Source organism: Acomys russatus, chromosome 24 (genome assembly GCF_903995435.1).
Source record: "Acomys russatus chromosome 24, mAcoRus1.1, whole genome shotgun sequence".
In the NCBI taxonomy this organism is placed as follows: domain Eukaryota; kingdom Metazoa; phylum Chordata; class Mammalia; order Rodentia; family Muridae; genus Acomys; species Acomys russatus.
Genome location: NC_067160.1, coordinates 1,762,347 through 1,906,525, shown reverse-complemented (window position 1 = coordinate 1,906,525; position 144,179 = coordinate 1,762,347). Strand labels below are relative to the sequence as shown.

The 144,179-nt window shown below is 37.4% G+C and overlaps 11 protein-coding genes and 1 non-coding gene across 12 annotated transcripts; 7 read left to right on the top strand and 5 right to left on the bottom strand.

The window, feature by feature from the left end:
• The first annotated feature begins 1,609 nt into the window (after positions 1–1,609).
• LOC127207819 (small nucleolar RNA SNORA42/SNORA80 family) lies at positions 1,610–1,745 on the top strand. The gene has a single exon (XR_007833018.1). It is a non-coding gene; the product is annotated as a small nucleolar RNA SNORA42/SNORA80 family (small nucleolar RNA).
• Positions 1,746–16,209: 14,464 nt separating this feature from the next.
• Positions 16,210–17,145, top strand: LOC127207437 (olfactory receptor 1013-like). The gene has a single exon (XM_051166860.1). The coding sequence runs from the start codon at positions 16,210–16,212 to the stop codon at positions 17,143–17,145; it is 936 nt and encodes a 311-aa protein (XP_051022817.1).
• A 16,241-nt stretch (positions 17,146–33,386) lies between these two features.
• On the bottom strand, positions 33,387–34,322 carry LOC127207407 (olfactory receptor 1013-like). Its single transcript, XM_051166798.1, has one exon. The coding sequence runs from the start codon at positions 34,320–34,322 to the stop codon at positions 33,387–33,389; it is 936 nt and encodes a 311-aa protein (XP_051022755.1).
• An 11,507-nt stretch (positions 34,323–45,829) lies between these two features.
• LOC127207411 (olfactory receptor 1013) lies at positions 45,830–46,735 on the top strand (the record flags this gene model as incomplete). Its single annotated transcript, XM_051166809.1, has 1 exon — positions 45,830–46,735. A coding segment is annotated over one exon (906 nt), but the record flags the coding sequence as incomplete, so codon positions are not given.
• Positions 46,736–51,733: 4,998 nt separating this feature from the next.
• Positions 51,734–52,672, bottom strand: LOC127207514 (olfactory receptor 9G4-like). Its single transcript, XM_051166954.1, has one exon. It carries the CDS (start codon positions 52,670–52,672, stop codon positions 51,734–51,736), a length of 939 nt encoding a protein of 312 aa, XP_051022911.1.
• A 6,739-nt stretch (positions 52,673–59,411) lies between these two features.
• On the bottom strand, positions 59,412–60,329 carry LOC127207421 (olfactory receptor 1013-like). The gene has a single exon (XM_051166831.1). It carries the CDS (start codon positions 60,327–60,329, stop codon positions 59,412–59,414), a length of 918 nt encoding a protein of 305 aa, XP_051022788.1.
• A 14,480-nt stretch (positions 60,330–74,809) lies between these two features.
• On the bottom strand, positions 74,810–75,691 carry LOC127207469 (olfactory receptor 1013-like). The gene has a single exon (XM_051166894.1). It carries the CDS (start codon positions 75,689–75,691, stop codon positions 74,810–74,812), a length of 882 nt encoding a protein of 293 aa, XP_051022851.1.
• Positions 75,692–101,250: 25,559 nt separating this feature from the next.
• On the top strand, positions 101,251–102,186 carry LOC127207262 (putative olfactory receptor 2B8). The gene has a single exon (XM_051166641.1). It carries the CDS (start codon positions 101,251–101,253, stop codon positions 102,184–102,186), a length of 936 nt encoding a protein of 311 aa, XP_051022598.1.
• A 7,327-nt stretch (positions 102,187–109,513) lies between these two features.
• Positions 109,514–110,446, bottom strand: LOC127207508 (olfactory receptor 1019). Its single transcript, XM_051166949.1, has one exon. It carries the CDS (start codon positions 110,444–110,446, stop codon positions 109,514–109,516), a length of 933 nt encoding a protein of 310 aa, XP_051022906.1.
• An 11,391-nt stretch (positions 110,447–121,837) lies between these two features.
• On the top strand, positions 121,838–122,791 carry LOC127207622 (olfactory receptor 1020). The gene has a single exon (XM_051167052.1). It carries the CDS (start codon positions 121,838–121,840, stop codon positions 122,789–122,791), a length of 954 nt encoding a protein of 317 aa, XP_051023009.1.
• Positions 122,792–130,502: 7,711 nt separating this feature from the next.
• LOC127207620 (olfactory receptor 1020-like) lies at positions 130,503–131,456 on the top strand. The gene has a single exon (XM_051167051.1). The coding sequence runs from the start codon at positions 130,503–130,505 to the stop codon at positions 131,454–131,456; it is 954 nt and encodes a 317-aa protein (XP_051023008.1).
• Positions 131,457–136,548: 5,092 nt separating this feature from the next.
• LOC127207278 (olfactory receptor 5M10-like) lies at positions 136,549–137,496 on the top strand. Its single transcript, XM_051166656.1, has one exon. The coding sequence runs from the start codon at positions 136,549–136,551 to the stop codon at positions 137,494–137,496; it is 948 nt and encodes a 315-aa protein (XP_051022613.1).
• Positions 137,497–144,179: the final 6,683 nt, after the last annotated feature.

The window sequence follows — 144,179 nt, the reverse complement described above, 5'->3', positions numbered from 1 at the left end:
AGAGCCTAAGGTAGAAGGAGGAGGCTATCAAATTGGTTAGTTATACAGTTTGCAAATATTTTATTCTATTCTATAGCTTATCTCTATTAGTTTGGCATATCCTTTGGTTCAATTTTGGTGTTGTAACCCATCATACCTTGCCCATGTCAGCCAGTGTGTACTTTTCTAAATTTTGTAGTTTCATGGTTTGATTCTTAAAGTTATATTTTGTTCCAGCCTGTCGGGTCTTCAATGGGTACCTGTGGAGGGGGCAAATAAGTGGGGGGACAGGAGACACAAAGAAATAAGGGCAAGTCTGGATTCTGATCAAACCCCGTTTATTGAGAAATTTCACAAAGTTTTTATAAGGCAGGGGGCAGGGAAGCAACCCAGCTGCAGGCTATCTCAAGATGCAAAGAATTCCCAGCAGGTCACAACGTCCTGCCACATCGAATATTTTGCTATCTTTATCTAATCTAACTGCTAAACCAGAACAGGGTGGCTCCTTCTGAATCTTATCTTTAGTCTAATTGCTGAACCACGACAGCGTCAGCTGGTTTCTGCTAAATGGCAGACTGCTGGAGAAATAAGAACCTAGGCTCTGACAAGATGGCTGAACATTGGCCATATAGCCCGTCCCCTACAATATTTTTAATCCCCTGAGAGTTGAATGTTGTATTAGGTAAAGAATATTACATAACTTTATTTATTTCTACGAGAATACTTAGTGTTCCCTTCACTATTTATTAAAAAGAACTAATTTTTACAGTGTATGGTCATGGCACATTTGTTGACTCATAGGCGGTATCTAGTTCTTGACTGTATGAATTAATCTGTTTGTTCATGTGTTTTAATCCTAGTTTTTTACCTCCTGTTTACTACAGCCTGATAATTCAGTTTGGGTCAAGACTCTTCTGACTCTGACGTCGTATGTGATCTCACATACATTTTAGGTAATTTTCTGTTTCAGTGAGGTGTGACAGTGGTGTTTTCACAGGGATGGCATTGAATCCAATTACTGCTTGGGTAGCATGAACATTTAAATAATATTAACCATTTACAGCATTATCAGCAGAAAATATCTTTAAATGTGTTTGTATCTCGATCTCTTCCACCAACATTTCAAACTTTAATTGCAAATACCTTATCTCAATGATTAAGTGTTCTTATAGGTAGCTTTTGAGAGCTACTATTAAGTGGGGATGATTTCTTTGCTTTCAAATGGCTGACCATTCAGTGTACAGAGATATCGCTGATTTTGCATAATGATTTTGTATTCTTCTCAGAAAGTGTTAAATATCTTTTAACATGGTTTGGTGGATGACTTAGGATGCTTTCTATTTCAGATCATGTTGCCTGCAAATAGAAGGAACCTGGCCTCTAACTTGCCAATTATCATACATTTTGGTTTTATTTATTAATGTAATTGTTTTGGCTATGTTTTACAGTGCTGTATGGAGTAGATCTTGTGAAGGTCAGTGTCCTTGGACAAGAAAATTGATTCAATACAAACCAAATCAAGCAAGAGAACAATTAAAACCAAATAAGTAGGTAAATGACCTTAATACATATTTCTCAAAACAAGCCACAGAGATGGCCAACAAATATATGAAAAATGCTCAATCTACATGAATGGATTTGGATTTATAGCAGCCTTGTCACCCTGGGCCTCTCATAGTGTCCCATGCTAGAAGAAAGTGTGGCTCCTAACCACTGCCTGGCCTCTGTGCCTGTAGGCTGTGGGCACTGAAGTTGGTCACACAGTAGAAAAAATGCTGAACATATGAGTATAGCATGATATTAATAGGAATTAATCAATTATCTAACTCATTAATTTTAATTAATTAGTTACTTTTGCCTGTCATCGGAGATGCAAATGGGACTGGATGCAGAGATCTATAGCCAGACATTATGAGGGGAGGGAGACTGTAGGAGTCAGAAGGGATTGAGGACACCAGTAGAACATGGCCTACTAAACCACCTAAGCAGAGCTCATATGGATTCACAGAGCCTGAAGCAGCAAACATGAGGCTGCATGGGTCTGCACCAGGTCCTCTGCATGTATGTCATGGCTGTTAGCTTGGTGGATTGTGGGACTCCTAACAGTGGGAGAAGGTATGTCTCTGACTCTTTTGCCTGATCTTGAGACTCTTTTCCTCCTGTTGGGTTGGGCTTTGTCTTGTCATACTGTATCTAGTTTTGTCCAGTTTGGTTGTCTTCTTTTAGAGGCCTGCTCTTTTCTGAAGAGAAAAGAGAGAGGGAGAGGATCTCAGATAGAGAAGAAATGGGGCAGGTTTGAGAGGAGTGGAGGGAGGGGAGACCATGGCTAGTATTTACTGTGTGAAAGAAGAATCTATTTTCAATTTTAAAAAAAGAAATAAAAAAGCTCAGGATCATAAAAATTCAGGGAAATTCAATTTGAAGCTGCAAAGACATCAGTAAAGTGGTTACTTTGGAAAAACAGAACAAAAGAAAACAATGATCTTTAGTAATTCAAGCTCCGGGGTACCCAGTGCCCTCTCCTGGGCTCTATGGGCACTGCACTCACATCCTCAAAGCCACACTCAGACATATAAACTGGCACATAATTTTAAAAACTGAAAATGGGAGATCTTTCTGTCTTCTGATATCTTCCCCAATTTCTTTCTTTAGAGACTTGAAGTTGTTGGTTTTTTTTTTCGTACAAGTCTTTCACTTTCCGAGGACCTCTAGTGTAGGCTCTCTCCTGTTCCTTCTCTTCAACAACCTCAGGTCTCTATTTTACTTGCCCTTCTGAATGAGAATTAAGCATTCTAATGTTATGCTGAGATTACCCAGATTGCGAGACCCCCCAAAAAGACCACCAGGACTCGATACCAATGCAGTATACACAGGGTCCTGTATTATGGGCTCAGAGCTTCAGATCACAATCCTTCCTGATGGAGCAGGCTAGCAGAATGATACCGGAGCTTCAAGGGTAATGGGTTTATAAGAAAAAACTGTAATTAGGGGTGAAGGTCACAGGGAAGTGAGGGAACAACCATAAGCAGGTGGTCGTGAGTCTCAGGAATGTGGACCTTCAGGCACGTTGGGTCCCGGAGGCCGAATCTCCAAGGAAGCTGTTTTATCTCAGAGGATCATTGGGAGTTAATTGTATCTGATTGTTCCAGTGCAGTTTCTGGAGAGTGCTGGCAGGTCTAGTTTATGGCAGTGTGTGGTCTTTCCCTGAACCAGGAAGTAGTGGAAACACCTGGAGGACAACTTTCCACAGACCATGGCATCAATTGTAGAATATATATTACATATAAAATATGGCATTAATTTTGCCATGACACTACCTAGGGTTCTTCTTGTTATTTATCTTCTTTAGGTCTGGGATTGTACTGTGGTTATCTTGCATTATGTGGCTATTATCTGCTTATAAGTGAGTATATACAATGCATGTCTTTCTGGGTCTTTGTTACCTCACTCAGGATGATCTTTTCTGGTCTCCACACTCTAGATCAAAACAAAACCATGTTTACATCCACTACATAGTTCCATCCATTTGCCTGCAAATTTCAAGACTTCCTTGTTTTTAATAGCTGAGTAATATTTCATTGTGTAAATATACCATACTATATTTATCCAGTCTCAGGTTGAGGGACATCTAGGTTGTTTCCAGATTCTGGCTATTATAAAGAATAAAGCTGCTAAAAACATAGCTGAGCAAATGTCCTTATTGTATGGTGGAGCATCTTTTGGGCATATGCCCAGGAGTGGTATAACTGCGTTGGCTCTGGTTCCTTAACAATTAGATTTTATTATGATTTTATTAAACAAAGGTATCTTCTTTACAACCCGACTACTCTAAGCAAGAGGGAAAGGAGGTTAAAGAGAGCAAGTATAAGCCTTATGGGTATCAGTTCCATGGGATGAATCTCTAGGCATCTTGGGTCCTGCTAGGAGATCCTCTCCCCATAAAAGCAATCCACACCCCTGTGGTCCAATCCTGCAGTGTCTCTCTCAGCTCTCTGCCTGCCTTCTTCCAGTCCATCAGCAATCCTTGGTCTCCTCTCCAGTTCCCTACTCCCACTGAAGGTCAGTTTGCAATATAATAGCCCAGCTAGAGTCTCCAGTCCTTTTCCTTAATTCAGGATGACTCCTCTTGTCCAGCAAAATGTTTATCTCAGTGGGGTATCCATGGTGTCTCAAAGGGGCAAACCCCACCAAGACTGCTTTCACCTTGGGCCAAGTCACATTCCTTCCACATAGCTGGATCTTGAGCCAGAAATATTCCAGAATTCTGAGAAAGCCCCAGAATTATTTCCAAAGTGGTTGTACAACTTTGCACTCCCATCAGGAATGGAAGAGTGTTCCCCTTTCCCCACATCCTTGCCAGCATGTGCTGTCAGTTGAGTTTTTGATCTTAGACATTCTGATGGGCTTGAGATGGAATCTCAAAGTCATTTTTATTTGCATTTCCTTGATGACTAGGGACATTGCTCATTTCTTTAAATATTTTTTAGCCATTCAGTACTTTTTTGCTGTGAATTCTCTGTTTAGTTCTGTACTCCATTTTTAAAATTGGATTATTTTGTTTGGTGGTGTTTAATTTTTGAATTACTTATATAATTTGGATATTAACCCCCGGTCAGATGTAGGGTTGGTGATAATCCTTTCCCAGTCTGTAGGCTGTTGTTTTGTTTTGTTGACAGTCTTTCATTTGCCTGCTTAGAGTTACACTGAGATACTTTATATTATTTGTGGCTATTGTGAAGGTTGTAGTTTCCCTAATTTCATTCTCAGCCCTGTTTGTTATTTGCATACAGGAAGGCTACTGAATTTTTGAAAATTAATCTTGTATCCAGCCACTTTGCTGAAGGTGTTTGTCAGCTGTAGACATTCTCTGTTGGAATTTTTGGGGTCACTATCCTATCATCTGCAAATAGTGAAGCTTTGGCTTCTTCGTTTCTAATTTGTATTCTCTTGATCTCCTTCAGCTGTCTTACTGCTCTAGGTGGAACTTTAAGTACTATAATGTGAAAAGATACGGAGAGTGGGGAGCCTTGTTTAGTCTCTGATTTTAGTGGAATTTCTTTGAGTTTCTCTCCATTTAGAATTTGAAATTATCATCGTGAGTGAGGTAAACCAAACCCAGAAAGACATGCATGGTATATACTCACTTATAAATGGATATTAGCCCAACATAGATGTCCCTTGAGAGACTCCATCCAGCTGGGCATCGGGATAGATGCTGGGACTTTCTACTGGACTCTAGGTGGAGCAGTGAGAGTGATGTGGAAAAATGTGAGGGCTCAGGAACCCCACAAGGAGACCCTCAAAGCAGGCGGATATGGACTCAAGGGTCCTTTACAAACTGTTGTACCAAAAGAGGGCAATGCTTGCAGTAACTTAGACCTCCTTTTCAGATCCAGACAATGGACAGCTAATTCTCCATGCTTGTAGGGAGAGAATGGACTGCTTTTGACATGAACTCTGGTGCCTCCAATTTGATCACTTCCCCTTGGTGGGGAAGCCCATCAGGCACACAGAGGAAAGGGATGTAGGCTGTCCAGATGAAGCCTGATAGGCTGTGGCCATATGGTGGTGAAGAGGATTTCCTTCTGTCAGAAGTCTATGAGAGGTGAATAGGTCAGAAGAGGGAGAGAGGGTGGCGATAGGAAGATACAAGCAAGGAGATAACAATTGGGATATTAATCTGAATAAATTATAATAAATTAAAATAAAATAAAACTGAAAATAAAATCTGTAAAACAGTATAGCCTGGAGAGTCATACAGCGCTTGCTCAACGTCTGTAAGATGGCACCCACATGCTGAGCCATCTTAGTGTCCATGTGTTATGAGAGTACACATTATGTAGTACACATGAGGAAAGTATAAAGGGACCATACACTGGGGATTCCTTAGAAGGGGGATAATAGCAGGGTATAAGTTACATAAATTGGGAGATGGGATAATAGGGAGGAGTCTCTAACTGGGGAAGGAACAATGCTCTTTTTCATCAAATAGCACATGCATAATTATAAAACGTTTTAAAAATAAAAGTTATTTATCACATAAAAATAAAGTATAAAAATTAAAACGTGATGATTGCAATTTAAAAAAAGCCCTGGGGAAAATTTCTCTTCTCCAATTCATTTAATACAAAAAATAAAAAATACAATATATATACATATATATGTGTGCACACACACATACACACATACACACACACACACACACACACACACACACACACACACACACGGAAGCAGCCATGAGGAGCAATCAGTAAGCAGCAGCCTTCACCGGCTTCAGCATCAGCTTCTACTTCCTCTTCTGTTTGAGTTCCTGTCTTGACACAAAAACTGTAGACAAAGCTTCCTTGGACCTTATGGTTCTGTGGTCATACAGGGAAAGTTCCAGTCAAAACACGTGTAGATTCTACAACATAGAAAGCGGGAAGATGCTTGGTTGTGGAGATTTTGGTGTGTATGACTTCTCTAAAAGTGTTTAGAACAACGTGGCTGATGTCCTGGAAGAGGCAACTCCTTGTCTGTCGTGAGGATGAGCACGCTGATCACAGACACTGCTGCCCATCACCACAAGATGGCAAGAATTCTCCAGAAGGTCACTTTGCCTACTGAGCTAAAGCTGGGATATGTTTAGTGGTCTATAATAAGACAATGTCATCCAAGATAGCTTTTAAAAATAATATTGACAAAGCTAAATTTTAATTTTAACTGCATGGGGAAATATATTATTCTGTTACTCTCACTAAAAGTTCCAAATTCCGCTGAAATACATAGAAGGAAAAAGATACATATCCTACTTCAAACATTTACTTCATGTTTACCCTTTCTCAAATTCAACTCTAGTCTTTTATTTTTTATAAGGCATTTAAAATTTGAGATTATAGTAATTATTAACACTTCTCCCTTCCCTTTCCACCCTCCAAAACCTCCCACATACCCCCTCCACCTCTCTTTTAAATTCATGTCCCCATTCTAAACTAGTTTTTATTGCCTGCATATATAATATCTATCTATCTATCTATCTATCTATCTATCTATCTATCTATCTAATCTACCTATCTATGAATGTATATGTGTACATATTCCTAAATATAACTTGTTAATTCCACATAATGCTACCAGCTTGGGGTTTCCCAGTGGGCCTTCCTCTGCTGAAGGTCCTTGCTGACAGGGCAGCCTACAGAGGAGATAAGGAGTAACTGGGAGAAGGAGTGAGTCAGGCATGATGGTCAGGGGATCTCACAGCTTTTGACTGACTAGCAATCTGTCCATTTCAGTGGTACTGACTCACTAGCAATCAGGGCTTTTTTTATTTATACAGGTTTCACAAAACAAAGATGGACTAATAATTATCCAAATGATATTTTTCATTATATGTCCAAGGCTACAAGTTCAGTTACAATTAGAAAATAAAAACAGAACAGATATAATAATTAATAGTAATTAATAATAATAATAATAATAATAATAATAATAATAATAATAATAATAAATAGCTATAACTCCAATTTAAAGAATCTAAATCTGAAGAATCCAATTTAAAGAATCTCTGGTGCCTCACATTTGACCATGTCCCCTGGAGGGGGAGACCTGGTGGCACTCAGAGGAAGGACAGCAAGTAGCCAAGAAGAGACTTGATACCCTATGAGAATATATAGGGGGACGTAATCCCCCTCAGGAACAGTCATAGGGGAGGGGAATAATGGGAAAATGGGGGGGGGGGAGGAATGGGAGGATACAAGGGATGGGATAAACATTGAGATGTAACAAGAATAAATTAATAAAAAAAATAAATTTGAAAATAGAAAAAAAAATAATAAAGAATCTATATTATATTCTCTATAATATTTAACTTAAACTAAAGAAGCAAAGCAAACCACTTGCCTATTAGTTTTTCCCTGTTTTAGTGCAGCTAACTGTACTTATGTCTTATGATTCATTAGAGTTTTCTTGTACAGCCATATTCACTGGAAGTGGTTAAAGTCTTGACACAGTTCCAGCAAAGCTGAGCAGATTGTTCTTTTATGTCTAACTTTAGGGTTTTGGTCTCTGTGTGTTGCATTATTTGGGACTTTCCATATTGTGATGCAATTTATGTCTTCATGAGAAAAAATATGTCTGAGTCATTTTAGGAAAATCCTAAAATTAACTTTATCTGATTACTATTTGTAAATCTTCCTTATGCCCTGAAGGTTATTAAGCATAGATAAGTACAGAGCTAGACAAGGCCATTACTTCAGGAATCTTCTTGTGGTATCTTCCCCTGAGCCAACTCAAACACTGCATTGGTGCAGGATAAACAGACAATTGACAAACCCTGACTTGCCAAGAAAACAGGTTACAGATTCAAGGCTCCTGTTTATTACAGACTAAGAATTTAGTAAATAAGATAGATTGAATAAAATAGACTTTTCCTACTTTATATTGTAGGTGATAATACAGACAGTAAAAGTTTTAAGTATTAGTATTTGCTATTCATAAAAATACCAGTATAGATATTTTCTGTTTGTCTAGTGTGTTCTCATACCACAAACCTTGTTAGCCTGAAAGCAGGGTGTCATATATTGAATGTGTTTACTCTGGAGAAGACATTCTTTAGATTCTTTAAATTAGAGTATAGGGCATCATCGTCATCATCATCATCATCATCGTCGTCATCGTCGTCGTCATCATCATCATCATCTTGTATTCTGTAATTGTAGCTGAACTTGTAACCCTGGACATGTAATGAAAAATAAAACACATACTGTGTGCCAATAGGATAGTCATTAGTCTGTCTTTGTTCGATGAAGCTTGTAATAAAAAAGCACCTGATTGCTAATTAGTCAGAGCCACAGAAGTGGCCCGATTGCTAGACAGTCAACTGTGAGATTACCCTGACCATTGTACTTGGCTCACTCCCTCTCCTCCACCCTCCTCTCTGTGCTGGGAAGCCTACCTCCTCCACCTACACCCCCTCCAACCCCTGTGAAGGGCCCCAGCATCTGGCACTCAAACAGGGACACCTGTGAACAGGGACCTGTAGAGGTGAATCTACTTGAGGTACAAATTGGAGTTCACCAAAGGGCGTCACAATCCCCCAGGTTAAAAATAGATCTGGTTGTAGATTTCTAGGACCCTCTGTATCCTTTTATTTTGCTGTTCTCCCATGCGTCTCTCATTTAGAGTCCCAATAGGATGCCTTCCCCTCTGTCCCAGTTTCCTGGTAAGTGAAGGCTTTCGTGGGACATGCCCCTTGGGCTAGTATGCAGATATAAGTGAGTATATACCATTTGATTCTTTCTGCTTCTGGGTTAACTCACTCATTATAATCATTTCTAGCTCAATCCATTTATCCACAAATTTTTGGAATTCCTTGAAATCTACAAGTAGAACAATATGATAGGCAGATTTGGGCCCAGGGGTCCCGCTCAAACTAAGGCACCAGCCAAGGACAATACAGGAGGTAAACTTTAAACCCCAGTTGAGTGGAGAGTGTGATATGATTTTCTCACGTACTATGGTGCCTCACATTTGACCATGTCCCCTGGAGGGGGAGATCTGGTGGCACTCAGAGGAAGGACAGCAGGTAGCCAAGAAGAGACTTGATACCCTATGAGAATATATAGGGGGAGGTAATCCCCCTCAGGAACAGTCATAGGGGAGGGGAATAATGGGAAAATGGGGGGAGGGAAGAATGGGAGGATACAAGGGATGGGATAAACATTGAGATGTAACAAGAATAAATTAAAAAAAAAGAAATATAAAAAAAAATAGAAATGGTAGCGAATGTTGAAAAGGCAAGAACAATAAATAAGCCATGGGGCACAAAAAGTCTTAAGAAGAAAAGACTATTTATAGATATAATACAGTATACTTTAAAGAAAGAAGGAATCAAAGTTAATACTTCCCAATCGACTGCATTCTTAAAATTTGCAGAGCAATGTAGTCCTTGGATCCCCAACCGTGGGAATCTGGATTTAGAAACCTGGGATAGACTAAGAAAGGCTATTCAAGCTTCTGTCAGAAGCATGGATTTAAGAATATGCCGGTTGAGGCTCTCTTTTATTGGAGAAATTTTAGGCAAGCTTTAGATAATGCTAAGGCTAAAGAGGCAATGTTAAGGGTAACATTCTTCTGCAGGACTATGAAGAAGATACTCTATCATTAGTTTATCAGACTAAAAATAAACCCCTCAGCTTTATTCTCTGTTTCTCATAAGGCTCTTAAGATTGCGAATAATAACAAGGAGAATAAAGATAAGCATGATCCACTCTCTTCTAGGGAGGAAACAGGTTTAGAGGAAGAGGACACAAAATACCACATTCTAGTTTGGCCTTCTTTGATACCTACAACCAAGTCCCAGCCAAACATGTCTAAAATGGATAAAATCTCTGTCTCTTCATTGGGTTTTAGAAAGGCTCTTAATAGGCTGTGGTCATATGGTGAGGGAGCAGGTCTCCTCCTGTCAGAGGTCGAAGGGAGGGGAATAGTGTGAAAGGGGGGATTGGGAAGATACAAGTGAGGGGATAACAACCAGAATGTAATCTGAATAAATAATAATAATTAAAAAGAGAACAGTGTGACAAGATACTGTTCGAATTATAAAACCAAAACCAAAACTAAAAAACAAAACAAAACTGAGCTCACCCTTTCCTTTTTACAGGGAGTAGCTAGTACAGCAGCTTTTCAGGGACAGACCACAACTCAATTTTTAAAGGGTCAGAAAAACTACACCTAAGGAGGAACAAAACATGTTTCCACTGTGGCCAACTAGGACATTTTAGGGATTGTTTAAGGAAAGCCAGGATGGAAAAGGGAGGGTTCCACTGTAAGGAAAGCCACAGGCTCTAGCAGAATGCCACAGAAAATACAACATACCCTTAAAGTAAAAAAAGCTTTCATTTGTGAGGCAGGAACTGTTGAGGACTTTCTTATCCTGCCTTGGCAGAGTTTGGCCTTAGACTCTGCCTGTATCCAAGCTTGCTCGTTTTTAGGCAGAATTGTGTCTGTGGTATAAAAGAAGACATTTTGCCCAGTGGCTTGCTTGCCACATTTGAATCCATCTCCATAAGGAGGTTCTTTGATGCTCATCATCTTCTTTGAGGCAGGCTGGGTGTTGACAGGATTTAACCTGTCTCATTGTCAGTGAATCTTTAAAATAATAAAAACATTTTAAATTCCATATTCTACATGTCACTGATGTTTTTGAAGATCTGCCTATGCTACCTTATCTTTCTACAGAATCATATCTATGTCTGTCAGATATATTGGGCTAGAAGGTGAAAGAGGATGCTCCAATGCTACAGAGTTTTGGGTTACCATTCAGGTAGCAAACTATTTCTGTCATCTTCTTGTTTAGAAAGCTACTAACCTGCACTCCTGGCATATTCAGGTAATCAAGTTTATTCCTTCTTAAGTCTCTCATGGAGTCGAAGACCAGTTAGGTTATTTATACAATGAATCTTACTTGTTTAGGGGTTAAGATGTTTTTAAATATAGATAGATGTTTTAAGTTGATAATGACAAGATGTGATGGAGCTTGATTTACATTCAGAAATTTAGATGCACTGAGATAGGAAAGATGTTTTTCTCAAGGCTGTCAAATACAAATAGCCAAAAACATTAAAAATGTAACATTTATATAATTCCTGCTTGTGTCATGGTTCTTCTTGCTATAGGTAGTGTATTGTATATATGTGTAATAATATACATTTATGTATAGAAAATAAAAATATTTAATTAACAAAAATGTAAAAAAGGGGCTTTCATTGGCAAAGAAAGAGTCCTTCCAAATATCATACGGATGAAACACTGCTCCCTCATAAAATGGCTAGCAATACTAATGAGAGTAATATGTTCCTGGTCTGCCAGCCAGGAGACTGGGTACAGAGCAAACCCCAGGCCCCTCAAATAGTGGAGATGACACAAACCCTTTTCTCAAAAATCAAAGGTTTGTTCCTAATGACATGGCATTCTGGATACAGGGAATTAAACATTCAAAACAAGGCTATTGAGGATAATATAGACAGAGATGCTGATGTTTCCTCTATTGCTGGAAAAGACTGGCCCTCCTCTTGGCAAACTCAAATTATCACATCAACTTTATTTTGATATTTTTATTCACTGATATTTTTGTACGTATATAACTTATTTTGGTCACCTATGTCACCCCCACCCTACTTTTTTGTTCCTCCTCCTAACGATGTCAACACTTATTTCCAACAGTTCCTCTTTCTACTATTATTTCTTTGGTTTTTGCTTTTGACCAACTGACTTAGACCACAGCTTCCAACTTGAGCAATTGAGAACATCTCTCCATTGGAGAATGGAGAACTCGCCAGTAGCTACACCACTGAAGACAGTGACTCTAGGTAGTTTCTTTTCACTTCAAACTCATCAATTAACTCACTGTAAAAAGCTTTTCTTTTACAATAATTAGCCCTTTTAATTACTTGATTGATCTTCGTTTCTTCACCTCATTCTGGCAACATAACTGAGCACTGTAATTGGTCACTTGGCACCAGAATAGTGCATAGAGATCTTGTCTTTAGCAACAGTCCCCAAAGGGATACACAGGCGTACGTGTTGCCCCAGAAGTGCTGTCACTGGAAAGAGAGCGTCTATGAGGAGACTGTTTTATTGTGAGGTATTACAGGAGATTCTGAGTTCCAGTTTGAATACAGATGAGGTAATAGTTTATGTCCATGCAAGTAAGTATACCATTTAATTAGCCAGAGGAAATAGCTCATAAATTATGATACAGACAAAAGATACAATGGAAGTTAATGTAAGCAATCCAGAGTAGAATTCTTCTTTATAAAACACAATGAGATTTTAAAAAAATCTGTGATCATACTTAATGGAAAGCTGAAGTCTCTACAGATAGCTCCCATTTAGGTTTCATTAAAATAAATTTTTTTCAGGGAAACTAGTAGTTTAAATATTGTTTTTATTATAGCATTTTTGTAGCCTTTGACTATTTTTCCTTCTGTGACTTGTAGAAACCAATATTGTACTTAGTTCGGATTAGTTATAAACATTATGAGTTAATATTTTCATGATTGTGGGAAAAGTTTCTTTTTTTAGTGTTAAGCAGTGTATGGACAAGTTAATTCCTCAAGAATACTCGGTCAAGGCATGACAACCAAATATAATTCACGAAAACATTTGTGTGTGATTTTCTATCTACTTACACACACACACACACACACACACACACACACACACACACTTAGGATTATGTTGTGCATTTACTGACAACAGATAACTGAAGAACTCTATAGCAAAGCCCAAAGTTATATGTCACAGTTGGTGTAATAAGCTTTGAGTGGACAGAGATTTGCAAGATTTTGAGTCTTTTACTTCTAAAAGAATTCTGATGAAAGGAACTATTCCATAAATAAGGAGAGATAAGTTTAAGGGGAAGATTTCTGATCCCATCCTGAATCTAATGTACATGTAGCCAGCTTCAGAGTGATAAAAGCATGGTAGCCAAATACAATTCAGGAAAACATTTGCGTATGTTTTTCTGTTTATTTACCTACCATCATACATTTCTATATCTGTAATGATGAATTGTGTTGCACACATCATGCATGAGCTTTAAATAATACTTATTACAAGAAACTTCAGGAGGAAAGTTTTCAAGTTTAGTGTGAAAAATGTAATCTTGTTGCCTGAATGGTTCATTGCTTTTTTTGTGTAGTGATAATTGTATGTATGAAACAGAAGAAAATTTCTAGTGAAATGCATGCTTTACATAATCCCATAGATAAGACTTGTATCCTAAACATACCCCCAAGTCTCCTTTCTAGTTTCCTATCTCAATTTTGCTTCAAGTTAAACATACTAAACAAATGATTTGAAAGCTAGGTTCTACACACAAGAAAGAACATATATTACTGGCTTTGTAGCCTTGAATGGCCTCCTTTTCCCAATATTTTACTTGAAAGTTTCATGTGTCTTTAGAGTTGCATGGTGTTCCATTTCTATGGTATATCTTTCTGTCAGCACATCTTTAATGAGCATCTAGGAGGACTTCATTTTCTGGGTACAGTGAGTTGAGTTTTTGTTTGAGATAGGCTCTCACTCGGCATGCCATGTGCCCTAGTACTCAGTTGGTAGCTTAGGTTGGCCTCAAACTTATGGTGGTCCTACTGCCTCAGGCTTGCAAGTGACTGGAATACAACCATGAGCCGTCATGCAATGCTGAACCTTCTATTATGTTCAAAGATGCAGTTAGAATAATACAATAGAAAAAAATAGTTTAAAGGCCCAAAGGCTCCCAGGCAGCTCATCCATCCATGACTGAAGAGCAATGCACAATTTAGATCATTTGCTAATTTTAATATTTACTTATTGATAAAATTGAGTTATGTTCTGGATCACTACATTGCTCATTTATTTATTCCTTGTTTTCTTCTGTTCTGAAGTTTGTCTCTTCTTCCTTTCTGTAGCCTCCTAACTGTGTAGAAGCTTCCTAGTTATGTACAGTCTCACTTGTTGGCTTTCCCTGTTTCCTGTGCTTGTAGAGATATAACTCAGAAATAACTGCCCTTTCAAAAGCCTTTAAGTGTCCCCCTGAGCTTTCGTAAATCATTCTATGGTTTTAGGGTTTTACATGTAAGTATTTTTTTTCATTAAGTGTTGATCTGTGTCAAGATTTTATACTTTACGCATGAGTATTTTGTAATACCACTAGTTAAAAAGGCTATTCTTTTTCTGGTGGATACTTTTGTACATGTGCTGTAGATTAGTGGACTGTAGAGGTGTGGATTTTTCTCTGGGACCTCGACTTTCTTTTGTTTCATTGCAGACACTATTCAACACCATTAGCAATTACAGTAATAAAAACAAAAGATGCTATTAGATATAATTTCATCCTAGTTAGAATGACTGTGGTACAATTCACTATTGCAGAGATATGGCATGGACAAATAGTGTCCACCAACGAATGAAGAAATGTAGTGCATACCCAGTGGAATTTTATTCAGCTTAAAGAGAGAGAGAGAGAAAAAAAAAGGCATCCTACCAATTTCACAGAGCAGAACCAGAAAGCATTATAGTAAGTGAAATAATACAGGAACAGATGAGAGACACTGCATGTATACAGTCACAAGTGGAAATTTAAAAACATTCACCTTAAGCCGGGCGTGGTGGCGCACGCCTTTAATCCCAGCACTCGGGAGGCAGAGGCAGGTGGATCGCTGTGAGTTCGAGGCCAGCCTGGTCTACAAAGTGAGTCCAGGATGGCCAAGGCTACACAGAGAAACCCTGTCTCGAAAAACCAAAAAAAAAAAAAAAAAAAAAAAAAAAACATTCACCTTGAATAGGAAAGAGTGACTGCTTGAGTTTATACAGTAAAGTCAGAGAGGGAACCTGGATTTGATCAGTGTACAGTATATGTGATTGTTGAAATATCATATAACATTCCATTAATATGAATGATAAACACTAATAGATCTGAAATGAAATATTAAAAAAGACCAGCTAAAGGATTAAAAATGAACCTAGGTAGTTTGATAGATAAAGAAAAGTTAGACATCGCATTCCAGAAAAATTATAGTTCTTATCAATAAATCTTATCTTAAATACATGTCTTTATTTTTACCTTGCCCTAATTCAGTCTAATAAATCAGCTTCACACCGTTGGGATAACCAAGCTTATATAATTATGCATTTCAGAGGTAACACTTAGATCTTATTACACTATATCTGCCCATACTTGGGTGTGGCTTATAGCAGGCATAAAAGCTAATAATCATCATCTAGAAATGTGAATAAATCATTCAATATGTTTTATTACTGCCCTTGAAGAGTTAAAGGTAAATATAGTAGCATCCTTTCCAGATATCACCATCAAGTATTTGAATTTCCTAAGTCATTTATGGAGTACTTTCATTTGTTTCTGAAACCTAACTATCAACATCTTATGAAATCCAGAGTAAAGAATAAAAGATTTTAAGCAAAAAGAAGATGCAAAAATTCTTAAAATTAGTGACATTGGGATGAAATGTTAGTGATTGCACTATCATATATTTAATAACTGACCTCTTTGAGACACATGTGGCTAATTTGTCATTTATAAAAATGATACCTAATTCAATACACATATGTCTCATAATAAGTAAAGGTTATAGATGAATGCTTTTACTTTCCAGTTTATAGAATGACAAATAATGGAGAAAATATTTAGTGACATTTTTTAACTTTAATTTTTTTTCACAGAAAGTGTCATAAATACCCAAAATCATGGGTGAAGAAAATGTTACTGAAGTGACAGAGTTCATCCTCTTAGGGTTCACAGGAGATGTGGTGTTACAGCAGGTACTTTTTTTCATCTTCCTCGTCATTTATGTCATCAGTCTTCTAGGAAATATCACCCTGATTTCTCTCATCTGTGCTGATCCCCGACTCCACACACCCATGTATCACTTCATTGGGAACCTGTCATTCCTGGATCTCTGGTATTCTTCTGTCTATGCCCCCAAAATCCTGATAACATGCATCTCTGAAGACAAAAGCATCTCCTTTGCTGGATGCCTGGCCCAGTTCTTCTTCTCTGCTGGGCTGGCCTACAGCGAGTGTTACCTACTGGCTGCCATGGCTTATGATCGCTATGTGGCCATCTCCAACCCCTTACTTTACTCTCAGACTATGTCCCCAAGATTATGTGCCAGTCTTGTTGCAGCTTCCTACCTTGGTGGCTTTGTAAACTCCACCATTATCACTAGTGAGACATTTACCCTAAGCTTCTGCGGAGACAACACCATTGATGACTTCTTCTGTGACCTGCCTCCTCTTGTAAAGTTGGCATGTGATGTGAAGGAGAGCTACCAGGCAGTGCTGTATTTCATACTGGCCTCTAATGTCATCACTCCCACGGCGCTTATTTTGGCCTCCTACCTCTTCATCATTGCAGCCATCTTGAAGATCCACTCCACACAGGGCCGCCTCAAAGCCTTCTCCACATGTGGTTCTCACCTGACGGCGGTCACCTTGTACTATGGTTCCATTCTCTTCATTTACTCCCGGCCAAGCACTAGTTATACCCTGGAGAGGGACAAAGTGGTGTCAGTGTTCTATACTGTAGTGATTCCAATGCTAAACCCTTTGATCTACAGTTTAAGAAACAAAGATGTCAAGGATGCCTTTAGGAAAATGTTAAATACAGTCAAGTTCTCATGAAGGAAAAAAATGGCTAAGTTATTTGAAAATATTTATCTTCACGCAACTCTCCTTAGCTTATAGTATCATAAATAAGTACACTAGGGTTATAAAACTAATCTAATAACATGCAAATAGATGTCTGTGTTTTTTATGTTAAATTGTATTTCTTGAAACAATAATATATTATTAGCTTGTTGGTAAAATGAAAAAATTCCCATTCTTTACATTATCCTATCGTTTTTTATTTTAATTTTATTTAGTTTAATAATTATACAAATTTATGGAATGAATTTTGTTCATATTTAACATTGTAATGGCAAAATATTTTCCTCTTATAATTCATGTGTATGCATATGTTGCTATATGTTAGTGTCAGTGGCATGTAAGTGCCATGGTGAGCAGATGGAGTTCAGTGTTCAAACTCTGTTTCCACTATTTTGAAATAGGCTTTCTTTGTTGTCATATATGCCAGAATGTAAGTATACAGGTATTCTATTTCCTGTCTTTTCCTCCCACCTCATCTTAGGAACATACATATTCATATACTTAAGTCAGTGTGAGATTCATGAATTCAAATTCAGGTCCATGTCCCGTCATGGTCTTTCTCGCCAACTCTTATTTAATTGTCATGCTACATATAAGGCATCATTATGGCATGTTCAAACAAAATTTGTTTTTGTTGATTATTTTTCCCCCTTTCCTCCCTATGCCTCTGCCACCTCTGGTGTTCTTTCCTGAAGACTTCTCTCCACTTTTATCCTTACTGTTTCTTTTCCTTCCTTAACACCTCTCCCTCATCTGGTTCTTTCCTTGTGATTTCAATGGTTATTCTCATATGTTTGCATGTGTGTGTGTGTGTGTGTGTGTGTGTGTGTGTGTGTGTGTGTGTGTGTGTGTGTGTATAGGTGTGCATATGGTGCATGGAAAGCTGGAATTAATGTATGAGAGAAAATTTAATATTGTTTTTTTTCTGAGGTTAAACCACCTAATTTAAAATGCTTTCCACACCAGTCCATTTTCTGCAGATTCCATTTTTTCTTACAACAGAATAGAATTTCATCACACACACACACACACACACACACACACACACACACACACACACACACACACACACACTGTTCCTTCATCAACATCTAGGATATCTAATGAAGATGAATAATTTTTGAAGTGCTGGGGCAGGTTTGTGAGTGGGGTCTTCTCATTTCTGAAGGGGAATGAGGGAGAAATAGATGTGAGGGACCGGAGGAAAAGAGGGAGGTGGCTGTGATTTATATGTAGAGTGAATCACTAATTAATAATAATAATAATAATAATAATAATAATAATAATAATAATAAATATATTTGAAATATCACACAAAAGAAAAAAGTGTTATATAAGGACTTGCAATTTATGTACTTAGCCAACGTCACCTGATATTGCCATGAGGAAGTAAATCAGTCTGGTTGGTGGAGCACAGCATAACTGTGACAGTAATAATTTTATTGAAAACAATCATATAACCAGTGTCAGTAACCTCTAAGACATCTTGAATGGCCAATTATGAAAAATTCTTTAGAAAATTGGGAATAGTTCTACTTCAAGATCCAGCCATATCACCCCTGGGCATATACCTGAAAGATGCTTCACCAAAGAAGGACATTTGCTTAACTATGTTCATAGCAGCTTTTCTTCTTCTTCTTCTTCTTCTTCTTCTTCTTCTTCTTCTTCTTCTTCTTCTTCTTCTTCTTCTTTTTCTTCTATTAGTAAATAAAATGTTTTATTGTTTCTTTTTTAACGTATACATTTATATTATTACACATGAATAAAATAAACTATATGTAACAGAAAGAACCATGAGACAATCAGGAATTATATAAATGTTACATTCATAGTGATTTGGCTATTTATATTTGGCAGATACTAAGTAATTATCTTTCCTATCTTGTTGGGTCTACATTTCTGAATGAAGATCAATATGTATCATATTTCATCTCTACTAACTTAAAACATTTATCTTGATCTAAAAACATCTTAACCTCTAACCAACTAAGCTTAATTGAAAGACTAAACTATCTGGTCTTCAACCCTATGAAAGATTTGAGTATGTGTGTGTGTGTGTGTGTGTGAGTTACCTTTCTTTTGTTTTTTTGGGTGTGGGGTTATTCATTTCCTTTGCTTCCCTGAGTAAAATTACCCTCACTGGGCTGAAGTTTTCTCTCTAGTATCTTCTGTAGATCTGGGTTTGTAATTAGGTAAAGTTTGAACTTGTTTTTGTCAGGAATATCTTGTTTTCTCCCTCTATGGTGATTGGAACTCTGCTGGGTACAGTAGTCTGGGTTAGCATCTGTGGTTTCTTAGTGTCTGCATGACTTCCATCCAGGCTCTTTTGGCTTTCATAGTCTCTGTTCAGAAGTCAGGTGAAATTCTGATAGGTTTGCCTTTATATGTGACTTGGCCTTTTTCTCTCGCAGCTTTTAATATTCTTTCTTTGCTCTGTATGTTTAGTGTTTTGACTGTTATGTGGTGGGAGGATTTTCTTTTCTGATCCAATCTATTTGGAGTTCTGTAGGTTTCTAGTATATTTATGGACATTTCATTCTTTAGGTTAGTGAAGTTTTCTTCTATGATTTTGTTGAAAATATTTTCTGGGCCTTGAAGTTGGGGGTCTTCTTTTTCTTCTATCCCTATGATTCTTAGGTTTGGTCTTTTCATAGTGTCCAAGATTTCTTGGATATTCTGTGTCAGGAGCTTTTTATAGATTTAACATTTTTTTTTGTCTGCTGTATCCATTTCTTCAGTCATATCTTCTATCTCTGATATTCTTTCTACCATCTCTTAAAATCTGTTGGTCATGCTTGTGTCTGTAGATCCTGTCCTCTTCTCTCTGGTTTTCATTTCCTGGACTCTCTCAGATTGTATTTTCTTCATAGCTTCGATCTCCTGTTTTAGGTCATGAAACTTTAATTCATTTCTCTCCCTCTCTGCTTGATAGTAGTTTCTTCAAATGATTTGCTCATTTCTTTCTTTGTGTATTCCATTTCTAGCTTGAGGAATTTATTTTCTTCCCTTAAGGGCCCTGTCATTTTCAGAACCTCAGATTTGAAATTCTTCTCTTGTGCCTTGGCTGTGATAGAATCTCCAGGGCTTGTGGTGGTGGAGGGACTGCTGATTTCTAGTGGTACCCAATGGACCTGGGAGTTGTTACTTTTGTTCTTATGCTGACCTCTTCCCATTGTGATGTCTCTGGGTGGAGCCTGTAGTTTTTGGATGCTTGGGTACTCCAAGGTTCCTAGATGGGCTGTGGTCAGAGCCACTTGTGTTCTAATTTGTGGCATCCACTCAGGGCTATGACCCACAGTCTCTGGCTTTTTTGGGAGCAAAAGATTTTTCTGCTCACTGAAAAATCAGACACTGTCTGTCAGTCTGGGGAATGTGCAGACACCCAGGAACTCTTGTTGGGGCCTGTCAGAGTCATTGGTGGGCTTTCCAGGTAGCCTGTGGTCAGATCCACTTGTGTTCTAGTCTGCAGTATCTGCTTGGGACTAGGACACACAGACCCTGACATTTTGGGGAGCAAAGGCTGTTTCTGTACCCTGGGAAATCAGACACTGACAACCAACACCTGTGCATGCATACAGGACCAGGATCTTGGTGGCTGCTTGCCCCCCAGATGTGTGGCTCTAGCCTTCGGACCAGTCTTCGGACCTGGGTCTTTAACGTGTTCCACATTGTTTGGAGCGCTCTCATCTGTGGGTTGCTAGTGTTGTTGTATGGGTCTCAGATCAGCCCTTGGGTTGCTGAATGTTCACTGCTGACCTGCTGCTCAGACAAAGTGTGTGTTAGGCACCACCATCTTGGATCCCAGCCAGCAGCTTTACTCTTAATAGCCAGAATCTGGAAACAACCTAGATGTCCCTCTACCAAAGAATGGATAAAGAATACTACTCAACTACTAAAAACAAGGAAATCTGGAAATTTGCAGGCAAACGGATGGAACTAGAAAAGATAATTCTGAGTGAGGTAACACAGACCCAGAAAGACACATGGTATATATTCACTTATAAGGAATATTAGCTATATAATACAGGCTAACCACACTATAATACACAGACCTAAAGAAACTAAATATCAAGAAGGACTTCAGTGAGAATCCTTAATTCTCATTCAGAACAACAAATAGAATAGACACTGGAAGCAGTTGAGAAGGAACATCAAGGGAGCCTACCATAGAGGCTCTCTGAAAGACTTCACCCAGCTGGGCATCCAAGGAGATGCTGAGACACACAGCCAAACTCTGGGATGAAGTACAGGGAGTCTTTTGGAAGAGTTGGAGAATAGAAGGACCAAGAGGGCTCAGGAGCTCCACAAGAAGACCGATGGAGGCAATAATTCTGGATAGAGGAATGGCTACTGCAGAGTCTGATGCACCAACCAAGGACCATGTATGGTGAGGACCTAGACCCTCTGCTCAGATGCAGTAAATAGGCAGAAAATCACCTTTTGGGTCCCATAATAGGGGGAGTCAGGACTACTTCTGACATGGACTCTGGTCTTCCATGTTGATCACTTCCCCTTGCCAGGCCACAGAAGAAGAGGATACAGTCCTGATGAGACTTGGTAGGCTGAGGTCAGATGTTAGTGTGGTGGACTCCCTTTCCTGAGGACTAAGGGAGGGAGGGAGGGGTGTGAGGGAATGAGGATGGGACCAGCAGGTGATGAAGGAGGGGGCTACAATTGGGATGTAAAGTGAACACATTTTTAAAAACCTAATAAAAAATAAATGTAAAAATGATGTTAAAAACAAATGAAGAAAAACAACAAAAACAACAACAACAACAACAACAGAGAAAACAATCAGACATTTTATAACTTTTCCAGAAATGGAATGTAATGTTGATTGTCAGGATCAATACAATTATAGTTGCCAGGATACAGTGACATTGGCAAGATATACAGGGTATGGAAGATACTAATGTCTGAGACCGGTTCTCCTGTCAAGCTTTCATGCTTCCTTGACTACTGAGGGAATGTTCAAAGAAACATAAAGTGGTCTGCATGCCTCACTGCCTGAGAGAGTGCATTTGTTCTCAGGTACTAAAAGATACAATGCATCCTAGAAGCCATGGATTCTATCCTGAAAATCCTATGATGCAAAATCTCAAGGGAGCTAGGCCCAGACAACTCCATGGTTCCCTGCAGTGTAACTTCTCAGAATTGATAGGAACTTGTAATGAGGGATAGATAATCAATCTTCTCTCCCTGCTACAGGTAGCTTGGATATCCCACTCACACCAGCAAATGGATATAGAACAGAGATAACAGACAATAATTTTATCTGTCACTGATAACAATTTAAAATTCATTCTGATCTTTGTATTGGTGCATTGTGTTTTTTAATTTCAGCAAAACCTCAATAAGACAGAACCAGTGATTTGCTTTTGACTGTGCTGTTTCTGCTACTCTGTGATGTTTAGACTAGTGGCATGAATTACTTTTATTGCCTCAAGCTCATGTTTGGGACCATATCGATACAGTCTTTTGACAGAGACTTCTTTCTCCAGTGCAAGCGTCATAGAATGGAGCTGCTGAAGAGATCATGCATTCTAATGAGCCAATCAGTTTATTAAATGATACTTTTCACTTTGTTGATAAAAATATACAAAGTATCTTTCTCGTATTCATACCCTATGCCACAACTCTTCCCAGACATAATCTCCACCTCCCTGCATACCCAACTTCCTATCCTTGGCTTCTCAAGTCCATCCAGTCCAATTTATACTGTGCAAATACTCGAAGGTTTGAATCTGTATCCTGGAGAATGGTTAACCTGTTATGGGCCAAACCCTTACAGAACACTCTCTCCCTTTCCCAGCAGCTATCAAGTCTTTGTCTGGGGTGGAACTTCGTGCCCAGTTATTGTCAGTTTCTTGTGTAAGGGTGTCTTTCAGCACTCCTTACTGCCAGTATAATTACTTGAGGAGGAGAAGCCTAGTGATTCTGACTAGTTTCAGAGATTTCTTGAAGTTTTTTTGAGCTATTTAATTACTGAGCTTCAGGAGAGCTTCCAACTGCATGGAGTATTTTCACTTTACTTTAGGAATCCTGTTGTGTTTTCTTCTTGTACTTGTTCAGTGTCTTAATGAGCTCTTATTGAGTCCTATTGGAAGGAAGGTTTTAATCTCAGAGGAAACTGTCCCACAGCAAAGGCATAGAGGTTCAACCTGACCTCTAGAGGAGGACAAAGTGGCCTTCTGTTCTTCACTTAGGGTGGCACAGTGCTCAACACTCTCATCTACAGCCTGAGAAACAAAGCTGTCAAAGATGCCTTTAGGAATGAACCAAAAGCAACACAACCATAAGCAGAAAGGTTATCCCTTTTGCTAGAGTTTTGACTATATTTTCTAAATCACCAGTTATAAATATGCTTGCACATTTATACATTTAATTTAAATTTAACTTAAATTCAAGAAATATTACTCTTAACAATGAAATGCTGAGCAATGCCTTAATCATTATCATTCCCCTGTTTTGTGATATGAACAACTTAGTGTGTACACGTTGTAGCACTTGAGTATTTGCTGCTTGTCTGTAGTATATTTTATATCTTCTTAAAAATCATTTTGTTGCCTATTTCTGAATTGATTGTGGGGGAATAACATAGTTTCAATGACTTTGATTGTGGAGAAATAAGATAGTTTCAGGGATTTTGTTTGATTTTAAATCGGTCAATCCATTGCTACTTGCTGAGGAAGATCTAGAGTGGAGCAATTATTGGACTTGTGAGCACGATTTTATAATTTTAGTAGTGTGTTCCTCTAATCACTTGATAAATCACTAATGGAGTATGTATAAGCAATTTTACAAACCACACTATTTTCTTTTCATAATTGTAATACTCAGTAAAACATTTGAGAGCTTTTCTATATTTTTGGGGAACTATGAATCATTTTGGTTATATGTTACCCTAACAAATGTGCTATATCGTAGACATGGCAGAAACTTCACAGAGTCTTCCAACAGATTACATATTAATACAACATACATCATAGAAAAATATTGACTTTAGGCAGAATGAAACATAAATCAACAACAGCAAAATTTGCTGTTAGATTCTCATGTTCCTTCTCTTTGGATTATTCTAATCCATTTGGTTATCCCTTTTTCTATAATCTTTGCCAAAAACTAATTTCTTCAGCATTATTAAACCATAAAAAATTGTTTGTGATGCTTCTAGAAATCTTGGTAGATCACATATATTACAAAACACGTAAAAACTATCTCTGGCTCTGAGCCAAATTCCTTATAACCTCATGAACTCAATACCTCAACTTGGTAGTGGCTAAAACTGGACAGAACACCTCTGCCCTGATGTGTTTTTCAAGGATCTGATGAAATCTTTTCTGTATTTAAATTTCATTCTTAAATGGAGTCTGTTAATCATCATGTTATTTAGTGATTTTTTTTTCTTGCAATCCCTGAAGATATTGTCTTAGGGTGTTGTTTGGAACTCTCTTGGGGCAGCTTCTCAGCAACACCTTTAAACAAACTGTGAATATACACTAAGATCAATGAAATACTACTACTAACTAAAAACTAGAATATTTGGACACAAAGTTTTAATTAAGAAAGAAATAACTCAATATTTAGTACATGAATGCATTAAGCATAAGCATATTCAATACCATTTTCATGAATGGAAGTGAAGAGATACAAATTAGAAGTTTCATGCTCAGAGATTAAATTGTGTATATTGTTTGAGAATTTTATACTTACATTCATTGCATTTTAAAATCAAATCTACCTCTCCTTTCTCATCTTTAATTCTTTCCCTACATACCACCCTCTAACTCACTTTTCCCTACCCTGTGCATGTCTTCTCTATTTTTTGTTTTAAAGTTACTAAATTCAAATAATCTAATTTGGACCCACAGGGTCTCACAGAGTCAGAACCACCAACCAAAGAGCTTCCTTGGACAGAACCACTATAGATATGTAGCAAATGTCCAGCTTGGTCATTATGTGGTCCCTTAAAAATAGGGGGATCTACTACATACTGCTGGGTCACTTTCTCTCAGCTGGGCTGCCTCATCACTCCCCTGTAGGAGAGGATGTGCTTACTTCTTCATTGACCTGAGATGCCTGGGTGGACCGGCTCCAATTGGGGGCGTCTTCTTCTGTGGGAAGAAGGAAGGGAATGGAAGGAGGAGGGTGCGTGGATAGGAAGGAAAGGAAGGAGGAGGCTGGGGTCAGGCTGACAAGAAAATGAATAAATAAGTATTTAAATAAATAACAAGATGGAGAAATGAACATTTAAAAAATGAAGTTACTAAAACCACCTAGGGCTACTTGCATGTGTTCGAGTGTAGGACCTTCTAGAAAAGCATGGCAGTTTTTCAGTAGCTGCATTCCTGAAGATTATTTGTTCTCTACAAGAAGCTATCAGTTGCCAACCAGCTTCTCAGCTAATGGTGAGACTTCATGATCATATCCCCTGTCTATGCTGAATTTTTTGCTGGCCTGCTCCTGTGCATACTTGTGCTCCAATTGGTAAAATAAGCATGTGTTGAGTTCATTAATATTAAAAAATATAGTAAGTATGTACAGACAGCACATTGTCTGTGTTAGTTCCAAGGCTCTCCTCCTTCCTTTTCTCCCATGTTGTCTAATAAGGACATGTTGCTCCTCTCTTTTTAAAAATTAAATTTGATGGGGGAGATCCAAGATGGCAGCGAGCAGTGTGGACTGCGTTTGGAGGCTCCAGTGAACAATTCAGGGAATTGCACAGATTTCTGAGCCAGGAACACCGAGGTCCAAACATCACGGCAGCGGGAGTGCTCCACGGTTCGGAGGGACCAGGGTGCGGAGGACCTGCATGCCCCTGCACACGGGAGGAGCGTGGTTTTTCTCTGATCGGAGCGGCAGCGGCAGAGGCAGCAGCACCAGCGGCACCAGCAGCGGCGGCTGAGGTTTGCAGCTCATAGTCTTCAGGTGGAGGCGATTGGTGTGGTGGCTGGTGGGAATTGCTGCGGGAGAGGGGACTCGGGGCAGGATTTGGGTCGCGTGGAGCCTTTGGACCCAGACTGGACTCGGCGGACAGTTCGGCCCCAGAGTCCCGAGTACTGGCCCGGCCCAGCAAGCAATTCTGTCTGAGGCACTAACTCAGCGTGGCCACAGCTCCCCTGCTATGGCGCAGGCTTAGTTGAGCTCGTAGCTCCACACTAGGCACCACCTCAGCTCAGCGGCAGCTCCCCTGCGGTGACACAGTCTGGGCGGAGCACTTGGTTTCACCACAGGCGCTAACTCAGAGCAGCTGCAGTTCTCCTGCTGTGGCGCAGGCTTGGTGACATGCTCAGTTCCACCCTAGGCAGCACCTCAGCTCAGCGGCAGATCCCCTGCGGTGACACAGTCTGGGCGGAGCACTTGTTCCACCACTGGCGCTAACTCAGAGCAGCCGCAGTTCTCCTGCTGTGGCGCAGGCTGGACAGAGCTCTCGGTTCCACCAGCTCTAAGACTCTGGTTGGACACAGTGTGCAGTTTGAATCCAGAATTCCTGGCTGAGATTGGTGGTCAGTTCGGGCCCTGAGTCAATAACTGACCATAGCACGCACTTTGGGCCAAAAGGCCCTAGCGGAGCTTGGTGCGTAGTCCCAGCCCAAAAATTCTGGCTGGACCCTGTGTGCATTTTGGGTCCAAAATCCCTAGCTGAGCTTGGCAGACGGTTCAGGCCCTGAGAATCTAGCTGAGTTCAGCCCGTGGTTCGGTCCCAGTGCTCCTGGCTGGACTTGGCAGGGAACACAGAAGGCTGTGGATACCTTGGCCTGACCCAACGCTCATTCAGAGACCCAGAACAATTGCAGGATCCACAGCAGAGGGGGACTGAGGATCACTGGCTGTGAGAGACCAGAACAACAGGACTAACCTCCTAACATCCACACCAGTGAAGCTTTGAGCTCGCAGCCTAGGGAAATCGGGAGAAAACAAGTGAATCTATCGTCAGACACCCTCCATTCAACTCTGGAAGCTACCCAACAAAAACAAAGATGGCAAGATGTCTAAAGGACAACGAAAAAGCATACGCAAAAAACCCCAAAACAACATGGCATCTCCAGTTTCCAGCTATCCCAAAGAAAACAACCCAGAGAACTCAAATACAATGGGAATACAAGAAAATGTCCTCAAATCCTTAGTAATGAGGATGATAATGGAGGAAACAAATAAAATTCGTAATCAAATGCAGGAAGACGCAGACAAACAGGTCAGAGACATAAAAGAAGCACATAGAGTGGAACTGGAAAAATTGCAGGAAAATGCAAACAACCAGATGAAAGAAATAAAGAAAACGGTTCAAGCTCTGAAGACCTATAAAGAGGCAATGGAAGAAACTCAGGAATATACAAAAAAATCAGATGAAAGAAATCAAAAAATCAGTTCAAGATCTGAAAATGAAAATGGATTCAATGATAAACACACAGACAGAAGAAAAACGAGAACGTGAGACCTCAGAGAAGAAGGCGAGCAACATAGAGGTGAGCTTTTCTAACAGAATCCAAGAGATGGAAGAACGAATCTCAGGGCTAGAAGATACAATCACAGATATTGAATCAACCATTAAAGAAAATGCCAAATCTGAAAAACTCCTGACACAAAACATCCAAGAAATTAAGGACACCATGAAAAGAAGAAATCTGCGGATAATAGGCATTGAAGAAAGAGAAGACATCAGACTCCAGGGCCCAGAAACTATTCTCAACAAAATCATAGAAGAAAATTTCCCCAATCTAAAGAAAGAGATGCTTATAAACATACAAGAGGCCTACAGAACACCAAATAGAATTGACCAGAAAAGAAAAACTGTCCGCCACGTAATAATCAAAACACAAAACATGCAGAACAAAGAAAAAATATTAAAAGCTGCAAGGGAAAAGGGCCAAATAACATTTAATGGTAAATCTATCAGAATTACACCCGACTTCTCAGCAGAGAACATAAAAGCCAGAAGGGCCTGGACAGAGATCCTGCAAACCCTAAGAGAACACAGATGCCAGGCCAGACTACTTTACCCAGCAAAATTATCAATAACCATTGATGGAGAAAACAAAATATTCCATGACAAAAACAAATTCAAACAGTACCTATCCACAAACCCAGCTTTACAGAAGGTACTAGAAGGAAAACTCCATCCCAAAGGGTCAAGCTACAACCAAAAGTACCCAGGAAATAGATAACTATCCCATGGCAAAAACACAACTACACAAACGCTCGACTGGAAACAACATCAAAATTAAGACTCTTAACAGTCACTGGTCATTAATATCTCTCAACATCAATGGCCTCAATTCTCCAATAAAAAGACACAGACTAACTGAATGGGTACATAAACAAGATCCAACATTCTTCTGCATCCACGAAACACATCTCACCCATAATGAAAGGCATTACCTCAGGGTAAAAGGTAGGAAAAAAATATTCCAAGCAAATGGTCACAAGAAGCAAGCAGGTGTAGCCATTTTAGTATCGAACAAAATAGACTTTCAACCAAAATTAATCAAAAGGGATGAGGAAGGACACTTCATACTCATCAAAGGTAAAGTCAACCAAGATGACATCACAATTCTGAACATCTATGCTCCCAATACAAGGGCACCCACATTTGTAAAATATCTCCTAAAAAAGCTTAAACCACACATCGATCCCCACACAATAATAGTGGGAGACTTCAACACCCCACTCTCACTGAAGGATAAGTCATTGAAACAGAAACTAAGCCGAGAAATAACATCATTAACCAATGCCATGGGTCAAATGGATCTAACAGATATCTATAGAACCTTTCACCCAAACAAGAAAGAATACACCTTCTTCTCTGCACCCCATGGAACCTTCTCCAAAATTGATCACATCGTATGTCAGAAAGCAAGCCTCAATAGATACAAGAGGATTGAAATAATACCTTGTATCCTATCAGATCACCATGCTCTTAGGCTGCAATTCAACAACAACAAAAATAACAAAAAGCCTACATGTACGTGGAAACTAAACAACTCTCTGCTAAATGACACCTGGGTCAGGGAAGAAATAAAGAAAGAAATCAAGGAGTTTCTGAAATTCAATGAAAATGAAGAAACAACATACCCAAATTTGTGGGATACATTGAAAGCAGTGCTAAGAGGAAAATTCATAGCACTAAGTGCCTTTAAAAAGAAATTGGAAACATCGCACATAAGCATCTTAACAACACAACTGGAAGCCCTAGAAAAAAAAGAAGCAGAAACACCCAAGAGGAGTAGACGCCTGGAAATAATCAAACTCAGGGCTGAAATTAACAAATTAGAAACTAAGAAAACAGTCCAAAGAATCAACAAAACCAAAAGCTGGTTCTTTGAGAAAATCAACAAGATAGACAGATCATTAGCCAAACTAACTAAAAGGCAGAGAGACAGTATTGAAATCAACAAAATCAGAAATGAAAAGGGAGACATAACAACAGATACTGAAGAAATTCAAAGAATCGTAAGATCCTACTTTGAAGGCATATACGCCACAAAATTTTAAAATCTAAGGGAAATGGACGATTTTCTTGAGCAATTTCACTTGCCAAAGTTGAATGAAGAACAGATAAACAAGCTAAATAGTCTCATTTCCCCTACAGAAATAGAAGCAATCATCGATGGTCTCCCAACCAAAAAAAGCCCAGGGCCAGATGGTTTCAGTGCAGAATTCTACCAGACCTTTAAGGGCGAGCTAATACCAATACTCTTCAAGCTACTCCAAAAGATAGAAATGGATGGAAAATTACCAAATTCATTCTATGAGGCCATAGTCTCATTGATACCTAAACCTCACAAAGACTCAACAAAGAAAGAGAATTTCAGACCAATTTCTCTTATGAACATAGATGCAAAAATACTAAATAAAATACTTGCAAAACGAATACAGGAACACATCAAAGATATCATTCATCATGACCAAGTAGGCTTCATTCCAGGCATGCAGGGATGGTTTAATATACGGAAATCCATCAATGTAATCCACCATATAAACAAACTGAAATAAAAACCACATGATCATCTCCTTGGATGCAGAGAAAGCATTTGATAAAATTCAACACCCATTCATGTTTAAAGTTTTAGAGAGATCGGGGATACAAGGCACTTTCCTCAACATAATAAAGGCTATATACAGCAAGCCAATGGTCAAAATCAAAGTAAATGGTGAGATACTCAAGGAAATTCCTCTAAAATCGGGAACAAGGCAAGGCTGCCCACTCTCTCCATATCTCTTCAATATAGTACTCGAAGTTCTAGCCAGAGCAATAAGACAACAAAAGGAGATCAAGGGTATCCAAATGGGAAAGGAGGAAGTCAAATTATCCCTCTTTGCAGATGATATGATAGTGTACATAAGTGACCCTCAAAACTCCACCAGAGAACTCCTAAAGCTGATAAACACCTTCAGCAAATTGGCTGGATACAAAATTAATTCAAAAAAGTCTGTAGCCTTCCTATACACAAATGACAAGCTTGCAGAGGAAGAAATTAGGAAAACCACACCCTTCACCTTAGCCACAAGCAATATAAAATATCTAGGAGTTACCCTAACTAAGCAAGTGAAGGACTTGTTGGAAAAAAATTTCAAAACTCTGAAGAAAGAGATTGAAGATGACCTGAGAAGATGGCGTGATCTTCCTTGCTCATGGATCAGGAGAATTAACATAGTAAAAATGGCCATCCTACCAAAAACAATCTACAGATTCAATGCAATCCCTATCAAAATACCTACACAATTTTTTAAAGACATTGAAAGTTCAATTCTGAACTTCATATGGAAAAACAAAAAACCCAGAATAGCTAAAACAATCTTGTACAATAAAAGGTGCTCCGGAGGAATCTCCATACCTGATCTCAAACTGTACTATAAAGCAATAGTAATTAAAACAGCATGGTACTGGCACAGCAACAAGCTGGTTGATCAGTGGAATCGAATCGAAGACCCAGATATGAATCCACACACATATGGTCACTTGATTTTTGACAAAGAAGCCAAATCCATTCAATGGAAAAAGGATAGCATCTTCAACAAATGGTGCTGGTCTAACTGGAGGTCTATGTGTAAAAAAACGAAACTGGACCCATATTTGTCACCTTGCACAAAACTCAAATCCAAGTGGATTAAAGACCTCAACATAAAACCAGAGACACTAAGCCACTTAGAAGAAAAAGTGGGAAAGAGCCTGGAACATATTGGCACAGGAGACAACTTCCTGAACAGAACACCAACGGCCCAGGCCTTAATGTCAACCATTAATAAATGGGACCTCATGAGGCTGAGAAGCTTCTGTAAGGCAGGAGACACTGTCAAGAGAACAAAGCGACAGCCTACAGACTGGGAAAAAATCTTCACCAACCCTACATCTGACAAAGGTCTAATATCCAAAATATATAAAGAACTCAAGAAATTAAACACCACCAAACCGAATAACCCAATTGAGAAATGGGGCTTGGAACTAAACAGAGAATTCTCAACAGAGGAGTATCAAATGGCTGAGAAACACTTAAAGAAATGCTCAACCTCCTTAGTCATCAGGGAAATGCAAATCAAAACAACTCTGAGATTCCATCTTACACCCATCAGAATGGCTAAGATCAAAAATTCAAGCGACACCACATGCTGGCGAGGATGTAGGGAGAGAGGAACACTCCTTCATTGCTGGTGGGAATGCAAACTAGTACAGCCACTTTGGAAATCTATCTGGTGCTATCTCAGAAAAATGGGAATAGGGCTTCCTCAAGACCCAGCTATTCCACTCCTTGGAATATACCCAGAAGATGCTCCAGCACACAACAAGAAAATTTGCTCAACCATGTTCATAGCAGCCTTATTCATAATAGCCAGAACATGGAAACAGCCTAAGTGTCCCTCAGCAGAAGAGTGGATAAAGAAACTGTGGTACATATACACTATGGAATACTACTCAGCTATTAAAAACAAGGAATTCCCGAAATTTGTGGATAAATGGATTGAGCTAGAAATGATCATAATGAGTGAGTTAACCCAGAAGCAGAAAGAATCAAATGGTATATACTCACTTATATCTGCATACTAGCCCAAGGGGCATGTCCCACGAAAGCCTTCACTTACCAGGAAACTGGGACAGAGGGGAAGGCATCCTATTGGGACTCTAAATGAGAGACGCATGGGAGAACAGCAAAATAAAAGGATCCAGAGGGTCCTAGAAATCTATAAGTAGAACAATATGATAGGCAGATTTGGGCCCAGGGTTCCAGCTCAAACTAAGGCACCAGCCAAGGACAATACAGGAGGTAAACTTTAAACCCCTTCCCAGATCTAGCCAATGGTCAGAATATTCTCCACAGTTGAGTGGAGAGTGTGCTACGACTTTCTCACGTACTCTGGTGCCTCACATTTGACCATGTCCCCTGGAGGGGGAGACCTGGTGGCACTCAGAGGAAGGACAGCAAGTAGCCAAGAAGAGACTTGATACCCTATGAGAATATATAGGGGGACGTAATCCCCCTCAGGAACAGTCATAGGGGAGGGGAATAATGGGAAAATGGAGGGGGGGGGGAGGAATGGGAGGATACAAGGGATGGGATAAACATTGAGATGTAACAAGAATAAATTAATTAAAAAAAAAACAAAAACAAAACCAAAACAAAACAAAAATTAAATTTGACAATACATATTCATTCTCATCATTATTAAAGAGTCTTTGCTAGTATTTGGACAGAGAAAGCTAAGGTGCATTTTCTATCTATCATCTTTCTACAGGATGTTTCCTGCATATCTCCAGAAGAGGCATTATGAAGGGGTATTATATGGATCATTATTAGAAGGAAGAATAAAGTAAATTCCAGTTCTCCAAGGAAGTATTATATACATTCCTATTTGACAATCGATTCAAGTTCTGCCCTTTAAAAACAGTGTTAATATTAATAAGAAGCTCCAGGCAATACTCTAGACTATAGTTCATTAATTAGACAGAAGTAAATATGAAGTGAATATGAGCTAAGTTCATTATATACATACGTGAATGTATGTATATACATTATATAATATAATGTAATATAATGTAACTCATTATTTATTACACTCATATAAAAACTAATTATACTTTTAAATAAAAAATGTACACTGGTGAAAAAATGTTGACGGAATTTCAAGAAATGGAAATTTTATTTTTGATACTCAGTTTCTCAACTTTGCCTTCAACTTCTTTGTTATCACTTAGTCTTGGCTTGCTAAGCATTTGTCATTTAGACTTTAGACTGAGCTAACTTGAAGAGTTTTCTCAGAGCTTCCTTTACATCTTTATTCCTCAGACTGTAGATCATGGGGTTCAACATAGGGAATAACACAGTATAAAAGGTAGACACCAATTTGTCCCTCTCCAGGGAATAGCTGGAACTCGGACGAGAGTAGATGTAGAGGATGGAGCCATAGTACAAGGTCACAGAGATGAGGTGTGAGGAGCAAGTGGAGAAGGCCTTGAGGCGACCCTGGGTGGATTTGATCCTCAGGATAGCAGCAATGATGAAAAGGTAGGAGGCCAAGATGAGCAGGGTGGGAGTAATGACATTGGAGGCTAGGAGGAAGTACAGCACTGACTGGTAACTGTCCCTGACTTCACATGCCAACTTCACCAGTGGTGGGACATCACAGAAAAAGTCATCAATGACATTGTCACCACAAAAATCCAACGTGAATGTGTTGCTGGTTAATATGGTGGCATTGACAAATCCTCCTATATAGGAATATACAACCAAGCAGATGCACAACCTCCTTGACATAGCTTGAGCATAAAGCAGGGGATTAGAGATGGCAGCATAGCGGTCATAAGCCATGGCAGCCAGTAGGTAGCATTCACTATAGGCCAAGCCAGCAGAGAAGAAGAATTGCGACAGACATCCAGCAAAGGAGATGCTCTTGTCTTCAGAGATGCAGGTCACTAGGATCTTTGGAGTATAGACAGAGGAATACCAGAGATCCAGAAAAGATAGATTTCCAATGAAGAAATACATGGGTGTGTGGAGCCTGGAGTCATTGCAGATCAATACAATGAGGGTGGTGTTTCCTAGCAATGTCAGAGAGTACACTCCTAGGAAAAGGACAAACAGGATCGTCTGCATCACAGGGTCTGTTGAGAAGCCCAGCAAGATGAATTCAGTCACTGTGTGATTGCCCCTCTCCATTTCTCAAGGATCTTGACCCTAGGCATACAGAGGAGTTTAGTTGTTTATACTAGTATGGAATGTTTATATTGTTTCTTGTAAGTTCCTATAAGATAATCAGCACCAGTGTGAAGATTGCATTTCTTTTTGTAGGTAATAGGAATCCCAAGTCTAAACATATTAATGACAGTGAATGTAAAAAGAATGGAGCTACATGGGATGGCCACATGTAATCCCAATAGCAGAAAAATAGAACAGCATGATTGGAACAAATTTGAGCTTCACCTAAGTTACTTAGTAGGTCAAGTATAGGTGGATGCCAAGTTTGAGAAATAGCTTATAAAACATACAAATAATTATATAGAGGAAGAAGAAGAAGACACTGCTTACAAATTTTACTGAGAGGTGAAAAATTTTTATCAAGCCTGCAAATGGAAAAGTACATCATTTCTTCATATTTCCACTGAACTGTGTGTATAGGAACAGAGATCACATATCTTTTCTGTGGAGGTGAGAAAGTTCAGCAAGGTTGGTGATTCAAGTTCTATTCCAAACCCATGTAGGGGTTAAAGGGAGGTAATGTAAAACACAAGTCTGTCCTCTGAGCCCTATGGACAAGCTTGCACCATGTGCATCTGCCCTTTATGAACATGCACACACCAAAAAGGAACTCACAATTTAAAAAAAGATGGAAAGTTGGCTCAGCAGTTCGAACACTTTCTAACCTTTCAAATGACACAGATTAGATCATCGGCCACTCACTTGGTCACTGATGACCTTGTAACCCCAGTTCCTGGGAATTCAACACCCTGTTCTGGCCTGTGGTTAACAGATAGATGTGCATGCAAAACATCGATATATAAATTTATATTAACAACCAGCATGACATAATAACCTTAGGGTTCACTGGTTACACACATAACTTGGTGGTAACTCACAGCTGTCTAGTTGAATTGTATAAAAAGAAGGGAATTATGCCTGAACTGGAACCTAGCCAGCTACTCAGTGGTGCTAGGGAAGTCATGGATTTGGAGGAAAATCTACAACTACTATTTTACTAAGTGAACATGCTCTCTACCAACAATCTAAACATCTGTCTTTATACTTACAGATGTGTGTAGTCCTTACCTTTCAACAAGGGAACTTCTCTTGGCAGCAGCAGGAGACCACTATGGAAAATAACAACCAACCAAAATGCAGATTTGTGGAGCCCAGTCCGAGTGGATACATCTAAAAGTTATTCCTTACACCTAAGGTTTAGGGAGCATTGTGGACAAGGGAAGGAAATATTCTAATATCAGGGATTTTGCTGTAAGGTTGTGAATGCAATAACAGTTAATAAAAAAAGAGATTGTGAATTTGAGTATAATATTAACATATTTAAAAAACTAAATGTATAAATGTGTTTCATAATATAACTATTTGTGAAATATAGCTATGATCTCGGGTGGCTTACTTATATAGCCATAGACTGATTTCCTGTAAAATACAGGTGATAACAATCTCTTCCTGTGGGTACAGAAACATTTAAATGAAACATTGCAGATACAGTTCTTACTACATAATTATTCAAAATACAAGTTACATGATGTTACACTCTTGGAATATGGTGATATTTATTGGCATTTAATTTAAAATATTGCAGTGGGTTGTATTTACACTTGCTACCATCCTTCTGACATCTTGCCATGCTTCAATTCTTCACTGGCATTCTTTTTCCTTCCTATTGCCATTTCTTCTGCATTGTCATCTTTAAAGTGGCCTAATGAGAGTGGTGCCTCTCACTGTTGATCCTGTCATGCCTCAATCTCTTCTTTGTACTATTATTATAGAATGAGTCTTTTTTTTTTTTTTTTTTTTTTTTTTGGTTTTTTTGAGACAGGGTTTCTCTTTGTAGCCTTGGCCATCCTGGACTCATTTTGTAGACCAGGCTGGCCTTGAACTCACAGCGATCCGCTTGCCTCTGCCTCCCGAGTGCTGGGATTAAAGGTGTGCGCCACCACGCCTGGCACTAGAATGAGTCATTAAGGTGCACAGAACTATGCTCCGTTGAGGTAAAAACAAACAACATACAGTTCTTAACACCTGAAATACAATGTATACAACTCACCCTGGGCTGTAAGTTGAGAAATTCAGCATGTAGCTTCTTGAGGTTGAGGTTTTCTCTGACACTTGGTGACACTGGCTTTAAACCTGAGGCTTGTATCAGTAGGAACAAGAGAACCGTGGTGATTGACAGTGACATTAACCAGCCCATGAGATAGCCTTCCTAACAAAGGTCTGTGTTTGTATTACTATCTAGAAATGAAAGAATTTTCCATTAAAATGACTGAAATACAACCTTTTGTCTTTAAAGGTTGTTTCTATTGTTAGAATTCTTCTAAAATAAGTATATGGTTGAGACTTCCATGAAGAATGACTGTCTGAAGCAAAAATCTATTAATGTACTTTGTCTTTCTTCTCCCATTTCAGCTGCTCTTGAGATAGCCAGAGACTCTCTGTTTATGGCCCCTGAACTCACTGTTTGTGCAGTGAGTATATTTTACTGAATTTTTTTGCATGATCAATTGCTTTTTTCTTTTTGTCTCCAATAGTATGAAATTCTACTTCTCAAATCATCTATCAGCAGTTTCAAAAATGGAAAGGAAAAGCTGAAGATATACCAAATAGGCTTTTTGTCTCCCACTTATCACGTAGCTTCATCAAAAGGCAATAGTGCCGATTTTACAAACAAACACAAATTTACAAAAATAGGCATTTATAAAACTTACCTAATTTTCACCAACAACTTCATCTTGCCTGAATTTAAAGCTGTATATATTTTATCCTAAATCTATTATGCCAGCTTCTGGATTCCCAGAGCTATGGATTTCAGAAAGCCCTCAGGATTTCTCAGTCTGCAGGGAAGAAACTCACAGGACAATTAAAAGTGGATGTTGATAAATTGGTTATTCTTAAACTAATGGAGAAAAGTGATTGCTGACTATGTCGCCCTGGTTAAAAAAATGAATCATTCTTAAATTATTTCTCATTCTTTCTTTATTTGTCTACATAATCTAATAAATCACATGTATTCATGTTTTTCCTTTTCTGTGTGTGTAAATATGTGTTTAGTTATGCACTTCACTCCATGCCGATATTTCTGTTTATTGCTTCTCCAAGTACATTCTACAGCTTTCTAAAGTATTTTTAGAAATGTTATCATTATTTGAGCTGTATGGTCAGATCACAGGGATCCTTTACTGCCTGTCTACTTAATGACTTTACCCTGATGAGTCAATGTCATGGAGGAGACTGAATGATGGACTTCTTACCTGAATACATGGTGCACCTGGCTAGTGTCCTGGATGTTGACAGCTCAGGGCCCTGATAGCTCAGCTTCTTGCATGGCTCTGTCTTCTATGTCCATAACACCCTTTATTCCCTGTATCTTTAAAGAGGTAGGACATAGGAACTCTCTGTGGACAAGTCCCATAATTGTTATAGACTTCTTTCAAAACTTACTACAAGATATTCCTCTGTAGGATCATTTATTTGTTTGTTTTGAGGCATTTTGCTTTTATCATATTTTTGAAAAATTATAACAACATATGATCATATCCACCCTTCCATTTCTTTCTACACCTCCCCACCATGCCCCTTAACATAACCCTGTCTCAACTTTTTGTCATTTTATAATCCACCAAATCAACTAATGCTGAAAAATGTGGATGTGTGTGTGATCACGATCTGTAACACAAGATATTCACCTGTGGGAACACCCTCAGAAAGAATGCTTTCCCTCCATCCAGCTGGTATCTGTTGCTAACAGCTTCTCATTAAGAGCTAGAATCTGGAAGGCATCCTCCTCCATCAAGATGAAAGGTTGCTTGGGCTAATCTTGAAAAGGTCTTATGCTAAGACTCAGAGTGACTGAGAGTTCATGAGTATGACATCTCTGTCATATACAGGGGCCACCGTTTGCCACTGCCATCCCTAACCTGTAGCTCTGATGTTCCTTCAGGATCCTTTGCTATGACATTCCCTGAGCCTTTGTAGGGTAATGGTGTTATTAAAGAAATGTCCCATTTACAGTTGAGCACTTTGTCTCCCATTCCTAGCACTTAAACAGATTCTATGTCCTGTAACAACTTTTTAACAAAGCCTTATATAAATGAATTTATTTGGTTGGTCATACAGTACTGTCTGATTTATAAGTGACAATGTTCCTTTATTATACTTAAAAGTTTTCCATTAGTTGCAAAGAAATGCCCTTTTGATAAGAGGAGAAAGCTACACTTATCTGTGTGTATAATAACAAATTTTTAGATTGTCTGTATGGATTATGCTAATTTAGAAAAGTCATGAATGTAGATTCTCCTCTGGTAACCATAATGCCACCAGCACTTATTAGTTATATTTCCAGCACCAGGCTCGTTCTCCCACTTGTGAGCAGGTCTATGTCTGGATAAAGAGTCATTGGTTACTGCCAAGGTGTGAGTGCAATGGCTCCATCCTTAGGGTTATCATGCCATGCTGATGAAAACACAGTTATGCAGCCCAGTCCCATTGGTTATATCTACAACACACTTTCACACATAAGGCTCAGGGTACATTGTGAAAGAGGCGGATGAAAGATTTTAAGAGCCAGTGACCTATCACATAGTTTGGTGGGTATCTTTTGGAAACATCTAAAGCTTCACCCATAAGGCCTTACCAACATGACTAGCAAAATATGACCTGAACAAGGATGACACCAATGGCCATACTAATGTGGATAAGGAAAAGCCCACATGGCCTCAACCCTATACAACAACTCTGGGCAACCAAGGAAAATTGGGAATGGGAAGGCAGGTCAGCCACACGAAGAACACACCAACTGAACAAATTGGCTTTTCAAGATTTTTATTTTAGCCAGGCCTATGTTTTTGAAAAGGAGATCTACCTATGTGATTATAAAATTATCCTCATGCCTGCTGAATAAAATCTTTCCACTGTGGCTGCTTCTGGACCATCCACATGCCCATCAGTAACCTTTTACCAATTGTCTCCAAGTAATCCAAACAGTCTCATTGGTTCTCCAGGGTGAACTTTGAAATTGAACTTTGTTTTATCATTGGAATAACATGAAATGGGAATAAACATTCCTTAGTCCCCCCTCCCCAAGGGAGAAAGTTCTCATAACAGATAGTAAGTTAGTTTGTTAATACTATTGTGTCTCATGGTATTAAGAAGTTTTTTTTTTTAATGGAAGCAACCAATCTTTACTATTTTAACTAGAAAAGACATATATAACCATGAAAAATGTAAGTATGTTTGTACTTATGTGAACGTATGTAACATGAAGTAATATATAAAAGCATATATAACATCTAAGAGTACATAGGCTTCATCAATTAGGCTTCATAGGTTTTTGTTTTGTTTTGTTTTTGAGACAGGGTTTCTTTGCATAGGTTTGGCTGTTCTGGACTCCATTTTGAAATTACCAAAGAACTAATAAATATGAGAAAAAGAGAAATACATAAACATTCATTCACAGACACATAAAATTGTAAATTACACTGATTATGTGTTAGCTATAATTATATAGACAAGACATATAAATAATTTTGGCTTTGTATATATATTTTTATATGATCAAAGCATTTCAACATCTAATATTTATTTTTGACTAGCCCCTTACACAGTGCAGAAAAATCCAATTATTCAATGTTTCACATATATACATTTTAATAATTTATTCATATTACATCTCAATTTTTTTGATAAAACCTTATTTGTTACATTATTAGTATAGCATACAATTATCAATTTACATTATTCAATGTTTTTAGTGTAACATATTTATGCTATTGTGATGCCATTACCATAGCAATTGTAGGACATTGCTGACAATTTCACACATGTCTACAGTGTATCGTGATCATATTCACTCACTTCACCCCTTTTTCCTTCCATTCATTTCCTTTCAAAGTTGTTCACCTCCTACTTTCTTTGTGTGTGTGTGTGTGTGCACGTGTGTGTGTGTGTGTGTGTGTGTGCGTGTGTGTTGTGCGAATTCAAATTCATGACCTTTATGTTTTCATTTTATGTAATATGTATATGTGTATATATGTGTATATATATATGTATGGCAGTGGATTTCAAAGGTAGATCTGAATCCAATTTGACCAGTAACCTAATAAAAAGAAAAAATCTAGACACAAAGAGACACTAGGGATTACATCTCAATTGTTATCCCATCCCTTGTATCCTCCCATTCCTCCCTCCCTCCCACTTTCCCCCTATTTCCTTCCCCTATGACTGTGACTGAGGGGGATCTCCTCCCCCTGTATATGCTCATAGAGTATAAAAAATGTTTTACAGATAAAAATGTAGAAATTGTTTTTAGTCAAGTTTATGTAAGAAAATTAAGATGGATAGATTGTTATTTCCAGAAATATTAAGGTGAATGTTTCCACAGTGGAAAAAATTAAGCTAGAGAACTTATTAAAAAATGTGAAGGTTTGAGTAAGATATGTAAGTACTATGGCCCTTCAACTATTTAATTAAAAGAGAATTCTGTTCCTGGGGACAGGTAGAGGAAGAGAGTGAAGGAGAGGGATAAGTAATAAAGCCGAGTGAGACAAAAACTGGGGGTTAGCATTCTCACTGGTGAATCTCTTGGAATATAGAATAAGATGGAAAAAAACTGGCCATTGATCTGGAAGAATTTGATGATCTATGTCATGGTGTATGCATTCTTACGCACATGTGTTCATAAATACTCAAATATCTACATGGATAAATGTAGGTATCTACAGAAATGTATGTTCAAATATGTAAATACCTATATGCATTTATTTGAGTTACTAAAAAACACAAAATGTACAGATATTACAATGGACTACAAACAGAACCTATCCTACACACTATATATTTATTTATCTCATTAAATAAAATTAAACTAGCATTATCAATGGACTGTTGATTAATTATTTTGCTTGTAATTTCCCTGAGCTGCAAAACCATGAGGAATCCTATAAAACCTCTGGGATCAAAGGGCTGCTATAAAGACCTGGAATCAGCCAATCTGAATGCTAGAATGAGATATCTGCTGAAAATTTGGTAAGTTGTCTTCAACAGGTATCAATGGCAAATAAATTTTATTTTATTCAAATAATTCTTCGAGAGTTATTTGCATTATGTTTCAGGTAAGAGTCTATGAAACCTTATTTTTCCTATGCACACGTTATTTTATAGCAATTTATGAAACTTCTGAGAGCAAAATAAAAGGCTTAATTTCTATAGGTTATGAGAGAGGCTTATGTATGTTAAGGGAAGGGAGAGAAAACTGAGGTACTTAAGTCACTCCTAACTAAAGAGTGTCCCCTGCAGAGAACTTTCCAAGGCTGTGAGATGTTGTGACTATCTCCCAAGTCCTGTGTTTCTGTGTTCCTGCCAAAACATTGAGAAGTCTCTACTATTTCTGGTCATATTTTCCCAGAATGTCAGGAGACTACATGCTTTTTACAGGAATGTCAGAGAGCAGTTTGCCATGGATGTGAGGATGTCATGCTTCCTAGGAGAGGTTGTCTAGAATAACATTTCTATAAAAGAAACTTTAACCCTTAACAGAAAGTTACTGCTACGCCTCACTGGTCTCTATTACTGGGAGACAACACTGTAAATCCTGGTTTTGTTTTTATTGTTTTCTCTCTGTGTGTGCTTGTGTTGTGGATCTGAATATGTTCTGTTTTGGAGATCCAACTAACTTGTGAATCAAGAAATTTGGGCCTCAAAAAATCAAAATTATTTTGAAACAAGAAAGCTTAAAATAATGGGATCAAGAAAGGACGAATGTGGTGTGACTATAGGCAATTTATATGCAAAAAGGTTTGGAGAACAGAAGAGAATAGTGAAATTAAAATGTCAAATTTAGAGTTTTTCAACAATTTGCATTAACTATAAACTATTCTATATCCTTATAATTATGTGCTAGGAACACCCAACATAATATTAAATGACCACCATATAACTAGCATTCTTAGAAGTCGTTAGGTCATTTGATGTTCTTTTAAATAATATATCTTAATTGTAACTACAATCTTGTCTGTAAATTTTGTATTATCACAGTTGGGACATTATTAGCTAAAGAATTCAATTTTTTCAAAAGTTTTTTAGTACACTGCATTTCTCTGTGCCTAAACTTCATACTGGAGTCTATTTTGCCCTCTTATAATTATTGTACAAACAGCAGCAAAACACCTTTGTGTGAACATGCATTAGTTTCTTTAACATTTGTATCACCCTGACATACTTTGCTGCTGTTCTCCTATCAATTGTCAATATTGCAATATTTTTTTCACAGTATCACTTAGACACAACTAAGACTTAGGAAGCTATGACTTTAGTAGTATGTCAGATATCTAATTTGAAAGAACACTGATTTATTGAACATTTTCCATGTGTTGACTGCTAGAGTAAATAGTTCACTCTAAAATTTACAATATCCTTTCTAACAGTTGCAATGGTTATACTTGCTTTAGAAGTGATGTAGTGATGTGTGGAACTTGAGCAACATGTATCAAACCTGATAAAAGTTGATGAGCACAGCAATGGCGTCAGCTTCAATGTCAGATCTTTGTCTGGTTTGCTCACTCTCTGATTGTGACCACATGCCATGTTGAAGACATGGTTCCCAATATGTCTTTATGGTAAAAGGCAATTTTCTGTCATAGTGGGAAATGCTTCTGTCAAAAATATTTTCAATGTAACTTATTCACATTTCAATAGCCACACTGTGAATAATTGATTATCCCATTGGATTTTATTACTTCTGTCTGTGAAGAACACAGGATGACAGACATTCTTTGGTCAAGAAATGTGAGATGAAAAATTAGTTCCTTTGGGTTAAATTTCACAATTGGTTTCACCAGAGTGTGGATTTGGTTAATGTGTATACAGCACAAGGTTTTGAGTGTGACCTTAAACTTGCTATGTACCTGAGGATGGTCTCCTCCTGAAGACCCCTGGTTCTGCAGCCTCTTCCTCTTAAGCGCCTCCCAAGGGCCATATTTTTCTTGAGGCTGCATCCTCTTTTGTGAGGACAGACAGAAATCTAGATAATTTTCTTTTCTTTTCTTTAAATTTGAGAAAAGTGTCTTTCTATAAAGACATGAATATTAACACATGACTATCTTGTGTCAACATTCAGGAAGTGGGGAGTATAACATTTACTACCACATTTATTCAGATTAAAAATAGTGATTAGTTCAAATTTTAAGAATGTTAATAAAAATATCTATTGTCGTTTGAGGTAACTCTATTTCTACTCTTCCTCAAATATATTCTATGCCGGTCAGATCGGCTACAGTTCTAACTACCCTTTTACCTTCCTTTTGGTTTCCCCTTCTGTTCCAGGGTAATTGTGTTTATTGCCTAAAGTACCCTCTCCCACAGGCAACTGTGGGCTCACTATCCACACATGAAAATGTGCTTCCTCCTTTGCATAAACCATGTGATCACACAAAAAATAATATCTGCATTGCTTTTGCCAGAGTCTATAACTTGATCTCCCATGATACAGTATGGCAGCGATTCCCACACATTCTATTACACTATTTACAAAGGTTTCATTTATCTCAGCACCACATACTCATTTTATATAAAGGATGATGCCTTGGTGCCAAAATACATTGAATCTAGCAATTCTCTTGGATGAGCAGCTTTGGGTAAAGATTATACGTTCTTGGAGAACTAGTTTTGACCATGGCTCTGTCTACTTTGAATCCTAATCAATATGGATAATGGGAATAAACACATTTAGTTTATAACATTATTTTGATGTTTTATGGAAAAGTTTTTAGAATATTGAATGTCTGTCACATTCAATGTTTCATAAATGTCCTTTGCTAAATGCTGCTTGGTTAAAGTTTGCTTTTAAAATGTGTAATATTATTTTTATATGCATTTATATTACTATGCGTATATACAATAAACTACATACAGTAGAAGAACCACAAAAATCAGGAATTATATTAATGTTACATTCATGGTGTTTTGGCTATTTGTATTTGGCAACCTTGAAGAAAATATCTTTCCTACCTTGATTAGTCTAAAATCCTGAATGTAAATCAAAGTTGCTAACATGAACTTGCTGTTTACTTAGGTAATTAATTTTATTTCTTCTCAAGTTTCTGATAGAGTTGAAGATCAGATAGTTTAGTTTACAATTAGGCTTATTTGTTTAGGAGTTAAGATGTTTTTAGGTCTAGTTAGATATTTTAAGTTGACAGAGATGTGACATGATAAAATTTGCTTTTAACTTGCAAGATGTGTCAGCAAAATTGTTGAACAAAATGTTTCATTAATACATTTGATTTAATTGTTATGACTTTAAAATTATGTAATGAGTTGAGAAAACAAGAAAATGGATTCCCTCTCTCTCTCTCTCTCTCTCTCTCTCTCTCTCTCTCTCTCTCTCTTTGTGTGTGTGATGTTTGTGTTCAGTGTTCATGAATGGAAACGCAGTGGAGTGTGGATACCGAGGTATATTTTGAGACAAGGATTTTTCACTGTTATTGAAGCTCAGTAACTCAACAAGACCAACCTGCAGTCAACCAAAAGGGGTCATTGGTCTTCACCTGCCTAACACTTGTATTACAGCCATGTGTCACTGTGCACAGAATATTATATGCAAGTTAAAATCTGAACATGAGTCTTTATTCTTGCATAACAAACATATTACTGAGTAAGGCATCTATCTCTCTAAGGTGACAGTAGAGACTTTTGTTACAAAAATTACAAATTAATGTTGTAAGTAAAATCTATATTTAATGTTCTATAATAACAGCTGAAGGTTATACAAAGTATATCTGAATTCACTTGGTGTGTGGAAAATTTAGGGTAGTTGTAATCAGAATACTTTAGGCTGATCTTCTAGTTGTACAAAGTTAGAAGGTTATTTGGTCAAACGAATTAAGCACCAAGGATATATTTTCTATATGATAAGGAGAACAACAGCATATACTTTATAGTTATAAGATAATTCAATAAATAATGTTTCACAAATGACAAATTCAATACTATGAACTTATTCCAACATATAATAACAGAGTTATTATACATAATCTTTTTACTCATGTTAAAAATCTCTTTTTTATTTCTATTGTTAATTAAACTACATGCTTTCTTTAGACATTCAAGTTTGACCTTTATTTGTTTATATTTGTGTTCTAAAAACACATGCTGTTTCCTAATTTTTTTTTTCCTCCCTTTACCTGTTTATTCACTTTACATCCTGGTCATAGCCCCATCCTAATCCCACCCTCGCTCCCTCCCTTTCCCCCATGTTCCATACTTTTAAATTAACAAAACTTCATTAAATACATTTTTTCATGACATTTATTAATTCAACATTTTTTATTTATTCAGTCAATGATTTACTTAGACATTTCATTTTTTTCTCCTCTTCAGTTACATTCCTTAAAGCTATGGAGCATAATAATAATAATAATAATAATAATAATAATAATAATAATAATAATAATAATAATAATAATAATAATAATAATACAGTTAGTGAGTTCATCATGTTGGGATTCACAACAGACCCTGTGATGCAGAAGGTGCTATTTGCACTGTTTCTTGTTGTGTACACATTGACTTTGTTGGGAAATAACTTCCTCATCGTGTTGATCTGCAATGACTCCCGCCTACACACACCCATGTATTTCTTCATTGGAAATCTGTCATTCCTGGATCTTGGGTTGTCTTCTGTCTATACTCCAAAGATCCTAGCAACCTGCATCTCTGAAGATAAGAGCATTTCCTTTGCTGGTTGTGTGGCTCAGTTCTTCTTCTCCGCTGCACTGGACTATACTGAGTGTTACCTTCTGGCTGCCATGGCTTACGACCGCTACATGGCTATCTCAAAGCCACTGCTTTATTCACAGGCCATGTCCTTAAAGCTTTGTATATTTTTTGTGGCAGCCTCATATGTTGGTGGTTTCATTAACTCTGTCATCATAACCAAAGACACATTTGCCCTGACTTTCTGCAATGACAATGTTATTGATGACTTTTTCTGTGATATCCCACCACTCGTGAAGCTGGCCTGTGGCAAGAAGGACAGCTTCCAGTCTGTGTTGTTCTTCCTCTTGACTTCCAATGTCATCATCCCCATTGTGTTCATCCTGGCCACCTACCTCTTCATCATCGCCACTATCTTGAGAATCCGCTCCACTCAGGGTCGCCTCAAGGCCTTCTCCACCTGCTCCTCCCACCTCATCTCTGTGACCTTGTACTATGGCTCCATTCTTTACATCTATGCTCGTCCCCGATCCAGGTACTCTTTGGATAGGGACAAAATTGTCTCCATCTTTTACACAGTGGTTTTCCCCATGTTGAATCCCTTGATCTACAGCCTGAGGAATAAGGATGTTAAGGAGGCTCTGAATAAACTCCTCAAGTAAATCAAGATAATTTCCTTATAAGACTTCCAGAAAATATTTAATCAGGTAACTTAAGTTCCAGGAAAGGATGCTGCTTATCATAGTGATATAAAGCATTATAAATGTTCATGTAGTCCAGCCAGAAGACTTCTGGGTTTATATACAAATAGTCCAAGCCAGCTAGATATCTGTACACTCATGTTTATTGCAGCAATATTTACAATAGCTGTGTTATAGAATCATTCCAGGTGTCTATCAACACGTATATGGAAACAGTTGGAATATATACCAGATAGATTTCTACTCAGATACAATAAAAATGGAATTAACATCTTTTGCAGGTAATGTGATGGAACTATATACCATTGTGTTAAGAGAAATAGGACAGTTCCACCAGAACCAAAAATAGTCATCTTCATCACACTTGTGGAAGCTAGAAAATAAAAATAAGAGTATGGGGGAAGGAATGGGAGGATACAATGGATGCGATAACAATTGAGATGTAATATGAATAAATCAATAAAAAAGCAGGCAACAAAGTCCATTGTCAGAGGCACTACTCCCTGGAGAGAGACAAAGTGGCTGCCATGTTCTATACCATCATCAATCCATTACTCAACCCTTTCATCTATAGTCTTAGAAACAAAGATGTCAAAGAAGCCCTTAAGAAGTTGATAGAGAATATACGACAACAAACATGAAGGTTGCCTTTTATGTACTATGGCTGTTTAAAATCTGACCTGTGGACACGTTTGTGTGCATTTCTGTCTTTAGATCATGTTGAAACAATGGACTAACTCCCATGAAATCCTTACAACTTCTTGTTAAGTAAGATTAATATATTCTTGCTACTTAAACATTGCCAAGTCCATAATAAAGGATTCTACAATGTAATATCCCTCTCTATTTGCAACACTAGCTTTTACAAATTATCAAACCCTGTTTTTGGTAGGGATAATAGTAGGAATACAATGAAATTACAAGAATTGAACACTTTTCTCCAACTTAGTTTAAATTTCTTAAATTTCTTTCTATAATTGTAATTAAGCATACGTATGAATATATTTGTGTTATTCTTTCATTTCCTGCAGAACATTCCTTAAAATATTCTTAAGAGGATATATTGTGTTTAAGAAAAAATTAAAGGCTGAATGCATGGCTCAAATATTAGAACATATATATTTCTCTTGTTGATACAGTTCAATTCCAGGATGAAGAATAGTTCAGCCATTTATGGGATAGCTATATTGCCTCTACCCCTCAAAACTGCTGCCAAGTCTCAGGAAACATTGCAGAAGAGGAGACAGGAAGAAGGCAGGAGTCTTCTGTGCATTACATGGCTGTCACACTTAATAAATTTCCAGTGACTAGTGTTCAAAAGATTAAGCTATACATAATCTTGGCATAGATGGGGTAGGATATCACTAGGCCCTTTGCCTTGAAAAATAGTTTTTGACAGTGGATAGTTGCTGGGGAATGCAGAATTACCTTAAAAAAAAAAGATGTGGTTGCTAGTAGGTTTTCCATGGTTCAGCTAATAGCCTCACTCCCTTGTATATGTGAGTTACACAAACTGGACCTAATGGATTGTTAAAAAATATTAGCAGGAGCTGAGAGGGGCATGCTTAGTGGGATGTGAAGAGGGCGGAGTGGAGAGATAAGGATCGATATGGTAATATTGATTGTACACATGCGTGAAATTCTCAAAAACAGTTTCCTGGGCAATTTTTTTTCTTCCTGTTGCAAATTTTGAAAGTGTCAAAGCTTAAATGTAATCACTGTAAAGTACTCCATGGGATAAGTGAGAGACACTGTGAAACATTGCCATAAGATAATCAGAGTAGAGCTGGCTTCCAGAGCTGTGACAATCTGATTTCAATGCATGAATGTCAGAGAGAAAATGATATTACCACCCCCATATGTGAGAAACTCTAAGTGGCATGTAAATATTGTGTTGTGTAGACATGTGTGGCAAAAACCAAGAACTATATTAAAGAGATATGGAGAGAGTGGACAGCCTTGTCTCTTACCTGATTTTATAGGAATTTCCTTGAGTATCCATTCAATTTGATTTTGGCTATTGGATTGTTGTATATAGCCTTTATTATGTTGAGGTATGTCCCTTGTGTCCCTTCTCTCTCCAGACTTTGTAAATAGATAGACTATTGAGTACTGCCTACCTCCCAATGGTCACAACTGCTCACTGCTAATGAAAACTCAAGTAATTGTCAAGTATAAGAAAATTCTTTTTATTCCCACTTAATTATAATTTTGTGTTATAATTCTCATGAATAAAACTGCTATCCCTGTACTCCAAAATGTGTTCACCTTGCCTTATACATTTATTGATTTTTTTAATATCTGCCTTCTGGATAGCAGTGAATACAAGCTGTAGATGGGAACCTGGTCTCTGCAATAGTTAAATTTTTCATAAGAATAGAATCTGTCTACTTTACCCCAAATGTATTAATACATTTTCTTTGCTTTGTTAGTGGTATATCACAAAATAAATTTTCAGAAATTTACATTGCATGTGACCTTTCAACTTCAATACTTTTCATGCCAATAATCAGGGAGAGGAAACTAAGACAATTCTCCTTCAGTCATTATATCTATACTCAGCATGGTTACTGGAGCCAAGTAAAAAGAAATATGCTATAATGGATGCATTCTTCCATTAGAATCAGGGAGCTATGCATTCAGACAAAACAAGCCTCCATATCACCACCATTACCCCATTGATGTGATGTATTTAAATGGTGATTTATCAGTTCTAGAGATTAAAGTCAGCTTATCACAAGTTGGGTCATTATTAGTTTATATTTGCCTTCTGGGAAATAGAATACATCAATTAACAATGGAAATATTTGTTTTAGTGAGAAAATTTAATGAAACAATTATTATTTAGACCTCCCCATCTGTTGCATTAATTAGGGGGCACCATGTCCGGGATTTTCGCCACACATGTCTGCACAACACAATATTTACTTGCCTCCTAGAGTTTCTAACATAAATGGGTGGAAATAACATCTTCTCTCTGACATTTATGCATTGAAATCAGATTTGTCACAGCTCTGGAAGCCAGTTCCACTCTGATTATCCTATGGCAATGTTTCACAGTGTCTCTCACTTATCCCATGGAGTGCTTTACAGTGATAACATTTAAGCCTTGACACTTTCAAAATTTGCAATAGGAAGATATAATTTGTGCAAGAAACTTTAAAAACTGTTTTTGAGAATTTCATGCATGTGTACAATCGATGTTACCATATCGATCCTGATCTCTCCACTCCGCCCTCCTCACATCCCACTAAGCATGCCCCTCCCAGTTCTTGTCAATGTTTTTAAACAATTTATTAAGTCCCGTTTGTGTAACTCATATATACAAGGGGGTGAGTCTACTAGCTGAAGCATGGAAAACCTACTAGCAACCACATCTTTTTTAAAAAGGTAATTATGCATCCCCAATAACTATACGCTGTCCAAAACTCCTCATCGTGGCAAAGGGCCTAGTGATCACCTATCCCATCTATGCTAAGATTATGTATGGTTTTATCTCATGTACTCTAGTCACTGTGACAGCCATGTAATGCACAGAAGGCTCCTGCCTTCTTCCTGTCTCCTCTTCTGCAATGTTTCCTGAGACTTGGTAGCAGTTTTCAGGGGTAAGGGCAATATAGATAAGCCACAAAGGGATGAACATTAGTCTACTACTCTCCACATTTTAATAAGTGATGCAGCTCTCTATAAACATGTACCTATTCCTCCTACCCATAAAAAGGTCTCTGACCAAGGATGAGAGCATTCAATTTTATCGGTATAGAAGGAAATTTGGCAGTGTATAATTTGGATTTCTTATATATTTCTGTAAAGTGGCCGTTTGGTTCACATCGAAGAAAAATATAATTTCAATATCTCTGTGACATGAAAAAGTTTACAAAGAGATTTAATATTTCCAAGTATGAGAGGAAAAAGAGTGCTTAATATTATAGAAAATAATGTGATGAGAAAATATAACAGTCTACATCAAGCAATCACCAGTAATGTTAATAAAACAAAAACAACAACAACTAAATCTTGTTATCTTGTATGAGACAACAGAACCCAGTAGTACAATGAAGTAATGCCTAAATGGCAGGTTGTGAGGAAAAAACATACTCAGGAATATTTACACTTCTTTCAGCTTCATATTTTTAAGTGTCAAAAATGTGTCTTTGATCTTGGATTTAGAATATTTTAATTTTTAATATCTATTTTAATTTTTTGAACTTTTATTTATGTATTGTCTGTGTTTGTGTATGTGTATTTGCACTTTTTTTTTTTTACAGATGCTTACAGAGGCCATAGGAAGCAAACGCCACGGGAGCTTATGTTATAGGTAGTCATGAGCTACCCGGTGTGGATACTAGGAAAGGAACTGTGGTCATCTGCAAGAGAAATATATGTCCTAATCTTTGAGCCATGTCTCCAGCCTTTATTTTCATTTAGCACAAAATATCCTTTTAAGAACATTTTAGCAATATCCTAGTGTAGGAAATGAAAGACTTACACAAATATATTTTATATGTATGTTTAATTACACATATAGAAATAGATATGAGACAACTTAACTAAATATTCTAATTTATAAAACCCTTAAATATTTTTAGCAATCTAACCATTTTTTATTATTTCCATATTTGGTACAGCTCATGCACAAATATTGAAATTTAAACTAAGTTGGAGAAAACTGTTCAATTCTTATTTCATTCTTTTCCCACTATCATTCCTATCAAAAACAGGGTTTGATATTTTTTAAAAGCTAGTGCTGCAAATAGAGAGGGATATTACATTGTAGAATCCTTTATTATGGACTTGGCAATGTTTAAGTAGCAAGAATATATTAATCTTACTTAACAAGAAGTTGTAAGGATTTCATGGGAGTTAGTCCATTGTTTCAACATGATCTAAAGACAGAAATGCACACAAACGTGTCCACAGGTCAGATTTTAAACAGCCATAGTACATAAAAGGCAACCTTCACGTTTGTTGTCGTATATTCTCTATCAACTTCTTAAGGGCTTCTTTGACATCTTGGTTTCTAAGACTATAGATGAAAGGGTTGAGTAATGGATTGATGATGGTATAGAACATGGCAGCCACTTTGTCTCTCTCCAGGGAGTAGTTGGAACTAGGCCTTGAATACATGAAGAGCAAGGATCCAAAGAAGAGAGTGACAGAGAGGAGGTGAGAGGCACATGTGGAGAATGCTTTACGTCTCCCTGAGGCTGAACGGATCCTCAAGATAGCTAGAAGAATGTTGAAGTAAGAAACAAGAATGGCAAGGATGCTGGAGAGCACAGTGAAGCCCACCATACTGGAAAGGATTTTCACATAGACATGGGTGTCTGTACAGGACATTTTTACCAATGGAAGCACATCACAAAAAAAGTGATCTATAATATTTTTACCACAGAATCTTAACCTGAAAGTGTTGGCAGTATGAGCTATGGCATTCAAAAACCCACCTACGTAAGAGCCAGCCACAAGCCCAGTACAGAGAGACGTGGACATGATGCTTGAATAAAGCAATGGGCTACAAATTGCAGCATATCGGTCATAAGCCATGGATGCCAGCAGATAGCACTCAGTGTAGGCTGCTACACAGGAAAAGAAAAACTGAGCCCCACAGCCAGCCAAAGAGATATGCTTATCTTCTGAGACACAGTTGACCAAGATTTTAGGTATGTACACAGAATTATACCAGAAGTCCAAAAAAGATAGAGCACCAATAAAAAAATACATGGGTGTATGCAGCCTGGAATCAACACGGATTAAAATAAGCAAGGTCATGTTTCCTGACAAGGTCATCAAGTAGATGGTTAGAAATATTCCAAATAGAGTCAGCTGCCAGCGGGGGTCTGCAGAGAAGCCCACGAGGATGAATTCAGTCAGGATGGTGCGATTGTCCACCTCCATGTCCACAGAGGGGAATTCCAGGGTAGGAGGAGGCAGGAAACACAGTTTAGAGATAATCTCAATGAGAGATTAAGAGAAATAAGCAATCAACAATTATTGTACCTGAATAATATGGTGTGATGAAAATATAGATTAGTATATTCTACTAAAATAAGTAAGCGATATATTTATCAAACCTCCTATCCCAATAAGTCTGTAAGGGTTGCTGATCTTTATTCTTAAATAATTGCATGATCATCAAGGAACATGTGTGGGCTTTCAGGTTATGGCTGTGGAAGACTACTGTAATTAGAGCAATAACCCAAGGTTCAAATTAGAGATTTTCAATATTTTATTTCTGAACTGTGTCATTCAGAGTCAGCTCGCTATCAAAAAGGTAAAATTACAGGGAGCTCATGAACGTTATTTATGATTTTCTGACGAGTTGTCAGACTTGGTAAAGAGGATATACAAGAGAATACTACATAACTATGTGGTAGTGAGCATGTAAAGAAAGTATTCAATAAAATGTATTTGTTTTGAAGTAAAAAAGTAAATACATAAATGAAGCAAATTGTGCCTTTTGAATTTAATAAAAAAGAGAGGTAACTGATAAATTCTTTAGAGTATTACTCTAATTTCTCTGCCTTGTATACTGCTGTAGCTTAAAAGACTAGACAGTTTCTATTAAAACTAAAACTTCAATTATCCTGCCACAAGCTAATGAAACCGTGATCGGCATGTGATGACATTGTTATGAGCAGCAGTATACAGCACTCTCCCAAACTGTACATACAAAGAGATAAAAATACATTACTATGTTCCCGTTTTGATTACGAGCCCCATCTTCCACTTCCTTCCTTGCTAGAGTTTTGTAAGGGACGTGACAAGCCGGCTGCTTCAGTTAATAACAAGAAAGCACAAATGGAGTGGAATCTACACTGATCAGGGTGATCTAGTGAGCAGCCTAGTTCACACTGTAACTCACAATCTCCTTGGCTGAATGTATGTTTTTAAACTCCTAGCAAATTGAAAATTATTTTTCTCCAATAGCATCTCACTGGAAAGAAAACCACACTTAAGGGAAGCCCATGACCAGCAGTACAAGGCCAGCACAAAACAAAGCCAGGGATTTTTTTTCTTAGTACTTTCTTCACAGATGCTCTAATTAATTGTCTTTTGTTTATCTATTATTGTTTCTGATTTTTTGTTTTTATGGTGTGTGTGTGTGTGTGAATTTGTCTATATGCATATGTGTTTCTTGCAATTTGTAGTTCTTTCTATTTCATCTGTTTGCTTTATTCTATTCCGATTTGTAACTTTTTAATTTGGTAAAATTATCAAATTTTGTTTTATTTTAATCACCTATTCTCTCATATGTTTTGGACCTGTTTGTTTTCTTTTTAAAAAGGCATGGAGTCGTATAGGTGAGGAAGTGGAGGGGATCTGGGAAGAGAAGAGGGAATGAGAAGCAGGTTTCAGAATATATTATTTGAAAAAATTATTTTCATGAGAAGGAATGTATGTTGCTCCAATGTTGAGCCATTATCACTGACAGAAGAGAATCACTATGTCCTCCTCACTGAGACCACGCTGTAACTAACATTAATATCTTTAATTACTAAACATGTTTTAAGACTATTTTAAAACCACACTATTTACTATCCTGTAGGTGGTGTGGGAAGAAAGCATGACTGGGGCAATTTGAATATCATGGATGCCCCAGATGAAGAAGAGTCTGATTTTAATGTGAGGACATCAAGAGACTTAGAATCCATGTGTTTCATATCTTCAAACGCCACAGATCTCTAAGGAAAATTAAAACTTGCATTCAATATAATATTTTATCTAATCATTTGAAAACAAGCAAAATCTTTAAAAGCACTAGTGGAGCAATTCCCTATAGCTTTTGAACTGAATAAAAAGGACAACTGTGCATTGTTTTAGTCTTTGCCATGGTATTTGCTGCATTAGTGTACTATATGTAGGATAGTTTATAAAAACATGTGGCATGTAATAAATATGTCTACAATAAGCAAGTGGGCAATTGTTATTATATATTACAGTTATCCCCTAAAGTTCTTATTTATTCCTACTCCAGCTCACACTATTCAAGGTAAAAAAAAATCTATGGACTGATAGACTCTCCCAAGAATACTGCACTGTCCCATAGCCAGAAAGAAAGAATAAAAATGAAACTGAAGACTCATTTTCAATGTTTCTAGGCCAAGAGAAAATTTTAGTCAACCATCAGTAAGATTATACTTGCAAAACAATAGGCAAAAATGTCAAAAACTTATCACAATAAAACCTCAAATTCTAAAAAATCTCTAAATATATCTTTTTCTCCACATAGACTGGCTTATGAAGATGTTACCTATATGGAAAGACTTAAAATATAAGTTTTATTAAGACATCTCTAAGCCCATAACATCTCTCCGATACTCCCTTTATAAGATTCCCTCAAGTTCATTTGATATACTGTGACCTTATAGAAATTTAAAATAATTACTGAGAAATAAAAATCATACCTTGGCTGTCTGGGAAGCAAACTTCAAAACAATAACTAAATTTACAAGCATATTTAGATTCTCTCCTTTTGATTTCACCTGAGTGAATGAGATTCTTCATAATATAACCTCAGACAGATTTTAAAGCTGTAAATAGGGAACATGCATCTCATGAAATAAGACTTGTGATGAAGATGTGCCTGTGTGTTTATAGAAAAAATACACTTAAAGCCAAAACAGACCTATGCTCATTCTCACTGCAGCCAAGGCCACAGAGTTGCCTCCTTGCTTTGTGAAGCGTGATTATCTATGCTTACCTTTGCTTAGAAATGCCAATTTCTAGAAGTGAAACCTTTTCCTGTTCTCTGTCTCATGACCTGTGTCCCCTGGACTCAATATATACATTTCCTCAACAACCCTTTGAGACTTTGCCCATATAGTAGTCTAGGAAATGTGCTGCTGTCTCCAAAGACTTAATTAGAGTCCATCTGCAATTTGAGGATACTGGGTTAATTGGATTATGATTAATTCAGCTACACACTTTTAAAAGTTAAATCCTAGCTGTAAATCACAATATAATCATTAAGTATGTTTGAAAGCAGACTTAAATATTAGTAATAAGCTTGTCTTGCATTTATTTTATAATCTATTATTTTATTTGACCCATCCTCTTCTCAGTCTTCAGGCTACAATATATTGTCTTTTCCTTCAACAAAACTCAATCCATTGATGAAAAGGAGAAAAACAAAAATGGGAAGAGAGGAGAGGTAGAGGAAATGAACTGAAAAGAGGCATGGAAGTGAAGGGAAGAGCAAAGAAAAACCTGAAAGTGGAGAATGAATCCCTTAGGAAAGAGAATAAGGTGCTCGTGTTTGTTGCAGGGCTAGGATCAAACCTCAGAATTGTGTTTGGGCAAAGAGACTCTAAAGTAGAGGTCACATGCGTTCCTCTCCTCAGATATTAGGGAACCAGGCAGGAGAGGTGGGAGGAGCACTGTAGGAGTCAGAGGGGATGGAACACACCTGTGGAACATGGCCTATGGAATCAATAAGATGGGCTCACAAGGGCTTCCAGAGCCTGAAACAACAAGCATGGGCCTGCGTGGGTCTACACCAAGTCCTCTGCATATACGTTATGGCTGTTAGCTTGGTGTTTTATGGGATACCTAACAGTGGGAGCTGATGTATCCATGACTCTTCTCTCTGTGCTTGTGACCCTTTCCTCCTATTGGGGTGCCTTGTCCAGCCTCCATATGAAGGCTTAATGTATCACGTTTTGTCCTGACAAAGGATGAGAAAGCAGAGAAAAACGTGAGAGTGGAGCTAGAAAGGTTAGACATAATTAAAGCACAACATATTCATGTGCAGAGATGTCACACTGAGAGCCAGTAGCTTGGGCTATTAATATTACCAAGTGGGCTAGAGTACTGAAGTACATGCTATTGTTTATTCCAAGCAAGTTTCAAAATCAATTAGAAGAGGGTGGGATCCTCCTCCCTTCTTCAGAGCTCTGCATGTCCTACATGGGTTATAATTATTCTAGAGATCTACAATTAAGGGAGTTGTGGTGATGAAGTCATATTGTATGTTTTATTAACCCACCCCAACATTAATTGGGCCAAAACCTTTAGCGTTAAATGTCCCAGGTCCATGCCCATGATTTCTTGCCTACACATTAATTTGGAGTCATTTAATCGGGTACTAATGATGATTCTATAACCATGTATATTAATCTCATTTATGGATTTAAATATTATAGATGTAGGCTATAGAGAAAATGTAAAACATATGTGTGTCCCTCACTTTCTTATAGTCCCATTTTAAAATAGTGTGTCTGTAGGCAAAGAAAGAAAAAGAGGAAGCCAAAAATGGGGGGAAATGTCAGAACAGATGTTACTACCCTAGCATAGTGCAGAGTAAAAAAAAAAAAAAATGATAACTAACACAAATTTAAAGACTTCAGGGAGATATATTTCATACAGGTTATGATATCTGAAATTTAAAGGAAAGAAAAGAAGTGTTGATGAGAAGTGGGAACCGAAGGGACCCTCTGTAAACTAATTATGGGAATATAAATTATACTCATTATGACAAAAGTTGTAATGATTCCTCAAAACATTAAAATAAAACTACCATATGGTTTACAATCTCACTTTGGGCTATATGTTCAGTGTAAACAAAATCTATATCTCAAAAGATTCCTGGACTTCAGTATTTATTGCACAATCATCAGAAGAACTCAGGTAGAAAAAAATCATTGTGTCTGCTGAGCCTTTTATTTATGGCAGAACAAAGACTCTGTCTCTGTCTCTGTTCCTGTCTGTCTGTCTCTGTCTGTCTCTCTCTCTCTCTCTCTCTCTCTCCATTTCTCTCTCTCTCTCTCTCTCTCTCAAGCTTTGAAAAGCAGTAAAATTTGCCATTTTCAACAATATGGATAGTATTGGTGATATGAATTTGCTTGTGTTCAAAAGGGCACATACTGCAGAATTCAGCTGTGTATGGGGCCAAATTCATAAAACAAATACTAGATTATATTGGTAGTTTCTAGAACTAGGCATTATTTGAGAAAATAGAATAATACTTTAAGTTTGCAGAATAAAATTTTTTGAAATGCATTTTGCAAATCAATACCAGATTGCTGGAGTCTAGCCTTGGGGCAGGGCCTGAAAGGCTGGATGCAGAGCAATAAGGGAGGAATGAGTCAGGCACAGAGATCAAAGGAATTTTGCAGCCTGACTGACTGGCAGTCTGAATGTTTCCTTATTTATACAAAACTCAATAGGCAGGGATAGATGCATCACGTTACAAAAACATAGCTCATACCATTTTGTCCCTGGACACCTGTTTTGCCTTCCACTTAATCGTAAGGTTAGTCCTCATTAATAAATCGTGACAGAACAAAACTATCCTTTTAAATTTATTTTTATTGTACTTTATTCAGATTACATCTCTATAGTTATCCTCTCTCTTGTATCTCCCCATTCCCCCCTCCCTCCCTCTTTCACCCTATTCCGCTCCCGTAGGCCTCTGACAGAAGAGGACCTCATCCTCCCCCATATGACCACAGCTCATTCTCCATAGCTATGGGAAGAGCTGGGACTGCCTCCGATGTGAGCTCTGGAACTCCTATATTTCATCACTATGCCTTGGCTGGGAGACCAGGTGGCATACAGAGCAAGGTGAAGAGGCTCTCTGGATGAGAATGAAACCATCTTTCACAATTTTCCCTCATCAACCCCACAACCCAACTTTAACAGTATTGAAGTGTCAATGGCATATTTTCTAAAGAGTAACAACTTGTTCTCAGACTGGTAACTCTTGCAGTTTCAAACGCACTAAGAAGAAAAGAAATCAACTTCATGCTAATACACTCACATTTTATATCAAAACATTTTGTTTGCTTACTTAGAGTTTATACAATTGTAGACATCATATATATTTCAACAAATTTTAGTAAAAGTACAGAGACTTTTCATTTTCCATGCATCATTTATTTAATAACATATTAAAATATAATAATGTCAAAATTTAAAATCTAATAAAATATCACATGCTGTAATAAGTACTTTTTTCATTTATATATTTTATTCTTATCTTGGAGTACAAGGTAAAACAGATACACAGAAATAACCAGTTTTTGAAAGAAAATATTCAACTCAGACTTTTTATTTTACAAAATGTTTTTACTACCTAAGAATGTCCTCTATGCACCTTCAACACGTTTAATTTGTTTATTCTATATAATATGTGTTCCATGTCAAAACGACACACAATATGGAACATAAATATCACTCTAGCTGGATTCTGTTTCAGAGATTATGAATGGTAGAGAATTGAAGCCCAGCACAATACGGCAGCAAACAGATAGGATCTACATGTGGAGAAAACATTAGGTCCACCTATAGCGGATTAGACTAAAAATGTAGTGATTCTATTCTACAGGATTCAGCCAACTTAACTTCAAGGAAAGAAATTAGAAAAATCTTTGGAACAATAAGTCTTTGGTTATTTCTTTTCAGTCAAAACTAACATAGAAATGAACTCAAATATACACATTTTGTTTTCAAATATTATCTCATGGATTATGCTAATTTTTAATATTGGATCATTTGAACTTTTTTTTCAAAGGTGTACTTAGGGTAAATAATATAATAAGAATTCATGAGTTTGATGGACAGTGGGGTAGGCACTGCTACACATACAGTCTTTGAACCAAACTCATCTTCGCTTCTCTGTAGGAGATGGTTATGACTATTTAAATAATTTATTCAAAGCCTCCTTAACATCCTCATTCCTCAGGCTGTAGATCAAGGGATTCAACATGGGGAAAACCACTGTGTAAAAGATGGAGACAATTTTGTCCCTATCCAAAGAGTAGCTGGATCGGGGACGAGCATAGATGTAAAGAATGGAGCCATAGTACAAGGTCACAGAGATGAGGTGGGAGGAGCAGGTGGAGAAGGCCTTGAGGCGGCCCTGAGTGGAGCGGATCCTCAAGATAGTGGCGATGATGAAGAGGTAGGTGGCCAGGATGAACACAATGGGGATGATGACATTGGAAGTCAAGAGGAAGAACAACACAGACTGGAAGCTGTCCTTCTTGCCACAGGCCAGCTTCACGAGTGGTGGGATATCACAGAAAAAGTCATCAATAACATTGTCATTGCAGAAAGTCAAGGCAAATGTGTCTTTGGTGATGATGACAGAGTTAATGAAACCACCCATATATGAGGATCCCACCAAAAATGCACATAGTTTTAAGGACATGGCTTGAGAATAAAGCAGTGGCTTTGAGATAGCCATGTAACGGTCGTAAGCCATGGCAGCCAGAAGGTAACACTCAGTATACCCAAGTCCAGCAGAGAAGGAGAACTGAGCCACACAGCCAGAAAAGGAGATGCTCTTATCTTCAGAGATGCAGGTCACTAAGATTTTCGGAGTATAGACTGTGGACAACCCAAGATCCAGAAAAGACAGATTTCCAATGAAGAAATACATGGGTGTGTGTAGGCGGGAGTCATTGCAGATCAACACAATGAGGGTGCTGTTTCCTAACACAGTTAATATATACACAGCAAGGAAGATAGCAAACAGGACCAGCTGCATGACAGTGTCTGTTGTGAATCCCACGAGGATAAACCCAGTCACTGTGTTATTATATTGTTCCATGTCACTAGGAAATTTCCCCTAAGACTACATAAAATTAGAGTTTGGCTTGATCCAGTATCCTTAATAAATGAAAAACACATTCAATAAATAAAATTTCAAAAATAGTAAATAACCAATAATACTTGTATTCTGGTGGAAGAGGAGGGCAGGAGGATCTCAGAGGAGTTAAGAGAGGGCAAATAGTAATCATAACATATTTTATTTAAAAATAAATTTTCAATAAAAGAAAATTTAAAAAATATAATGGATTCACTCATATCTGAGACACTCAATTAAATGACAAACATTTTCATTGGATATGCTTGGATTATATAATGATTATAAAGTTACTATAAAATACTGGGGGAAAGCGTATTTGCTAAAATGCTTGCCTTATAAGCATGAAGACCTTAGTTTGATAGCAAGAAATCACTTTGAAAAAACCAGCACAGGATAACCATACCATAATACACAGACCCAAAGAAAATGAATAATAAGGAGGACCCAAGGGAGGATGCTTAATTCTAAGAAGGGGAAATAGAATAGACAGTGAAAACAGCTGGGAAGAAGAAAAGAGTTGGAGAAGGACCTCAGAAATGAGGGTGGAGATCAGACCTGGGAAAACTGGAGACAGAGGAAGAGGGCTCGCAGGGAGAAGAGAAACCTTTGGCAGGTGCATCTCTGTCCAGTCTGGAGACCCACAACAGGATAGGGTCCTGGGAGGATATGGGGATAACTCTACCTGAGACACCTAGTAACAGGGGTCATGGAGACTGAGAGGCCACCTCCTATAGCCAGGCAGGCCTTCTGGTGGAGGGAGGGGAACACCAACCCACCCACAAAAACTTCGAAGCAAAATGTATCCTACCAACAAGATGCTGCAGCAATAAAGATAAAGCAGAGATTGAGGGAAATGATGCCTGGCCCAACATGAGACCAATCTCATGGGAGAGAGCTCCCCCTGACACTATTAAGAACACAGTGCTGTGCTTGCACATGGAAGCCTAGCATAGCTGTCCTCTGAGAGGCTCCACCCAGCACTGGATCCAAACAGATACAGAGACTCATAGCCAAAAATTGGGCTGAGAGAAGGGAGTCTTGTGAAAGAGTAGGGAGAAGAATAGAAGGACCAGAAAGGGACAGGAGCTCCAGAAAAGGACCAATAGAGCCAACTAAACAGGGCCCTGGGGCCCTGTAGGAACTGACGGACCAACTGAGGACCGTGTAAGGACCTAGGCCCTCTACACAGATGTAGCCAATGGGCAGCCCAATCTTCATGGGTCTTCTAGTAAGGGGAGCAGAAGCTGTCAATGACATGGACTCAGTTACTTTCTTTTTAATTATTTCCCCCTGGTGGGTCTGCCTTATCATGCCACAGGAGAAAGGGATGAGTTCAGTCCTGATGCTACTTGATATGCTGGCTTTGGTTGGTGGTGGGAGGGTCTCCTTTTCTGAAGAGTAGGCAAGGGATTATAGGAGGAAGACAGAGGGAGGGTGGGACCTGGAGTTGAGGAGAGAGGGGGCTCTGATCAGAATGTAAGGGGAATTAACAAATTAATTCATTCATTAAAAATAAATAAGTAAGCCAGACACTATGCTACACATTTTGATTCTAGTACTCAAAAGGATCCCTCTGGTTCACTGGCCCCAGAATAGTCTATAAAATCTTGACGAATTCTATAGCAGGGGAGACAGTCAAAAAACACACAAACAAAACACAAAACAATAAAACAAACAAACACACAAACAAAAAGCTCCTGAGAAACAACACCAAAAGTTTCCCTCTGCCCTCTACATGTGCAATTGCACCTCTTTTCTCAGTGCGACCTCACCCATATGCACATTTTCAAAAACATACCAAAATAAAATAATTATAAGTAAGTGATTAGAGTTTGAGAAGGGGCAGAAGAAATGTATATCCTAAGTCAGTTTTGATATTTGAGACACCTTATTTCTACACATTAACATTAGTCTGTTGATATTTAATGTATATTTGTGTCCTGCACTTCATTTGATGAACCAAATATAACTACATTTAAAAGAATGATTAACTTCCAGAAGGCAAGTGTGATGCCTTAGTCTGCATAGATAAGTGGCTTGAAGAGAAGAAAATCTTGCCCTCTCTATTCCCCACCCTCCTTTCCTCCATCTCTCCTTCTTTCTCTCAAATGGATATCAATAATTATGAAATAGATCTTATTGCAAGATAACTATCTATCCATCCTGATCTTTGGCTTAATTCAACCTGCAAATCTTTGAAAATAATATTGTACAGTGTTGAAGAAAACACTACATGGCATCATATTATGGCAACCTAAGCACCCCGAGGAAACATCGTCTTTACTCTTTAACTATAGAGAAATATGTCAAACACATTAAGCTGATATCAACCAATAAATAGAATTTATACTTAAGAGTGTGCAAAGATCTACATTGTATCATGCAAATATGGAATGTTAAGGTCTCCTTTGTATCCAGTTCCTGGTACCTCCATTACAGAATTCAGTGAAGAAGAAGAATGAGGAGGAGGAGGAAAAGGAGGAGGAGGAGGAGGAGGAGGAGGAGGAGGAGGAGGAGGAGGGGAAAAACAAATTGAAAGCACTTTCTTTGATATATTGGAACCATAATCCCAAGCCTATCCTTCAAAGCTCAACTGCTCATCACCGCCTCTTCTGGTGACAGCAATGGACACATTTTAGCCTCTTCCAAAAGCATTTCCAATATGTTTTGAATTCTGACTGTTGCTAAGTGCTACGTTTTGTACTTACAAGTTAATTCAGCCATTATATTTCTATACAGGTTTTTTTTTTTGTTGTTGCAGAAAATTTCTCCTAGTACTACAGAAAATACTAAAAATCTAAGTATTAGAAAAGTGTGTTTTCCTGTGTCTTACCCCAGACCCACGAGGATACTATGAATGCCAAAAATAGACACTACTGGAGAAGCTGAGAGACTCCTGGGGTCACAAGTCAAGGCAGGGACAGAGCTGAGGACAGTAAACTTAGCCGACTCTGGACATGCACTCTGCGCATTCTGCTATGGTAAATTACCCCAAAGCTATTCGACCATGACAGTCACTCTCCCACTCACTTCTTGAAGAGATGAGAAAAGAACCCTGCATACCAGAGCTCTCAGCCTGGCCCACCATCCTCTTTCCCGAGTTCCTTATAATCTAGCAAGGCAGGAGTAGGACAGCTCTGACATGAAGTCTTCAGGGAACTTATTTTGCAAGCTGCATTCACTAAATGATTTTAGGCACACCTATTTACATAGGCTTGCTGATTCTGTGGCTCAAAGAATTTTAAAAGTCAAACTGGCTGCCCATTCTGCTTAGAAATTTGCCTCATTTTGGCTGCTCCTGCATATGTGACCTTCTCAGTAAGGTTTCCCATGATCAGCCTCTCTAACTCCACACCTGCCTCCACCCTCAAGCACCTTTCCCTTTTCTTTCAATGTTTTCTTCAGAAATAGATACCAGAAAATCCAAAGAGTAGCTACAGAATTCAGGTGACAGAATTTATGGGCAGACATTTTCTTCAGGTACAGTGTGTTTATTAAGGATGTAGGTCTCAGACAGAGGAGATATTAGTTTTCTACTTTAGAGGTAGCCACAATGAGACTGAAAAAATTAGACCTGGCACTGAGCTCTCAAAGATGTATCAAAACTCCACTTCCTCTTTCCAGCTCTCAGCCAACCTCAAAAACATCATTCAATTCCCTTATGGTTCAGTGGTTTCACTTGAAAATTAAAAATGATCATTTCAACTACAACATATAAATGTTGTACATTTTGACAAATAACATAAACTATATTATCTTAATGCCTTTAGTCTATTTTGGCTTTCATTTATTTTCTTTTGTTTTGAGGTGACAGAATGAATATAAAACAGGGAGATATAGAGGATCTGAGGGGAGGAGTTGGATAGGGTAACACATAATAAAATACTTTGTATGAAAGAATACATTAAAACCATAAAAAGACGCAGTCAAAAGCAATTGGTAGATTTTAAATGAACCTAGAAAAGGAACTAGAGGTAGCTGAAGGCTTCAAGAATGTGCCCCTGCCAGATAGGAAAGATGTTTGCTTCACGTTTCCCAAATACAAATGGCCAAATGACTATCAATGTAACATTTATATAATTATTGATTGTCTCATTGTTCTTCCTGTTGTATGTAGTTTATTTGACTCATGTGTGATGATATAAATGTATATGTTTTAAAAAGAAACACAATAAGAATATTTTTTAAAAAGATAAAAACAGGAAAAAAAAAAAAAAAAAAAAGAATGTGCCTCTGGAAGGTTATCCATACTCCAGTGGATGGACTCACAGCTGTGCATATGTAAGCAATACTAAATGGATTTAGTGAGTTATTTTTTAAGTGGCATGAAGGTGGGAAATGAATATATGGATAGGAGTTTGAAAGGGAAAATTAGGAGTAAGTTTGGAGTATACATGATCATGATGCTTGGTATACATCATGTCTGAAATTACCAAAGAATAAATGAAATATTAAAAATAACAAAAATAAATAAAAAACAAGTTAAAAATAAACAAAAAGCCTGAACTAGTTCCTAATAGAATCAACAAATGGAAGATATTCATTAGCAGTAGCTAATTCAAAGGCATAGACAACACCTGACATGGCTGGCTCAAAGTGCTTTGAGTCTCACTTCAGGAGGGTACAAATCTAAGTAGTGGCTCCTGGACTTCACTCTCGTTCTCGTAGCTCGAGGCATTCTGAGGAAAACTGACTCCACACAATATTGAAAGGAACACGGTGGAATTGCACATTATCAAAGGGATGGAAGAAGACTTATTTTATAGGCTCATTAATACTTAATAAACTGATATGTATGACCCCAAAAGCCTGTTACTGGTGGCTATATCATTTTTGGAAGCAGCACATTTTCCTCATCCAGGCATCGTGGGTCAAATAGACCTAGGTAGAATTCTGTTCATAACTCTAAACAGCTTGCACATCATTGGAAACCTAATTAATCCTCCTGAGAAGCAGCTTCCTTGTCTATAATATAAAGCGCTTCTCTGTACAAGTGTTTTTCCTATAAAATTATGGCTTTTTAAAATAGACACATTGTACTTAAAATGTTGAGATGTGTGATACATAATATGTGTTGAAAAGAAAGCATGTTGGTTCATGTCATAAATTTAATATAAAACTAATATTGTAAAAAGTATTCAAGAGTCAATATTAATTTTTTCAGTCTACCTTTGCTAGTATTCTCCTTATTCAGTCCTGTATCTGTAGGGCCCTACCACACATCACGACCTGGTATTTATTCATACTTATGATCCACCTCATCTTCTTTTATAGGTTATTTCAGCCATATATTTAATTGGTTTATACACAAAATTATGAATGATGGTAGGTGGCAGAGGCTTTGAAAATATCAGCAGTCTGTATACTTGCAATAAAAAGTTCAAAATCACAACACAAACATAGGGAATAAAATGCCCCAAGTATTGAATTGTGCTTTCCTAAGAGTTCATTATTTATACCAGGTCATATGCTGAAATTTTCCTCTATATAAAGAGACAATGATGGCTAGGTGCCTATAGCCCTGACACTTGGGTTGAGGAGATAAGAAGAAAGTGAGGGAAAGAGGAAGTGATGGAGGAAGTGAGAGAGGAAGGGAAGCAGGGAAAAAGGGAACTCTTTTCTGGCTAAACTTATTGAAAGGCTATAACAAGCCTGACAGTCAGAGTTATCTGTTCTCTTTCTTTCTTTCAAAATCATTCATGTCTTCCTGCCTTCTGAGGAACAAAAGTAAAATAAAAGAAATTTAAACTTTTTATAATTCCTTCTGAATCTTAGTTTAGAGATAGTAGTCTATTCCTTACTGAAGCACTTGAGAACCTATACAGCTGAGATCCATGTTAAATGATTCTTAATATGTCATCCTATCATTTTAAAGTCAATTACATTATTCTATCTAACTCCTTTGACATAAATAAGACATGTAGAAGAAGCTAAGTGCCTTTTTTTCCCTCATGAAGTTTACAAAGTCCTACAAAATTATGGCAGCATATGAAAATATGGCTTTACAGTTCCTCTGGCAACAGAAAGCAAAATTGTTGAGTCATTGTGAAAGCAGAATAAAATTTACAAGACTCTAACGATATGCACTATGCTACTTACCAAATTTAAGGAAAATACTTACTTCAAATACTCCAAAATTCGATCTACTAGTTCCAGGATCACTTATATCAGATATTTAGTCCCAAGAGACTCAAATATGAATTTCCTTGTGGTTTATTAGCTTGGGGAAATGATAAAGCAATTAAGCAAAGCTTTGCATCAAAGTTGGACCAATCTCAGTAAAACTCATGGAAGTTTAATTTAGAGACTGATTCCCAACTGATGAATGCATTCAGTCACATTTTTCCATAAATTGTATGGTATTACTGGCTTCAAAAATGTCCATAGTTATATCCACTTCCATACAAATCAAAGTAGGCATTGGAATATTTTTTTAAATACAGTGGTACATGTATTTCTCTGTTTTTTCATTTTCTCTAGATGAATATTTATCTTCTCACTACCTAAAGAGATCAATCTACAAAAATTATATTAATTAAGTAGGTAAATATGTGGAAAATAATGGATTGGTGTTGGATTTCTTATCTCAGTGCCTCAGACAGGATCAATAGAAGGTCACATTCTCTCTCTCTCTCTCTCTCTCTCTCTCTCTCTCTCTCTCTCTCTCCCTCTCCTCTTCCTCTTCCACCTTCACTTCATCCTCTCCGTCATCATCTTCATTTTCCTCCTTTCTCTCTCCTCCCCTCTCCCCATGTAAGCCTAGATATAATCAAATCCCATGGCAAAAAATTAGTTATCCAAATATATCCTCCACTTACCAGGTTTTCGGCATGTTTTTGTACATTTTTAAATCCTCCTTAAGTTGTCAATTGCAATGGGACATTTGCTCCAAGAGGTAATCTCACTGACACAATAATTGACAGCAAGAGGGAACCTAGAAATTGAACACTTAAGCCAAGACATGTGCCACCCTTCTGGCCACTGATGTCACAAGCTAAAATACCAATGGAATTTAGGGCGAAGAGTCACTGCTGTGATGTGGACTGTAGCCATGATAGTATGGACTGACCAATGGGGTCTCCATGATTGTAATTCCTGTAGTTGAGATGTGGAGATGAGACTTGAAGGCCATATTTATGTACGTTCTGAGTCTTATCTGAGAAATACTAGTATCATTTTAATCGTTACATGGTTAAATTTGCAAGGATCCGTACATAGGGATTTATAAGTGATCAGCTATGTGTTTCCACTCTGCAAGGATCCGTACATAGGGATTTATAAGTGATCAGCTATGTGTTTCCCACTCTGCCACACTGTCACACTCTTCATGTTACATATCTTAAGGCTCCGAGGACAATGGCTTCACTGGAAAATTAAAATCTATTTGTGAATGAGGAATCAGCATTCTTTCAGCATCTTCATAGTTAGACCACATTAGCAAGATAGCCTTGCATTTAGAAAATCAGTAGAAATTTTCAGAATAGTAGAAAATAACAGAAAGCTAGTTTCTCTAGTTTCAGCTCTCATAGGGTTTTCTATGTTTGTTTTTTGCTTTTTGTTTTTGTTTTTGGTTTTTTTTTTTTTTTTTTTTTTTGTTTTTTTTTTTTTTTTTTTTTGCTTTCTTTTTTAATTGAAAATAGATTCTTCAATCCCAAGAAGGACAGTAGGACACCTGAGCTGCTTTGGGCTTGGCTCTATCTCTCTCTGTGTGTATACTACTTACCACTCTGGCCCTTCTGGGACACAGAGTGAACAGCAGAGGTGAGTTAGGCAGAGGCCACAATCCTAATTACCTGTCATCCCTAAGAGGTCTGTGGGACATATGAGGAGCTTTGAGATTGAATCTCTGTATCCATTCCCCACCAGCCTGATGCATACAGGCCATAGCCAGAGAAAGATCAGAGGAGACCCTTGGAACACCCAAGCAGCTTTGCGCTCGCTCAGATTCATTCTCTCTCTCTCTCTCTCTCTCTCTCTCTCTCTCTCTCTCTCTCTCTCTCTCTCTGTCCTTGATTTGTGAAGTAGTTTGAGCAGAATCCCTGGGCCCAGATCCACCCGTCATGATGTTTCCTCTTTCATGGCTTCTATAATTTTCATCACGTCAGATTTAAAATCTTCTTGCTCCTCTGAGTATTAGTTTTTCTAGCTGTTGCTGTGGTAGGACCACTTGTTTCTGGTGGTGTCATGTGGCTCTCCATTTTGTTGTTTATATTCTTGTGCTGGCCTGTAGCTGGGTTTTCTATCTATGTCCCAGTTGGGTCAAGCAGGATAGGTGCAGGCTGAGAAAACTTCAAGCCTAAATCTGCTTCAGTGTCCCTCAGGCCTCCTTGGTATGGTGGACAGTGTGGATTGTGGCTTTGACTAGCAAACTCACTTCAGCTGTACAGACCCTGCTATCTGTTACCCAGGCCAGGGCACTGAAGAACAGAAGGAGAGAGGGAGGGAGGAAGAGAGAGAGAGAGAGAGAGAGAGAGAGAGAGAGAGAGAGAGAGAGAGAGAGAGAGACAGAGACAGAGACACAGAGAGACAGAGACAGAGAGAGACAGAGACAGAGAGAGATGGGGAGATCTAAATTATAATTGTTTAATTTTTCTTAATAAAACAAATATTTCCCTTGTTAATTGATGTATTCTATTTCCTAGAAGGCAAATATAAACTAATAATGATCCAACTTGTGATAAACTGACTTTAATCTCTAGAAGTGATAAACCACCATTTAAATACATCACATCCATGGGGTAATGGTGGTGATATGGAGGCTTGTTTTGTCTGAATGCATAGCTCCCTGATTCTAATGGAAGAATGCATCCATTATAGCATATTTCTTTTTACTTGGCTCCAGTAACCATGCTGAGTATAGATATAATGACTGAAGGAGAATTGTCTTAGTTTCCTCTCCCTGATTATTGGCATGAAAAGTATTGAAGTTGAAAGGTCACATGCAATGTAAATTTCTGAAAATTTATTTTGTGATATACCACTAACAAAGCAAAGAAAATGTATTAATACATTTGGGGTAAAGTAGAGAGATTCTATTCTCATAAAAATCTTAACTATTACAGAGACCAGGGTCCCATTTTTCTTGTATTCACTGTTATCCAGAAGGCAGATATTAAAAATCAATAATATATAAGGCACAACTGAACACATTTTGGATTTAGACAAGTTGGTGTACAGGCACAGCAGTTTTTTTTTCATGAGAATTATAACACAAAATTACAATTAGTGGGAATAAATATATATTTTCTTATACTTGACAATTACTTGAGTTTCCATTAGCAGTGAGCAGTTGTGACCACTGGGAGGTAGGCAGTACTCAATGATGTGTCTATTTACAGAGTCTGGAGAGAGAAGGGACACACCTCAATATAATAGAGACAATATAGAGCAAGCATATGGGCTTTGAACAAATATCTTCTGTCCACAGTCGCTGGCTTTGCTGCTCCCTCCGGTAGATGTTAAAGTGTCAATGGCATTGAAGGCCAGCTTCAGCACCACAGGGTAAACTGAGGTTGAGTCAGTGACTGATCACCCAGCACTCTTTTCTCTTGGTAAAAAGCTTGATTCTCTAGGCCAGAACTGATTGTAACTGGCAGGGAATGCTACTGATAGTAGCCAGTGACTAGAGAAAAGGGAAAAAAAGACAAAAAAATCTTACACACACACACACACACACACACACACACACACAGAAACATGATGGATGAAGCAAGACAAACTCCAATATGCAGGTTCCAACAAGCTTCAACAATTTCATACATACATATACACATATTCACACATTGGGTGGATGGAGCAAAGTTATAATCAACTTTTTATGTACACACATATACACACATACATATTGGACAGATGGAGCATATTCCAAAGCGTGAGTGCCAACCACTTTTCATATCTACATATATGCATATAATATGTACATACATATGTGCATTACACATATGCGAACATATAAATATATTACTCATATACATGTATACATATACACATATGGTGGATGAAGCAAATACAAACAAGTAAGCTCCAACAATTTTATTTTCTACCATAGCTTATATTTTCCAGCAAAATCACAATGTCATTTCATTCTATTTTTCTTCAAGTGAACAATTACAGTGAGTATACGTAGAAAAAAATGTTTCCCAATACCGTCTCATGATCAAATGCTTTATGTATTATGGGTGAAAAACAAATTATTACCAAGAACCCACATATATTTGTAACTAAGCAACTTGTTACATATTAACAAAGTGTAAGCAAGCAAGCAAGGTAATTTTCAGTCTGTTTCTTTTTATTGGTAGGCTGGAATTTGAGGTTACAAAGAAAGAATCAATAATCTTAAGAAGTAATTTTATAAAAATTTAAAAAGAACCACAATTATAAACTTTTATGAAAAATTAGACAATTTTACTTCAAATACTCAAGGTACACATGTACTCATTAACAATTTTTATTAAATCTTAACAGGAAGCTGAGAGCAAAAATGGGTACAACAACCCTTCTTCAGAGAGAGAGTCATGTCAGTCAGTGGTAATTTAAGCTTTTGCTTTGCTCCCTAACCTCATAAACATCCCAGCTCAACTATTCAGAGTGTAGTGCACCTTTCTGAACTATAAATTGTCCTTCAAGGTGTTCTACATCAGAGACATGGGCAAAAACATCTTATTCTAACTTTCTAGAACTATTTAAATAAAATCAGAATTGCTCTAAAATCAGTAATTAATTTAAGCAATATTATTTTCCTTCATCTTCATATTGATGTGCCGGAAAATTGCCCACATAAGTGTGCTGTCTCCCAAGAGGCAATTACACCAGACTATGGGCAGTGAGGGTCTTCCATGCCAACCACACCATGATATATATATGAATATAGCAATGACAAACATGAGAAGGCACATCAGCATCAAGAAGCAACCTGGAGACGAAACCCCTGGGGATGTGTTTCTCCAAGGTATGCCTATTGCAGCTAAGCAAAACAGGATGGTTTCAATGAAGCCTACCATAGCCAGACCTGGAAACACCTTAGCTGTCTCTCAACTGAAGAGTGGATAAAGATCTTGAGATGGCATTTCTTTAAAGGAGGAAAGGAATGGGATAAATGTAATTATAGTACAATTTCAAAAGAAATAATAAATTAAATAATTTCAAGTAATAAAATACACAACTTGTTTAAGAATAAATTAAAAGAAAAGGAGAGCACACATTTGAAGGAAAGGAAGAAGGAGTGATTCGGAGGTTTGGAGGGAGGAAAGGGAAGGTAAAAATGATATAAGCTTTCTATAATTTCAAAAATCAAAGAAATAATCTTTAAAAGGAATAACAGGAGCTTTATTGACAAGATGAAGCCTGGATTGGGGGAGCAAGGGGCTAGAATGTTCTTGGCACATTGGCAATATCTTTACCTCACAGCTTTTTTTTTTTTTTTTTTTTTTTGAGACTCAGATTTACAAATGTTTAAGTTGGAAGACTGAGGGAAAGATTAAAATCTTGGTAACGTGTGTTAAAAATCTAGTTTCTAATTTTATTGTATTTATTCTCACAAATTAAAAAAATATTACTAAAAAGTAACTAGGAATCACTCTGCATTCTGTTTCTCTGCTTTATATCAGCAACTTTGACAGTTAGGAAGCTATTTTATTGTATTGGATACTCAGAGTTTCATGTAGTTTTGGTATTAGTCTCTGACAAAACAATTACAACAGAATAGATATTGATGATGATGAAACTATGAACCTTCAGGTAGTTCCATGGTTTTAAATAAATGGACAGAGAAAGTCAAATTAACAAATATTTAAATTGGGATGCACCCACTGATCTCTGAGAATCTGTCTTTGTGGTGACTGAATAAGTCAAAACCCATTAGGGCCCATTTAAAAGTAAGTAATTTTGTCGCATACTATGTTTTAAAAACTCATATGCTGCACATTTTATGTTCTTTAAATATTCAAAATGATAAACCATAAAAAGGCTGGGTCTGTGTTGGTTTTGTTTACTGCATATGTATCTTAGACCTACCATAATCCCTGTACTGAACATAGTAATACAATACTATGTCATAAATGTTTGAAGGAGGTTAGGTAATTAACTAGTTAAAAAGCAAATGCATAACACTCTCCAAAATGACCTCATTAAGAAGGAAGGACATAGAACAGAACATACACCACAATATCCACATGTATATATGTGTACATTTTATAAATGTATGTAGCAATATCACCGTAGATTGAATAATATTCCCTCAGAGAGAGAAAGAAGGGTGTAACTAAGCTTAGTGTCTACAGTGCATACTGACTGCCTCTTACCAAACACTAATGAATTATCTTTCTCAATCCTAATTTTAGAAATAATTTAGAGAATAGTATTTGGAAAGGCAATTTTAAGTGAGATGTTCAGTAAATGGAATGCCCAGCGGTGCAAATGAGGGAGAACAGTGTGAGTCACTGCTGTAAACTCCCTGTGCAGCACAAACGCTCTAGGTCTCCAACTTGCTTAACACCATGGAAGATAAAGATTGACAGCACTTGCATGAGCATGTGCCCCACACAGACACCATCTGGGCTTTGCTTAACACCGTGGAAGATAAAGACCGACAACACTTACATGTGCATGTGCCCCACACAGATACCATCTGGGTTTTCTTTGTGTGAAGAATACAAATGAGTAAAACCAAGTCATTCTTTAGTAGAGAATTTGAGTTCAGAAGACCTACACATAGTGAGTCTACTTACACATAGTGAGTCTACCTACAGTCATGTGTCCTTTCAAGAGACTTACACATAGTGAGTCTACCTACAGTCATGTGTCCTTTCAAAAGGCTTACACATAGTGAGTCTACCTACAGTCATGTGTCCTTTCAAAAATATTTACCATATTAAAGATCTCATAAATGAATTTAATTATAACAAACCCCACAAAGTTGTACAAATAAAACATGAAATGAATGATAGCAATAAGAAGAGGTGTCAGAGTGGAAGAGAAGAAGCTTGTACGGCCTCAAGCCAATACAAAGACATATCGGCAGCTAGGAAACGCTGTAGCAGGAGACCCGGTCTTCCTCAGGGAAGAACACACCAATTGGTTATCCAGTGGTCAACCATGAAAGCATATATGTAATACAGTGTGATAAGGTTGTACTTAGGTATTTAGGAGTACCTATTTATATGTATGTATTATGAACAGTGAAAAAAGAGACCATGAATTTGAAAGAGAGCAAAGACGTGTGCAAGAGAGAACATGGAGAGAAAAAGGGAGTAGTAACATGATTTAAATATATTATAATATCAAGAAATAAATGATTTTTTAAAATGTCATAACAAGTGTTTATAGGCTTTCATGAAAAATTGCCTATGAAATCCACTACTATATACAATGAATATATACCAATAACAATGTAAAGAAAATAATAAATTATAAAATTAAAATACTCCATTATTAAAACTTGTTTGTCTGAAGATACAACTATCCAGTTATATTAAGAATTAAACTTTGTCATATGAAAAAATTCTCTGGAGAGTCCACAATAAAATTTCAAATTAATATAAAATACTTCAAGGTTATCCACATTCCCTATATAGCATGAAGGAGCTTAACATACTCTTAGATTTGTTCTAGAATGCCAGTTCCCATCACATTTTGACTATACCTATATTTTTCTATTTTTAGATTTATTATAATTTATAGATAATACTAAAGCCAGGATTCCTTTTCCATACAGAAAATGAACATGTGCTTTGCTCAGCCATTTTTACAATACCTGGATTATTTTTTATCCTTATTTAGAGAAGCGAACTTGCTTGTTTTCCTTCAAAAAACTGGAATCACGTCTTTGTACATGGTGCACTAAGAAACGCTGACTCCAAACCAGGAGACAGGTATGTGTTTCTGATACAGATAAGTTTTAAGACTATATTTGCTTTTATAGTTTTAGTTTTGGAACCAGGTGTATACATCTAGAATGATATATTTTCCAGTTTCACTCACATAGTAAGGTAAAGGAATATGATGGATATACTTTGTCTTCTAGTCATAGGAAAAATAAAAATGAACTCAACACATTTTTCTCATTCAGAATAAATATGTTTGTAAATGCTTCTCTCCATGTACTAAGCAACCAGATTTTATGCTCCAATAGTGACCTGTGACTCTTCAAAGCTTTGCTACATAATGAATTGTTGACTTGGTGCTTTATTTGCAATCAAAGTTAACGTGACACCAACACAAGGCTTATATTAAATAACTATTACCATATGCATTAGCCTACTTTCTTTAATAGGCCTCCTGAAATGTCATACAGGAATGGTGGGAATACTTTTACATAGACTATGGGAGAGATCAGCAGCATCATTACCAAAACTCATGCAAACAAATTTTATGTTCTCTGTGCTTCTCATAAGGGAATTATCTTGATTTACTTAAGGAGTTTATTCAAAGCCTCTTTCACATCCTTATTCCTCAGGCTGTAGATCAAGGGATTCAAACATGGGGAAAACCACTGTGTAAAAGGTGGAGACAATTTTGTCTGTATCTAAGGAATAGCTGGTGCGGGGCCGAGAATAGGTATAAAGAATGGAGCCATAGTACAAGGTCACAGAGATGAGGTGGGAGGAGCAGGTGGAGAAGGCCTTGAGGCGGCCCTGGGTGGATCGAATTCTCAGGATAGTGGCGATGATGAAGAGATAAGAGGCCAGGATTAGGGCAATGGGTACCATGACATTAGAGGTCAGGAGGAAGTACATCAGTGCCTGGTATCCTTCCTTCCCACCACAAGCCAGCTTTACCAAGGGAAGCAAGTCACAGAAAAAGTCATCAATAATGTTGTCGTTACAGAAGTCAAAGGTAAAAGTTTTCTTGGTTATGATGGAAGAGTTAATAAAGCCACCCATATAAGAGGCTGCTACAAAAAATGCACATAGTTTTGTGGACATGGTCTGAGAATAAAGCAGTGGCTTTGAGATGGCCACATAGCGGTCATAAGCCATGGCAGCCAGCAGGTAACACTCACTATAGTCTAGTCCAGCAGAGAAGAAGAACTGAGCCACACAGCCAGCAAAGGAGATGCTCTTGTCTTCAGAGATACATATCACTAGGATCTTTGGAGTGTAGACAGTGGACAACCAGAGATCCAGAAACGATAGATTTCCAATGAAGAAATACATGGGTGTGTGGAGCCTGGAGTCATTGCATATCAACACGATGAGCATGCTGTTTCCTAACACAGTCAGTGTGTACATAATGAAAAACATCACAAACAGGACCAGCTGCTTGACAGGGTGTGAGGTGAATCCCAAGAGGATGAACTCAGACACAGTGTGGTTGCCCCTCTCCATTGCTGTAAAGATTCTCACCTTAGAAGACAAAAAATGAGAACTGTTTCTTACAACTGAGCTAAAAAACAAAACAAAACAAAACAAAACAAAAACCAAATGGGTAAATCAGACTATTCCTCCTGGTAATCATGGAAATCTCAGATGCAACACTCTAAGGGTTCATTTAGAAATTTTATTTAGTAGCCAAATAAGGTTTCTGGCAAATGCTTTCCATCTGTATGTTCATTATCTTAAAAACTAGAGAAATAGTTTTCCTTCAACTCTTATGTCCATATTATTAAATATCAATCTTAATAACCAGACTTATTTTCTGAGTAAAATATACAAAGACATGTGATGCAACATGGGAGTTGTCAAACTCTTCCTTCCCTACAAATTCAGTGGCCCCACATGGCTAAATATATAATTAAATTTGGGTCTGATCTGACTCAGTCTCTGTAGTATTTGGGGTAGTTTTTGCTTGTTTCTGCTGGACACTGAACGGTTTGTCTGTTCACCTGGTTCTCATTGTTGCCTGTGTTCCTTTCATATTTATTTTCCCGCATCTCTCAGTATCATTACACCAGCTTTGAAAAGCCGCATGAGTGAATGCCTGTTCTTCTTCACGGCCCCATATGTCCTTGGTGAATACATCCTGATGACTTTAAGTGCTCGACAGGTGTGGATGTCTTTTTTTTTAATGCTATATTTCTTGACTGTGTTTCTGCCATTTACTTTACGTACTTGGGTTCAAATGCCTACTTATTATCCATAATCGGAGGTCCTCTGAGAGTCTGAGGGAAAATGCATTTTGTGCATTATTAAATATCCCCTCTCTTCATCCTGCACTTTTGGCAGAGACATTATTCCTTGCTGTAAAAATTTATTGAGTCACATTCTCTACTGAGCTTTAGTTTAGTTTAATGCTATCTCTGATTATTTATAAAAATGGTCCCAGGACCTAGTTTTCCTTTGCTCCAACATTTGCCTAATCTACGAAGAGTCACTGTTTTGTTTTGTTTTTAAGCTGCATGGTTGTGGAAGTCCACTTGCTATCTCCTACCTCTGTCTTCACTGGACTCGAGTCAGTGTGGCATCCCAAGTGGTCATGTGTAAATGTCAGTTTAACATGGTGTTCCTTCTTTCTAAATACTGGAGATTTTCTTCAGCCTATTCTTAGAAATGCTCACGATTCTGACAGAGGGTTTGTGGTCCTATGCTTATGCTTGACCCTGACTTGGTCACCTCTCTGCTCAGAATCCCAATGCTTCTTTCCACTCTTGCCATTACACTCTTTCCGTCTTTGAATAGGATGTGCTCAGTGCATTCTTAATGGTTCCTGCCTGCTGTTGGAATGCTTGCCTTCCTTGTGTCATTACAGATCAAAAATTGATAGTCTCAGGTTTTAATATTCTCTAAAATGACTTTTAAAAATGTATTGTCCGAATAACCCTCTGCAATATACCCCTTTTTCAATTTGTTATCATTTAACTGCTAATAGTTATCTATTATCACACATCCCATTGATTTGACTTTTTTCCTTTTCTATAAAATGTAATGTATGCATCATGTTGAATTTGACATTTGCTATGAAGTTCTGAGTAATTTACTGGAAAACTGTTCATAGAAAGTAAAGCAGTTTTGTCACAAGCTATAACTATACAAAGATTTTCTGTTGAAAAAAATCTGAAAGCTTCTGCATTCTATATGAATCATAATATCTTCTGGTCGTAATTTGCTCTGCTTTTCATGATAGACTTTAAAGTTGTTATTTATTAAAAAAAAATAATAGTCAATCATTTAGAACAACTTGCTCTGAATCAAGCGCAGGTCGTATTTCACATACACTTCATTTACTCCACAGAACACTCATTTTCTCTGTCTTTGAATATTAATGGCAATATTTTCAGAGACCACCAAATTGATGTTTGCTGAGTAGCTGACAGTAATTCAACATCTTGTTTTTTTTCTTCTCCCCGTTTTTTTTTTTTTTTTTGTATTTTTGAGAGACCCACTACTTAATCAGAAAGCCACTCTTTTTCACCACATTATCAGGGTATCAGTTGATGTTTGGCTCTGGTAGCTCTTAGGCTTGGATAGATTAATCTAGAGACAAGAGTATAATTCAAAGAGGTAATAGATGTCACTGGTAAGTGTTCAATAAGAGCTTCAAAAACTGATCAAATGCTCTGCTGGCAGATTTCCACATATTTCCTTTAAAAAATAACCAACAACACCAGAAAGATTCTACTGCCTCCACCTAGGATAGAACACTTACCTGCAACTCTCACAGTCAGAAGAAACAGATGAAGACAGGGTAGATCCAGGCAACTTATTCCTATTTGTATTCCCTCGAGTACATGATTTCTCTCCCACCTCAGAGGTTCATAGCTTTCAATGTGTCTGAAAGGCAATTAAACAAAAGTATATTGATTTGTTTGTTCAGTGCAAAAAAAGAAAATTACAAAATGATATTTATTATGTACAGGGAACTGCTCTTTTAAAAAATCCACCATTTTCAAAAAACTCTTAGAAATAAATATATATTGAGATTAATATTATACTCAAGCAAGTATGTGTGGAAGTAATTACCTTTAGAAAAACTAAGAGAAGAAAGTGCAAGTAAGTTTTGTACCCAGTACATTTTCAGTTTAAAATTCATGTTTGTTCTGAAAAGAGGGTGAGGCTTTGTACTAGGTTAATATTTTATTTACATTGATAATTTAAAATATTTAATTATTTTTTTGAGCATCTCATTTAGCTTGTGCACTTCCTCAGCTCATTCTGTAGCTAAGGACGGCTGTGAACTCCTGGCCTTATTTTCTCCATCACTCATATGTTGAAATTACAAATGTTCACTGCTGTTCACTTTTATGTTATGTTGTGCCTGGGACTCAAATTTTTATGAATATAAAAATAGCATTCTATTAATTGAGCTACATTCCCAGTCTTCAAAGACATGCTATGAAAAACTGATTGATATTTAGCCATATTGTGTTAGGGGTAAAGCTTCTTGTCCAGAGTTTCTATGTTGATAGATTTTGCAACAGTCATACTTACTATTTTTGCTGATCAGTACTTGAATTTAAAATCATAAGAAAGATGCCTTATTAAGTAATATGACACTTTTGAATAATCTTATTTTTCCTTTATAACAACACAACATACTGATTGAGAGCAATTTATCAAATATATCACATTCATAATAGTTTTTACTAAGCATTTTGTAATGATGGATACTTTGCTATGTACTTTATAGAAATAATCTCAGTGAGTCATAAATCATCTTGTGGTATAAATGTGATTATTAGTCATCTGAATCATAGAGGCTGCTTGAGAATATAAAGAAATCAAAGAATATACTCATCACTGGACACTTCATTTTACAATACAGACTCATCAGGCCTGATAACTGTTTAAGTAATTGCCCACATTCTGATTATATCTGAGGCATGAGTGGTTTCATGTCTGGCATTGTAGCCAGGGAGAACCTACTATAGTGCTTTGCTAATAATCATGTTGTGAAATTCCCTTCTTAATATGTATGTTTATATCTGTATATTTTTTCTACTCTCAACCTCGCTCAGAGAAGTTTTTTTCTGCAAAGCACAGAGGCGAATATGGAAACTTATAATTGGTTATAGTGCTGAGACTAAGGAATTGCCAGTGTCCCGACAGAAATGGGTGATCTATATCAACCTTAGCTCCAACAAAGCGCACAGGAGAATTGTTCAAGGACAAGGAGGACGAGGAGGAGGGCTGTGAAACATTGTCTTCTGGCCATAGTATGGCTGATGCACATCAACTCACAGAAACTATGATTGCCTTCACAAGACCTGCAGTCAAAATTTCAACATGACTGGGGAGAGCCTTCTGGGCCCATCTCCTAGCTGAGAAGCTATTGGCTGCTGGTGGCTTCTGAGAGAAAGTGACTTTCCTTTCAGGTGTAATTTCTTGTATGTTGTCCATGCCCGAATGGATGCCTGCATAATCAAACACACATGGTCAGCACTATTTTGATCTAGGAAGCTGCTAATAATAATAAATAATAATAATAATAATAATAATAATAATAATAATAATAATAATAATAATAATAATAATAATAAATTAAAGTGGATATGAAGTCAGGGAAAGATTTGTGAATACTGGTGGGAGATGGAAGGATGGCGGTTGTAGTGGTGGATAAGATCAAAATATATTATATATGTGAACAGAACTTTAATAGGATAAATAAAAATATAACATGATCACAATTATAAAATAATTTTTTATGTAAACATATTAATAACAAATGGCATAATTTGGTTTATTTTGGCTAGTAATATCTATTGTGTGTTTATATGTGTATATATATTTATATCCCTAGAATAACAGAGCTTGGAGGCTTCACGCACACAGAGATGGTGAGGAGAGGGTAACACTGTGTGATGACTAGTCTTGGTTGTGAACATTAGTACATTTGGAAGTAACTGAAAATCAAGCAGCTGGGTATACCTTTGAAGAATTTTTTATTAGCTGTGTCATTTGAGGTCAGAAGATCCACCCTGGATCTGAGACACAAGCACGTAGGGCATGGAAGAAGGAAGCTTTTGTTTTCCATCGGCTTGCCCTCACTTTCATTAACAAACTTATTTAACCTCACCCATTACTTCAAAGGTATTCATATATATTAGGATTCCAATGTCAAATGAAAACTGATAGGGTTTTAAGACTGTTGGGATATCCAGTATCAAGGACTGAAGGACTATTAGATCCTTAGCTTTTCTGTAAGGAGACAGCCATTGCTAGCTACTTTTACCAAGTCTTATAAGCCACTCAGATAAATCTACTAGTTTTGTTCATTAGAGAACCATTTCTCATACATATTGTGGTACCAGGATTGTTAGTAGGCAAACAGAATAACAAGGATTAATTTATTAAGTTTTAGAGTAGCCTTGGCAATTTGCCAACATCTGCAGTTACCCTGGACTCTCTTGGTGTGGAGAACACTGAACACCCATGGTTAGAAATATATGATGGGTTTGCTTCATGAAATAAGAAATTTGGGAATTCTGTATGTAAAACTCTTGGTAATCTGTTGAAAATAAGTAAAATAGTAATGCTGGCTCATTGCTTCTAGTGTTTCTGGATAAACTGACAAAGGAATGCATTTTAGGACAAAATTAATCAACTTCTAGAATACCAGGGTATACTGTCAAAAGAAAACAATAAATTCAGTGATATAATTTACTGGCTCCAAATGCATGTAAAGAATCTAAATGTTTCTACGTGTGGCCTGAAAGAGAACCTTCTCTCCAGCAGCCATTGAGCTCCTGGTTCAGAAAACCAAACGGAAGCCCTCAAGATCGGCTGAATTACAGAAAAAAAAGTATCAGCTTCAGAGGCTGTCAAGATTACAGTAAGGGCACTGACTGATAAGGGATGAGATGCTGTACTTAGGGTGGAGAAGCATGGAAACTCCCTACTGAGCTTGTGGACTTGGAACACTCAGATTCTGAAGGACTGGCCTTATCTGAGGAGCCTCTCTACACTTAGTGGAGGCTACACTCCAGTCCTCACCTCCTGTAATATTGCTGTCTCCACCTCTGCCTGAGCCTGCATGTCCTTAAGAAAGGAACAAAGCACTTAGTGGGACTATTTGGAGACAGCGCATTCCTCACTTGGGTGAATTACTCCAGCCCACACACTAAGCGCTAGCTCTGAGAGCTGCTAGCTTTGCATGGGGCCCAGAACAGAAGAAAGTGTTTTAACAGGTCTAGGCGCCTATGAGGGCAGCTGTGGCAAATGAGGTGATGTTTGTAGCCTTTGGCAGGCTCCTCTAGGCAAATCACAGAGGAAAACTGTGGGATTTTTTGCAGCAAGACTTCACCAGAATCTACAACCTACTATTCTCCCTTTGAGAGATAGCTCTGGCCATATAGTTGGACCTTAATGGAAACTGATATTTTGAGAATGTGCTACCAAGTTACCATGTAACCTAAGCTGTCAACATGACCTGAGTACCAGCTGACCCACAGAGTCATAAAGTAGGATGTGTGTGTGTATGTGTGTGTGTGTATGTGTGTGCGTGTGTGTGTGTGTGTGTGTAGTATGTGTGGTGTGTATGTGTGTGTATATGCGTGTGTATGAGTTGGTTCTGATCAAACAAGTCACATGAAGAATTCACTGAAATGCCTATGGTTTGTATTCTTGTTAAAATGCCTTCTTATCTCAATTATGTACATCTAGCCTCCTCAGATGTGACTGTTGGTTGATAGAGGAAGAGAAGACTAACACTTTATTTACTGATGATTCTGCAGGTTGCGCTGGAACTACTTAGAATTGAACAGCTGCTGTACCACAACCTATTTTTGAGACAAACCTGAGATATGCCAGTAAAAGGAGATCTTCACAGTAGTCAGAACTTCTGGCAGTGCAACGGCTGTACATTTTTCTTGGAAGGAGAAATTGCCAGATGTGAAATTGTTTACTGATTCATTGGCTGTAGCCAAAAGGTTGGCTGGATGGTTGGGAACTTTGGAGAAGAATGATTAGAAATTTGGTGAGAAGCTGGGTGTGATTTCACATGCCTTAAATCCCAGCACTTGGGAGATAGAGGCAGAAGAATCTCTGTGAGTTCAAAGCCAGCTTGGTCTACAAAGAGAGTTTCAGGACATCCAGGGCTATTACAGAGAGAAACCCTGACTTGGAAAACCACAAAGAAAGAAAGAAAGAAAGAAAGGAAGGAAGGAAGGAAGGAAGGAAGGAAGGAAGAAAGAAAAACATTGTCAAGAAGATATTTCAAGAATAAATATGTGGATAGGCCAATTAGAATGGGAAAAGGATGTGTCCATGTAAATATTGTCAAGAGGTGATTTCAGCAGAGGTAAAATTCAGTAATCAAGTAAATAGGATCACCCATTAGTAAACAGGACCACCCATTAGTAAATAGGACCACTCATTAGTAAACAGGACCACCCATTAGTAAATAGGACCACTCATTAGTAAACAGGACCCATTAGTACATAGGACAGCCCATTAGTAAATAGGATCACCCATTAGTAAACAGGACCACCCATTAGTACATAGGACCACCCATTATTAAATAGGATCACCCATTAGTACATAGGATCACCCATTAGTAAATAGGATCACCCATTAGTAAATAGGATCACCCATTAGTAAATAGGACCACCCATTAGTAAATATGATCACCCATTAGTAAACAGGATCACCCATTAGTAAATATGATCACCCATTAGTAAACAGGACCACCCATTAGTAAATAGGATCACCCATTAGTAAATAGGACCACCCATTAGTAAATAGGATCACCCATTAGTAAATAGGACCACCCATTAGTAAATAGGATCACCCATTAGTAAATAGGATCACCCATTAGTAAATAGGACCACCCATTAGTAAATAGGACCACCCATTAGTAAACAGGACCACCCATTAGTAAACAGTACCACCCATTAGTAAACAGGACCACCCATTAATAAATAGGATCACCCATTAGTAAATCGGACCACCCATTAGTAAATAGGATCACCCATTAGTAAACAGGACCACCCATTAGTAAACAGGACCACCCATTAGTAAACAGGACCACCCATTAGTAAACAGGACCACCCATTAGTAAATAGGACCACCCATTAGTAAATAGGACCACCCATTAGTAAATAGGACCACCCATTAGTAAATAGGACCACCCATTAGTAAACAGGACCACCCATTAGTAAACAGGACCACCCATTAGTAAATAGGACCACCCATTAGTAAATAGGACCACCCATTAGTAAACAGGACCACCCATTAGTAAACAGGACCACCCATTAGTAAATAGGATCACCCATTAGTAAATCGGACCACCCATTAGTAAATAGGACCACCCATTATTAAATAGGACCACCCATTAGTAAACAGGACCACCCATTAGTAAACAGTACCACCCATTAGTAAACAGGACCACCCATTAATAAATAGGATCACCCATTAGTAAATCGGACCACCCATTAGTAAATAGGATCACCCATTAGTAAACAGGACCACCCATTAGTAAATAGGACCACCCATTAGTAAACAGGACCACCCATTAGTAAATAGGACCACCCATTAGTAAACAGGACCACCCATTAGTAAATAGGATCACCCATTAGTAAATAGGACCACCCATTAGTAAATAGGATCACCCATTAGTAAACAGGACCACCCATTAGTAAACAGGACCACCCATTAGTAAACAGGATCACCCATTAGTAAACAGGACCACCCATTAGCAAATAGGATCACCCATTATAAATAGGATCACCCATTAGTAAATAGGATCACCCATTAGTAAACAGGACTACCCATTAGTAAATAGGACCACCCATTCTGTGGACTGTCAGCCTCTTTCCCTAGGCATCTCTGTCATTGACCAATAGTCCTATAAAAATGGCTACAATGGCAAAGAGGGAGGTCTGGTGTGGTTACATCAACATGAATTTTAATTTCTCAGCATTGATTTGGCTATAGTTGCTGCTGGGGTCAAGGTCTGCCAATAGTAGAAACCAACTCTGCATCTCAAATTTGCTACCATTTCCCCAGTGTGACCAGCCAGGAACCTGGTGGCAGGTTAACTACATTGGAACACTTTCTTCAAAGAAAAGCCAATGCTTTACCCTTACTAGAATAGATACAGGTTATGTTCTTGCCTTTTCTGAACTTAATGCTTCTTCTAAACCTTACCAAATTCCTTGCCCACCATCCTGTTATTGCATACAGCCTTGCTTCTAACCAAGAAATTCACTTCATAGTCAACAAAGTGCACAGTGGGCCTATGTTTATGGAACATACTGAGCTTACCACGTCCCTCACAATTCTGGTAGATTTTGTTCAATAGAATGTAATCTATTTTATACAATGTTATAGCATCAATTCTGTGATAGAAGTCTGGAGAGGCAGAGTCAAGTTCGCTACAAGTCAGTATATGAAGCGATACATGTTATCATAACCCAGATCTATGGGTCCATAAATAAAGGGGAGGAAAAGGGAATAGTGGGAAAAATTTGCTTCCTGTTCCAGTTGCAGTAACCTTAATTTCTTCTGGCCTAGCATTTCAACAGGTCGAGGCTGCTGTGTAGGCAGCTGTGGCAGATGAGATGTTGCTTGTAGCCTTTGTCAGGACCCTAGTGAGGGGATAAGGCTGTGGTAATTGAGATGTAAATGAAACAAATTTAAAAAAAAACTAAGGAAAAAATTTATAAAACAAACAAACAAACAAACAAACAAAAAGCACACAAGTAACATGAAGTCCAAACAGAGACTCACAAGTAGACAATGTGCAGAGAGTGCAGAGTGTGAGAGACCTTGGAGCACTCATATGTGAGTGCAATATATTTATCAAACCTCTCCCCTTGGTATCTATGAAAATGAGGAAGCATAACCTTGTAACTGCTAGAGACAGTAGATAACATCAAGGAAATATTGTCTTCAAGATACAACAGGACTGATGTGCATTGAACTAACAGAAACTGTAACATCATGTATAAGATCTGCACAAAGTATAGCCAGACAAGATCCTGGAATGGAGAAGGGTAAGTAAATGGATACAAAGTCCCACCAGTAGCCAAGAAGCTATTTGTAGTTGATAGTGACTGTGGAAGGGAAAACTCTCTTTTCTCCAATGGTGAACTCCATGGAGAGTCGGATAGCAGGTTACCAAGAAGAGACTTGATACCCTATGAGCATATACAGGGGGAGGAAATCCCCCTCAGAAACAGTCATAGGGGAGGGGAATAAGGGGAAAATGGGAAGGAGGGAAGAATGGGAGGATACAAGGGATGGGATAACCATTGAGATGTAACAAGAATAAATTAAAAAAAAAAAAAAAAAAGAAATCTATGGCAAATTCCATGTCTTCTTCTATTGGTCAATACAATAGGGATTAAAAGTTTTTGTGTATTTATTTTGTATTATTGGGTTTTTTGTAAGTTTATTTGTTTTTTGGGGGAAAGAAAGAGAGAGAGAGAGAGAGAGAGAGAGAGAGAGAGAGAGAGAGAGAACAAAGGAACATGAAAATGTGTGTGCATTTCTAAAGTGGTTGTACAAGTTTGCACTCCCACTAGAAATGAAGGAGTATTCTCCTTTTTCCACATTCTCACCAGCATGTTCTGTCACTGGGTTTTTTTTTTTAAATATGTTTCTTTTTTAACAAATACATTGATATTATTACACATGAATAAAATAAACTACATACAGTAGGAAGAACAATGAGACAATCAGGAATTATATGAATGTTTCACCTATTTGGCTATTTGTGTTTGACAAACCTAAATTAAACATCTTTTCTATCTTGTTGGGTCTAAATTTCTGAGTGAAGATCAGTATCTATCATATCTCATCTCTATTAACTTAAAACATTTATCTCAATCTAAAAAATCTTAGCCCCTAACAAACTAAGCTTAATTGTAAAACTAAACTCTCTGGTCCTCAACCCCATCAGAGACTTGAGAAGGAATAAAACTTAAATACCTGTGTGAACCTGCAGTGAAGGTTAGCAGCCTCTAAAATGAAAAAATGACTGAGACAGTTGACTGCCTAACACTCTCTATAACGTTGGAGCATCATCTTCGGCCTTCCAGCCCAATGTATCTGACAGACATATTTGTAAGGTAGGAACTGTTGAGGACCTGTTTACCCTGTCTTGGCAGAGTTTGGCCTTTGACTCTGCCTGCATCCAAGTTTGCCCTTTTTTAGGGAGAATTCTGTCTGTGGTAGAAATGAGGACATTTTGCCCAGCAGCTTGTTTGCCACATTTGAAGCCATCTCTACTAGGAGGTTCTTTGATGCTCATGATCCTCTTTGAGGTAGGCTGGGTTTTGCTAGGAGTTAACCTGTCTCATTGTCAATGAATCTTTAAGATAAAAACATTTTTAGATGTCACATTCTGCATGTCTCTGTGGTTTTTGAAGACCTTATCTAACTATCCTACCTTATCTTTCTTTAGGATCATATCTATCTGCTGCACCTAAGATGTATATTCTTGTGATAAAATTAGCCTATTATTTGACATGACCATTATTTGCATCAATATACAAAATTCTATACCAATGAATTAAAAATAACCTTATTTGTGAGTACAATTAACGCATTGCATTGTGGAGTAGATTCAATAATCTACCATTAGTTCTAATCTCCCTCTATATTTCTATATCCCCTTTTCTTTCTTTTCAGCTCCTATCTCCTTACCTACAAAAGAAAGATAAAGGAAAAGAGAGATGTCCCTGAGTTCAACCTAGTTTTCTATTTGTATAAGACCAATATTAAAATATAATGAACCCCTGATGAAAATAAGCATCCATAGATCCAGAGAACAAACAGTACCCTACCCATGCCCCCTTAGAGGAATTGGGACATCATTCCCTTAAAGTTCCTTCAGGCTGATTTAGGGCAAATGATACCTTTGAAGACCTTCCCCTCAAAATTGGGGAAAATGGTTAAGCAAGCCAGGGATAGCATTTGTGGTCCATTTTCTAAGTGTTGCAGCATTCCAGGTTTAATAGGAGTCCTGTGTGGGACAGTCTACAATGCTGGGCCAATTGGGATCAGAAGCTTCCTACAAGGATCTAGACGTCTGCTCAGATGTAATAGACAGACAGCACAGTCTCCTTGTGGATCCCATGACATGGGGTGAAGGAGAGATAAACCTGTTTTTTAGGATTCCAAGTGTGGGATCGGAAGAGTCTCATGAGAGAACAGGTGAGGTTAATTCACTAGAAGAGCAACCACCTCATGCAGGAGCTTAATTGCTGCCAGCTGAAAAGATCCCATGAACAGACTGTGGGAGGAGATATATAAATGAGCATGAACTGGAGGCAGGGGCTTTTTGGAGACTTGGGATAGATTTGGCTGCTCATCGCTGTACTTCAAGATGCTCCTAGAGAGAATTGCTTGAGGGAAGGCTTTGGGGCTCTGGCTCCTGGTGAGGTTCTGGGTTCTGGTTACCCCAGGCTCCAGCAGAAGAAATCCTGTGGCTCATGCCCAGAGAATCATTCCTCGGAACTGATATCCTTACAGTTTTGTTATTGTGTCCATTAATCCTCATTTCCTATTGTTTTGGTTAGTCAGGTTATAAGTGACGTAGGCTTGGTCACTAAGTTGTTAATAAAATATATTGGTTAAGAAAACTGAGCCTACAATGGGGAGTAAGGACTACTTCTTAAATTAACTTGGGTCTCCTAATGTTGTTCCCTTCCCCCCTGGCAGGGTGGCCTTGCCAGGTCACAGAGGAAGAGGTTACTTGTAGTACAGAGGATATTGGATAAGCTGAGGTCAGACATTAGGGGAGGGGGTCCCCTTTTGTCACAGGCCTAGGGAAGGGGAATAGCTTGAAAGAGGGAAGGAGAGATGGAGTAGAGGGAAATGGGAAGATACAAGTGAGGGGATAACAATCGGGATGTAATTTGAATAAAGTATTTAAAAAAGATATTGTGTGTCTAGGGAGGTGGGAATGATCTGGAAGTTTTGGGAGGGGAAAGATATGTCCAAAACACTTTTTTCTAAGCAGAGATTTAAATAAATAAAGCAGGGTTTAAAACATAATAAACCTGATGTGGCAATAGCTTAGTAGCAAAGTTCCTGCCTTTCAAGGCTAAGGCGATAAAATCAGTCCTCAAAACACATGTGAACAAGTTGGGCTGGTGGAATATTGCTGCAGTTTCAGTTGGAGATATATAAATTGTTGGATCCTTGGGGTTTGATGAGCAGCTAGCCTAAAAAAATATAAAGAAAACCGTAATAGAATGTGCTATCTGAAAAATGTCAGCTAAAGCTCTCCTCTGCAAACTCAGATTTATACCAAATTGAAAATCCTTCTGCTTTTACCTCATAATTATCAATATTGATAGTTATGTGTCATCAGGTCCAACTTTTGTAAATTGTTAATTAAAGCAATGATAAGTTGGTGTTATTTATTTCAGAGAAGCCAGTGTTACCATGTAAAAATACACATATCAAATGAACAAATGGAAATAAGCTAAGTACATAAAAACATCTCCCCCCAAAATGTATACAATAAGGGCCAGAAAGGTGGTTCAGGCATTGGGAATGTTTCTTTAATTAATTTGTTAATTAATAAATATTCAGAATAAAATGTATTTTTTATTGAATTAGATTTTAATGAATAAGCACTTTGTTTTCTGTTTAATAGATATTAGATACCATATCTATTATCTTATATATCATTGTGATGAGAAGATATACTGGAAACAGTGGACATTTGAGTTAATATCTTAGATTTATATAGTGTAACTTTATTTTAATCATATGCTGGAATACCTTTGATTGCCTCATTTTTAGAACAAGAATTGTAACTGCCAATTAAGACTTATGTAGAAATTATAGGATATAACATTATAAAATCATTTATTAAGGAATGCAATGCATGGAAATCAATAAACAAGTTAATAGCCTAATAAGAACAAACATTTGTACCATAGAACATATTTTTGATTTTATAACTCTATAATATTCAGGTTTGGAAAGACAAGATTTCCTCTTCTTCAAGGAGTCCAGGTGTCTTAGGTGCAAATGGAGTCTAATAACCATTGAGGAATCGTGATTAGTTGGTCATATTTATTTGAAGGATGCCAATGTTACTATATAAAGCTACAAGTATCAAAAGGACAAATGGAAATTAAGTATATAAAAACATCTCCACTTGAAATGTATACAATATGGGGCAAAAAAGGGTGGTTCAGGGATTGAGAATGTTTCCTTAATTAATTAATTCACTATACATCCTGGTCATAGGCCCATCCTTCCTCACCTTCCAGTCCCACCCTCCCTCCCTCTCCTCCATCTGCCTTTCCCTATTCCTCAGAAAAGGAGATCCCCTCCTCCAGTTCACCTCAGCACATCAAGTTGTACCAGGACTGAGCGTGTCCTCTTCTCCTGTGGCCTGGAAAGGTGGTCCTGTAAGGGGGAAGTGATTAAAAAAAAAAGAGATAGCCCTAGCTCCCCTTATTAGAGGACCCACCTGGAGCATGAGCTGCCCATTTGCTACATCTTTGTAGAGGGCTTAGGTCCAGTCAATGAATGGCCCTTGGTTGCTGCTTCATTCTCAGCAATCTCCTCTTGGCCCCGGTTAGTTGGCTGTGTTGATCTTGCAGCCTGTAACCTCTAAGTTCTTTTCTCTTTTACTCCACTTTTACAAGACTCCCTATCCATGACTCAATGTTTGACTGTGAGTCTCAGCATCTGTTTTGAAGAGCTGATTGGTGGAGTTTCTCAGAGGATAACTTTGCTAGGTTCCTTTCTGCACGTGTCAGGGGTTGGCTTTCTCCCATGGGTTAGGTCTTGGGTTGGGTCAGGCTTCGGTTGGACATTCCTTCTATCTCTTCTCTATCTGCTCATCTTTATCCCTTCACATCTTGTTGGCAGGGTAACTTTTGGGTCCAAGTTTTTGCAGGTGAGTTGGTGTTCCTCTTTCTCTACCAGGACACTTGCCTAATTAGAGGTTGTCTTCTTTAGTCTCCATGGCTCCTGTGAACTAGGAGTCTCTGCTAGAGTCCCCCCCCCCCATATCATTCTAGGAGCCTACCCTGACTTAGTTCTCCAGCTTGTTATAGAGATGCCCCCACACAGTCTTTATTTTTTCTATAAGCCCTTTGTCCTTCTGTCCCCAGTCTCCCCATTTCTTTTTTTAAAATAATTTTACATAGAAATTTAAATTATTACACATATATAAATTAAACTATATATAGAAAAGAGAATCATAAAACAATCAGAAACTATGATGAGCATCAAAGAACCTCCTTATGGAGATGGCTTCAAATGTTGCAAACCAGCCACTGGGCAAAATGTCCTCATTTTGATTACAGAGAGAATTCTGCCTAAAAATGGGCAAGCTTGGATGTAGACAGAGCCAAGGGCCAAACCCTGCCATGATAGGGTAAGCAAGTCCTCAATAGTTCCTACATCACAAATATGTCTGTCAGATATACTGGGCCAGAAGGTTGAAGATGATGCTCCAATGTTACAGAGAGTTTTGTTTGACTATTCAGGTAGCAAACTGTCTCTGTCATCTTTTCATTTGGGAAGCTACTAACCTATACTTCCTATGTACTTCGGTAATTAATTTTATTCCTTCTCAAGTCTCTGATGGAGTTGAAGACCAGATAGTTTAGTTTTACAATGAAGCTTAGCTGTTTAGGTGTTCAGATGTTTTTAGGTCTAGATAGGCGTTTTAAGTTGATTGAGATGAGATATGCTAGATATTAATTTACATTCCAAATTTGAGACTCAGAGACAGGAAAGATTTTTTTCAAAGTTGCCAAATATGAATTGCCAAAACAGTATGAATATAACATTAATATTTTAAAATATATTTTAATAATTTATTCATATTACATCTAAATTATTATCCTATCCCTTGTATCCTCCCATTCCTCTCTCCCTCCCGCTTTCCCCCTACTCCCCTCCCCTATGACTGTGACTGAGGGGGACTTCCTCCCCCTGTATATGCTCATAGGGTATCAAGTCTCTTCTTGGTAGCCTGCTATCCTTCCTCTGAGTGCGACCAGGCCTCCCCATCCAGGGGACATGTTCAAATATGGGGCACCAAAGTTCGTATGAAAGTCAGACCCCACTCTTCACTCAACTGTGAAGAATGTCCTATCCATTGGCAAACCTACAAGAAGAACATTATGACGGGCAGATCTGGGCCTAGAGGTCCTGTCAGGTCCCAGCCCATAGGAAAAATTGAATCAGGGTTCACCTGAAAGAGGGAGTGGGGATTGAAAGTAGGATACAGAGACGAGAGAAACAATGAATCAAGTCAGGACATTTCTGATCAAGACTCACTTTATTGCTGACAAACAGGAGCATATATAGAGCAAGGTCAATAGGATCTATTCTTATCTCACTCACCCTAGCCCCCCCCCGGGCAAGAATACAATAGCCTTAATCGATCTCTGTAGAACTTCTTAGTTCTCTGAGTAGTTCCTTGTAAGAACTTCCTAGATCCTCTGGGTGGTTCCATTTGAGACTTCTTTACTTCTTTCAAAGCTAAATAGTCCAAGGATAGCCTAGAACACAAGACCTCTTGGTGAGGTAAAGGTCAGCAACTTGAAGGCTACAGCATACAGCCTAAGCACGGGATTTCTGACATGGCAGAATTTGGCACAGGTCCCCACAGGGTCCTGCTCAACTATGGCACCAGTCAAGAACAACACATGCAGTAAAATTAATATTTCCACCATTTCTTATATATAAAAACAGATATAAAATTACTTGGAATACATATATGTAAATTAAATACATATCTCAGATTCAAACAAGTAATAATAGTTAAGAAGTCACACATATTTCAAAAAGCAAACTGGTATTAGGAAAAAGGTAAAAGAGTAAAAATAAAATAAAAGTCACAAGTACATTTCATCTTTACTAAATCATCATCTTTAAATGGAAGACACGGGGGAAAGGAGGTGATTATCAAAGGAGTTTCCTTTAGAAAATCAATCAATCAATCAATAGATAGATAAATTTTAGTGATATATTACATTTTAGGATGTTCACAAGTGATAATAATGAACTGTATAATTAAAATTGATAAAATAATCAAGCTCTGATATTCTTTCCACAAGAGTAAATTCTTAGTGGATGTGTATGTAAGAATACATGATTGGAAGAATGGATAAAGAAACTGTGCTACATTTACCCTATGGAATATTATTCAGCTTTTAAAAACAAGGAAATCTTGAAAATTTCAGGCAAATGAATGGAACTGGAAAAGATCATCCTGAGTGAGGTAACCCAGACCCAGAAAGACACACATGGTGTATACTCACTCATAAGCAAATGTCAGTCACATAATAAAGGATACCTACACTACAAAACAGACTGAAATATCAATCAAGGACCATGTATGATGTGGACCTAGACCCTCTACTCAGATGTAGTAGCACAGTCTCCTTGTGGATCACACATGTGGAGAGTAAGGACTACTTTGGACATGAACTCTGGCCACCAAACTTAGATCACTTTTCCCTGGCAAGATGGCTTTGCCAGGCTACAGAGGAAGAGCTTATAATAGTCCAGATGAGCCTTGATAGACTGAGGTCAGATGTTAGGAGAAGAGGACTCTACTTTCTGAGTACTAAGGGATGGAGGAAGAGGTGGTGAGGGAGGGAGAGGGATTGGGGGAATTGAGGGAAGGGGATACGATTGGGATGTGAAGAATTCAAACTGCAGAACAAGCAGGTAACCTTTATTGCTAATCATGCTATATGGCAATAGCTCTGAGACTGGCTGAGACATGAGTGTCTAGGCATAGACAATGCTTCTTGTTGGCTACAGAACTCCTATGAATTCCTATTAGATGTCATTCTTCATATGGCATGAATGAAGATTTACAGATGTCTTTTTTTTTTCTGCTCATACGAAGAGCAGAAAGCCAGCCTTAATTTTTCTGTTCGTCACACACAACTTATATGCTTATAATTTTAGGACTGTGTAAGCTTATGAGAAATTATATGTTTTCAGAACAAAAGAACAAGACATTGACATAGCATCAGACCTGACAGGATGAATTTCTCTCAGCACACTGGACACTGGCATCCTATATCCTCCATGTTCCAGCTCCAAGTGTTCCACATCAGAACAAGACAGTTCCCAGGACACCTTTGAAGAAAGTTTCCAATCCCAATTGGTCCAGCATTTCAGACTGCCCTACACAGGAATCTAATTAAGCCTGGAATTTCTCAACATTTAGACACTGGGCCACAAATGCGATTCCTAGCTTGTTTAACCTTTTCCCTAGTTTTTAGGGCTCCAACTGCCTCTTATTCATCCCAAATCAGTCAGAAGAAACCTTAGGAGAACGATGCGCTATTTCCTCTAAGGGGGTAAGATAGGTTTTTGGTTGCTTTCTTAGGCAACCAAGGTTTGCTATCAATGGAAATTGGTTACAAGTTATTATTATTCTTACTTAGAAAGAAAACAAGGTTAGACTTAGCAATGTCTCTCTTTTCCCTTATTTTACACTCTTTGGTTTGGAGATAGGGGTTGAAAAGAAAGAAGTGAGGAATACAGAAGTATATAGGGAAGATAGAACAAAAAGTAGATTAGTGAATTTACTCCTCAATGTCTCAATTGTCACTCACAAGGTTATTTTTAATTCACTGGTATAGAATTCTGTATTTAGATGCAAAATAACATGCAAAATGAATTTAGAATTTTTGTGCTTAATTCTAGATACAGAATTCAAATGTAAGTTCAGTCTTCATACTATATATATATATATATATATATATATATATATATATATATATATATATATATATATATATATATTGTATACACACGCACACACTCTAATATGGAGTATTGTATCCGTATAACTCAATTATAATACAAGGTTTACTTCCAATAGTTTGAAAGTGCTATTGCAGGATGTTTATGATAAATAAGTTATACAAGTTAATTGTTAGCTGATCAAATCATGTTCATGTCAATCACTAGTCTACTTTTATCACAAGAATATACATCTTAGGTGGGGCGGATAGATATCATTCTATAGAAAGACAAGGTAGAGTATTTAGATAACATACAGAATATGAAATTTAAAAATGTCTTTATTAGTTTAAAGATTCACTGACAATAAGACAGGTTAACTCCTGGCAACACCCAGCCTACCCCAAAGAGGATCATGAGCATCAAAGAACCTCCTTACGGAGGTGGATTCATATGTGGGAAACAAGCCTCTGGGCAAAATGTCCTCATTTCTACCACAGACAGAATTCTCCCTAAAATAGGGCAAGCATGGATGCAGGCAGAGTTGACTGCCAAACTTTGCCAAGAGAGAGTAAGGAAGTCCTAATAGTTCCTGTCTCACAAATGTCTGTCAGATATATTAGTCCAGAAGGCTTAAGAAGATACTCCAACATTATAGAGAGTTTGGGGTGACTATTCAGGTAGCAAACTGTCTCTGTCATCTTCTTGTTTGGAAAGCTAGTAACTTGCACTTCTGGCATACTCAGGTAATCAAGTTTATTCCTTCTCAAGTCTCGGATGGAGTTCAAGACCAGGTAGCTTAGTTTTGCAATGAAGCTTAGTTGTTTAGGGGTTAAGATGTTTTTAGGTCTAGATAGATGTTTTAAGTTGATAATCATGAGATATGATACATATTGATTTACATTCAGAATTCTAGATATATCAAGATAGGAAAGATGTTTTCTTCAAGGCTGTCAAATACAAATAACCAAAACACTAAGTATGTAACATTTATATAATTTCTGAGTATGTTATCATTATTCTTGCTATAGGTAGTCTTGTATATAGTTGAATAATTTAAGTGTATATGTAAAAAGGAATACATGATTGAATGAATATATGTTACATCATAGTTTATAAACACAGTTCTTATGGTGGAATACGAATACATAGCAAACAGAAACTGGCTTTCTAGAAAGTGAAATGTTCTTTGAGGCTTCACAGCTCATAGGTTTGAGTGTTAGCCCTAGTGTTCCCTTACAAACTGTTTAGCTGCTATGTGATAAGAAATGAATTTAGAATTTTTGTGCTTAGCAATGAACATAGATTTTACTTATACCCTGTTAATAAATTAAATGCGTATTAGGATAATAGACATCTTAAGTTTTATCTTCACTTTGGTGTGTCCTCTGAGGGTTGTTTTTAAGCATTGCTGTTCCTTCAATGTGTGCACTTAGTTAAGTTTTAAAATTGGTCAGAACAATGAGTTTTATTTTGACATTTTCATGTGTATATATGATGTACAATCACTTGTTTCCTAATGCACTGTTGAACAGTATAGAAAGGAACATCTTTGATGACTTCAAAATTCCTTATATCTTGGAGAATTTATTTGCCAGATTCAGAGTAGTTCATGGCTGTATAGAGTATCCTTGACATTGACGTTGCATTTAAGTTTAAAATAGTTTTTTTTTTTTTTTTGTTCTAGAACAATTTATATTGAAGGTATTAATGGTCATATTTTGATACTAGAAAAATTTGTGCAAATTATGTCCACATTCATATCTAAGAGAATAATAATAACCAAACACCTATTCCAAGATTTACTCAGTACAAATAATTAAATTATAATTGTTGGGCTGGGACATTTTCCCTTAAGAATTTAAAATTCATTTAGTTGTCTAACATGATAAAGAACTCAGATGGTTAAGAAATTTTACTGGGTGAAGACTATTCTCTTCTTTCATTATATAAGAAAGCTGAGCTGTATTCTGGTAGTGTTATCTCGACCAATTCACTTCTATGGAATTGTATTTATGTTGTCATCAATTTGATCTGCTTTATCTCTTGAAGGCTTTTGTCTGCATTTATGGGACAGGTACAGGCAGATTATTTCCATGCATTTCTTATGGTTTGGGGCACATCTCACCTGTTTTTATTGTAGTATATGTTGATGTATATAAAATTATCATTATCATCATTATTATTAAACAATATCAATAAAGTAGTGTGATTTCTAAATATAAATATAAATTTTGACTCCAGTAAATTCTCCCAGGAAGTTACACCGCTTCTCTGATCTTCATTATTATTGCATCTACAGTGAGTTCTCATGAAGATAAAATTAAGTATTTACAAATATCTCAGAAAATAATGCCCATGCAATAAAGATCATAGTAGGCAGCAATAATGTCAAAATTTCTCTCTTTTCAGTAAAGTAAATGTACTGCAAGGGGAAAGTTATACATTTCTTTAGTTGACCACGAAGAATTGCTTAAATGGTTGTGACATTTCATTCTTATTGATTTAAGCTCTTCCTTCCTAAGAGCAATTGAAGGCCACATTGTTTCCCTTCCACACAATTTTAAGATTGTACCTGACATGACTTCTTGGAATGTGGTAATCTAATATCCATGTGATAACTCTTAAGCACAAGTAATAGTGTCCTCATTTGTTCATGTGGTAATTATTCTTCCAGCATTATTGCATAAATCAGTGATAAATTCATTAGAAAGTTATATTTTAGATCATTTGATGGAATTCCTTATATTTATACATAATTGGGTAATTTTTTAACAAACCACTTTGCTCACTTCCTTTATTAAATTCTTTACTTTTCCTGTTTTTACTAGCAATAATTGAATAAATTTTAATGAGGTAATTTCTATTATTTTTTAGTCCTTAGAACAATTCTTTTATTTATAAATATAAGTTTTATATAAAATTTATTTCTTTTAAAATATATTTTATTAATTTATTCATATTATATCTAAATTGTTATCCCATAATATTTTATTTCTGAAGAACTGATGACCTCTGGAATGAAAGCATATATTTTGGCAGCAGGTCTTATATAAGCTAAAGTAGGCTTTAAATGCCTTTACAACAATATCTTAAATACTACTAATATAATTGTATCTAATTCAGATTTTAATAATCTGGGTGTGATAGTACATCCCTATAAACACAGACACTTGAGAGATGGAGCGAGGTGGATCACAGGCTTAGCACCAACCTCAGATACACATGATGTGCAAGGAGAGTCACATGAGATACTGTCTTTAAACAAACAATCACAAAAAGAACTTGGAGCACTTACAAAATTCTAATTTCTGTGATTATAGAATCCATGTTAAATGCCAGGCTAGATATGCTCTGCAGTGACACCTATATTATTTCATAAATTAATGCTGACATAGATGTCACTTATTATGTGACAAGAATAATCACACTTGCACTATAAAGTGTTAGGTTCATATTCATATTCCTCTCTTTCTTTGCCAGAACTTATTTCTTTAGTTCTTACAATATATTATTTTCCAAAATTATCCCTGGGAAGAAGTAGTTACTCAAAACCAACACTATCCCTGTTTTCTACCAAATCTACAAATCCAATGTAAATGATAAACAATTTGATTACATCAGGAGAGATATTCAGTTCATGTGGTCTATATATGAATAGGACATTAAGTTATTGAAGTTATGACACTGCACCAGACTTTCCTAGCATATTGTAAAAATATTCAGACATTTTGTTGTTGAAAGATGAATGGAGGAAAAAGTGAGGATCCTTTGTAGTTTAGAAGCATTTAATAGTGCTCATTGATGGACTGGAGGGACATAAGCAAACATGAAAGGACTCTCAGAAAAACAAAGCTAAACACTGCTGGGTACCCACACATGCACGCGCGCGCGCACACACACACACACACACACACACACACAGAGAGAGAGAGAGAGAGAGAGAGAGAGAGAGAGAGAGAGAGAGAGAGGGAGAGAGAGAGAGAGAGAGAGAGAGGGAGAGAGAGAGAGAGAGAGAGAGAGAGAGAGAGAGAGAGAGAGAGAGAGAGAGAGAGAGAGAGAGAGAGAGATTGATCCAAAGAGTAGATCTGGCATGCTTTAACAGCAAAGACTTGGTTATTGCAAGAAGGAAGTCATGCATACTTTAGGAAAGACATAGTGTGTCTGAAGATGTAATTAGCAATGGTAGACATAGCCCTATGAAGCAAATTAAGGTTATATAGTTAACTAAATATAAACATTGATAGTGATGCCTACATGAGATCTACAAGGAATTACATAGGAATCTCCTGAAACTTCATACTTATTTTTGTGAATTTCTTCATACTTTGGCTTTTATGTTGATTTCTAAAACTACCTCTCCACTTCCCTTTGTAAGTAAGACACAGCTGTGTTCAGATAGGAACAGAGTTGGCTTATATCTTTTTTTTTTTATTCATTTATTCTTGTTACATCTCAATGTTTATCCCATCCCTTGTATCCTCCCATTCCTCCCTCCCCACCCCACCCCCATTTTCCCATTATTGCCCTCCCCTATGACTGTTCCTGAGAGGGATTACCTCCCCCTGTATATGCTCATAGGGTATCAAGTGCTTATATCTTGAATATTTCCACAATTGCAGAGTTTATAGATAATTTTAGCAGTTGCAGACATTGGGTGACTATAGATGCTCTTTGCAGCAATTGTGTACACCCAAAGGAATTAAGACATTATCCTGTTAGTTGAAAAATTGAAATATAGAATGTATAGAAGGCTATCCAAAATTAATGTCCTTTATAGCTACTCAGTTTTGTGAACACACATATTAACAGATGTGGAACTATAAATTTTTATACAATTTTAATAGTTCAAGGTGATATTGATGTTGCTATAGACATGTATTGTAGGAGCTTCCCACAAATATTTTGTAATTACTGAAATAATTTCAGATTATTAATAAGTAGTAAAATCAAATAAATTCCAATCATACTAAAATGCTTCCTGTATCAAAGGCGATTCTTCCTTCATAATTTTAGGATTGTCAATAATTCTTTTTCTTATATATAATAGCTCTTTACTATGAATAATGTGACATAATGATGTTATGATGATTTTATGCATTGAACAATTAGGAGCAATGCTTTTGCTTCATGTTTTCATGCGTCATCTAATTTATCTGCCATATCAAATATATAAACTCAATAGTATTTTTGTCTTGTTCTACAGATGAGCTCAACTGGTGATAAGAGTGTGCAAGTCCCCTCAACCAACGAATAAAGGATTCAGGCATGTAGAAAAAGGTTTTGGAAAGCAGACCTCTAGAGTTCTGCACCCCTGGGCATCCACTTTTCTGATTATGTATTGTCATCTTGTTACAGATAGAGAAATCTAAATTATTGGAGAAAGGATGGATACCAACTCTTACCATTATGGTCACTTCTAAAAATCAAACTCACGTTTCTTGTTCATAATAGAAAATCTAAATGCTGTTTGGAGGATCTGCTAAACAACGTGGAAGTCTCTGTTACTCCCTGCTTCTACTGTTGCTTAAGATGAAAAGAAAAACCTACAACTTAGCTTTTTCTAAGTCTACCCTTGATTTAGTTCCTAGACTTCTTAGTCTAAATAATTTAACATCATCTTATGTGACTATTTAACCTAAAACATTTACTTAACTACATGTGTAATGTATTTAAATGTCTCTAAAGAACACTGCATGCATGCCGGGCATGGTGGCATACACCTCCAGTCCCAGCACTCAGGAGGCAGAGTCAGGTGGATCACTGTGAGTTCGAGGCCAGCCTGGTCCAGGACAGCCAGGACTGTTATACAGAGAAAAGAAACCCTGTCTCAGAAAACCTTAAAAAAATAAAAGAGCACTGCATGCAAAAGGGTGTTTTTCAAGCTATGTTCATTTCATGACTTACAAATATATATATATTACTTTATATATATAAATAATTATTTCTTGTGAAGAGACTTTTTGAGCAGATGTCCCACTTCCTCTGGCACCAGGAAACTTCATTCTTTGCAGCTTTCCATGAGCAACACATTCATTTAGAGAATCAAGAGTATTTATTACAGCCATTAGTGTACAGACATCCCATGGTACAAAGTGAGTGTCACAACAATATTGAAAGGAAGAACTAACAACAACAAAAAAGAATATGAGAAAATGAAAACAGATTGGAGAAATTGATGGGTGAATGTTTGTGTCTGTGCTTAAGACTTATTTGCTATGTCATATATTTCTAGGTTGCTCCTTTTAAATGGGCTGGAAGAAGGCGAGGGATGTATAACACTGTGCATATCTTTCAGGCAAATAAAAGAGTAAAGAGCCTAAGGAACTCTCAGTAAAACCTCCTTCTAACTTTAACACGTTTAAACAATTTTCAGTAAAGCTGTTCATTTACAATGGTTATGAATTCAAGATAAATGTAGCATCATCATGTTTTGTCAGTATCACTAGCATTAGATATGTTTAAAGATCGATTCCTATATGTTGCATAAAGTTCTTCAGATATTATTTTCTTTAAACCTTAAAATTCTCATTAAATTATTATTATTATGTAAACATGAGGCCATCCCATACCATACAGCATGAAAGTGGGGAGTGAGGAGTGCCAGGTCTTAGTTGCTTATGAGCCTCATGCCTGCTTTACCTGGCTTCAGTGCATATTGTTCTGGGAGTGAGGGTGGCTATGCAGTGTAAGGCATATCACGGTGGCTCTGGTGTGGCACATGCTGCAACCTTGGTTTAGTTTTATTTGCTGAATAGGAGGCAGTCCACAGAGTAGAGGCCTTCACTACTGTCTCTATGGCTGATGTTCCCCTCCAGATTCTTTTTTTTTTTTTGAGGCAAAGTTTGGTTTCTCAGCATAGGCCTGTAGGCCTGGATACCCTAGAACTTGCTCTGTAGGCCAGGCTGGCCTTGAACTCAGAGATATGCTTGCTCCAGTCTCTTGAGTTCTGAGATTAAAGGGTGTGTGTCACCTCAACCATACCTTTCTTGAAGTTGGTGATTTGTGACAAAGGTTTTGGAGAATGACTGGAACATGGGGTGATTATTGACTGGCAAAATGAAATTGTATTTTAGAAAAGGCAATTTCTGATCAACTGTATTGGACTATGAATTGAGCGTTGCAGTATCATCTGAAGGTCCTCTCTGGAAACTGAAGGACAGTTTCTCAATTGCACTAAAGTTCAAACACCCAGGATCTCATCCAAGACAAAGATCATTATCTATTTTCTTAAATCTCTGTTGTATAATACTGCTCAACTGGACGTTTGCTTCTCAGGTCAGTTGCCTGGTTCTAGGAAAGAAAGGTAGCCTGAAAAGATGGATCAAAGAAAAGTAAATTTTACTGTGACTGAGTTTGTATTTCTGGGGCTGTCATCTGATCCCAAGACACAGCTGGTTCTCTTTTTTGTTTTCTTGCTTTTCTATATATTGTCAGTGGTGGGCAATGTCATCATCATCACTATTATCCAGATAGAACCTCGCCTGCAGACCCCCATGTACTTCTTCCTCACGAACCTGTCCTTTTTGGACATCTGCTACACATCTACCAATGTCCCACAGATGCTTTCCAACATGGTGGGGAGTAAGAAGACTATCCCGTTTGCCAGCTGTGCTACTCAGATGTACTTCTCGCTCTCCTTTGGAATGATTGAATGTGTTCTTCTTGGGGTCATGGCTTATGACAGATATGTAGCCATTTGTCACCCTCTTCATTACACTGTTATTATGGACCAAAACACCTGTGTCCAACTGGCAGCCATTTCTTGGTCCAGCAGTTTCCTGAGCTCCATGGTTATCAACATTCTCACCTTGAGTTTGCCCTATTGTGGACCAAATGTCCTGAATCACTTTTTCTGTGAGGTTCCCTCAGTTCTGAGGCTGGCTTGTACTGACACCTCACTCACTGAGCTAGTGGTGTTTGTATTCAGCATCATCATCGTCTTCATTCCTTTCCTCCTTATTATTGTTTCCTACGCCCGGGTCCTTTGTTCTGTTCTCAGGATGAGGTCATCCTCAGGGAGGCATAAGGCTCTGTCCACCTGTGCCTCCCATCTGACAGTTGTGACCTTATTCTATGGAACTGCCATCTTTATGTACATGAGACCCCAGTCAAAATCCTCCAGGGCTGGTGGTAAGGTCATTGCAGTGTTCTACACTGTAGTGACACCTATGCTCAATCCATTAATCTACAGTTTAAGGAACCAGGATGTTAAAGGGTCTCTGAGGAGAGCTATGACAAAACAGAACACATAAAATTCATGAAGTGGCCATGAGCTCAATTGCTAATTTAAGATAATTATCAGCTAATTTTGAAAAGAGAGTAAAAGATATTTAGACCATCACCTGTTGCACTGTCTTTCTTAACAAATGCACAAATCCATTTACAGCAACAGAGGGAAAAAATCTTTCTTCCAAGTACATAGTAGTTCTTTAATGTGTCAAAACAATTGTCTTTATTGAAGGAATGCGTTTTGCTGGTAGAGTTCTGTCTTCTTAATCACACTGTAAAATGACTTAATTGAAATCATCAGCAAGATGAAACGTGCCTCTGCCTAGATAATGTAAATAACTTTGATAAGAGAAGTGTCAATTCTCAACACATGTACGGTTTCAGGTTCAGTCTTTTTTAATGTAAACTGCACAGTTTTGATAGTCTTACGGTCTCCCTGGAGATAGGTCTCCATCTTCTACATTTGGGTTCAGACTTCATGTTAATCTCGTCACATATAGCCTTGCTTAATGAGATGTCTCCATCCCGTCCCCAAAACCTCAAGAAATTTTGCAGAAGAGGAGGTGGTAAGAAGAGTGTGAGAGCCAGAAAGAATGGAGGACACGAAGGAAGGAAGGCCACGCAAACACGGCACTACCCATGAAGTTGTGCACTCAGAGGCACCGCGCAGCACGCATGGGGCCTGCGGAAGACTGCACTAATTGGGGTCCTAGAGTTGAGAGAAGAGGGAGACCCATGCTCCCACACCTAACCCCAAAGCTCTTCCGATAGATAGCCACATGCAAACAAAAAAAATAGGCTTTTCCCCCCAAGGGAGCCTCACCAGGGAAACAAACCCCTCTCAAGGGTGGGCTCCATGGCCAGCAGTAAATAACAAACATAAATAGAATTCATCAGCCTCTTTTGAAGTTCTTTACTCATGATATAATATGATATTATTACAGCTTCTACTTTTGCATTTTGTGGGACTCCAGTGTGTGAAAACGTGGTTTTCAGCATCTATGCGTTTCTTATGCTTTTTTGTTGGCTCTTTCACCTGATTTGTCCTATTCTGACTTGCTTGGTTTTGTTTTATTTCATTTCTTACTATTATTCCTTAGGTGTCTGTTTGTTTTGTAATGAGAGACAGAGATGGGGGGGGGCAGAGAAGAACTAGGAGGACTGGAGGAGGGGCAACAGTAGTCAGAATATATTGTAAAAAACTACTTTCTGTTTTCTTTGTCTTTCTTTCTTTCTTTCTTTCTTTCTTTTTTTTTTTTTTTTACTTTTCTAGTCAGGGTTTCTCTTTGTAGCCTTGGATGTCCTGGACTCACTTTGTAGATCAGGCTGGCCTCAAACTCTCAGAGGTGCATCTGATTCTGTCTCCCTGAGTGCTGGGTTATAGGTATGTGCCACCAGGTGTGGTTCAAAAAAATCTATTTTTAATAGAAAAAAAAAATATATATATACATGCATTATATGTTAGACTAATGTATGACTCTATTCCTTTGTAATCTATTATTGAGTGATAATTTGATATAATATTAGATAAAATAAACATTTTCACAATTATTATTATTATTTTTTAAAGATTTATTTATTATGTATACAGCTGTTTTGCCTGTATATATGCCTGTGTGCCAGAAGAGGGCACCAGATCTCACCATAGATGGTTGTGAGCCACCATGTGGTTGCTGGGAATTGAACTCAGGACCTCTGGAACAGCAGTCAGTGCTCTTACCCTCTGAGCCATCTCTCCAGCCCCCACAATTATTTTTAACACACAAATTATTATATGTACTGATATATAATTTACTTACAATGTAGATAGGAATGACTACAATATTGAGAAAGTAACTATCAGAGATATTGACATATAACAATAGGTGTGCTCCTCTGAGCTTCACATAAGTACCAGGAGGAAGCATTCCAGGATGGTGGAATAGACCAGTTATCTCAGCAGACATAGAGTAAGAAAAAGCACAGTAAAGGGAACCAATGAGAAGAACAGCCAGAGGTGTCAAGCAGGCAGCGAGCTGCTAGGCCACGGACAACCTGGTATGGTGAGCAGTGAGCTCACCACATAATGAGCACTTTAGACTAAAAGCAAAGGATTGAAATTCATTTTTCAGTAATATGTAACACATATAATACAAACATTTCTTCTACCTAATTGAAGGTAAAAGGCAGCAAAAGACAGCCCTGATGCCGTAAGTCGTCACCATAACATGTAGCTTTAATGCTTAGTATTTGCCTTGCAAATCAATATATATTTTCTCAATATAAAATCAGGTCTAGAAGTACACATGCTTGAAAAATTTTCTTCAGAATAAGTTGTTGAAAGGATAGGATGATATTTGAAATTCTTTCAAATATCACAAAATAAGACAAATATGATTATTCGACTGTTGATAATTTAGAAACAACTATAGTAATTTAAAAAAGAAAATAAAAATTGCCAATAATAGGTACAGTTTGGAAAGTTTTCTTTTTTAAGTAATGAAAAATGGTTGCCTCCTAAATCTAAAAGCCCTGAGTTGAATGTCCACAAACATTGCAAAGGCAGATTCTTGGCCCAAAGCCAGTGGATAAACAACTGAAAGCAATTATTTTTCTCACATTGAATCTATCCGTAACATATTCATTTCTTATTAGTTTTTTTTTTTTACGTATCCAGCAATTTATGATTCAGTACAGTACAGTAAGCAAAGTAATCTAGGCACACAGAGATATACACTAGATCTCATCAAGGTCTTGCCAAGCAAATGTTTTGTCCCTCTTAGGTTTGCTTCTTCTGATATGAAAGAGAAATGGAATATTTTAGAAATGGTATATGAGTAAGTCTACCCACTATACATTGGCAGTGCATGGAAAGGGACTTGTTTTAAAACTGAAAAACATGATAGAAGCTTGATCCTTCACTACATCAAGTTTCCAAATGTGTAATTTCGTCATGTGTGACCTTTTTAACACAAAGACTGCATAGATATGAAATATAAAGAATTCAAAGCTGTTAAGTGTTTAAAATATTTATATTTTACTTGTTTATTTACTTTATACTTTACACACATTTATTTTTATTAACTATTACTGATTGTACAAATTGATGGGCTTCGTTGTGTACCTCTAAATTCACTCCCTCTGTTGCTGATTCTTATCCTCCTCTTTAGCCCTCTTTCCTGATTTAATAGTCTCCCTTTATTTTTGTCTCATTTTATTACCCCCAATTCTATATGAGACTGAAAAAAATGTTATTCTGTGTTTGTGAAAATGGATTACTTTCACAAGATCTAGTATTAACAAAATATAGGCTGTTGTCATGAACTAACTATATTTCTTCCAGACTTTAGTTGATCAGTATTACTGTACATTTTAGGAGGCTATTTTTAAGAAAAAACCAAAAGTATAATTTCAAGAATCTAACTTTGGTTTGATAACATGAGATATTATTTATGCTAATATATTTCTGTGATAAATATATCTATTTGTCATAAGCTAAGAACACGGCCATAAGAACAATTATTTCTCCCTAACTCCACTTTCACCGTTTCATGAAGTGAGCTATGTGAGCAGATGAGGCAGTTTGGTGCTGTGGCACTACTATACACAGCTCAGAGCTCAGTTTCTAGCATAATCAATCAATATCACACAATTGATCAATCAATCAATAAATGTTGAACCACTGCTAAGTTGCAAAGATTACCACAGAACACATTAGTCTCACTTAGAAAATAAAGAAGCTGAGTTGCTCATATTCCTTTGGGAGTTCATATGCTTTTCTAGTCTGAGAATTTGGCCTGGATAACATTGGCTCTCTTCTGTTTCAAAAGAGGCATAGCTATTCATATATTTACGAATCTTTGGTGCATAATTAATGTTTCCCAGGTTTTTAAAATTTTATTTTATTAATTTATTCATATTACATCTCAATGGTTATCCCCTCCCTTGTATCCTCCCATTCCTCCCTCCTTCCCATTTTCCCCCTACTCCCCTCCCCTATGAATGTGATTGAGGGAGACCTCCTCCCCCTGTATATGCTCATAGAGTATCAAGTCTCTTCTTGGTAGCCTGCTATCCCTCCTCTGAGTGCCACCTGGTCTCCCCATCCAGGGGACGTGGTCAAATATGAGGCACCAGAGTATGTGTGAAAGTCATACCCCACTCTCCACTCAACTGTGGAGAATGTCCTGTCCATTGGAGGTGATTGGTGTGGTGGCCGGTTGGAGTTGCTGCAGGAGAGGGGACTCTGGGCAGGATTTAGGGCACGCCACACGGTTTGGGCTCCGTGACCCAAGCGCAACTTGGTGCTTGGCTTGTGTCCTGAGACCCAAACTGGACTCGGCGTGCAGTTCGGCACCTGAGACCCAAGCTCAGCTCAGCGCGTAGTTCGGCCCCTGAGATGCTAGCTGAGCTCATCTGACAGTTCCGCCCCAGTTTCCCAGTTTTTAATCCTCCCTTTATATTTCTTACTTTCCTTGTGTTAAAGTACAGATGTTTCAATTTGTTGTAGAATTATATGCACAACTCTTTTGAGGCACATTGGAGTGTTACCATTTATTAATATGTAATTACTTAAACATTGTTAGATTTCAGCTTCCCAGATGTATCAGTGAGAGAGAGAGAGAGAGAGAGAGGGAGAGAGAGAGAGAGAGAGAGAGAGAGAGAGAGAGAGAGAGAGAGAGAAAACATTTATTATTTTCTCCAGAACGACTGGTGACAACCAAAACCGTCTTCATTAAGAGGGGTAACTTTCTTCAAGAGAATTGGCCTTAGCCAGTTCTCATTTAGTTACAGATAAAATTGTCCTGGAGGGTGGTGAGTCTAGGAATAGTGTATGAAGAAGAGATGACAGATGTGCAATATTTGATAGCCTTTTGGCTCAAGCTTTGAAGGTGGCTAAAATGCCCTGTCCTTCATAATATTTATCTCAACCATGGAAAAATGCACAGTTATTTTGTAAATAAATGTAAAACTTCGTGATTCTTTATATTTTATCATTATTTTTCCTGTCATAAAAGATATTTGCATTTATTGTATTTCCCTAGGATAGAACTTGTGTGGATCTACAAGTGGATTTGTAGAGCTTGGAAAACAGGGGCTGGAATAAGCAAGAATTTATGCAAAGCAAAAATTTCCTGTTCCAATACAGCCCCATGAAACACAGACTTGTGGAGGGTAGAGAGGAGTAACAGTGGACGTGACATGATTTCAGAGAACACCGACTCTATTCTCTACTATGCACAAGATATTTACTCCTTTCTTTTGAAGGGATGAATTCCATGTCTTTAAATCTTACCAGATAAAGAAGGTGCACTTCAGCTTCACCATGAAGCTCTCACCACCACATTCAGCCCAAACAACTGTTTCCAACGTTGTACCTCATCTGGCTACTATAAATTCCCTGACTCATTTTCTTCTCTTCAACTTTTTGGCTCAAGCTTTGAACATGACTCAAATGCCTTATCCTTTATAATATTTTTCTCATCTCTGGAAAAATGTATTGTTATTTTGTGAATCAATGTAGAACTTTGTGATTCTTTCTTAATATTTATCATTAATTTTCTATATTTATTGCATTTCCCTAGGAGGATAAATGCTATAAAGTTAAGTGTGCACCTTATATTTTCCATCAATCTTACCTATAAATTGTCTGAAACATTCTTACCTGAGGTCATACTGTTCACGTTTAGGGCAAGTGCTATTGAATCTCAACTTTATGTCACTTTGATGTATCTACTCAAACCCACTTCATTCTACTTTGGCTTATTGCTATTAAGGAAATGATATAAACTCTTTTTTGATTAAAAATGCCAATGATTAGGCTGGAGAGATGGCTCAGCAGTTAAGAGCACTGACTGCTCTTCCAGAGGTCATGAGTTCAATTCCCAGGAACCGCATGGTGACTCATAAAAAATAACAGTGATTATAAATTGTACAACCTATTATGGAGAATATGATTGATATATATACCATTTTCATGATTATTTTAAAATAGTTCAATAGGTGAAAAAGATCTCAGTCCTTTCAAACATAAGGAATGTATTGACCTATTAATTATGCAGACTGATAGTGTAAATGAAATATAAATACGGTATTATTTTTATTGATATAGAAACTGAAGTACATAAATAACAGAAGATTTAACTGACAGAGCTGGTATCAAAACTGTGATGATTGAATTTATATCCACAATTTTATTGTGCTTATAGCTTTATGGAAATACTTTCTCCTGCAACTGCAGCACAAAAAGAAAAAAGTCCATCTTCAGTTTATTATCACACATAGAGGTCGGCGACTTACAAATCAAAAAGAGTATAAGTAATCGATGCTTATTAAGCATTTCTTTGCGATGAAAAACTAGTAAAGGATGATATATGAGCCTTATAACGTTTTACTTTTTCCAATTTAGAGCTGAACAGCCCAATGTGCTGTTGTCTAGATACCCACGCTCTGCAAGCCTTGGGGATTGTCTCAGAACAAAGCAGAACGATTCCAAGATTCAGAAGTAGTGAGTGTCTGTAGTGAAACACTGTTTGTGGTCTATAGAAGGACTAACGCACAGATGGATTCACAGTGGCTGTGACTGTGCATTCAAATCATGCACAGCATCAAGCCAGACAGAATCCCAGCAGTGATGAGGACAGCAGGGTATAAAGTCACACTCCCCGATCAGGAGCTCTTGGCAATTAATGGCTGCTGGGGGAAGGAGGGAAGGTGTTCTTTAGGAAAGCAGCTCCTCAGAGGCTTCCCATGCCCTAGTAGATGGTCCTACATCACTGCATATGTAGCATCACTAAGTAGACTTAGTAATTAAAAAAAACTGTATATGAATGTTGGAGGCACAAGCAGAGCAGGCAATTGGGAAGGTATTGGAGGGGAGAAGAGGGGAGTGAATTTGATCAGATCATACTACATGAAGATATAGAATTCTCAAACCACATTAAAAAAGTTCAATGCCAAAAGGTAAACTAGGTCTTAGAGATATCAAATAACCTGACCAAGGTTACAGAGCTAACAAGTCACAGAATCTGTATGTGTGTTGTTTTCTAGATAATTTATAACCCCATGGTTTGCCATGGGAAGTGTGGCTCTTGGATCAGTTTTATATTCTGTTAATTTTCACAAGTTTGTTGACTTTTGCTTTACTTTTATTATCTGTAAAATGAGATAATTTCCACCTCTCATAGTTGCTGTGGGAACTTGAGGAGAGTCAGATTGCAAATGGGTCTAGAAAACTCTTCCAAGTTTGAGATTTTCTTTTTTCAGTAAGGAGATGGCAACTCGGGTGACATTTTACATTAGATATATCCTTACAATGTCCTTCTTTATCTTTTATTTACCTCTGGAGATTCAGATACTAATTTCCTTCAATTACTGAGATTTCTTTCCAATCAGCTTTTTGAAAGCAGCTTTCACATCCTTGTTCCGCAAACTGTAGATCAAGGGGTTCAGCATGGGAATGACAATGGTGTAAAACACAGACGCCCATTTGTCTTGGTCCAGTGAGTAGCTGGATGTTGGCCTCAGGTACATGAACATGACTGTGCCATAGAAGAGGGTGACACCAGTCAGGTGAGACCCACAGGTGGAAAAAGCCTTCAGACGGCCTTCAGCTGACCTCATCCTGATGATTGCAATGAGGATAAAGGCATAGGAGATGAAGATGATAAGGATGGTGCTGAACTCAATGAAGCCACACAAACTGAATAGCAGTATCTCACTAATGTAGGTATCTGAGCACGAGAGAGCCAAGAGTGGCGGAATTTCACAGAAGAAATGGTTGATGATATTGGAACCACAGTAACTGAGGCTGAAAGTGAGGGAAGTGTGGGCTACTAAACTCACTAGGCCAGCCAGGTAAGAGCCAAGCATCAGAGCCAAGCAGACTTTCTTGGACATGAGAGTGCTATAGTGCAGAGGTCTGCAGATGGCCACAAAGCGGTCATAGGCTATGGCAGCCAGGACATAGCACTCAGCATCCACAAAACCTACAAAGAAAGCAAATTGGGTGGCACAACTGGAGAAAGAGATAACTTTGTGCTTCCTTAGAAAATCAGCCAGCATCCTGGGAGCAATGGCTGAAGAGTAGCCCAGATCAACAAAGGAAAGGTTGCAGAGGAAAAAGTACATGGGGGTGTGAAGCTGATTGTCTGTTATGATCAGGATGATCATGCCAACATTCCCTACCACATTGAGCAGGTAGACAATGAGGAAGACCACAAAAAAGATGATCTGCAGCTGAGGGTCTTGAGTGATGCCCATAAAGATAAACTCAGTTACAACTGAGTGATTTTCTTTATCCATTTCTCTAAGCAGTGTGTGTGTGTCTGTGTGTGTGTGTGTGTGTGTGTGTGTGTGTGTGTGTGTGTGTGTTAGTTAATTAGTGAGCTTAGTAAATTTTCTACCACTTAAAATACTAACAATACACTTAAACAATTATGTGGTCGTGATGTTGTAGGTTTTTTTTTTTTTTTTATAGTAAAAGAAGATGGCGTTGTCTGGATGATACTCAAAGCTTTATCCACTTACTCAATTCAGTCAGTGACTATTACAGTGGCTCACATGACTTTGGTCAAGGTTTTGTGCCACTTCCAGATGTTCAAATACACGGGAGATGTTGAGCTTCATGATAGGGAAAGTTCTGCCTGTTCAGTGGCCTTCATAAGTTGATGTCCTTTAGACCCACACAACACCTGAGTTTTGACCTGGTTTGTTGCTGTATTCTCTAGCAACAAAGATTGGTTTGGTGTTCTTCTCTCTTCCTGAAATAAAACACAGGGATAGCCATTCGTGATGTGTCATTTCTTTCCTCAGTTAGATGTCTGTCCATTCACCTGTGTGATTAAGGCCAGTGGGCAAACTAAACCAAATAAAATCAAACAAGACAGAGTAGAAGGTAATTTAGAAGTAGGTGATGTGTGTACATAACCCTGAGGAGAGAAGTAGAATGTGTGCCCATTCAGTGCTTTTCATTTTTAGAGCATAAAATTTCTTTTTCTAAAAGTATTATTCTAATTGAGGGTCAGGAAACTGGGTCAGCTGTTAAGAGTATTTGTTGATATCACAGAGGGTTTTAGTTTAGTTCCTAGAACCGGTATCAGGAGTCTCACAAACACCTGTAGTTCTAGGTCCTGTAGATTTCACGCCTTCTCTTGACCCTTGTACGAACCTGCACTCACATGGGCATGTGCATGCTCACCCACTTATGCTCATACACAAATGCCCACACACACCAATAATTGAAAATATATTTAAAATCTGCCATAAGATTGAAAACAACATGATTAGAAAATTATGCCATTCCTGATTACACAGAACTTTGTAATTGGTTTTAAATAATTTAATATTTAGAAAATAGTCAAATATTATTAGGTGTATATAAATTAAACAGCAGTGAAATATTGATAAATACATATGAAAATGATTGGACTTTGGGTGATATACATGTGTTGAAGTGGAAGTAGTAAAATTAAAGTTTTTATCATTGTTAGTAAAAATTTAAGTGTACAAGTACTTAGTCTCTTATAAAAATAAACCTGTGAAAAGTGATTTTATAAACAATCCACAAAAAATATAAACAGATTAAGTGCCCATGCATAGGGGACAAGTTTTATAGACTACACTGTGGTCACATGGTACAACCCTACTCAATTAAAAAGAAAAGATAAAGTTATTGGTATATTTACTATAAAGACTGAGTACAAAAGTAATACTACTCAGAGAACAAAGACATAAAAAGTAGACACCTTGAATTATCCCCATTTACAAAAATGTAGAAAATTATAGAATAATCAATAGTGATGAAAAGCAGTTGTATGATTGCTTGATATATATATATATAGATATATATATATATGTGTGTGTGTGTGTGTGTGTGTGTGTGTATGCATACACATACATACATACATATACTGAATTTAATGTCCTTCAAGTGTATTTTGTGTCAATTACTCTTCACTGTAGCTGTCTAAAAAATCAAGAAAACAAAAGCACATTAGATGACATCTTGCTTCATTACTACATATGAATGCATGTGTTATTTCATAGGACAGCCTTCTTAGGTAATAGCAACATTGAATGGATTTTCAAGGTTGTATATTGGCTGATTTTCTTGGTTGTGTTCATTTCTTACCCTTGATGCCATATATAGAAATTTAAAAACAATCCATTAGTAGCAGCTATAAGAAGAAAAAAAAAAAAAACCACCACTTTAGATTTAGCTCCATGGTAAAATGGTTTCCACACAAAAGGGAGGATCGGAATCTTCAGGACTCATGCAAAGCTGAGCACAGTAACACATGTATGCAGTCTCAGTGTTTCCCGGACGGCTGAGAGCTAGATACGTGAGTCATCTGCAGCTCATGAAATGCTTAATCTGATGTGTGAAATGCAGAGCAGTAAAGAGAGACCTTGTTTTGAAGGAGGTGGAAGGCGGCGACCAATGCCTGAGGATGTTCTTTCACATTCATGCATGAACTGTGACAAGTATGTGTCTACTCTTATATGTATTTATGCACATGAAAAAATAGTTTGTTGTTAAGATGTCACTTCTCTTCATCAAGAGAGGAACTAATTTTATTGAAAGAAAAAAATTCAATTTTATACTTTTGTGGATAAAGACCCAGCTCCAGACACTGTTTCTGAATTGCAGGCATGGCAGCGAGCTGTAGCAATTATAGGAGTAAGAGATACTTTGTAATGAGTTCAGCTGAGACCGCCACCTGGCTGTGCCACTCAGTTGAACATGTGATTAGAAGGACGTCCCTGTTTCCTTATAGATTTAAGATTTTGTTCGAAGAGAACAGGATATGAAACAATGCTCCACTCACCACAAAGCATCCTGTTTGTTCTCTTGTCTTGTGGACAGAGAAGGGGTACCATTTACTGCTACCAGTACCCAGAACAGTATCTGTTCTGATGGGTTTTCACTTATTAAATGGGAGTAAAAATGTCTAACTTAACAATACGACTTTCTCACGTACTCTGGTGCCTCACATTTGACCATGTCCCCTGGAGGGGGAGACCTGGTGGCACTCAGAGGAAGGACAGCAGGTAGCCAAGAAGAGACTTGATACCCTATGAGAATATATAGGGGGACGTAATCCCCCTCAGGAACAGTCATAGGGGAGGGGAATAATGGGAAAATGGGAGGGAGGAATGGGAGGATACAAGGGATGGGATAAACATTGAGATGTAACAAGAATAAATTAATAAAAACAAAAAAAAAAAAAAACCAAAAAAAAAAAAACCAAAAACAATATTGTTAGACTATACCTAAAGTGCTGGTTGCAAAGATTTTTTATGTTGAGTATTGAATGCATTTGAGATTGTGTGCTAGGATTAATTCTAATTCAGTATAAAATCATACTCATAAGTCTTCAAAATGTATTCAATGCTTATTTCAGAATGGTGGCACATCACCTGCTGTCTTCCCTGCTAAGGAAAGGGTATTTTAACTCTAAGGCAACTCAGTTAAGTTTAAAAATGAGTAGAAAGTAGGCTCTAATATCTGACTCAGCTTTGCTAAGGCAAATTAAGAGAGCATATATATGTACATTTATATGTATATACATATACATATATATGTTCATTTATAGATGTTTCCTTTTAGGCTTAAGAAATGAATGTCCAACTCCAATGAAGAAGTGGAAGTATCAGATTGAATAAAAAAAAAAGTTGATTACATTGTTAGCCACAGTAGAATTATTTAAGGAAAGCCTAGATACAGCATCAGCCTGATCAAATAAATGCCACACAAATACATTTTAGGTTAATATACTTCATCTGAAGTAGAAGTTTCTGGAAAAGAACATGAATAAAGAATCTGGAGACGCCACTAAAGCCTTTGCAATGGTTTTCTGTGAACTGCTCCTTTCCGTGTAGACTTCTGATCTACCTCTGAATGTGGGGGAGCAGAAGACCTTTAATTCTGTTATTTTCCTAAATTCTAACCACTAATAACAGCTAGAAGTTAAGAGCAGGCCCACATCTTGTTGCTGTTGAAATGTGGTGTAAGGATTTGGTGCCAAGAAGAGCCAGTACTCAGAAGAGCACTAGTCAATGTGAAACTTCCCTAAGCAGATCCCATCCTTTCCCCGTCCTGTCCCAACAGATAGCTGACCTGTTTTTGACTGTTAGTTGCAGAATAAAGCCTTCCTCTTCTTAGGTGGGTCTTGTTGAACAAATATTGTGCAATTAATTGAAAGGCTGTGATTTCCCCCTCGCCTTTGTTTCAGAGCCACTTGTTCACACTGCTGTTGTGTCTGTGTTTGGGAGGTATTTAATTCTCAGAGTCACACATTGTTTCCCAGAGGAAACATTATGAAATGATTTTCTGCATTCATTAGAGACTCAGAGATATGCATAAGTGTCATCCCCTAAGGAATTGTGCTTTCCTTATCCTTTGAGATTAATGATTTAAAAAATGCTCAGGTTTATTTGAAGATACGACACTGTAATAATGATCTATTGCAAACACCAAATGCCATCTCATTTAATTTATTTTTATATTTAATTTGATTTCATCATTTCATTTCACTCTTGTTGGAATACAGGAATGCATTTAATCCCATGAGACAGAGGCAAGCAGATCTCTGAGATCAGGGCCAGTCTGGTATAGAACAAGTCAGGTAAAGAAAAGCTTAGGTCCAGGCATGGTGATGTACATAGCTTTAATCCCAGCACTCAGCAAGCAGAGGCATGCAGATCTCTGAGTTCTGCTCAGGCGGTTAGGTTGAGTGAGTGACTTGAGAGGCAGTGCAGTGGAGTTGAGATTGTGGCAGTTCAGTTCATGGAGTTCAGGGGCAGTTTTTAACAGGACAGTTCTGCAAAGAGACATTGAAGAGGAAGAAGCTAGACACAGGTGATGGCAATGAGCCAGAGAGTGAGAAGGAGCCGTATCAAAGTCCAACTTCAACATCAGCTGGGGAAAACTGAGCTGGGACATGAATCCTGTGGCTGGCTGCCCGGTGACCCTATAAACTTTCCCTAAAGGCAAACTTCCAGGCTGGCAAAAGCTTCCACTCATGGTGGCAAGCTGGGGCTAGGGCTGATGGCTCCTAGCAGGGGCTTTCACTGATGGTGACAAGTGTCTAAAAAATAAAGGGAAAGAAGAAGAGAAAAGAAACACACACACATGCATGCACGTGCGCGCACCCACACACACACTTACACTAGACAACAAAGTAAGACAGACTCCAGCAGGTAGATTTCAACAAGCTGATTATTATTATTATTATTATTATTATTATTATTATTATTATCATCATCCTCTTATTTTCATCCTTATCCTTATTCTTATCCGTTTTCTTCTCCTCCTCCTTCTCCTTATTCTCACAGTTTATATATCCCAAGAAAATATTTCAAACAGTACAAATATCACAATGTGTTCGTATTCAATCTCTCTATAAAAAAAATAATTACAATGGATATATGTAAGAAAATCATGTTCCCCAATACCTTCACATGATCAAATGTTATACAAATTATGGGTGAGGAACAAACATGATTAACAAGTTATTTCTAAGACCCTACATACATTTGTACATAAGTAACTTGTCATGTATTAACAGAGTATTAGCAAGTGAAGGAATTTCTCAGCCAGCTTTTCTTTATTGGCAGGCTGAAATTTGTGATTACAAAGAAGAAATCAATTATCTTAAGAAATCATCTTATAAAGACCTTAAAAGAATCATAAATCTAAACCCTAAATAAAAAATAATCAGCCATTTCAACTTTAAGTCCTAAAGCAGCTCATCTACTCATTAATATGTTTTATTGAATCGTATCAGGAAGCTGAGGGCAGAAAAATAGAATAAGGAAACCAATCATCATCTCAGTAACCCGCCCACCTTGAAAGAGGCACTTCAGCCAATGTTGCTATGGGCCATTGTTCCTGCTTTGCTAATATCAAAAAGTCTCTAGCTTTACCAGTAAGATGTACTTTCTCTTAACTTCAATTGTCCCCTAAGATTTCCTGCATCAGGGACAATAGTAAAAACAAACCTTACTTTGCTAAACAATCTATTTTTCCCTAAGACTTTCTACATTAGAGCCACTAGCAAAAACATCTTTACCTAACTTTGTTGAAGAATCTGTTTTTCCAAATTCTTTCTAAGGGTAATGATCATTGTTAACAGTCTTCATTTGGAGATTGTTTTCCTCTTTCTCCACATCCTGGCCAGCATGTGGTGTCACTTGAATTTTTGATCTTAGCCATTCTGATGGGTGTAAGATGGAACCTCAGAGTCGTTATGATTTACATTTCTTTGACGACAACTAAAGAGTTGAGCATTTCTTTAAGTGTTTCTCAGCCATTCAATATTCCTCTGTTGAGAATTCTCTGTTTAATTCTGAGCCCCATTTCATTTTTTTCCCTTAATTGGGTTATTTACTTTGGTGGTGTTTAATTTCTTGAGTTCTTTATATATTTTGGATATTATCGCTTTGTCAGATGTAGGGTTGGTGAAGATCTTTTCCCAGTCTGTAGGCTGTCGCTTTGTTCTGTTGACAGTGTCTCCTGCCTTACAGAAGCTTCTCAGCCTCATGAGGTCCCATTTATTAATTGTTGACCTTAAAGCCTAGGCTACTGGTGGTGGTGGTTAAATCATTAATCTGCTCCAGCAGCAACACCTGAAAGAAATCAAGCATTGTCCTTGCGTATGCCAATGATACTGCCCAGTGAAGGGCTGGAAGCCCCCTTCATAATACTCACAGAATTCACTTGTAGAGGGGATTATAAGGACCGCAAAAGTAACAAGCAGAGTTATGCTCCATAACAGCATGAAGTCCTCAGGACACGTGGTTCACGAGGTTATGACTCTCCAAGACACACCCATCGTGGTTTTGTTAACCAGTAGGCCACAGCCTATGAGTTCTAGAGCTGTCTTGCTCTTCCTCTTGCATGCACCATGGTAGATCAAGAAGATTAGAACATATTTCTAGAGTTAGTTTGAGGCCAAGCAGAGCAATTTGGTGAGAAACCGAGAGAAGCTAGAGGAACTCAGTTAGCTTGGATTGGAGTTTGAGCCGGAATAGCTGACACGAATCATGCAGGCAGAGTTCAGAAAAAGCTAAAAAGGGTGATCTTACTCAGCAGAATCAGAGGCTGAAAAATTCTAGGCCTAGATAGAATTATATGGAGTTAGAAGCTCCCCGGACTAGGCCTAGGTTAGCAGATGGAGGCAGTAAGCCTCTTAAATGACAACTACAGAGATGAATTAAAGATACTTTTACACTATACAATATGGCTTCAGTGTCCATGTCATCATCATCCTGCATTTTAATAATTGTGTTTATGCATAATTTAGATATGCATATAAAAAGTATATAAGGGTGAAAGAATTATTTTATTTTAATATTTTGGAGACTCTCATACCTTAATATATTTACATCTTTTTCACCCCTTTATTTACCCTTCCAATACCTCTTTTGTCCCCAACTCCTTCACAAGTTTGTATAATTGTATAACTATTGTATAATTGTGTGTGTAATCTTATTTATTGATTATCTCTATGTATGAGACACAGAAACTTACACTCATTATATTTATCTCCAACGTCATTAGAAATGACATTACTAAGAAAAACCTAGGACATATTCAAAGTCACATAGTCACTGAAACATAAAACAGAGATACCATCCCTCAAAAGAACCCTGAGTGTCTCAATTGTCCAGTGCTTCCTCTATTTTGCCCCTAATTTTTATCCAATGACCAGACTACTTGTGTGTACATGGCTCTCTTGTGTAAAGTGGTACTGGAGATAGGACTAAACCCCAGTTTTGTCAACTCAGTTTTCCAAGCAGACATGCCTCCAGCTTTTGGAGGAGACAGAGGAAGAATGTAAAATAGTGTTTAGGATGGTAGTACTCAAAGAGCATTCTCCAACAGGATTTGGGTTTGTAAGAGAGAAACAAACAAAAGAAAATACAAAGGAGACTTGATATTTTCTTAATGTCAAGGAGAAAACGCATAGATTGCATGGATGTCACATGAGAGAATCGGTCCCCAGAGACCATGAATAAGAACCACATCCTACTTAAAATGCGTGTGAATACCATCCAATGTGTTCTGAAGTCTCTGGTAACTTCAGAACACACACAGCTGAACCACAATGACAAATAGCTCCTTTGTCAGGAACTTCATTGCAATATAATGTGTTGGAATGTTCATTTTTAAGGAAATGTGAAAAAAGTCTTAATTTCTTTTGTGTGTGTGTGTGTGTGTGTGTGTGTGGAGTCAAGAGTTTTGATAGCTCCATCAGGAAGGTCAGGAAGTGTTTTCTCACTGAAGATCGCCTGCTTGTGAATTTAGGCATAGAACAGACACATCAGGATCAGAAGAGGTCAAGTAGTTATGTAAGGTAAGGAGGATACTTTAAATATTCTGTTTGTTTAGAGGACTAATCTGAAACAAATGTCATCCTGCAATTAATTTCCTGACTCAAAATTCCAAAAGCGCCAAGGGATGAATAAAGTGTGTTAAAATAACTCTACACTTATTTTTATTGCTCAGACATTTGTAGCTGTGAGAATAAGGATAAATAGCTGTAAGTAATATGATTACACGACCCTTTTAAAAATTTGGTTTTATTTTCTTCATTTTGCTTTTGAGATTGTAATAAAATTATATCATTTCCATTCATTTTCTTTCCTCCAAGCCCTCCCATATACACTTGTTTTGCCATTTTAAATGCAGTAAGTATGTTAGGAAAATTACAGTTCTTTTATTTTCTTTCAGATATGCACAGACATGGCATATTGTCTGTGCAGTGGGGTTGACAGCAAAATCACAGCAAAGTGGGAAGCATATTGCAGATAAACAGGACACGCCTTTGTGAGAATAGAGGCGGGATGTTAGGCTTGGTGGGTCACCCCTGGAATTCCAGCCATGCAGTGGAAGTGCAGGAGGGTCCCGAGTTCTGATTTAGACACAGGAAATATCTACATAAGAAAAGAATGATACAAGACAGAAAAACATGATTCACAAATAAAGATGAAAGACAGATCACATTTTTATGAATATATGAAATCATACTTCCTTGGGAGAAGATATGATATTTTGGGGCATCAATTAAGGTCGACCCAGACCTCACACATTAGGTCATTGCTTTACCACTGAGCATCAACCCCAGCTGACTTGTGACTTTTCACTGTAACTTAGTGAATTCAGCAGTGTGAACGGAGTGCTGTGTACCAGTGCTCACATCATCATTTATGGAGTTATTGTAAATGATTTCTAAGTGAGATTTGAATATAAATTTATACTCCATTGAGGTAGCTCTGTGACTATTAGCCGGTAATTTATTTGTATCTTGCATTTGCTCTCTGCTTACCCTATAGGCATTTAAAAAAAAATAATGCAAAGATATAACACAGGCCTTATAGAGCACAGAAATGATTAAAAACATGTTTGGTACATTGAAATATTTGCTGTCTTTTACTGATAATTACTTTCTACTCATAATTGCTAGCACTTCTGAGGCACTTTATTTGCACTACATTTTAATTATTTTTAATTTTTAATTTGTTCACTTCACATCCTGCTTACAGCTCCCTCCCTTGTCCCCTCCTGGTCCCACCTTCCCCTGTCATGACCCCTTCCCCCTCACACAGTCCTCTGAAAGAGGGAGCCCCTCCTTCCCTATCTGACCCCAGCCTGTCAAGTCTCATCTGGACTGTCTGAATCCTCTTCCTCTGTAGCCTGGCCCCACCAGAGGGACGTGATCAACAAGTGGGCACCAGAATCCGTGTCAGAAATAGCCGCTACACCCCATAATACGGGACTCCCAAGGAGACCGTGCTTCCTATTGGCTACATCTGAGCGGGGGATATAGATCCTAACTATGCATGGTCCTTGGCTGCTTCAGTCTCGGCAGCACCCCATTGCCCCCTCCCCCCACTACCCAGATTTGATGGCTCCACTGGTCTCCTTGTAGAGCTCCTGTTCTCTCCAGGCCCCTCTATCCCCCAACTCTTCCATAAGACTCCTTGTGCTTCACCCCAAAGTTTGGCTGTGAGTCTCAGCATCTGCTTTGATCCCCGCTGGGTGGAGTCTTTCAGAGGACCTCTATGGTAGGCTCCCATGCTGTTCCTTCTCTTCAGCAGCTTCCAGTGTCTGTTCTATTTCCCCTTCTGAATGAGAATCAAGCATCCTCCCTAGGGTCCTCCTTGTTATTTAGATTCTTTTGGTTTGTCTATTGTCCTGTGGTTATCCTGTATCATGTGGCTAATACCTGCTTATAAGTGAATATACAACATGCATGTCTTTCTGAGTCTGGGTTATCTCACTCAGGATGATCTTTCCTAGTTCCATGCATATGGCTGCAGATTTCTAGATTTGCTTATTTTTAATAGCTGAGTAGTATTTCATTGTGTAAATGTATCACAATTTCTTTATCCATTATTTAATGTTTTTTAAAATTATATAGTTTTATTGTACAAAACATGAAGGCACAAAGGTTAGTTTACTTGCTGTGGGTGTTGATTTCTTGACTTTCAGCTTGGCAAAGAAGTTCCTGTGCTGATAGACCTAGGTACTGTTCTTCACAGGGCAGTGTGCTGGGAGTTTCTGTGCGGTGCTGTTATTTTCATGTTGTGGAGGTGGTACGAACAGGGAACACAGATTTTTCTCTTATGGGAAGGTGTGGTGGTTCATTGCAATTAGTAGTCAAGTACTATTGATATGAGTTTAGCTGCTGTAGCCTGAACTGTAAGAGATAGAAATAGTGAACATGGTTGAGTGCTTTATCCTATCAACACTGTTTTGATTATGTAATCTTATTTGAATTCCTACAGCATTTTAAAAATATTTATTTATTCATTTATTTTATGTATTAGTGCTCTGTCTTCTGTCTTCATGAATATCAGAGAAGGCAATCAGATCCCAATACAGATGGCTGTGAGCCACCATGTGATTTCTGAGAATTGACCTCAGGACTTCCGGAAGAGCAGTCAAGTGCTCTTAACTGAGCCATTATCTCCAGTTTCCTGCCCCTCAGCATTTTTAACCTATCCAGATGCAAAGTCAAGTTTTAAAGAAGTAAAAATAGTTGCTTGAAGCCACATAAAACTTAGGGGAGGAGTGGAGAGATGTGGTGAACCTTGGAGTGGGTTGGGGGAGCTAAAGCAACACAGGAAACAGTAAAGCAGAGTAGTAGACAGATAAAGCAACAGAGAGAGAGAGAAGTTGTGGTCAAAGACATAAAAGAAGAGATGGATGAATACTCAGCTCTGTGTCATAGTTCATAGACTTTGGTAACTTGTAAGAATGATAAAAGTAGGTGCAATATATACTGAGATAAATAAGTGAGTAATTTAAGTAACATGTGCTGTATTTCTTCAGTTGTATGTACTGGACATAAGTATTTATAATTTTCTTTATCATTAACAATAGAGACAAGTATATCACAACAAATAGTAAAAGACAAGTTCAGTTAAAGTCAACAGATAATATATCTGATTAAGATCCTTAGGAGGCAGCACTCAGGATTCAGACATAAGGGTTTTAAGTTGATATCAGTTCCAGGGTATACTTTTAACTATTTTCTTAATATTTCAGTATTCTGTAAGAAGTACCAAAAATCTGTAAGTGTGTACTTGTGCTATCATTGTTAAATTTGTTAATATTTGTATCATCTCTACTCTACATTCACCTACATTAATTCAATGGTCTAACAAATCTTATATTGCAGCAATATGGTCAGAAATGCAAAAAGAGTTCAAGGTAAAAATGACACAGAAGTGACAGAATTTATCCTCTTGGGCCTCTCAGACAATCCAGACCTGCAAGGTGTCCTCTTTGCATTGTTTCTGATCATCTACATACTGACGCTGGTGGGTAACTTGGGCATGATGGCCCTGATTAAGATTGACCGCTGTCTTCACACACCTATGTACTTCTTTCTCAGCAGCCTTTCCTTTGTGGATGCCTCTTACTCTTCTTCTGTCACCCTTAAGATGCTGGTGAACCTCATGGCTGAGGATAAGGGCATTTCTTTCATTGGGTGTGCTGCCCAGTTCTTCTTCTTTGGCTCCTTCTTGGGAACTGAATGCTTCCTGCTAGCCATGATGGCATATGACCGCTATGCAGCCATCTGGAGTCCCTTGCGGTACCCAATTCTCATGTCTGGGAGAATTTGCTTCATGTTGGTGACTACCTCATTCCTAGCAGGGTTTGGCAATGCAGCCATCCACACAGGGATGACTTTCAGATTGTCCTTTTGTGGATCCAATAAGATCAACCATTTCTACTGCGACACACCACCCCTGCTCAAACTCTCCTGTTCTGACACTCGCATTAATGGCATTGTGATCATGGCTTTCTCCAGTTTCAATGTCATCAGCTGTGTTCTGATTATTCTCATTTCCTACCTGTGCATCCTCATCGCCATACTGAAGATGCCTTCTGCAGAAGGAAGACACAAAGCCTTCTCCACCTGTGCCTCTCACCTCATGGCTGTCACCATCTTCTTTGGAACAATTCTCTTCATGTACTTGAGACCTACTTCTAGCTACTCGATGGAACAGGACAAGGTTGTCTCTGTGTTTTACACAGTAGTGATTCCCATGCTTAATCCTCTCATCTACAGCTTAAAAAATAAAGACGTGAAAGAAGCAGTGAAGAAAATCTTCCAGAAACATGTTTCATAAGGCTATCCTCTCCATCCTTGTGTTATGCAGGATATCATATTCCTTCTCTTCCAACAATAATGACCAGTGATTTTAAAAACTATATCTTTAAAGCTTATCTCTAAGGGCCTGATTGCTCATTATGCATGTTATTTTTAAAAAAAAAAGGCCTGCTTTATAAACCTGTCTTGAATTTCATATCTGTTGATGGCATTAACTCAATAAGTAAGGATAATTCTGGCCTAGAATGTAGACCAAAAGGGCTACACCTCATGGGATCCTTAGCTGTGATTAGAAACCGTCTCCTTATGTTAAGTTTATGACATCTACTATACAATTATCTCTTCTTCTCAAAGCAGAGGACTACTGGGGTGAAGGAGGCCTGAATTCATGGTGGATAGAAGAAGATAGGTGATATGAAACAGAGAGGGCCACTGGAATGGAAAGGTTAAGCAAGAATGAGGAAGAAGAGGGAGAAGAGTTACCTAGAGCAAACGGTGTAAGAAAACGTGATAAGATGCACATACATGAACTCGATAACAGTGGAGAAGAGATCGCAAACCTGCAAAGTGATAGGAGAGGTCTACGGGAAGGAGAGGGCATAGAGAAATGTAGTTGTGTTATAATCTCACAAATACAAGTAAGAAATGAGAGAGAAGCCAACTTTAGCCACTTTGAAAAAATAGTGATATGAAAACATACTACATCGTAAACTATTTAAAAATCTCTAGGTTACAAGAGGTGGAGGGGGCGGTTTTGAAGTGATGGGTGATACTGCTCCTGAAAGCCATGACTTATTAAACAAAAGTTCCTGTGCCAAGTATGAAGTGTGCCTTGTGAGGTGTTGGCTAATGAGGACCGGAGAAATATAGAATATTGGGTCTGGTGAGATAGCTCAGCTGCTAAAGGTACTTCCTTTGTAGCCTGATTGTGATCTCCTTAACTCCCATGACTAAAAGAAAAAACTCCCTCTGGTTGAACTCTGTTTACCTACAAATTTCTTGGGACATGCCTAAGCCTGCACACACACACACACACACACACACACACACACACTGAAAGACCTCTGAAGGGAGACCTTCACTCAAGCCTCGGGATGGCACGCACCCAAAAACACACAAATGACCGTCTTGCTGTAAACACATGAGGCAGTTTATTGGTGGAGCTCCGGGTCGACATGTATCTCACATAGGTGACAGAGGGGTCTACCCAGAAGCCCAGGGGCTTGGGGTTTATATGAAAAAAGGTCATGGGGAGTGGGAAGTTTTGGCGCGGCCACACAGGATTGGTTGTTTCGAACATCAGCAAATTGTGTAAGCAGATCTGGGGTAAGGTCAGACTTAATTACACGGGAACAGTCCTTGGTTCCTGTTTTTCTCAGAACCTGTGGGTAGATGTTTACCTGAGCTAACTACACATCTGGTTAAACTCAAACCTGGAACATTGTGTGTGGGCCTTAAGAGGGGATTAAGCAAACACCATAAGATCGGATGAGGGGTCTTGGCTCATTACTCACTTGACCATGTCCGGTACCTGTTTCTCTCAGGAACTCGTCCTTGTGTACCCTCCCTATCTTTTATGGCCAGCCGGTCCCTGGAACACTCAATAGGCCTTTGTCTCCTAGCTCCGCATTCTTTGTGACTTATCATCTGGGACCTTGGGCTAGCATACCTGCCGACCTGCACTTATGAGTTAGAGAGCTCTGCTGTTCTGGTTGCTTTAATGCTAATTAAAAATTCTCTCTCAACACACACACACACACACACACACACACACAGAGAGAGACAGAGAGACAGAGACAGAGACAGAGACACAGAGAGTGACAGAGACAGAGACAGAGACACAGAGAGAGACAGCAACAGAGAGAGAGAGAGAGAGAGAGAGAGAGAGAGAGAGAGAGAGAGAGAGAGAGAGAGAGAGAGAGAGAGACTATAAATGCAAGTAATAACAAACTTTAAATTGACACCGTAGAATGGATTTTGAAAATGTAGAAGGAACTGTATCACATAAGTACATTTCAAATTCTGGGTTTTTGGCATTAAATATTGTTAGCCAATATTTACAGGAAATTTATTTTTTAAATATGTTTGTATTTATTTATTTAAGTATTTTTTGTGTCTGTTTTTTTTTTTTTTTTTTTTTTTTTTTTTTTTTTTTTTTTCTGAGACAAGGTTTCTCTGTGTAGCCTTGGATGTCCTGGAACTCACATTGGTCTCACAGAGATCAGTCTGCCTTTTTCTCCTGAGTTTTGGGTTTAAAGGCATATACCACCACTGCATGGCTTAAAATGTAGTTTTAATTAAAATAGAAGTACATTACTATACTACTTCCCTTTTCCTCTTACCTCTCCCAAAGTAGCCTTCCTTTTTCTGTATTTGTTAACTAAACATGTATCTCATTTTTGGTGTATAAGTTACTATTTAATGTACCTTAAAATTGTTTTGTATTTTAATATAATGATATTTTAATGCCTCTAAAATCTTGATGGCATATGAATTTCTTCATTTCTCTTATTAATTTCTCAGTATTTGCTTTCTGGTTGATTATAGGTTTCAGAAACCTATAGTTCTTCATAATGATTATTATTATTTAAGTGCCCACAATGTATCACCTTAGTCAATTATTTATCATATTCTGCACCTAGTGTGAGCTCTCAGAATATGACATAGAGATCACATTTCATAGGACTGGTTCTTGAGCTGTAATAGGTAACCATAGGATCATTCTATTACTTGGTGCTTTTAAAATAATACTCAACTGTTTTGGACGTTCTGTTTTTTGACCTACAATTGGTTTCATTCTTCTATCTTTCCAGTTCATTTTAGTATTGTTCAGTAGTTAATTTTTACCAGTTTATTATTGATTGATTCTTTATTTCCTGTTTAACTTATTGTTCACTCAAAGTTATGTAAACTTTTTCTGGACCCCCCCTACCCATGCCTTAATTTAATGTATCTAATTTAATCTCATTTAATAAGAATTGTGCCCAGAAAACAACTAGTCCACATTCATATAGGGCTTATTTGTATATATAATAAGTAAATCTTTTTCATATGCGAGTTGTATTTCAGCCTTTGTATTGAAAGGTTCTCAGTTTCTTTTTACTCCAAGGTACTAATACATTAAGATTGTAGTTTAAGATATAGGGTAAACAATATAGACATTTCTCATTCAATTTTCTGTAGATTAAATAATACATCTCCTAGATATTTCATTCTCTACCATTTAGTGAGTTGAATTGATTAAGTAATACTGAGAGACATTAATGGTAACATTGCACAAATAGCACCTACACCACACTTGCCATCTGATTTTGATAAATTTGTTTCAAACCCATGTCATATGTGGGATAGGAGTTCTTGAATGGTGCAAATGGTAAAAGTCTCCATCTAGAAAACATAAGCTGAGAATTGTTTTTACTCTGCAAAGGGAGAGTTATGCCTTAGGGAGGTTTAACATATGTGCCATCTAGATGTCACAAATGTGGCATCTCACAGTTATTATTTTTTTTTCTGGACCCCCCCCCCCATGATGCAGGCAACAGAAATGGAGATGCTAAGGGGCAAGCCGTTTAGCTAAAGACTCAGGCACATAACCTGTGACTAACAGAGACAGATCAATTGTATTCTGTATTCAGGCTTTGTTTCCATCTACGTGCTTCCTCTCCACTGTGCTACTCTATTGCTATTAGCTATGCAGCCCAAGTTCCTCACCACAGGAAGGTAAACAGAGGTGTCATCGCCCTGACATTCTGAGCACTCATTATTCCTAATCGAAGGAGTTCCATCCAGAACATAAAATAAAAAGGTAATTAATAGAGGTTATGAATCCGGAACCACAGGCTAATCTCCATAGGGTTTAGGTGTCTCAAGGGTAAAGCGATGAAATATGAAAGAGAATTGAGATTTTCTTAATTTCAGAGGGGAAAAGAACTGGATTACAATGTGGCAACATAGGAGATATGGTCCCTAGAGACAAAATAACATGAAATATATCCTATTTAACGTCAGTAAGAATAGTATTGTATGCCTGACGATTCTGATTGTTGATAATTTTTCACCATTCTCAGCAGGTATATTAGTGATATTGCAGTTTGAAAGGTACTATATCTTGATATGACAAGTAATAGACAGACTCTATCAGCAGTTGAGTGTAGAGAAAAGGGTTTTATGTTTTCCTATCATTGTCTCTTAAGTCTATCTGAACTATTATTCTTTATTATCAAAGAGCATGACTACCCTAAAAAGAAGGACTTATTATTTTTCCGTGATTTGTTCTTGTATTGGAATTTGGGCACGAAAGAGAAAGAAGCAAACATATCTAGTTGCATTCAAGAAATCACAAAAGGTAAAGAAATGATGTAAGGAATTGTCATCTTTTAGCTTCCTGATATGAAGAAAATTCACAATGTTATTAATTTCCACAGTCACTCAACGACACAGTCCCAAAATCAGTGAGTGATATAAACACTATACTCATTTTCATTACTAAAACATTTTAGATTATTAGCAGAGATAACACAGTAAGAACATTATGATTTAGAATATTTTGAAGACAGGTCTGTCTATGTAGCCATGGCTCTCCTGGAAGTCTCTGTGTAGATCAGGCTGGCCTCACACTTGCAGAGATATGCTTGTTTCTGCTTCTCAAGTGCTGGGATTAGAGGTGTGTGCCACTATGATCATCATAATTCAGAGCCTTTTCATTAGAGGAAACAGCTAAGGAAATCCTATAGCTATAGTCCAAAACTCTTGGAAATTTAAAACTAGAAACCATCATCTCTGGGTTAGCAATTTGACTGAAAAATTTCAACAACATGAAAAAGGAAACAGAAAAACTGATGTGTTGAGTACTAGAGGTGGCAGCTATTCCTACTATGAGATACAACTCAAATTGTGCTTTTTGGTAATAAGAGGTTATTAATTATTGGTAATTCTATGAAGTATTTCCAGCAACTGTAATTACATGATATTGTCAAAAACACGTTATCTTTTAAGGTGACTAATTATTTTCTGGAGAATTAAGGAAGCTTTAAAAATTAACTATGGCCATTCTTTGTACAAGTGTTCACAATGATTGTTGATATTTTAGCATGATCACAAATGTTAATTTAATAATAATTTGAGATTGAATGTAAAATCCATTATGCTAAGTAGGTTATTTGAAGTATTTTGGTGATGCAAAAATTCCATTCTTTCTCTGCAAAAAGGAGATAACACTTTAATACCATGTAACTTAAATAAAACAACTCAATGTACTCTTACCAAAGTCATTAAAATTTTATGCTTTAAGTATGTGGGGTTTCTCTACTGATAATTAATTTTTGTATGTTTAACACATCTTATAATTTAATTTGTTTTTTATTATATTTGTAGTCTTGGTTGGGTGAGAAGAAAACATAAAATTCCATTCTTTCTTTTCCTTGCTTCTGAAATTATTACTGAAGTTTACAGGGAGCTATCACTCCACGAAAGGACACAGGCTATTCATCCTATAAGTATAGTGCAATATGGTGTTGAAGAAGGGAAATTTTTGTTGCATCACAAAAACTATGTCATGCCATAGGATGCAACATTGATTACTAAGTGTCATCATATTTCCTTGACTTAAGCATATGAAAATATCATCATGCATAGTGTTTGGACAACAATTGGTAATTCTCCACCATTAATTTGTGGGAAGACACATGTAGGACTACAGGTGCAGTGATGCCGTCATCATGTTATACTCCTCAATGAAAACAGAAAGTCATATTAGCTCTTAAAATCATGGCTTAATGGAAACTAAATAGAATAGAGCATATCATGTTCAAATCTGGAATAGTCCATCTCCTGTGAGTGATGCAGAATTTATTGCTGTTTCATATATTAAGACATAGGTTTACACTTATTCTAGTATAATTCTTTTTACTATTTAATAATATGAGCATTTGACTATATATTGATTAATATTGCTGTCTGTATTTTCTTAGAATAAATAGACTCAACATCTATCCAAGTTTTACTCTTTACTTTTGTCACTATATCCTTCTCCATTGCCATTTGTCTGAGTAGATTGATATTTTTATGCTAATTTACAAAGTATCAAGTTGTTCTGTTAATCCAATGATGTTATGGAAAACTCCTTAGGCTATCTCTAGTGTTTTTGTGTTTTAATATTCAGTAATTTATTACTATTATTATTGTTATTATTATTATATTTGTTTTTGGCTGATAGTTAAAACACAAAACTGTATAATCTAATTAGCTAAATAGTGAGCATTTGATACATACATATTGTATAATATATAAATGATGTTCACATATCTATCATCTCAGTTTATTATTCATTAACTGGAATACATGAAAATATTTTATTTCATGTCATGGAAATGTTACATAATAGCTATAATCCTCAACTTATGGTAAGTTATAATATGTGATTCTCAGTTATAGGTTTATATTGCTCTGGAATTTAATAATAAAGTTAATAAAATTTCTAAATATTGAGCAGTCTAATTTTATAGCTGCTAATTCTTTAAAATTAGGGTGATACTGAAACTCTATTGGCTGTATCATAATATCCTTAATTTTTTTCCTTGGATTTCTAACATTTCCTTACCCCACAAACTCAATAATTAATTCAATGATAATTGCTATCTTTCTCACTGATGAACATTGATTACTGTTTTCCAACTATTGTTACTTTTAATTCTTCCACTCCTGTCAGGTCTCTGATAGGGTTGAAGACTAGATAGTTGTAAGCTTAGAAATAAGTTTAATTGTTTAGTAGTTATGAGGATATTTTAGGTCTTAAAAAAGATAATTTTTGGTTGGTAATGAAAATCATGATAGAAAGTGAGTAAGGTACGGAACTTTGAACAACCAGGATAAGGCAGATAGTAGAGGACTTTCTTCAAGGACATTAAACATGTAGACTGGATATGTGAAGGTAGTTTTCAAATGGTAGTAAACACTTTATTGATGGTAGAGAAAAAGTGTTGTGTGTAGACAAAAAGGGGGAAATGTAGCAGGGTATTTGATCCCTTTGTCAACCCTGAGATTTTGAACTGTAAAAATGTGATTCTTGTTTGGTATGGCTCTATCCTAATGCACACCTTTAATCCAAGAATTTTCTGTTTTTTGTAAACATATGGTTATGATGTGTCCACTCCTACCACACAAGTTTATTCCAAGATCTATCTGCACACAGGATTAAATAAAGTTGACCGAAGGTCAGGAGGCAGAGCAAGAAACCAGCTGACGAGGAGCAGTCAGAAAGGAAAGGAATTGAGTTGAAGGGCGTTTAAGGCAGTGTGGAGGAGAAGGAGCTTTTTGGCTTTTTTCCCCCCTCTTGGACATGAGCTGAGCAGAAAGCTTTTTTCTTTCTTGAACATTTGCTAAGTAGGAAGATCAGCTGGGTGCTTTCTTTTTCTCTCTGAACTAGCAGTTTTCACTCCCCCCTAAAAAATCAGTTTAATTATAATAACTAACAAACATGAATATCTAATGCCAAGCATTTTGAAATGAACAATCAAATGACATAAAAATTGGTCAAAGTTAATGGATAATAAAGAACTTGTTTCAAGGTCCATAGAAGTTGGTATGTAATATTTGTACACAATATCCTTGAATTAATATCATATGCATTAAAAATTATACTGATCTCAGTTTTAACTATTTGCTAGCATTTATATGTGACACGTTAATGTGGACAAATGTAATGCTCAAACTTCTTTTATATTGCAGCACAGATGGTCAGAATCATAAAAGAAATCAAAGATAAAAATTATACAGACATGACAGAATTTATCCTCTTGGGCCTCTCAGACAATCCAGACCTGCAAGGTGTCCTCTTTGCATTGTTTCTGATCATCTACATACTGACCCTGGTGGGTAACTTGGGCATGATGGCCCTGATTAAGATTGACCGCTGTCTTCACACACCTATGTACTTCTTTCTCAGCAGCCTTTCCTTTGTGGATGCTTCTTCTTCTTCTACAGTCACCCCTAAGATGCTGGTGAACCTCATGGCTGAGGATAAGGGCATTTCTTTCATTGGGTGTGCTGCCCAGTTCTTCTTCTTTGGCTCCTTCTTGGGAACTGAATGCTTCCTGCTAGCCATGATGGCATATGACCGCTATGCAGCCATCTGGAGTCCCTTGCGGTACCCAATTCTCATGTCTGGGAGAATTTGCTTCATGTTGGTGACTACCTCATTCCTAGCAGGGTTTGGCAATGCAGCCATCCACACAGGGATGACTTTCAGATTGTCCTTTTGTGGATCCAATAAGATCAACCATTTCTACTGTGACACACCACCCCTGCTCAAACTCTCCTGTTCTGATATCCATACCAATGGCATTGTGATTATGGTTTTTTCCAGTTTTACTGTTCTCATCTGTGTTCTGATTGTTCTTATTTCCTACCTGTGCATCCTCATCGCCATACTGAAGATGCCTTCTGCAGAAGGAAGACACAAAGCCTTCTCCACCTGTGCCTCTCACCTCATGGCTGTCACCATCTTCTTTGGAACAATTCTCTTCATGTACTTGAGACCTACTTCTAGTTACTCGATGGAACAGGACAAGGTTGTCTCTGTGTTTTACACAGTAGTGATTCCCATGCTTAATCCTCTCATCTACAGCTTAAAAAATAAAGACGTGAAAGAAGCAGTGAAGAAAATCTTCCAGAAACATGTTTCATAAGGCTATGCTCTTCATCCTTGTGTTATGCAGAATATCATAGATTTGTATGTTTGCCATCTGATTTCTTTTTAAAAAATTTTTTTTAACTTTAAAAATTTTTTCCCTATCTGAGTTTGTAGCTGGGTTATATGAATTAAAGTTGATGAATTGACATTAAAGATACTTCTTAATCTCCTCCACATTTTAAGGATGTCCATTGAACACATCTGATGAGTACATATTTTAGACAAATTCATTGTCTTGTAGAATAAGCTATCTTGGCAAGACAATCCATTTTTTTCAGTTATAGACAATGTCATACATGAAAATTGGCTGTGAATTTTGAGTTGCCAAAGCAGATGGAATATGATAAATAAATTTTTCAGCTGTTATGGGCACATTTGCATAGCTTGTCAGACATCTATTACACAATATCAACCATATTTTTCCCTCATTGCCTTCAAGAGTATAATATATAATGTAAAATGTCTTACCAGATATTATCACAGAATGTGAACCGTAGCAATAACATTTAAAGATATGGATCTTTTTGAATCATTCAAAACAAGTGGCAGAATTTAATGCATTTTAATGTTTTATCTCTATTCCTTTCAGAATTTCACGGAGTTGTTATTAAACCTTTGTAACATGATAAAGGTATTTTATTTTTTATTGGGGTAGGAGAAAATCAATGCTGAAACCATGTAACATCTATCTTCTGTGAGGCATACAACACGGAAGTAGATACTGGGAAGACTTAGAATTGAGTAAATGCCTCAATCGTGCTTCTTTTAAACATACCAACTGCCTCATGCCAGAAAGAAAAACATAACTATGATGTGTGATCCAAATGATACTGTTATGTATATGAAAATAAAATTAAAGAAGACCCGGGATAAGTTAACTCTTCCTGGAAACCTTTCACAGTTTTCCAATCTCCTTAACATTTAGTTTTATTAGTTAGGCAAGATTTCTTTCTTTACTCCAGTAAAGAATAAAGAGTTATATAATACGTACATTTTCAAATCATCATAGATGTAATATTATAGAAGAAAACTAATTATTTCCATTTTCCTAACTTTGACATGGTCCACAATAAAATTAGAATTATTTTTATTCTCCTATAATTTAAAAATCAACCAGTGCGACAGTGTCTTGATTTTGTTATACTTTTTATCCATCATACAATGTCTGTGGGGTTTGAACTTTTCTGGGTCACTGTGATCCAGCCACAGCCACTATGAACTCATGTCTGTAGCAATCCTGCTCCTTAGCAAATCTTATTTTGCTGCTGACTCTCAGTACCTCTGGCTCTTGCAATATTTCACCCCTTTTTTCCCCAGTGATCTCTGAGCCTTGTGATGTAGACATTCCGTTCAGAGTGTGGTGTCACAGTCTCACATGTTGACCAGTGAAAGTCTCTACTTAATCCCCATCTACTTAGAAAACGCTTCTCTGATGAGGATTGTGTAATGCACTGATCTATGAGTATAGGAAGAGAGTGTAGGGAGAAGTTTGTCAAAATGTTTATGTAGCAGAGAACATCCTAAGGGTAACTCTCAGGCCTATTCAGCCACAGCTTACTGACATAGGTAACAGTAGCAGTCTTGTTAAGTAGAACTTTAATCAAATCAGAAGGTGTTTGGTTTCTACCATAACTTTTTTGCTACTATTTATAAAATGAAAACACAATTCCCTGTGCTCTACATACTTATAATTTCTTTGTGCCATTTTGTTTAAATTTCTTGTCATAAACAGTATTATCTTTTTTTCAGAGAATATATATTAAGTTGAAAAATTATCTTTCTCCTTCTCATCACCTTAATATATAATATCTAAAGGATAATTTTATTTGATTGTGAAGAAGAAAAAATATTTTTACATCAAATTTGTATAGATAAAATTATTTAAGAAAAAATTAAATTGTGAAGTTCAGTGAAATTCAAGAATGGGAAATAAGTAAAAGATTAAATTTGTACCTTACTCTTTCAGTAATTTTTTTCCCTCAAAACTGTCACTTATTCTACCTAATCCTAAAATCACATGGAGTGTGAGTACAGAGTGAGTACAGAGAAAAATAAGGAATTCCTGGTGGAGTCCATTTTACTTTAGTATATGAAATATACAAAATATCACTTAATTATATTTTTTGTCTATATTGGTATTAATAAGAACAACACACACACACACACACACACACACACACACACACACACACACACAGACTGAGAAACAGAGGGAATTTAGGGATTTTGGCCTCATAGGTGAATATAATATCTCACAGCACCAAATTAAGATTATGCCCTTGAGAATAGAAGAACATTTAAATTGGATATTTAAAGCTATTTTTAGACACTTAGGGAACTATACTGAGAAAAAACATTATAAATCTTCCTCCTTTGTACGATGTGAAGTAGGCTAGTATTTGCAGGTAGGTTAAAATTCTGTATGGGATAACTAAAATACATTTGTATGTTTGTATATGAATTATTACCTATCATTATGAAAACATCTTGTCAATTGCCCTTGACTATTTCATTCTTATGAAAATACATCCTAAGGATGTATTTGTGTATGGTGTATGTGTGAAAAGCAAGTGAATGATAGATTTTATTTTTTATTTCTGGCTTTTAATTGTATTAGTTTATTCAGATTACAACTCAATTGTTATCCTATCCTCTAATTACTCCCTCCCTCCAGCTTTCACCCTTTTCCCTTCCCCTAAGTCTAAGACCAAGGGAGACCTTCTCCCCTACTATATGGTCATAGGCTATCAAGTCTCATCTTGGTAGCCTGCTTATTCTTTCTTTGAGTGCCATCAGGCCTCCTCACCAAGGAGAAGTGGTCAAATATGGGGTACCAGAGTTCATGGCAGAGTGAGTCCCTGCTCTCTACATAACTGTGGAGAATGTCCTGTCCATTGAGTAGATCAGTGTAGGGGTTTGATATTTACTACTTGTATTGTCCTTGGTTAGTGCAATAGTTTAAGGAGACGCCCCTGGTCCCCAATGCACCCATCATGATGTTCTTCTTGTAGGTTTCTAGAACCCTCTGGGTCCTTCTATTTCCCCATCTGCTATATTTGTCTTACCTAGAGTTCCAGTGGGATGTCCTCATATCTGTCCCAATCTCCTGGTAAGTGAAGACTTTCGTAGAACATGCCTTTTGGGCTAGTGCCCAATTATAAGTGAGTATGTACCATGTGAGTCTTTTTGTTTCTGGATTAACTCACTCAGTGTGATCATTTGCAGTTCCATCCATTTGTCCACAAATTTTGGGATTTCCTTGTTTTTAATACCTGAGTAGTATTCCATAGTGTAACTGTACCACAGTTTCTTTATCCATTCTTCAACTGAGAGACATTTAGGCCGTTGACAGGTTCTGGATATTATGAATAAAACTCCTATGAACATGGTTGAGCATATGTTCCTGTTGTGTGGTGGAGTGTTTTCTGGGTATATTTCAAGGAGTGGAATAGCTGCATCTTGAGGAAGCCCTATTCCTAGTTTTCTGAGAAAGCACCAGATAGATTTCCAAAGTGGTTGTGCAAGTTTGCACTCCCATCAACAACAAAGAAGTTTTCCTTTTTCTCCACATCCTCACCAGCATGTGGGAATGATAGATTTTAAAGTGAAGTAGTGAGGCAATTTTATCATGACATCACAAATACATAGAAGTCCTAGATGGTAGATGAAACTGGATTGACACCATACTTAAGAATCTGTGCTTCCCTAATAAAATGAGCTTATGAATTGGTTAGAGCATAAGAATATTTTACACACACACACACACACACACACACACACACACACACTCACACTCACACATAGTGGCACACATGCATACACATGCATACACTCACACACAAAAACTCAAATTCCACACCGTAGTGATGATTCTCATGTCAGATACTTGAGCACCTTTTTGACTGTTGAAATTCTCTCTCTCTCTCTCTCTCTCTCTCTCTCTCTCTCTCTCTCTCTCTCTCTCTCTCTCTCAGGAAGGATTTCATTTCCATGTGAAAACTTTGTTTTTTGTCATAGCTTATTTTCATTTGACAATATATTGCATAGCTTTTTAAAAATAAATTAGTATCAATTTCCTTTACTCATCAACATACACTCTGTGATAATAAATCATCACCGGTATAATCTTGTATTGTTGAAGAATGGCAGGAAATGGAGTTTCAGTGAACAAGAGTAAGTGTATTGATAAACATATAACAAAGAGAGAACAATTCTTTTTTTCCTGATATTATTGCTTTATTGTTGTTACTAGTGGTGGTGGTGGTGGTGGTTTGGAGTTTGGAAACATGTTTCATTTTATGTTGAAAAATTATCCCCAAACTGACCATACATTGCCAATTTTCTTTCTGAAACCACTCAGGTGTTGAGTGATTACTCGCTTAGACCTTGCTCACTTTTCTCCTGTCTTTCTGTGCACCCCCTGAAGTCAACTACTTCTACTGTGCTGAAAACACGAGCAACTGGCACCAAGATCCGTTGAGAATAATCCTTGACATTGAATGATTACTAAATATTTCAAAGACAAACTTCAGAGACTTTTTGTTCTCTTATTGACAACTGTGAGTTATAGGAAACATGCTGTATTGAATGTTCACATTTCATTCTGACCGTAAATGTATAGAATATGGTAGCATCAAAGATTGGAAACACATATTACTTCATTTTACATTTGCTTGAACAAAAGACTTGAACAATGATGAAATGAAATGCACTTAAAACCTTTTCATTAAGTTCAATTGTTTAAAAAATATGGACATTTATTCAACATGAGTATTGCTAAGAATATGCACGTGTAAATATGCATATGAAAGTATTTTTCTCTGATGGAACATACAGTTGTGATACAAAAGGACAATGAAAATTGGTGGGTTTTTTTCTGCTTGTCTGTTTGTGTGATTAAAAAGGAATCAAATGAAAATAAAACAGAGACAGATAAAAAATAAGTGTTGGCCACTACAGGTAGGAATTCGAAAGCATTTGAGGAGAAAAGAGGTTGTGCCTCAGATCAACAAATAAACATTAAAAAACCCAGAGATCTAGAAGGCACTGCTTATATTCCTTGTCACTTCAGCTTGCAAAGTGAAAGCATGTCTTCCCTAAATGATACTGCAGTGATGGATTTCATTCTTGTGGGGCTCACAGACAGCCCAGGGCTGGGGAAAATTCTCTTTGCGGTGTTTCTGGCCATTTACCTTATTACACTGGCAGGAAACCTATGCCTGATTGTGCTGATTCGGACCAATTCCCACCTGCAAACACCCATGTACTTTTTCCTTGGGCACCTGTCCTTTGTAGACATGTGCTATTCCTCCAATGTCACCCCAAACATGCTGCGTGGATTCATCTCAGACCAGAAGACCATCTCCTATGCTGGATGCTTCACCCAGTGTCTCCTCTTCATTGCTCTGGTGATCACTGAGTTTTACATCCTCGCTTCAATGGCTCTGGACCGCTACGTGGCCATTTGCAGCCCTCTGCACTACAGTACCAGGATGTCCAAGACTGTTTGCATCTCTCTAGTCACATTCCCTTATGTGTTTGGCTTCCTGAATGGGCTCTCTCAGACTCTGCTCACTTTCCACCTGTCCTTCTGTGGCTCCCATGAAATCAATCACTTCTACTGTGCAGACCCTCCTCTCATCATGCTGGCCTGCTCTGACACTCATGTCAAAAAAACGGCCATGTTTGTTGTAGCTGGCTTTACTCTCATAAGTTCCCTCTCTATCATTCTCTTGTCCTATCTGTATATTTTTGCAGCCATCTTGAGGATCCGTTCGTCTGAGGGAAGACAAAAAGCCTTTTCTACATGTGGTTCCCACCTGACAACAGTCACCATATTTTATGGAACCCTTTTTGGCATGTATTTAAAGCCTCCATCAGAGAAGTCGGTGGAGGAGTCCAAAGTAATAGCAGTTTTTTATACTTTTTTGAGCCCATTACTGAACCCCTTGATCTACAGCCTTAGGAACAAGGATGTCATCAATGCTATGAAGCAGTTGATCAAGGGAAATTTTTGTCAGAAATTTTTGGTTTAGATAGATGTTTGTTATTAGTAGGTGTCTCTGATAACATAGTTCCTTTGTAGGATAACATCATCCTTTCATTTCAGAATTACTGCTTGTGTAACAGCATATAACCACATTAGTCATTTGTGGCATTTTTTCTTGTGTTCCACACTTTGTATTTATACTCTTTAGTAAAAATATAATATTGAAATTAGAAAATGTTTAGATATTTTTCCAACTCCATGACCAGATTGCTTTTTTATTTTTATTTTATTTTATTTTTATTTTAAAAAAACATAGTCAGTTTACATCCCAATGGTTATCTCCTCACTTGTATCTTCTTGTTCCTCCTCCCTCTTTCACACTATTACCCTCCCCTAGAATTGTGACAGAGGGGGACCTCCTCCCCGACCATCCAGATCCCCTCCTTCCCCTTCCTCCGATTGCCACAAGGCCTCTCCACCAAAGGGAACTTGTCAGATAGGGGCACCAGAGTTCCTGTCAGAGGCAGTCCCTGCTCTCCCCACAACCATGAAGAATGGCTATCCCTTGGCTAGATCTGAATAGGAGGTCTAGGTTTACTGCGTTCATTGTCCTTAGTTGGTACAGCATATTGTGCAGGCCGCCCGCTCCCTGGTTCCTGATAGCTGATGGCTTTCTTGTGGGGTTCCTGGACCCTCTGGGTCCTTCTATCTCCCCATTCTTCCATACCACTCTTACCTGGAGTCCAATAGCGAATCCCAGCATCTGTCCTGATCCCCCATTGAGTGAAGACTCTCAGAGGGTATCTGTGTTGGCCTAAAATCTAATTATAAGTGAGTATATACCATGTGTGTCTTTCTGGGTCTGGGTTATCTCACTTAGGATGATCATTTCTAGTTCCATCCATTTGCTCGCAGATTTCAAGATCTCTTTATTGTTAATAGTTGAGTAGTATTCCATAGTGTAACTGCACCACAGTTTCTGTATCCATACTTTGACTGAGGGATCTATCTTGTTTGTGGATCAGAATTAACATAGTAAAAATGGCCATCTTACCAAAAGCAATTTAAAAATTCAATGCAATCCATATCAAACCTACACAATTTCTCAGACATGGAAAGATAATTTTCAACTTTGCAGGGAAAAACAAAAAGCCCAAAATAGATAATAAAAGATCCACTGGAGGAATCTCCATCCCTGATCTCAAGCTGTACTATAGAGCAACAGTAATTAAAACAGCATGGTAGTGGAACAGCAATGGGTTGTTTGATCAATGGAATTGAACTGAAGACCCAATATATACCCATACACCCATGGACACTTGATTTTTGACAATGAAGTCAAAGCCATACAGTGGAAAAATGATAGAATTTTCAACAAATTGTGCTTATCTAATTGGATGTCTACATGTAGAAAAATGCAAGTAGATCCATATTTATCACCATGCACAAAACTCAAGTCCAAGTGTATTAAAGACCTCAACATAAAACCAGAAACACTAAATCTGTTAGAGGAAGAGCCTTGAACTCATTGGCTCAGGAGACAACTTCCTGAACAGAGCACCAACAGGCCAGGCTCTAAGGTCAACAATTAATAAATGGGACCTCGTGAAACTGAAAAGCTTCTGTAAGGCAAAGGACACTGTCAGTAGATTTTTTTTTATATTCTTTATTTAGTATTCAAGATTTCATATAAAGATATTGTCGAAATTTACATGAAATGTTGTTTTGATTTTGTCTTAAAGATAACAAGGTAAACCGCTTTCCTATCAAGATATAGCATGTTTCTAAAATGGTGAATAATTTTATAGTATTTTTAATATTTTATTAATTTATTTATATTACATCTCAATGGTTATCCCATCCCTTGTATCCTACCATTCCTCCCTCTCTCCCATTTTCCCCTTACTCCTCTCCCCTATTACTGTGACTGAGGGAGACCTCCTACCCCCGTATATGCTCATAGGGTATCAAGTGTCTTCTTGGTAGCCTGCTATCCTTCCTCTGAGTGCCACCAGGTCTCCCCATCCAGGGGATATGGTCAAATATGGGGCACCAGAGTTCATGTGAAAGTCAGTCCCACTCTCCACTCAACTGTGAAGAATGTCCTGTCCATTGGCTAGATCTGGGTAGGGGTTTGAAGTTTACTGCACTTATTGTTCTTGGCTGGTGCCTTAGTTTGAGAAGGACCCCTGGGCCCAGATCTGCCCATCATAATGTTCTTCTTGTAGGTTTCTAGGACCCTCTGGATCCTTCTATTTTGCCATTAATTTTATAGTATTTTTAACAGTGGTGATTTTTCTACTAAAAAGAACACTACAAAATAACCTGATGTCTGATTTATCAATGAAAGGGAATAAAGCATAAAAAATCATTACTCAAAATAACTTTTAATTCTCATTTTTGTATTACTGTTTTACTTACACACAGTTAATGAAATAATGAATGAGACATTGTGTCTTTTTGTGGCACACAGTGTCTTTGGCACAGAAATTAATTGACCGCAAGGACTCCCTCAATCAGCAAATAGCACAAATTCAATCCTTTATTTTCTCATTCTCTCTCTGTTAACTGTTACCTCAATTTGGTAATCACCATTTCTTAAAACATCAGAACGCTGGATGCGGCGCTGAGAGTGACAGCCTCCTAAGGTAACACCATGCATCTATTGCTATGAGTAAAATTCTAAAGATTGTTATGATGTCTTAACATCTGAGATTACTTTTCTGAGGTTTCTTGTTAACGTGATAATTTTGTATATTATAAGTAAAATTATTTGACTGTTTCATATGATAAACTAATTTAAACTGTATTATCTTAATGTAAATACATACTCCTTAAAACAAGTAGGCAGTCAGGATGAATGTGAAGAAAAGATTATGAGTCTTTTGTCTAGCACTATGAGTGAAGCAGACATTACTTCTTATATTAACTTTGAATAAATTCTTGTTCAGATGTTTAGATAAAGCTTATAAGCAAATTGGAATGTTATACTATAAATATCATTTCTATACTTATACGTATAAGTAACTCATAATTTTATATTTATAAATTGTCATTTGACCTTAAAAACATAAAATTTGGACTAATTTAAAAATTGAAAGACAGACAGAAACAAATTTAGCTTACAGTTTTAACAAAAGATGTTATATTTTTTTTCATCTTCCTGAAAGCCGTTTTTTTTTCTTTTTTTTTCTTTTTTTATTAATTTATTCATATTACATCTCGATTGTTAGCCCTTCCCCTGTTTCCTCCCATTCTTCTCTCCCTCTCATTTCTCCCCTTCTGACCTCCCCTATGTCTGTGACTGAGGGAGACCTCCTCCCCCTATATATGCTCTCAGAATATCAAGTCTCTTCTTGGTAACTAGCTATCCTTCCTCTGAGTGCCACCAGGTCTCCCCATCCAGGGGACATGGGGCACCAGAGTTCGTGTGAGAGTCAGACCTCACTCTCCACTCAACGGTGGAGAGTGTCATGTTCCTCGGCTAGGTCTTGGTAGGGGTTCGAAGCTTACTGCCTATATTCTCCTTGGCTGGTGCCTTAGTTTGAGGAGGACCCCAGGATCCAGATCTGCCTGTCATAAAGTTCTTCTTGTAGGTTTTCAGGACCCTGTGGGTCCTACTAGTTCCTCTTTCTTCCATGCTACTCTTGCCTAAAGTCTCAATCGGATATCCTCTCCTCTGACCCACTTTCTTGGTAAATAAAGATTTTCATGGTACGTATCCCTTGGACTAGTGTTTTGATATAAGTGAGTATATACCATTTGTCTCTTTTTGCTTCTGGGTGAACTCACTCATTATGATAATTTCTAGATCAATCCATTTGTCCACAAATTTCGGGAATTCCTCGTTTTTAATAGCTGAGTAGTAGTCCATCGTGTAAATATACCACAGTTTCTTAGTCCATTCTTCTACTGAGGGACACTTAGGCTGTTTCCATGTTCTGGCTATTATGTATAGAGCAGCTATGAACATGGTTGAGCATATGTCCCTGTTATGTAGTAGGGCATTTTCTGGGTATATTCCAAGGAGTGGGATGGCTGGGTCTTGAGGAAGCCCACTGAGATTCCATCTTACACCCATCAGAATGGCTAAGACCAAAAACTCAAATGACACCACATGTTGGCAAAGATGTAGAGAGAGAAGAACACTCCTTCATTGCTGGTGGGAATGCAAGCTAGTACAACCACTTTGGAAAGCTATCTGGTGCTTTCTCCTGCAAGCCGTTTAACTGCAACAGCCATGTACAAATCTCTTTTCATTAGAGATACATTCTTGGATTGAGAAATTCTGAATTAAATATTTTTGTATATTATGAAAAATATTTCCTTTTGTTTATTGTGTGATTGTGTAAACAGTAGAAAATTACATGTTTGCCATGGCTAGTAGGCTGAGGTTGGAAGACAGGCCACAGAGAGGTTGATTATGTCCTTTTCACTTTTGTGTCCCAATGACTGGTTTCAGACAACACCTAACCTCCTAACCATTCTCATTGTCTCTGTTTTGGTTTTAGAGCTTTTGATTATCACAGTTTGATATACACTGTGTCTACATACACGATAAATAGAAGTGCTGAGGAAGGTGCAATGGTAAGGAATGCCTACTTTCTCTCTCAAAAAATAATTTGGTTGAATTGTTAACTTGTATTCACAAGTTAACATGTCTATACATATCAGGAAGTGGTTTATTAAAGTATATTCTATCAATATTCAATTGTATTACACAAACTTTTATAAAGCTAATACTAATAGTTTTAAGCAATTTGTAATTGTTATGACCTAACTAAATATAAAATAATAAATGACTATTTTTATTAAAATAATTTGTAAATTGAAACTGGTTATTATTACACAAAAATTATAGCTAATAATAGTGTTAGTACAAAAATGTTACAAATGCCTTTTATAAAAAAGGAAACTAGTGGATCAGATGTATATACATCTAAGCCAGTCTTAGAAAGACACATATCAGAATATCACATTTTTCTCAAATTCAGAGTCTGAATTTAGCACGCACACACACACACACAATTACAGTAGATGGGGAATTATTTTAGGGTGGTAGAAGAGCGGCACAAATGGGGAGTAGAGAAGAGAAAAGCAATTAGAGGGAAATATTAAGAAAGAACCGTAATATACAAGATTCAAATTTCATAATAAAATTTACTATTTACATGTTACTTTAATTAGAACATAACAATAATTTCGATGAAATGAAATTAATAAAATAAACTGAACCACGGTTAAAGTAACCTAAAATATTATATTTTTTGATGAATGTTTGAAATAAGCGGGTTTAAATTCAAGCTATCTACACATAACATTTTAAATAAAATACAGTGGCAAAATATCTGAAATTAGAGATGTACAAAGTATGTATATTAGAAAATAATCAGCTTCTACAGAAAGAATCTCTTCTGCATGTGCACGGTTGTGAACCGCTTCTTGTGGCGATGTAAAATTCTGAAAATATCTCTTATACCCTAAAAGAATGGTACTTTTGCTGAACCTCACAATCAGAGTTAACTTTGAGGCCACTTAACACCTAAGACTGCCATCTTATTATGTACTCAGCCTGTTACTTTAACCCACCTTCAGGGAATGACATAAAAATTAACCTTACATGCCTTGGATATCCCATTTAATTAATTTCTACAATGGAAGCTAATGCATAGCTGTAATCTCAAATTATGTACACATCCACCTGACCAAGAAAAGTGTGTTTGTATCATTTGCTTAAAGCAGAAAACACAGAGCTTGAAAGCAGTTTTCTAAAATCCAACATGAAGGTTGAAAGCAATACTCATGGATATGAATTGATATTGATGAACAGGGTTTCTAGCGCTGTTAGTTGTCTGGGTCAGTGGGAATCAATTGAAGCCAGTGACATAATTTCTTGTAAACTTCTGTTTAAATGTCTATAAAGGATTCTTTTTCCTCCCCCATGTGATGCTTTCTATGATGTTCGATAAAAATAGAGTGAAGCCCTTTTGTTAAAACAGATGTTCAGAAACACATTTACACAGCAACAGTTACACAAGCCAGACTTCAGACAGGAACTGATTCAGCTCATACAATAGACGGGATGGAAGACACAGAGATCAAACAGTTGTGAACTCAAATCTGGACTCACTCTGGGTTAAATTTCATAATAATATCTGATTTTATATCCTATTAAAATTAATGCAAAAGCAATTATTTTGATGAGATAAATTTAATGAAATAAACTTAAGACTTGAGACTGCTGTCCTACTGTGTACTCAGTCTATTTCTTTAACCTGTCTTTAATAGAAACAACACAATCAACTTTACTTGCCTTGGATTTCCCATACAATCAATTTACAACATATTATTTTATTTCTTTATTTAATGTGATACTGATGTATAATTGGAGACTCTGTTTATTGCTAATGTTTTTTTTCTTTCTTTTTTTTATTAATTTATTCTTTTTTTTTATTAATTTATTCTTGTTACATCTCAATGTTTATCCCATCCCTTGTATCCTCCCATTCCTCCCTCCCATTTTCCCATTATTCCCCTCCCCTATGACTGTTCCTGAGGGGGATTACCTCCCCTTATATATTCTCATAGGGTATCAAGTCTCTTCTTGGCTACCTGCTGTCCTTCCTCTGAGTGCCACCAGGTCTCCCCCTCCAGGGGACATGGTCAAATGTGAGGCACCAGAGTACGTGAGAAAGTCGTATCACACTCTCCACTCAACTGTGGAGAATA

Excerpts from the sequence above, each read along its gene's own strand:
- LOC127207469 (XM_051166894.1), bottom strand. The coding sequence starts at position 75,691 with ATGGAGAGGGGCAACCACACTGTGTCTGAGTTCATCCTCTTGGGATTC.
- LOC127207421 (XM_051166831.1), bottom strand. The coding sequence starts at position 60,329 with ATGGAACAATATAATAACACAGTGACTGGGTTTATCCTCGTGGGATTC.
- LOC127207407 (XM_051166798.1), bottom strand. The coding sequence starts at position 34,322 with ATGGAGAGGGGCAATCACACAGTGACTGAATTCATCTTGCTGGGCTTC.
- LOC127207278 (XM_051166656.1), top strand. The coding sequence starts at position 136,549 with ATGTCTTCCCTAAATGATACTGCAGTGATGGATTTCATTCTTGTGGGG.
- LOC127207620 (XM_051167051.1), top strand. The coding sequence starts at position 130,503 with ATGGTCAGAATCATAAAAGAAATCAAAGATAAAAATTATACAGACATG.
- LOC127207508 (XM_051166949.1), bottom strand. The coding sequence starts at position 110,446 with ATGGATAAAGAAAATCACTCAGTTGTAACTGAGTTTATCTTTATGGGC.
- LOC127207437 (XM_051166860.1), top strand. The coding sequence starts at position 16,210 with ATGGGTGAAGAAAATGTTACTGAAGTGACAGAGTTCATCCTCTTAGGG.
- LOC127207262 (XM_051166641.1), top strand. The coding sequence starts at position 101,251 with ATGGATCAAAGAAAAGTAAATTTTACTGTGACTGAGTTTGTATTTCTG.
- LOC127207514 (XM_051166954.1), bottom strand. The coding sequence starts at position 52,672 with ATGGAGGTGGACAATCGCACCATCCTGACTGAATTCATCCTCGTGGGC.
- LOC127207622 (XM_051167052.1), top strand. The coding sequence starts at position 121,838 with ATGGTCAGAAATGCAAAAAGAGTTCAAGGTAAAAATGACACAGAAGTG.